Genomic DNA, 123,313 nt, shown 5'->3' with positions numbered 1-123,313 from the left:
AGGAAACCTCGGGGTAGCAAGAGACCAACAACAATAAAGCATTGAAGTCTCGGTGTCGGAATCCACATGGTATCACATTGGTTCAAAAAAATCATTTCCTGTGGACCGCATTGTTGGCGGCAAAATCCTTCCAAAGATGTTAAACTGAGATCTGGATGTTAAAGAGCTCTTGGAGCTTCCCAGTCCTGTCCAGAAAACTTACTCCAGTTTCACCTCATGGATATCTGTGAATTTGCTGTGTGTACACTTACTGGTGTGTCTGTCTACAAACACACAGTCACTACACTTGACAGCACTTACCTGTGAAGCGCTAATAAAAGTGCTGGGATTAGATAAACGAGTGTCAAGAGCGGACCCTCACGGTGGGCATCAGACCGTGAACACGAGATATTTACAGCAAAATCAACCATGACCTCACTCTGTGCTGCTGTCAATATTTGCCTGTGGAACTGGAGTGGAATACAAACTAATTAGGCCAGATATACACGCCACAGCTGTCGAGCGTGTGTTTCCTGAAGCTAATTACCGCCCGGGTGTTTATTGCAGGCTCAGAGCCACCCAGCCCGGTTGTACGAAAACACTGTTGGGTGGGTACCTGAGCTGGGGTAGGGGGCGGGGTAGGGACCTGAGCTGGGATTGGGGTGAAAGATGACCAGAGGATTGCGCACAGCATTAATCCATTGAAAGGAAGATGAGAGCATGGTTAATCTCAGGAAACCTTGCATTTTTAGTGGGACCGAATATGTCGTCTCAATCTGCCTTGCAGGCAGTAGGCTTGTAGATAGCCAATTTGCAACATAGAAACAGGAGGAGGCCATTCAGCCCCTCGCGCCTGTTCCGACATTCTATAAGATCGTGGCTGATCTGTACCTCAACTCCAATTACCCACCGTGCCCCGTATCCTGACCTAACAAACATTTATCTACCTCAGTCTTGAAGATGTGAATAGATCCAGCCATGATCCACTGCCTTTTGGGGGACAGAGTTCCAGATTTCCACTACCCTCTGGGTAAAGAACTGCCCGATTTCACTCCTAAATGGCCTGGCTCTTGTTCTGGATTCCCAAATATATCCTTCTTGAGTTTTCTGTGGAGGATTGTCAGCCCGGACACCGGGAGAAACTCCCTTCTGTCTTCCAATACGGTCTGAGGGTCAGCCAACTCCCCGCCACACAGCCAGCCAGCCCCCCTCATGGCCAGCCATACCCACAGTCAGCCCCCCCTCCCAGCAACACCCCCACTACCAGCAACACTCCCAGTCCCCCCATTAACAGTGACCAAACAAAGAGTAAAGCTGTGGGTGGAGGTTCAGGATGACGCTCGATCCCTGCGAGGCCTTGATTATCATAAGAGAATCTCAGACACGGGGAAAAGCTCGATTATAACTTTATTGTTTAGTTGATCAGCTGCCGGGCACTGGTTTACATCCCAACATCAACTACTGCAGGGATTTCAGAGAGAGAGGGAGAGCCGGGGGAGTGGGGGGAGAGAAAGTGGGGGAAAGAGACAGATGTGGGGTGGGGGAGAGAGAGGGAAGAGATGGTGGAGGGGTGGGGGAGAGAAAGAGGGAGAGACGGGGGGGGGGGGGCGGGGGAAGAGAGGGTGGAGGGGGATGAGAGAGGGTGGGAGCGGGAGAGAGAGGGTGGGTGGGAGGAAAGGGGGGCAGAGAGGGTGGGAGGGGGAAGAGAGAGAGAGAATACAGCCTTGGGAATATTGAAGCAGAAAGCTAAAGGACATGAATTTACCACAACACAATCACTGGTTTAACCCCCCTTCAATGTTCAATGATTTTTGTTCAATTGATTTACAAGAAAACAAAAGGAACAGGAAAGAGATTTCTGGGGAGGGAGGGAGGGAGAGAGAAAAAAATAGTATAAAATCTGTTAAAAAAAAGATTAAGATACATTGGATGGGATTTTCAGTATTATTTCCTGATCAGTGAAAACAGCAACATGCAAAAAGGGAGTTGTGGGAGGGAGAGAGAAAAGATGTTAAAGTTTGTATCAGTGACTCTTTGTTCAGCCACCGTGTTCCTCGGTTTATAGAAAGGGTGAAAAGTGGCTGAAAATCCAGATGCTAAACCTGTAGCACTAACACATAGACACCTGCACACACACACGCTCATACACATACACACACACACACGACAAACCCTATAAATACACACAAAACCCTAAAGGATATAGGTACGTTTCAATTCAATTAATTACGTCTCTCTCCAAAACAGCGATCAATAAAATAAAAAGCAACATGCAACTAGTAATTTAAAACCTCCCCAAAAAAGAAATAACAGTTTCTCATCCTCATCGTCTATAAATGATTTTAAACCCACTGCGCCCACCTCCCCCCACCCCACACCCTAACACAAACCGTCTCAGTGCCTCTATGGTTAAAGCCCTTTAGGAAGCCCTGCTCTCACACTCAGAAGATCTCTGGGCCCTTGGCAACCACAAGTTGCCCCTAATAAAGGGCAGGAAATCTAATCTCACTTTATTTAATGTAGAAAAAGTGACAGAGCGAGCACCGAGGGCTGTGTTTAAAAAAAACTTAAAACCTACTTCCTTCCTAGCACGAAGCCAGTCATTTACCTACAGATATTATAATTGTGACACTCACTAACTCTGTTGGGAAGCATGGGTTGAGTCTGATAGAGAACGGCGCCCACTCTTGTCTCTCGATACTAAAACTAGGATTATACACGACAATTTGCTTCCAGTGTTTATGTATAATATACCAGCAAGTAAATCAGTTTTAATAATAATAAGAAGTTTTGGTCAGTCGGGTGTCTAAGACGCGTGCAAGGAAACCCACCACCGTGCTCGAGAGTTATCCAAACCAAAACTACTGAGAGAGAGAGAGAGAGAGAGAAAGTTCCACATAGGTATGTATGCATTTGAGTCCGTCTGGTTTTGGTTGTAAAAAAATGTAGTCAGGCTATTTCCAGAGTACAGGTGGAGTAAAAATACAGCAAGCTGTGGCCCTGGTTCCTGTGACTGAGGCGCGCCTGTTAGTGCAGACACAAACACACACCTAACTGTCCGACTAACTCAGTCCTGAGTTCTAAACCTCTCATGAACTGCTGAGCAGCAGTGAGGAAACATAGTCTCAGCACTTGCTCACTCGGCAAAATTTAAAAGGAGCCCGGAGTTGTTAGATCTGTTGCGAGAGGTTTTCCCGCTGCTGTATGGCCAGCTGGCCTCTGTCAGGGCTCCCAGGCGCTCGCTCTCCCACAAAGTAAAAAAATAACTTAAAACTTGTCTCGGGGTCGGGTCGACGGCAAACAAACAGTCTTCACATCCGTGAGCCTCGTTCTTGCAAAATCTGGAAGAAAGGATTGAAACAACAGGGAACGGGTTTAAGTCGGTCCATCATCAAGGATGCAGGTTTCTCTCAGTCCATCTACCTGACCCTCAACCAGCCTGGCGTCTCTCTCTCTGCCTCCTGACCGCACTCTCACTCACTCTTGAGTCTTTTTAAACCGACAGCTGGTCTGAATACATCCAATTCCTCATTTCTGATGTTTCCTGACCTTATTAATCACCAAACCTGCTTGTCTGTCCTCTCTAGAAATATATATAAAAAACGTGATATATACATAGGATACACTATAGAATACAGTACATCTAATTACCTACACACTGAGCTCTAGTAAAGGAGCCTAGAGACGGAGGGTGGTGGGATACTCAGCACTAACACTATAGGAAAAGTGCACAGAGATTGGTTTGTTCAGGGAAGCAGTGATTTACTGGTTTGGGGTTAGAATGGGGGAGGTGGGTGTGGGGAAGGATGGGGATCTCGGGGTCTCTACTGGCAGCCCGGCTCACCGTGCCATTTCTATTTCAATATTAATCTGAGTCATTCATATCGCAATCCGTCTCCTCATCCTCGCTCTGGGTAGCAGCATGCAAGAGATGTAAACAGGAAGAGAGAAAGGGGTAGTGTGTGGGGTGGTGGGTGGGGGAGGGGGGCAAGAAAGATCGAGGTGATTAAATCTCCGAAGCTGACAATCAGCCATTACAGGACACGGTTTATATCAAACACAGTTTAGAGCCGGGCGACAATGATCAGGCCGAGGAGAAGGTCACCAGCAAACGTGGTTTCGTTTGTGGCCCCAGAAGCGTCCGGGACACTGCCCCGTGTGAAGGGCGCTGCATAAATGCAAGTTATTGTTGGTGTTCAGTTGGGATGAATTTTATATTGTCCACTCACTGAGGTCCAGTTGAGCCAAACTCCATGAGGTAGGACTCTGAGCAGACACAGACCAGCTCCCCCCCACCCACCCCAGTCTGGCCAGCCAGGATGGCATGTGGCTGGCAGTGTGTTGTGTTCTGTCATCCCAAATTGGTTCCCGCCCACTGCTGAGCTCTTTATAATAATCCTTGCATTTGATACAGCGCCTTAACGCGTCTTCAACACGCCTCAAAGCGCTTCATAGGATACACTGTAAAGTGAATTGACTGTATATTTGTGGGCAAAACACGACAGCCAATTGTGCACAGCAGTGTCCCACAAACAATCGTGGATTGAGTGACCAATTTATTGTCGTTTTTTTAATCTTGAGGGATTATAATCAGGTGTGTGTGTGTGTGGAGTAAGGAAACTTGCCCAAGGTTTCGCCCTGACCGGCCGGGAATCGAACCCAGGTCACTCGCTTACGAGGCGAGTGCTCTAACCACTGAGCTATAGGACTCCTCTTCCCCCCCCACAACCCCTCACAACGGAAGTCGCTGGGAACACTCAGCAGGTCAGGCAGCATCTATGGAGAGAAGGGATTTGAATGTAAGGAACCCTCTGCTGAGTGTTCTCAGCGACGTCTGTTTTTATTTTAAATTTCCAGCATCTGCAGTATTTCCCCTCAAAGCCCCCCCCCTCACCCCCGCTCCCCTTGTTGACCGGGCTGCGTGTCACTGACCTTGGCTTTCTCGCTGGGCTCAGTGTTGTTGCCGTATGGGGCGTTGTGCAGCTCCCTAGACACCACGCACAGGAACTCGGCCTGATCTTCATTGCCATAGTTATAGGAGGAGCCGATACTGACCAGCTGTGGGGAGAGAGAGAGAGACAGAGAGAGAGAGAGAGAGAGAGAGAGGAGACGTGGAGTTTACACACCGCACGTAAAACATTGACGCGCAAAGTCCGGAGGCAAAAGCAAACACTGGGGGAGCTCAGATCGCGAGGTTCAGCCACTACCACAGAATAGCTACAACACACATTACAACAGAAAGCAACAGAAAGTTAAGCTGGCCACCACAAACATGATGGATCATGATACATGCCACAGGCACGAGAGATGGAAGGGGTCAGGTGGGATGACTGATCTGGGGGCTGGACATCACATCACACAGCGCTGAGGACAGAGGCCAGAGCAGCTTATAAACACCCCCCCCCCCTCCCCACCCCAACAGTCCCACTGGGCCCCTCCCCGCCCAGCCTCAGAACCCTCCCATGTGGTGAAGGGAAGCCAGTAACTACGCCTAATCTTTTAAGATTTAGGATTTGCGAGAACTACAAAATTACGGCAAATTATTATTTTTTTAAAAATCAGTAAATTTGGAAGTGGCTTCTTCACTCTCAAAGCTGAGGAGATCTCGAGATCTGGCTGGAAAGTGACATACGCTTGAGATTAATTTCCAAATAACGTCATAAAACTTCATGCGATTGGCGAGTGCCGCAAAGGTGCTGGAAATTCACTTTAACATTTGGATTTGCCTCCGCGAGGGGTGTGTGAAGCTTCTCTTGTGCCACTCCCCCCACCCCGCCATACACACACCACACACACGCACGCAATGTCAAGGGCAGGCAGCCACCGGTTGGGATTTGTATTAAGAGATTTTCCAGTTTTAAAACTGCTGAAGTTTTTTCTGCAGAGAATATGCCACTCTAATATATCTTGCACAGCCTAGCCCACCTCGCACTGCGCACAGTCTAGCCCCCCCATTGCGCACAGTCTAGCCCCCCCCCTCGCACACAGTCTAACCCGCCTGCACTATGTCCCTTGTAATTCTCGGCACAGTATGCAGTTCCAGAAGCCCACAACCCAGCCCAGCCCTGCTCACTCTGTGGCTTGTGTAGTTTTTTCTGCATTTCCCCACACTGCTGCTAAAGTGTAGACCACAGAGAGTAAATTACACAGTGTTGTATTGTCTCCCAGTGAGCTCCCAAACAGCAGCTCAGAGGAGAGTGTGGGCAGAGTACAGGAGCAGCCCAGCACCTTGGGGAGAGTGAGCAGGGCCAAAAGGAATGGAAACTAGAAACCAGAGTCAATAAAAACACAGATTTTCACAAGTCGTTGCCTTGCACACTCCCAGTTTACAAAACCTTTATAAAGTCCTCCCTCCTCACCCCTACCTGTCACACCCGATCACAGTGGCCATGTGAGGTGCTCTCCTACACACTACACAAGGACAACGGTGAAAACAAATGACCAAACCCTCTGATTTTAAACTGTAGTGTTTCCACGTCCTGATCACATAAAGCAGGTCCCTGACTAGGTGGGGTTGGCATGTTCACCCTGTGCGATCCTAAGGCAGACAGAGATGTACTAGAGTTGTCCTCTGATAACCAGATAACATCACATCCAGACATACCTGCCACCGCCACCCCCCTACCCCCCACACACCAACCACAGACACAGCCATCAGCCCCCTACCCCCACCCCACTACACACACACACCAACTCACTGCCAAAAACACTGTAACCAGTAACTCCTCACAGCAGCTCACCTATGGCTAGGCAAGATTTTAAGCAGCTTTCAGGCACACAAAGAGAAATCAGTCACGTAGAACCTATATAATCCCGAGCCTGGGTCACAGGGATCTCCTGTGCTCAGTGCTGACATGCTCGGGTGCTATAGAACATGGGGTGAGTGGGAGTGCTCACACCAAGTTCCAATCCCAACTCTCTCCTCTCACATCACTAACTCACATCAACACTCTCCTGGCTGCCTTCTTAATCATCAAGAGCACGGCATCAAGTCAAACAGGCAAGCTGAGGAGCCCAGGGCCAGCCCAATGGTATTTTATAACTAAACAGCTTGGATAAATTTGTCGTGCTGGTTCCCCTGTGGTTTCTCACCCCACACAGGCTTGAAAACAGTTGCCGACACCAATGGTGACGAGGGCTGTGTGTATTCATAGGAACAGGCCCTAAACCCAGAGCACAGAAACAAGACAGGAGTCCCTCAGCCCCACAGACATTAGATTTTATAAGGGCTGTACAAGCAGAGACAGGGCTGGGCCCCATACAAACATAGCACAGACACTCACACAGGAACAATAGCCATTTGCATGAGTCACTGTGTGTAAATGCACGTATTCATTGGAGATTATATAATTATGTAATTAACCAATTCTTCAGTTTAATTACATGTAAATGCATTTGCACATGGTTTCCACTCGACATATATTATACCCAATGTGCCACACTGGGCTGCCCTGAGCTGACAGTAACAGGCCTGACACTAAGGGAAGTCAGGCAGTTTCAACAAGGAAACGTCCCAATCAAATTCTGACTAATCAAATGATTAATCGGAAACCTAAAGATCATGAGTGGGTGGGATATTTAGAAAATATTCTCCACAGAATGATCCCCCAGAGTCTGCTTGGCCCATTGGTCTTTGCCCGTTGGTGCTAATTGCTCCACTGGTGCTCTCTACTCTTAATCCCAGGCCACTCCCCTCTCCCTCCCCCACTAAAGCACTCTCATAATTTTAATGAAATATTTATCCATTTCCCCATTAAATGCTGTTGCGCATTTGGCTCCGACAGCCATTTGCAGTAATGCATTCCACGTCCTAACAGGCCTCTGTATAAAACCTTTCCTCTAATCTCTCGCTAATCTCTTTTGTGGGTAATCCAGTCACTACACTTTACACTTTACACACTTTCTGTACAGTGCTTTGAGACGTCCTGAAGATGTGATAAGGCGCTTTATCAAATGCAAGGATTATTATTATTATTTCTGCCTGTTGCTGACCGTAAGTGAAGTCTCTCTCTCACCCGCCCCCAAAACGATTTACAGCCTTGACACCTTGGATACGCCTTAACCGTTTTCCTGCCCCAAGTATAACACCCCGCCCCCAACCAAATGTTCAGGTGTCTGTTGACCCTGTCTCAGCGACTTTCATGGATTCCTCTCAGAGTAAAAAGGGTAAATACAAAATGAACAGATAAAATTCCAGACTGGAAAGTGGTTTGACCATTTAGCAATAAGGAACAAACAGATACTTATTACAGACCAGATATCCTTAAGGTTCATTCGGGAGAATACTGCAGAGCACAACACGCTTGGGCACAGGTGTAAGTTACAGGAGAGGAGTCCTGGAGTACAAGTGGGGCAGCAAGCAGGGCTACCTACCACTGGCCGCAACACGCTCAGGTTGGGAAGGAGAATCAGCCAGTCTTCCTGTGTGGTGACCTGTGCTGGAGGGTGTGGGTGTGTGTGTGTGGGACTGGCTCAGAGCTCCCCTGAGAGATCACACATTGGCTGAACACATTGCTGACAGGCACTCTTGACCCCTGAGGCAGCCTGTCCCTGGCTCGAAGAAACAGATTAAACGCCTTCTGAAGAGGAGAGTATAAACCAAACCTAGAGAGACCGCAGTGGTCTTTTCCAGGCCTGTAGATTCCTGCAGCCCCACCCGGAGAAAATCGCCAAAAATAATAACAATCCTTCCATTTGATATAGAGTCTCACAGTGTTATGTATGATATACTATAAAATGGAGTGCCTGTGTATTTTGTGGGCGAAATGCAAAAAGGAAAAAAATTGGCCAAAAGAATAAAATACTTTACACCTTCACCAAAAACAATGCTCTGTCCTGATAAGGGAGGTAGTAACCGTTCAGAAAGAACTCCAGTTAGGGAATAGAAATGGAGGGGGGGTGGGGGGACAGAAAAAGAGTGTGACGCACACACAACACACACACCAGGAGAGCGACCCGCGCACGCGCGCACACACACACACACACACACGAGGAAAAAGACACACACACACACACAAACGAGAGAGAAAGAGACAAATACACACACACCAAGAGAGACACACGCGAGGAAAGAGAAAGACACACACACCAGGAGAGAGAGAGAGACACACACATGAGGAGATAGAGAGAACCTTTTGCAATTTCATCCCTTAATGAAAAAAATCGGAATTATCACCGGCCAAAAGCTGGAAAACGCGGGTGTGAGAGAGACGAGCAGGTTAGCGAGCAGTCCTCACCCTAACCCTGACACAGCCCCACAGACACGTGCAGCACAGACAGAGGCACATGTGGAACAGGATGCAGAGGATGATGTGAGACAGGTGGGGAGAAGGTTAGAGGAAGCACGGGTGGAGTGGGGTGCATGTGGCAGGCAAGGGGAGGCGAGTGATGGTGAGAGAGTGCAGTGAGGTGGAGGGAATGACTGGGACAGACCTCGCTGCTGCTGGTGTGGAAACTGCTCTCCTCCCCCTTCACCTCCCGCGACACAATCAGCAGAAACTCTGACTGATGGTCCCGGCCATAGCCATACGGGGTGCCTATACTGACCAGCTGTAACAAGCAATCAGAGCACAGAGATTGCAACACCAGACACACCAAAAGAGCAATGCAGTTTACACAAGCAATCGGCTTCCCCGCTGACCGCACAACACTTCAGTCACTGGCAGCACCTAACCCCCCCTGCCAGGCAACCAGGCCCCTGACTGACCTCGCCCAGAGGGCCATTAAACATCAACAGTCAGTGCCAGCAGGCAGTCAGCTCCACACATATGTACCTTACAGCAAGGTGTGCTCTGGGGAGTGATCGAGAGCAGGGACACTGGCTGATACCCACCTCCACCCCCAACATAGGAAATGCCACCTGCAGAACCTGGCACCTTCTGGATCTATATAACTCAGCTACTCACTGAGCCAGAGAAGAACATAAGAACAGGAAGAGGCCAATCAGCCCCTCAAGCCTGTTCCACTATTCTATAAGATCATGGCTGATCTGTACCTCAACTCCAATTATGGATGCTGTGGGGTGGGGCTGGAAGGGTTGAATCAGACTAAAACATTACAAAATTAATTTTATTCTTAAACAATGAAAATAAATGGGGGGAGAACAAGGACTTGTGTTAGACAGGGACACTCTGATTTACCTAATCCAGTAACTGTATTTTTTTTTAAACAGAAAATGAAGAAAAATACAAGATTTAAGGCAAAAGTAATAAAATCGATAAAACCAACCCAGCTCCAGTTTACAATTCTCTGGGTTTCGTAACTGAGAGCCATTGACTTAATTTCAACCTTAGGCTGTTTTTCTGGTGTAACGGGGGGGTGGGGGTGGAGGGCCAAATTGAACGGGTTTTGCCTCAAAAAAACACTTCAGGCAGCAGCGGGCACAAGAGGAGAGCAGTGTCCAGCCCGAGCAGAGAAACCACAAGGGGATGCCCCTGCGGAACAGAATTCATTGGCAGAAAACAAGGCGGGAAGGACGGGAAGGGGAGAAAATCAAGTATTTAACTGAAAAAACAGCAAATCAAATTAACTGTCACAAGCGGCTTACGGTTCCTCTACACCACCGAGGGTTTGTGTAACCAGTGGCTGACCTTCGCAACGCATCTGGCGTTAGCCCAGCCATCAAGTACCGCAATACATGTGAGTTAGCAGGTCTGGTCTGGTTGATGGGAGGCACAAGCGTGGAGGGTGACGGGGCTGCTGATAAACAGATGCTGGTGGATTAATGTTAAACAGAGCTCAGGTGATTGACGGTGTGCAGGAGCCACACACCTGCACTAATGTAGCCAACGTACCTGCTCAAACTTCCAGCCGTCAGACATGGTGGACACCATCTGGGTGAGCTCCTCCTCCTGACACTGCAGGACTCTGTACACGTGCTTCACTGGGATCTGTGGGCGACACGTTACAGGCAGCGATTGGTTCAACAGCTTTAAAATGCCAGGTCAGGGGCTTGGGTTGCGATGGAGAGCGATAGCCTCAGACGCTCCAGGATGAGAGAAATTCAGGGTGGACACATTACCTGTGGCGCTGAATAATCGGAATGATTCACTCAAGTACTGAAAATATTCAGGCTTCCCAGTAAAACCTTCTCTTCCCCTTTCCTCTGGAATTGTGCACAGCATAGACACAAGCTACAATTCCCCATCTCCTGCTACTCAGGGGGCTTCAGTGATTTCTGGACAGCAGCCCAAGGGATAGAGGCTAACCCCATAGCTGGTAAACCTCACACTTCGGTTTTGTTACTGCAGACAATGCGTTGGGACAGTGAAGCTCTCAGCCTCACCTCTCAGCTGCTTCACTGTGTCATTTGTGGAATGGTGACCAGATCATTACGTTCAGGCATCACGTGTCCATGTCTCTATCAAAAGCTAAAACCATTCTGGCAGGAGGCAAAGATTTACATGGCTTTTTAATGACCTGTTTCTTCACAGCGATGCTCAGCAGAATACCTACAGAGAATATCCCTGTATCAGCAGGTACATAACACCCGTCAAGAGGAAACCCATTAGGTCCCTATAGCCATTTCCACTGTCAACCAGCGTGCGGGAGCAGGACAAAGTGCAGAGTCTCCTGCGGGAACCCCATGTACAACCCACGAGAGTTCAGCTCGGTTCCGGTTGCTTGTGGCCCCCCCCCCACCCCACCTGACCAGCTCACTCACCTGTGTCGTTTTGCTGTCTCGCTCTCTTATCCGGTCTTTCACCAGTTTTATTAGTGACGTGATATTGTAAAACTCAGCCTCCTCCAGCACACCTGAAAGGAACACAGATTCAGCTTTCAGTGTGTCACACTAACTCTCTCTGATGAGGAGATTTCCAGACTACGTGATGTGACCAATGTCTTTTCTTGCACTAAGGTTTGGATATCAGACGAGGTCAAGACTGATCTGTGGCTGCAAACCTGTTCACACTCGAGCAAGGGGGGAAGAGGGGATAAAATCAAGCTCGTACCTTCCTCTGCTAAGTCTTTGTTAATGACCAGCTTCCCATGTCTCAGGTAGTTGAGCACTGGCCCGAAGTAGGTGGGGTCTCGGTCAATGAGATAGGCACCAGTTTCATCCTGAAAAATTTAAGCACAGAACATGCTGTTAGAGATCGTACAGGGAAGATTTCATCCTCATTGGGTGAGGGTGAGATGGTTCACCCTCACCCAATGCTCCACAACCTCCATTCACACAGCAGCACTGAACAGTTCTCCTCCCCACACACTGAGGCCACCACACTGCCCCCCCCACTCCACCCTGTCCCCCTACTCCACACTGGGGGGGGGGGGGGGGGTGGGGTGGCCGCAGCGGTTATGAAGGCTGTGGAAGCAGCTTGGATCCGCTACTAGATGCTGAAACGCAAACATCCTGCAAGACACAGAAGAGATTTCGCCTGGAAGGAACATTACTCATTGCGTTTCATACAAGGTATTCAGACCAGCACCGAACAAGAGAGTTCTGCAATTACAGGAAACAGCTGCATGAAAGACATTTCTGTATTAAAAAGGCCGTGAGTAAACCCAGCTCAGTGCAACCAGACTCTGACACAGAACACTAAACTCCTGGGAAAGCTAGTAACCAGGGCTCTCAGCACTGACACGACAGACGCACAGCGACATAGGCAGACAGAGACACACACACACCCACACACAACAATTTGCATTTATATAGCACCCCACGCAGGGTAGAGTAGTGGCTGAAAGCACGTCCGCGAATGGTGCAACAAAGGGCGCGAGAGACACGCAGGAGGCTGGAGCCAGTCGAGAGGAGGCAGCAAGTTGTGGGGTAAACAGGTTGGAGAGGTAGGGAAGCGCCAGGGCATGAAGCGATTTGAAAACGAATGTGAGGATCTTGAAATCGACACACACATACACACAGATACACATACAGAAACACAGACAGATAAACACACAGAGACACAGACAGAATGAAAACCAACGCCAGCGGACTAAGGAAAAGCTTTGGATTCACAAATGGGAAACTCAATAAACTTTCTGATGCTGAACATAATGCCATCAGTCCCATCAGAACAGGTCAGGTTCTGAACTTGGTTCCTGGGTTTAGACAAGTTGGGGTTGGGGGGGGGGGGGAGAGAGACCCTCCAACGACTCACTGCTATACGAGCTAAGTGTCAGCACCATCCACTCCCGCACATCAAAGCTTACACACAATACACTCACTCCACTTTACACTATATTCTGTGAAGCACTTTGAGACATCTCGAAGTTGTGATAAGGTGCCATATCAATTGCAAGAACGATTATTATTATTAAATCTATGACTCAACTGAAGTAATGGCTTTAACCAAGTCACGTGAATCACAAGTCCAGATTTGACTGGGCCAGGCAGCAGCAACACCACCACCACATTATATTTCTATAGTGCCTTTCACATTGTGAGGACCTGGGTAATCAGTGTGATAGGGAGGTGGTAAGCTGGAATCGATTCACCTAAAAACATCAACTTGCTCATTACCTCAGACATGTGTAACTGGGGGAAAAAGATGGCAAGTTTACTAGGAATTTCTTCACACAGACACTGTAGTCACAATCCCTCTCACACTGGACTCGGAGCTTCAAGTACTTGAATTTTGGCTCAGTCAATTGGTTAGTTAATGCCTTCAGCCCTTTTTTAAACATCAAATATTTATCAAAGACAGGAAACCACAGAATGGATTCTGAAGGCAGTAAATTATGTACAGCTCAATGAGCTTTTAACAGTAGTAGTTCTATTCTCTCTGTCTCTCTCCCCACCCAGCTTAAGAGTTCGAGGGAGTGGAAACGTAAGACAGCTGTGAAATGCAGTTTGTTGTAAAGACACATTAAAGCCTAATTGAATTCGGTGTCCTTTTAAAGGAGAAAGGAGAAGAAACATCGATCCTTAAAAAGCATTAAGACCCATTTATATTTCAAGCCTCAGTGTTAAGCGATGTTCTGGAGCAGGAGGCAAATCACTTAAGACTGAAGTAGTTCCCGCAGAAAGCCACTCCCCAAGTACAAGTGATCCCCAAGTACAAGTGATCCCCAAAAAGGTTGCTCTCCCAAGAGCTCTCCGTGTGTGTTATTAGCAGCTATTATATTACTGCTCTGGCAGTGAGGAGACACGGAGTTCATGGGGTCCTGGCAGAGGCTGCTCCACGTCTCCACACGTTCGTTGTCTCCTGGTCGCTGCTGGTCACGACTCTGCAATTCGTGTGTCAGGAGCAAGTGTGAGAGCAAGGGTTAGACAATGAATCTGCTCGTCTTTCTCCGCTTTAAACCAGACACGAGCACGGCAGCCAGCAACACAGCAAAGCAGCTGGTTTGGAGCAGTGGGGGGGGGTAAGAACATAAGTATTCGCTGACTGCAAGACCAACAACTTGCATTTATCTAGCGTCCCGGAGCGCTGCCGGGTAGACCAAGGTCGATCCAGTTCTCCTTCCACTATCCAGGTAGACATGTCTTGCCCAAACTATATACTGTCTCACCAGATACTATTTCCTAACAGAAATCTGTCTCATTTGTTCTTGAAAGGATGGAGGAACATTTTGGTGTTTGTGCTGGATTATTTTGGGAGCTGAGGGAGTCTCGGTGCAGGTTTTCTCCAGGAGACGGCGGGGGGTAGGGCTGGGTATGGCCAGGATACACTGATTAATGACTGGAGCTTTATTGGTTGGAACACAATTGCTGTCACGTGCTCTCTTCATTTACTCTCTAACGAGTTCAGTCAGAATTCACCTTGTGATTTGGGACGGACACTGGGAAATCCTGCCTTGCCAGTATCTTCCCGGGAAAGCAACTTTACATTGTCAGGGATTTATCATTGTAAACACCACCTGCTCTGCTGCAACTGCTGTAAAGGGCTTAGACTCTCAATCCCAACAGCCCCCAGATCGAGGACCTCTGGGACCCAGTGAAGGCAGCTGGGCGAGGGATTGTTTTGTAGCCCTCACCTCAGGGACATGTTTACTTTTCCAAATGATCTCTTTCCCGAGCTCTGGGCCACCCTGGAGAAACACTCCCTCAAGAACAGCTCAGCTCCAGGTGCTCACAACTTGGGTCACTTGCACAATTCCAACACCAGACAATTTCTCCCACAAAACGTACAGGCAATTCACTTTACAGTATATTCTGTGAAGCGCTTTGAGAGGTCTTGAAGACGTGTCATGGGTCTGTATCAAATGCAAGGATCATTATTATTTGATATATCGCCTTATCAGCTCTTCCAAGACATCTCAAAGTACTTCATAGAATATACTGTAAAGTGAGTTGACTGCATCCAAGGATTATTAATGTTAATATGACAGACACAACGGCCTTGAGTTTGCAGCTCTGTTCCCCATTACAGTTCTGTAATCAATTCCATGACAGAGTTTATTATACGTCACAGGCCACGGATGGCTTTCAGGACTTGTAGGCTTGCAGTTAAGATCACACTCTAACTTTCTCACTGAAAATATTCAGAGTTTCACTTCTCCCCTGATAATTCACACCACTGATTGTAAACATCCTCTTGGTTGGCTGTTGTTATCCCCCCACTCCAACGCTGCCAAGACCCCAGAGCCCTAGCCCATGTTCTGAGTTTTAAGCATGTGCTGCTCAGGTAGACACCCATCTATTTATTCCCCCAAACCAGGCTCATCCCTGCATTTATTCACATCAAACACTTCCCAACCGCGCTTTAACAGAGGCAGATAAACAAATAGTGAAATAGCTGTAGACTGTGCCCTTTAGTTGGTCTAGTAGGTTCATACGTCCCACAGCTGTTCAGCTCAACGCACGTGTGATTATTATTGCAGCGTTTGAGACCAACTCAGAATAGGGGAAATGGAGGAAACAGTTTCCATTTAACTGAGGCGTGTGTGTGGAGTACGGAAACTTGCCTAACGTTTCGCTCTGTCCCACCCAGAGCTCGAACCCAGTCTCACTTTCGAGGTAAGGGCTCTAACCACTGAGCTGCAGAACAGTGGTTTGAACGAAGCACTATTTGGAGGAAAGAAAATAACCCGATCCAACGGCGGAACTAACGAGCAGCACAGTATGGAGTGCGTGCCGTGCAGCCAATGTAGACCCTGGCCTCCGTGTGCGCCCCACAGAGCAGGAAGCAGATGGACGGGTTGGGGCTGGAGCGAGGTGTTGGCTTTGCTGGGGGGCGCAGGCGAGAGAGAGAGTAATAATTGTGAAAAGACACCAAGCTGGTGGCAGGCTGCCCTTGCGGTGTGGGCTCAGGTTATATTCCCTGTCGGTCCGCTGGGGAGATTAATTATGCAGTGAGAGAATAGCACACTACAACATCAATTATTCAGCACCAAGCTCAGCTGCTTCAGCTAATGTGCACACACCAATCTTCTTATTAAAACCAATCCAGGCTCTTTCCACTTAAACAGAAATGAAAGCAGAAGTTGCTGGGAACACTCAGTAGGTCAGGCAGCATCTATGGAGAGACGGGATGACCTGACCTGCTGAGTGTTCCCGGCGACCTTTGGTCATCGACCTGAACTGTTAACTCACTTTCCTCTCACGTTAACTCCCCATCTTTCCGACCTGCTCAGCCCCCAACCCACTTCCTCCGCTTGACTGGTTCCGGCCTTTTTCCTGTCCCTCCGTTTCACCATTGGTGGCCACGCTTTCAACCCCTGGAACTCTCTTCCTCCCTCCCTCCGCCTCGGCCCTTCCTTCTGCATTTTCAGGTCGCGCCTGAAGACCTTCCTATTCGACCGTGCCTACAGTCAACACCCCCACCACGCCTCAGAGTCGTGCTCCGCCATTGGGCTCTGGGATGTTGCCCCATGTGAGGGGCGCTGTTTAAATGCAAGTTGTTGTTGTTACAGAGATAAAGGGGGTGGCAGATTCCCCCTCATTAGCGCTCCGATAACAACCTGTGGGGCAGAATGGCCCATTTCGGTACAGATTGCCTTTTCCTCTCGAGCATACCCCAGCAAGACTTTTCAAGCAGATTTTTAAAGGAAAATTAAAGACTGTAGGTCTCTAAAACCAGGCTCCTACACCTGGCTTTCAGAGGCAGAGAGGGAGCAGAGGAAGAGCTTCACTGTCACTGAGGTCAGCCCAAGGATGAAAGGCCACAATGGCCTGGGGAGCAGAGGGTGGGGGGGAACGGATAGTTCAATGCCAATAGTAGAATTAAGTCACATTCTGACCTCATTGTAAGTCAACAACAAAACCTGCATTTATATCGCGCCTCGACGAGGGAGGTGTCTCAAATCGCTTAAAAAAAGTCACCACTTAAGCTGACACCGCTGCCATATGACACTCTCTAATGATCGGCTGGAACCTGGGACCTCACTGCTCATTGTTTCTCAGCTCCTCACTGAGCCATCGGGGGAGCAAAACCACAAACACTCTGACTGTTCAGTGAGAGTCTGAGGCACGGAGACTGGGAGGCCAGGTCTGTCTCTCTCAGTGGGGCTGAGTGAGCTAAGGTGACACTCCTGGCAATAGAGATCCTATGTAGGGACCTTGGGAGTCTGTTCCTGAGCCCAGTGGGGCTGCAGTATGAAGGCACTGCTAATAACAGACCAGCCAGGCTGGCTCATCGGCAGGACTCTGACTCCAGACGTATCCAAACACAGACACCAAAGTCGCCAATCCAAGGCTGTCAACAACCTGCACTTAATACTTTCTGGAATTAGATAAACAGGATGCGTCCCTCGGGGGAGGAAGAAGGGAGGAATAGCGCCCCATTCCATACAAGGGAGATTTCCTCACTCAGGCATGTGTATGTGAAACAGTTTGGTTTTGGTTTTCTTAATCATAGACAGTCATACATTTCAGATACCTGAACTAAACGTTCTACATAGTCAGTCAGCTTCCTGCTCAGAGGTAAATGACAGCCTTTACTCAATGCAAATTCCACCCTTTAAATAGCCAAATGATTTTCGTGTCTCGATTTCAACCACAGCTGGTATTACAGAAAACAACACCTGGTTGTTGTTCAGAGGAGAAATGTTGTGCACGGCCACAGGAAATACAACAAACCAACCCACCAGCACACACTGGGAATGTCTCAGTGAAGCAACGGGTACTAGTGAGAGAGTCTGCCCACTCCAGCCCGGGAGCCCCCCCGCAAGCACAGGCCACATCCCTCACACAAGTGACACTCCCACCCTTCCACCACAGAGTTTTTACTATTCATTATAATGTCGGCATTGATTCCCGAACGTCAATCTCAGGAATACGTCCACAGAAGAACATTACAGAGTTTGGGGAGCGAATAGCAAAGTGGGATTTGATCTTTCGGCTTTTGTCAAGAAAAACACCAGCAACAACCAGTTGGACCTCCGCTCCGCGCCTGTGTCTTTGCTGCAACACTTAACCGATGTCTTTGCTGCAACAATTTACTGGTGTCTGTGCTCCAACACTGCAACCGGTGTCTCTGCGGTGTCATCTATGGAGAGTTAACATTTCCGGTCGATGACCTTTCATGTATGGAGAGGTCATCGACCTGAAGCATTAACTCACTTCCTCTCTCTCTCTCCATCGATGCTGTCTGACCTGCTGAGTGCTCCCAGCCACTTCTGTTTTTATCTGTGCTACATTAGAGTTTTATTGCTATTAAAACTCCCACAAATTATTTTAAAAGGACTTGGAGAAGAGGACTATTAAAGAATAATGTGTGTGGGGAGTGAGCAGGAGAGAGAGGTAACCACACTGCTGTTTGTTCGCTGTAACATTCTTTGGACTGAGACGATGAGCACTTTACCGAGCAAAGGATAGTAAGCACCCTGCACACTGCGAGACATACCTCAATACGTTATTGATATGCATTCACTCCATATTTGCACAAGAGTTACAATTCCCCTGGGCTTTATCTGCAATACAAACCACAAGCAGACAGCATACGGCATTTCCCTGAATTATTCCATTAGCTGGCAACTTGTGAACTTGGCAAAGCCGGTGTTTCCCTTTCTTTTTATCCTCTCAGTTAGTGCAGCGTCTTTCAAGTTGGTGACATCACCCGCAGACATGGGGTAAATTTCCACATGTATGCGGATGACACCCAACTCTACCTCCATCCTGAACTCCAGGACTGATGGCGCTCTGACCGACTGCTTGTCCGACATCAGGTCCTGGTGGAGGCGGTGTGAATAGTACGACCTGAACTACCAGCACTGAACCGCAGTATCAGCCTCAACATAGCAGACATGGGGCTTGAACCCCCAATGTCTGACACCTGACAGGTTTTCCTTTGGGTACAAATTAGAAGAGATACTGAGGTTACGTGTGTAGAGCAGTCCTCTCTGTATCGTTGGTGTTTGCCTGAAACACTACAACAGACTGGCACTAGGTTTAGAATCACCCAAAGGACAGCAGGAACCTCAATCAGATTACAAAAAGGGAGGTTTTCTTCCCCACATCCAAGCCATGACTCGCTCTGTCTCCCTAACATCTCCCGACTCCGCCACTACCTCACCCCTCAGGCCGCTTAAACTCTTGTTTATGCCTTCATCACCTCCAGGCTCGACTATGCAAACGCCCTGCTTGTCGGCCTTCCCAACTCCTCCCTCCATAGGCTGCAGATAATCCAGAACTCTGCAGCCCGTGTCCTCTCCCGCTCCAAACTCCGTGACCCCATCTCCGCCATTTTTGGCCGACTCCATTGGCTCTCTATCCTTCAGAGGATCCAGTTCAAAATCCTGGTCCTCACCTACAAAGCCCTCAATGGTCTCGACCCACCTTATCTCTGTGACTCAGTCGGCCTGCTGCACGTCCTCCGACCCACTCGCCCCACCATTGGTGGGAGAGCCTTCAGCCACTCTGCCCCCAACCTATGGAACTCCATCCCCTAATTACTCCGTCTTGCCTCCTCCTTAGCCTCTTCAAGTACCGCCTCAAAACCCTCCTCTTTGATCATGCCATTGGTCACCCCCCCTTTCCCTCCCTTCTCCCCCTCTGACCCCAGCTCGGGTCTGAAATGCTGTACACTGGATGTCCTCCCGACATGAAAGGCGCTATACAAATGTAATCTTGTTGTTGTTGCTTGAACTAACCAGTGACAATCTGGGGTACAGGAACTGGAATCACTGCGGATGGAATAAGAACAATTACTGCATTGTTCATTGTTGTACTCAGAGTGACCAGGAAGTCCCAAGGCTGCATTTCCTCTGTGAGATGTTCAGCACCTGAAGCCACTGTAACAGCTTGGATGGGTGTGCGCTGGCAAAAGGCAGCCGCCACCTCCCAGCTCAGCTACAGCAGTGTGGCTCACGGCTCCCTTTCTCCCTCACTACACACATGGACAAACATACACACAGGCAAACACACACAAACACACTATACTTTATCAATTTAACCTAAGAAATATTAACTAACAAAAAAAAATGTGGTCACTTAATCTACGACTGTTTGTGGGACACTCACCGCTGTGCACAACTGGCTGCCACGTTTCGCCCACAAAATATACAGTCAATTCACTTTACAGTATATTCTGCGAAGCGCTTTGAGACAGCTCGAAGAACGTGATAAGGCACTGTATCAAATGCAAGAATTATTATTATTATATTTTATACTTATGATCTCTGGCACTTTCTGCTTATAATTAGCCCAGGATCAGGCGCTGTGCCTGCCTTGGTTGAGGTAAATCAAACTCAGATACAATCCAGGAATCAGGCCTGCGATTCCTGGCCCAGTGCAGCACACACTCATAGTCTTTGACATAGCGCTCAAAGACTTTCCATCTGTAACCCTGCAGGAATCAAGGCAATGCCCACAGCATCACTGCCAACATCACTGAAACTTTCCCCATCCAAATTTTTTTTATCCTCGCAGCTGAATGCAGAACAAACCGAGAATCAGCTAAAGATTCCATTAAGTGAGCTCCTCTGACTTCTGTTGCACTGGGCCACATAGTCTCAGCCCTCACTAGTGTGGAGTGACTGATCTTTGCAGGGCAGCCATTGGCACACTTGGGTCAGCAAGAGAGAGAGAGAGAAAAGATTGGCCAGGTTTCTGACTTCCGATCATTACCCACAGAACACTTCCTGGAGGTCAGGGGAGTACAGGAACAGAGACACAGCTGTAAAACAAAGGCTACTATCGCTGCTGAGGGATCTCAAACCCACTGCCGAGACAGTGAGACCAGAGGTTTGCACAAACCCCTATATTGTGGTTTTCACGTCTATTTACACTTCCTGCATGTCAGTTCGAGTCAAATACATTAAGAGCTCATAAATCAACTACATTACCTCCGAATCAAAATATGTCACACTCCAAAAGCAAGTGCTACACATAAACACTCATATCCTGGAGAGGCTGAGCAGGACATCACAAGCAAACAGGATTCAGAACTTTCTGACTGGGACACAGCATTGACCAGTCTGAGGCAAGGTAGTGGCCTGAACTCATCCACTGCCCTGACAGCCAAACACCCTCCACATCCACATCACCCCATTAGCTGACACTACCCTGTGATACCTGTATCCAGTGGTTACCCACTTATCTGAGACAAAAGCCCCCAATGGCCACTTACACACACTCCCAAGCCCACTATCTGATCAATTCTGAGCAAGAATTCAACCAAGGAAAGCAGCACAGAAACTCCCACACTGAACCCCTCTCTCTCTCTTTCTCTTCCTGGGGAGACAGACGTACAGCCAAGCCCTGACACTAAGCTACCACTCCACTCCCTAAGTTTGCCATTCTCAGCTCAGTCTACACTGAGGCTTGTGGCAGCTGCCATCCTGGCAACCCCCCACCACACACACAAACTGGCACCCCTTCCACAGCTTGGCACACACACACACACAGACATTCCCCATTGGTGGAGTCCTGTAGCTCAGTGGTTAGAGCACTCGCTTTGCAAGTGAGAGACCTGAGTTCAATTCCAGGCAGAATGAAACCTTGGGCAAGTTTCCTTACTCCACACACCTAATAATAATCCCTCCAAAAACCCAAAACAATAATAAATTGGTCATTTTCAATCTACGACTGTTTGTGGGACATTGCTGTGCGCAATTGGCTGCCGCGTTCACCCACAAATATACAGTCAATTCACTTTACAGTGTGTTCTGTGAAGCGCTTTGGGACGTCCTCCCGACGTGAAAAGCGCTATATCAAATGCAAGTATTATTATTATTATATTTCCTGACTCTTCCAGCTGCAAATCAGTAATTACAGCAAGATACACTATCAGTCTATTAAACAGTCTCCTGTAACGAGACCCTCAGATCAGCAGCGGACTCTAACCCACCTCTATAGCTTGGAGAAGAAAAATGTGGCCACTGAAGCAGAGAGAAACAAAGAGCTGTGTGTTGCCACCATCCAGGAAACTCTTTGTAAGCAGAATTCACAACTTGCCATCTTAGCAATGATCTGACACAGGGTCAAAATCAAATCAATCAAAATCAGCCCGAGACCAGCCGCCTAGAGCGGGGCTCACATTGCCCTGTACTCCAGGAGACAGACACACTGGGATGGGAAGGAGCTCGCGGAAGGGAAACTCGCCAGGTTCCTGATCAAAGGAATGTATGTCTGCACTGTACCCCCAATGCCATTGTGCCCAGCTAATTATTAACGGGGAAATATGTGATAGAGAAACTGCAACAGGGTGGGGGAGATATTACTCCTCATCCCCCCTTCCCCTACATCCTTCTAATCTGAATGTGGAACTGGGTGTAGAAGGAAAACGGAAATAAGTCGAGGAAGGGGAATAAAGCCATCGACAGCTGAATCCACGCTACACACAAAAGGACTGTTCTGATAACAAAACTCACAGATTAATGAAACCAGAAAAAAACAATGTAGATCTGATATAATAAACCTTGCATTTGATATAGTACCTTATCACGTCTTCAAGACGTCTCAAAGCATTTCACAGAATATACTGTGAAGTGAACTGACTGTATTTTTTGTGTGTGGACGAAATGCAGCAGACAATTCCGCACAGGAGTGTCCCACAAACAGTCTTGGATTGAGTGAATTTTTTAACAGGGATTATTAGCACTTTGGGACATCCTCCCGACATGAAAGGCACTATAGAAATGTAATTTTGTATTGTATTACCCCCGGAAAAGCAATCTGTCAACTGACTTACAACCAGGTTCCCACTTACTGCTGACAGACAGACTGTGGAGTAAGGAAACTCGCCCCCACCCAGGAATCAAACCCCGGGTCCTCTCGCTCGCTCGCGAGGGCTCCAACTACTGAGCTACAGGACCCCAGAGAGAGAGCATTGGGCACTGACTGACACCGTTACAGCTGTTACCTTTGTGATCGAGGCCTTTTCTCTTGTCTGAGACAAGACAACCCTTCCCGCCGTGCGATGCCGCTGCTCAGCAACTCACCGAGAGACAGAGCATTCAATATGGCCGCCAACCAACACCGGCCCCGACCCCCACCCGAGCAAAGCCCCGAGACCCGGGGCCTCTCTCCCACAGACACACAAGCACCTGCCCGCGCGGGCACAGGGCCTGTCTCCTTCACTGACTCGGGGGCCCCCCGCGCCCCCCGCCCTGTCCCCGGGGCCGGTACCTTGTCGGAGTCCAGGTCGGGCTGGGCCTGACACAGTCGGTAAAGGAAGGACCTGGGGTCGCGGCCCAGGGTCTGGCGGGTGCTCAGGAAGCGGGTTCCGCCCACGTTCAGCCGCACCCACTTGTCGGAGCCGCGGCCTCGCGCTGGACCTCTCCCCCCGGGCCCGGGCCCGGCCTCCGCGCCGCCACCGTCCGCCATCAGCCCCCCACCCCCCCCCGCGCGCCCAACTGCCAGCCCGCCCGCCCGCCAGCCGGAACCGGAAACAGCAACACAGGGGGCGGGGCGCAACGGCTACCTCCGGAAATGGCGTCAGGGAGCGGGAGACAGGCGGAAGTGGTTGGCAAAACCTGACCATCACAACAATAACAGCAGCAATAACAATAATATCCTCACACAGTGACTTAGCACTTGGTTGAGGCATCACAATGTGCTTCAGGACGCACTGTGAAGTGTAGTGACTGTGTGTTTGGGCAAAAATATGTCTTCTCGTCAGCTGTGCCTTCAGCTCCCCTCTCGATCCTCTACCCCTCCTCACTCCCTCCCTCCCCTCCCCTCACCCTGACCATTCCCCCCCCCCTCCTCCACTCCCCCCCTCCCCTCACCCTGACCATTCCCCCCTCCTCACTCCCTCCCCTCCTCTCCCCTCACCCTGACCATTCCCCCCCCTCCTCCTCCCTCCCCTCCCCTCCCCCCCCCTCCCCCTCCCTCCCCTCACCCTGACCATTCACCCCCTCCTCACTCCCTCCCTCCCCTCCCCTCACCCTGACCATTCCCCCCTCCTCACTCCCTCCCTCCCCTCCCCTCACCCTGACCATTCCCCCCTCCTCACTCCTCCCTTCCCTCACCCTGACCATTCCCCCCCTCCTCACTCCCTCCCTCCCCTCCCCTCACCCTGACCATTCACCCCCTCCTCACTCCCTCCCTCCCCTCCCCTCACCCTCACCATTCCCCCCTCTTCGCTCCCTCCCTCCCCTACCCCTGACCATTCCCCCCTCCTCGCTCCCCCCCTCCTCGCTCCCTCCCTCCCCTCACCCTGACCATTCCCGCCTCCTCCCTCCCTCCCCTCCCCCCTGACCATTCCCCCCTCCTCACTCCCTCCCCTCACCCTGACCATTTCCCCCCTCCTCGCTCCCTCCCCTCCCCCTGACCATTTCCCCCACTGCTCGAGTCCTGACCCAACTGTCCGGCGCCTTGGGACGTCCTCCCGACGTGAAAGGCGCTCTGTAAATGCAATCATGTTGTTGTTGTGATGTTGGAAACCCACAAATTGGGAGTAGGCAATTTGGCCCCAGAGCCCATACACACTTTACCCCCAAACCCTCCTCCCACCCCCACCCCCAACCTCTCCCCGGCCTGTACCCCGCCCTCCAGCCTTTGTAACTTGCAATACCATGTTCAATGAGCTGTGCACTTGCACTCCTAAATCCATTTGGTCCTTCCCAGACATGGCCATTCGATGTACACTCCCATTTTTTTGTACCAAAATGAATCATTGTGCCTCTCACGATTTAGCCGCCTGATCTGGGAGGCTCTCCCACAGCATAACTCACTGATGAATTATTCGGGCAGCTTTTAGGATTAGATGATAAACTAGACATTTACAGTTCATTCGTATCCAGGACGCTGGACTCATTAAAAAAAACGGGGGGGTTCTCTGGATGAGGGCGATCATATGAGTTGAAGAACCTTCTTCATCCCAACCAATCTTGTGATCCCTGGTAACTTTAGAACATAAAACATAAGAATTAGGAGCAGGAGTAGGCCATTCGGCTCCTCTAGTCTTCAATAAGATCATGGCTGATCTATTCTAACTCCACCTACCCACCTTATCCCCATATCCCTTAATCCCTTTATCCACAAGAAATCTTATCAATTTCAGTCTTGATTATGTTCAAGGACTGAGCATCTATAGCCCTTTGGGGTAGAGAATTCCATAAATTCACTGCCCTCTGAGTGAAGAAGTTTTTCCTCAACTCAGTATGAAAGGACTTGCCCTGAATTTTAGGACAGTGACCCCAGACTGTGACCCCACCTCAGATGAAAGATCCTGATGGGATTCCTCATCCTTTGAGGTTATAATCAGTTTGTGATGCAATTATGTTTTTTATCAAAAAGATGTTTAAACCTGCATTTCATGGTGTTACACTGTGGCCCGGTTAATGAGTTGGACAGTAAACCTCACGGAAGTCGTACCAGTTGGGACCATACAGTTAATATGACTCATCTCAAACTTGCATTGAATATAAACTCCTGAACGGGACTTGGGCAGATGTACAAACTAGGTGATATGATTTATACAGATCAGACTTTAGTTTCACTGTATCTATTAAAAGTAACTTGTCGGTGGCAACTGGTGACATTCGCCCACAAAATCCAGTCACTGCACTTTACAGTATATTCAGCGTCGCACTTTGAAACGTCTTGACGATGTGATCGGGCGCTGCGCCCATTGCAGATTATTATTATTTATGGTAATTGAACTTATAAAAAGAACTACTGGTTCACTTCCATGATGGAAGGTTACCGCCATCTGCTGGCAGCATGTTGTAAGTTCAGGCAAGTCAGGGTCTCCTATTTCTGGAGCTTTAGGAGCTCGGCTGCTTCCAGATGCCTGGCCGCAGGTCAGAGTCAAGGCAACTCTTCGTGGCGGTCTCAGGAGTCCAGTTCCTGAGCCAGACTGTCCACAGTACTCAGCACAATCCCCAAATAAAATTAATTAGTCCTTTGTAGTTCAACTTCAACCTCCACTTCACCCCCTCCTGCTCTACCTCTGCCTACTTCTCCTCCCTCCTCATCCACTCCCCCACCCACGTCCGTGGCCACCCCCTTGACCTGGTGATCACCCGGGGCCTCACCGTCTCGGACATCACCATCGTCGATAAAGCCATCTCGGACCACCACTTCATCTCCCTCAACACCTCAGTACCCCTTTCCCTTTCCCAACCCTCCACCATTACATATCGTCCATAGAAAAAAAATTCCTCCCTCTCCCTTTCCTCTGCCCTGGAGTCATCTGAACTCCTACACCTCTGGCCCTCACTGACCGATCCCTCCTCCTCACTCTCCTTTCTCCCCAACTCTCTCTCCTCTATTCTGGACTCCCTTGCCCCCCTCACCACCCGAACTGCCTCATACTCCCGTAAATCCCCCTGGTACACCAGCCATCTCCATTCCCTCAAGGCACAAGTGCGAGCTGCCGAACGCACCTGGATCAAATCCAAACTAATGGTCCATCGGCAGATTTGGCTTCACCACACCAAGACCTACTGCTGCGCACTTGTCTCTGCCAAATCCTCCTTCTACTCCAAGGTTATCTTGGAGGCAAAGGACAACCCCAGGCTTCTCTTTTCCACCACTAACAGTCTCCTCCATCACCTTCCCATACCTCGCCCATCCTCTCCTCAAACTCCAACTGCGAGGAGATGCTGGACTTGCTAGAATCTATAATCGAGGGGATATGTTCAGCCACCTCAGCCCCGTCCACAGCCACCCCCACATCACCTCACCCTCATAACTCACCCCCACCCATCCCCCCCTATACTCCTTCGACCCTATCTCTCCCTCCACCTCTTGTTCATGCCTTCATCACCTCCAGGCTCAACTATGCAAACGCCCTGCTTGTCGGCCTTACAATCTCCTCCCTCCACAGGCTACAGATAATCCAGAACTCTGCAGCCCGTGTCCTCTCCCGCACTCCGTGACCCCATCTCCCCCATTCTCGCCCGACTCCACTGGCTCCCTATCCTTCAGAAGATCCAGTTCAAGATCCTGGTCCACATACAAAGCCCTCCATGGCCTCGCCCCACCCTCCCTCTGCGACCTCCTAACCCCCTACCAACCCGCCTGTTCCCTCCACTCAGCCGGCTCCGGCCTGCTCCACGTCCCCCAACCCACCCGCCCCACCATTGGCGGGAGAGTCTTCAATCACTCTACCCCCAACCTCTGGAATTCCATCCCCCAGTCACACCGCCTCACTCCTTCCTTAGCCTCCTTCAAGTCCTGCCTCAAGACTTTCATCTTCAACCATGCCATTGGCCACCCACCTTCCCCTCCCCCCCATTACCCCAGCTCGGGACTGAAATGCTGTACACTGTCCAACGCCTTGGGACGTCCTCCCGATGTGAAAGGCACTATACAAATGTAATCTTGTTGTTGTAGTTGTTTGCGTGACATCACTGTGTGCATATGGGCTGCCACGTTCATCTACAAAATAGTTACTGCATTTTACAGTAATTCTTTTGAGATGTCTTGACAAGATTATAAGGTGATATAAAATTCAACGATTATATCATATGTAAGTGACATACTCTAATAATAATAATTTGATATAGCGCTTTTCATGTCTTCTAGACATCTCAAAAGCGCTTCACAGAAGACTGTAAAGTGAACTGTCTGTATATTTGTAGGCGAAACACGGCAACCAATTGCGCACAGCAGCGTCCCAAAGTGTTGGATTGAAGCGACCAATTTTTTTTTGAGGGAGGGATTATTATCAGGCGTGTGGAATATGGAAACTTCCCCAAGGTTTCGCCCTGCTGGGAATCAAACCCAGGTCTCTCGCTTACAACGCGAGTGCTCTAACTACTGAGCTACAGGACTCTCTGGTTTGGATACACTTACTCATGGCGATGAACTGAAAAACAAATCAGCCCGACTACCCCAATCGGAAGACACGGACGTTGGGGTGAGAGTTGTTGACATGTGCAGGGGGTGCATGTCAGTGGGCAGCTACTGATCAGCAAGTCTGGCTGGTTTCTCCCTGCTCCCTCTTAGCCTGGCGTAGAGGAGGGCACCGGTGTCAATTGTCACGGCTTCACTGTTGCCCTGGCAGGCTTAGTGAGGGCAAGACAATTGTGTTTGGTTTCATTCACGGCTTCTGGTCAGTGAATAGCAAGTTGTGTTTCTCTGGGTGAAGGTGTGTGGGCAGATCCACTGGTGCCAGCCAGGACACAGGAGCTGAAGCAAAGCAAGACAGAGAAACAGTAGCTTTTGTACGCTTACAACCTACATGCTTTAATTACAGGACTATCAAGCATCGTGTGGGGAATTCAATAATTGAGAGCTACATCTAAGCACAAATATTTGGAAAGAGAAATATAACAGGTTCATTAAATTATGAGAAATATGATTAAAATCATTGACCAAATAGAAAATTTATATAATAAAGCTGGAAAACAAAGTCATAAAATATTATAGTTTACAATAATTATTCATATTCAAAGGCTGTACATTTCAAACACATACACACATTGGCCCTGAACATGAATTAAATCCAAATATAATTCATATATTAGAATTTAAATAACACAGACTGAACTACAGGCTACTATTAGCCAGCAAATCACCTTATACAAGAATAAAAATACAAAAAAAAACACGAATCGTGTCCCCTAATATATTGCATTGCTTGCTTCAGATGTCTGTCAGCATCTCTTCGCTGTCTGTACATCGGGGCCTATGGGTGGGAGGCCAGCGGGGAATCTTACAGAATGTTACCCATTACGACGATCACACAACCCCTAGGAAGAAGCATGCAAGCGAGAGACTGGGGAGGGCAGAGGGGAGAGGGGGGCTAAGGGGAGAGTTGAAGGGGAAAGAAATTCCTCATCTCTGTCGAAAGAAACAATCATGATTTCTAGCTCTCATTGTGGATACTGGTCTCTGGAATCGTGTCGGGAGGGAGACAGCCACACACAGGCCCCTCAGCTCAGGCCAGGCCCCCAGCGGTTAAGAGGCTGAATAGTCCAGGGCTTGGCCTTGTTCCTGGGGTTTGTCATACGGTGATGTGCTGTGTGAGGGCAGGAAGCTGAGCCACATGGTGACTGGGCAGGAGGAAAGGGCTTGTGGCCAGTGCCCCGCTTTGAGCTGTCACTGTAACTGGTGGTCGAGAACCATGTGCGAGCTGGAGACTGCCGGGTTAGTGTAAGCGTTCAGGCAGCCCCGAGACACGTCGACCAGCCGGGGAAATGATCCGCTCGGCCTTCACCAGGCTGCAAACGCCTGCCTCTGCCCAGCACTCACCGGCCCCCGACAGACAAACTGAGGCAAACCCAGGGGAGGCGCACAGTCGATCGCTCCTCCGTCAATAAAAGGACGCCCAGCCAGAGAGCCCACACACCGGCGATCGATTTACAGAACTTCTCTAACACCTGACACTGGACACTGAATAGAGATACACATAGACTTCACAAGAGAAGCGATTTACTGCCAACCTGCACTAATTCTGTTCCCTTACCAATATACCCTGTGATCTCTTCAGTGTATTGCTCAATTAATCTACTGGCCGTGAATTTACCCCCCACCCCCCCAGGAAGCCCCCCACCCCCACCGGAGAGGTATAAACCCCATCTCTTTGACCAAACACAAATTATCTTCAACAGGAGGCAGCAGCACTGAGCATGTCCAGGTCAGCGGGTTAGAGATGCCGCTCGACTCTCAATCATAAACAATCTGAACATCAGTGATTTCGAGAGAACCTAATCTGTATACAACCCCCACCCACCACCCCCCTCACATACACACACACACAGAGGCCACTCCCTACAGGGGTGCGGAATAATGGCAGCCCAGGTCAGTCAATGTTTCATTTACTTGAAGCAGAACGATCCTCAGTGTCAATCAGAGAACCCCTCAGCCCATTGTAGATATTTGGTGCCAATTCAATGCTCCTCTCCACACCCCACCACAATCCAGCCCATGTTCAGATCAGGCTGCACGGAATTTGTATCCTGGTCCCACAGGTGATGTGTCACTCACTGACTGGTGGCCCAGTCCCCTGGGGGAAACCCTCTTGTGTAAGTGGCCAGTCCCCTCACCCCACCCCCCACCCACCCCGTGCTGCCATTGCTAATCGGTGTGTCTTGACAGCGAGGGTTGATGAGCTATTTACAGCCCACCCCCCAACCCTGCAGGCACACACTTCAGCAAGAGGGGGGGGCAAGTGACTGAGAACAGACTGTTGCCCCCAACACCCCCCCACTCCCGAGACACACACACCCAAGGGCTGAGATCAGTGACTGAGCACAGAGTTGGGGACTGATAACTGTTACTGCCTGCTCTACATGTCATTACCTCCTGGGCCACTGGGTGGAGACACTCCCAATCTTATTGGGTTCCATAGACCCATGAACCACCACTGATGGCAAAATCTGAAACAAAACACTCAGCAGGTCAGGCAGCATCTATGGAGAGAAGGGATCTGTAGAGAGAAGGACCCGGAAGGGTCCTTGCATTCAAATCCCTTCTCTCCATAGATGCTGCCTGACCTGATGAGTGTTCCCAGCGACTTACTGATACTGGGAGGGCTGGAACTTAAGATAGATCCCCCCCACCCCTCCACAGCCTTCTCTCTGGGGCCCAGCACCTCACCACAAGCCATTGATAGTCTCTTGTGTTGTGGCTCTTAATGTTGTTTAACATTAAAAAGCCACCGATCCAGACACCACCCACCTTAAGACACAACAAACCCGGGAATACTGGGAAGCAGATCTCGGAGATAGTCTGACCCACCAATCAGTCCTGCCCCCCTCTCCTCCCTGTGTAAAGTGGACAAGTGGCATAGAGCAAAGGCAACCCTGCCACTTCCCCCCCGCTGGGGAGCCTCACACTCAACACTCACGCATACTCACAGACCCCCAATGTACCTCAAGCGTATACATCTGAGCCAAGAGCCCCTGGGACCTGGCTCCTGAAGGAATGCTCGGGATGTCTGACATTTAATCTCACCATCTTGGGCTGTCTAATTCCCCCGCCCACCCATCGCCCCCACTCTCCGGGCCTGGCCCCGGCTACTCCCCTCGTCTTCGCAGGGAGAGGTCACGGCTCCGGAAACACTGTGGCACGGACGCGGAGTTGGTCTGGAACGTTCCACATCGGCAGCAGCTCATTCCGAGGGATACGGAGTTTAATCTGCGCTCAGTCGCACTCCAGCTATTCCCCGTTTACTCGGACAGGAGAAGGGGGACTGGATCGGGGAGTGTGGGGGGAGAGGGCGGGGAGGGGTTGCACGTGCTCGCAAATGAGCACCTGTGTACGTACACACTACTGTAAACCTGCTGTCAGCGCAACTGAAGGGAAGCCACTCGGGGTGTCATGGCGATGGCAAAGAGGCTCTTAAATAACTTAACACAGAAACTTGCAGACACTCCGCTCCTCCCCCGGCGGTGACAGCGAGCGGGGACGTGGGGAAATGGAATGGGTTGTTTGTGAGCGTGAAGGAGAGGGATGGGTCACTGGGAAGCCCTGCTTGGAGTTGGGGCTTCCCAAGCCTCCAACGCACGCAGGTGAGTGGGGGTGGGGTGGGTGCAGAAGCCTCAACAAAAAGCAGAGAGCCGGGGGCAAAGCCTGGATTACACTCGTGTTCATCTGGAGAGGAGGAAAAATAAAACAGCTTGGAGCTTTCCCTCTGCTCCCATATCGCAGGTCATTTGTTGTGGGAGGAGTGAGGGGAGGGGCCGTGTGGGCCAGGGGAAGGGCCGTGTGGGCCAGGGGAGGGAGGTCTCTTGTTGCCGCGCCACAGCGAGATGGCTGGCCAGTCCAGGGCGGCGGGGCAGAGGCCTGGCTGCCGATGCTGGACGCGGCATGGCTCTACACGCTCTGGTATTGCCGTCGCCAAACCTCCTGGATCTTCCGGCACCATTTGTGGGCGTTGCCGCTGGGATCCATTAAGTAATATGTCCGGTTAGGCTGAAGGCACAAGGCAGGAGATAGCCACAGTTAGTGTCCTTCGCACACACCCTCTGACTCACAACCACACCCAGGCTTGGCCACAACAAGGCTCCCTTCTCACACCCACGAACCCACCCCTCCCGCCCACACTTCAACTCCATCCTGTGCTGGGGCTCGCTCCCCCACTGGAGCTCTCTACTCTAACCCCCATTCCCTGCTCACTCTCTCCCCATCGTGTGTGCGCTGGGGCTCGCTCCCCCACTGGAGCTCTCTACTCTAACCCCCATTTCCTGCTCACTCTCTCCCCATCGTGTCTGTGCTGGGGATCGCTCCCCCACTGGAGCTCTCTACTCTAACCCCATTCCCTGCTCTCTCTCCCCCTTTAGCCTTTAACATTGCCCGGTTTGTAATGCTGGGACTTACTGTATGAACAAAAAAGGTTTTGAAATTCTTGGGCTCTGGGCGCAGTTCCTGGGACCAGGGAATCTCGCCTTTCAGGACCTTGTTGACGGGATCCACGTAGTAGAGGTGAGGTCCCTCGGTGAGCAGTAGCTGCCGACGCCGGGCAAAGAGGCCCTAGGAACAGAAACACAGTCACAGCCCTGGGGGAGGGGAACGCACGGCCACGCGCTTCGGGGCTGGGCCGAGAGCCGGGGTTGGGGAGCAGAAGCTCCTGTTCCCTCTTAAACATTAAGATATACCGGCTCCAGCTCTAATGCTTTTAACAAGAGTTTAACCTTGAAATTAAAGATTTAAAGAAGTAAATTACAGTTAATTGAATCATCGGTAAATTAAGCAATTAACTCAATCAACAGGTACTTAGAAAGAATAAATTTGCAAAAAAATGAGGAAAGAGCAGGGGAGTGGGTAGCTTTCCAAAGAGCTGGCACAGGCACGATGGGCTGAATGCCCTCTTTCTACGAGTTGAATCATTAACCGAGTAATTAATATTGAATCATTTGTTAATCAAATTAAAAGTGTAATTAGTGCTTTCATTTAAAACTTTGACATGCACACACTGAGTCAGAGAAAAGAGAGAGAGAGGGGCACAGACACAGTCAGAGAAAGACACACTACGCAGATTTATCACAGATATTTACCCCCCCACACCCTCCCGACCGGGGACAGTTAGCAGTCACGTACCTTTCTTTTATCAACTGGCCCCATCTTCAGAATTAAATTGTTTTCTACAAACTGGTGCCTTGAAAAGAAAAGTCCTCAGTTACCAGCGACTCTTGAGTGTGTAACAGACAGCAGCAGCTAATGGCCACTTCATTTGGAGATAACTTTTCAGATTTCAGGTCACAATCCCATAGAACCAGTGTTTCCTCTTTCTATAATAAGGCAGGGTTAGACTGCCTGCTCCAACTGGTTGTTTGTCTACTCCAGATTGTAAACAAACACGCAGGGAGTGTGTGAGGATGAAGGAGGGAGAGTGGTGTGTGCGAGGCCGAAGTGAGAGACGGAGTGTGTGAGGACGGAGGGAAAGAGGGAGGCTGAAGCCCCTACCACGGGTTTCTGTTGGCCTGCTTTTCCAGCAGTAGCCTCTTGTCCTCCTCTGTGAACTGCAGGTCCAGCTCGAAAGAGTTGTCGTTCAGGTCGTGGATGTACTGCTCGATGTTGCTGTCCGAGCGCTGGGGGGGGCTGGGCTCTGGGGGCGACGGCGACTGTGTGGAGATCGAGGGGGCCACTTGCATACAACCAAACTGGCTGAGAAGATCATCGTACTGCAGGGAGGGAGAGAGAGGGAGACGTCAGCTCTGGTCAGATGGTGGAAGCAGAAAGTGTTGTTTGTTTCCAGAACAAATGAGACAGATTTCTGTTGGGGAATAATATCTGGGCAGACAGTATATAGTTTGGGACACAACCTGTTAAGCAACTGCCAGGATCGTGGAATGTGAACTGGATGGACCTTGCTCTTCTTTCGCCAGAAAATTCTTATGTTCTTACTGGAACACAAACTCCCGCCCAAAGCCTTGCCCCGGGAGGACCTCACAGCGACCAGAGCAACACGCTCTGGGGGCACTCACATTGCCATAGCAATCCTCGTCGTCCTCGGACATGGCTGGCAGGTAAGCGGTGAGCTTGGGAGGCGTCTGGAGGTGAAGATTCTCCCAGGATATTGCCTCGAAAAATGGGTGAGCTTTGAGGGGTGTGTAGCTCCCCATCTCTTCACAGCCCAGACGCTTCGTGAGCTCCAACACCTGGAATTGGAGGGGCGTGGGGGGGGAAGAGGGAGCAGATGGTGAAGGGAGGAGGTGAAAGGAGGGGGGAAGGCAGGGAGGGAGTGGGGAAGAGTTTAGTCCAGAATTAACGTCAAGCTGATACAAGTTCGTTATTTTTTAACAAGTGAAACAAATCCTCCCATTCGATTTCCCTCCCTCCTTCCCCAGTCGACATACCCCACCTCTCCTCCCCCCCACACCCCAGTGTGGGACAATCCCCCCACCCCCATCACCTGCCCTCATTGAATTACATAAAATCCTGGCTGACAATCCCACAGATAAAATCCACTTAAAATCTGCACATGGCTATCAGAGCAAAGTCACATCCTGACTATTTGTGGGACATTGCTGTGTGCAAACTGGCTGCCGGGTTTGCCTACATCACACAGATTCACTTTACAGTATAACTTGTAATAAGTATGGACTGGATGAGATGTAAGGTTGTGCCACGGCCCCCCACCCCAATGACTTACCAGAAGCTTCTTTACTAAATCTTTAGCTTTTGGAAAAAACTTCTCGGGGAATTCGTAATCCAACTTAATGATCTTTTGGAATATCAGATACTCGTTTCTGTGGGAAGAGAAGTGATCAGCAGGCGCTGAGGATACACATCCCGCTCAGCTGCGCAATGCCACCCCCGCCCTCGAACAGCACCCACACAGCCCACCTCATAATCCTATCTTCAACCCGGGCTGTAAGCCAGCTCTCCCCACCCCTGTCTTCAGCCAAGTGTGAAGCAGTGGATGACATCCCCTTGATGTGAGAGACTTTAGACAAGTGTCAAGGAACATATTATATATATATTATATATATATATATATAGGAACAGCAGGAGGCCATTCAGGGGGGGGGAATTGTGATTTGGGGGAGGTGGGGGGCGAGTTGTGAGGGAGAGGGTAAGAGGTAAAATGTCACCCCTCTGGGAGAGGAGAGAAAATATTGATGGAAAAATGGTGTGAAATAACTGCCAGTAACTGAGCAGCTCATCACCGTCACCGGGTTAGACTGTAACCAGCTGAAGAGGCCTGTGACCTGCTCGTCATTCCTGAGGGGCTAGAAACAAACAAGTGATGAAGGTCAGGGCACTTCCTGCTGCTCCACTAATTGAAGGATTCAGTGAAGATGTCAGAGATTCCGGGCAGGACTGAGTGCTTGGAATCCACAGTGGGTCAGACAGGGCTGGGGCCTCACCGCCAGCTGTCTGTCTGTACCATGACTCTATCTGCCTCCCCCTTCTCCCCACTCGTCAGTTAGTTTGGTGTGAACGACACTGAGCTACAGACCAGGAAATTTCCAAGCTCTGTTCTCGGCCTGCACTGCGTCAGCTGGTCTCAGCCGGGGCAGGAGTTAGCTGCTCGCTGACCTCAGCCTCCAACCTGACAGAATCAGAGGCATTGACACTGCAGAGGCCTCCGGTCTGCCCTGGCTCACAGCTAAGCTGTTCCCTTCAGCCGGTCACTCTCCACTTTTAACGAGAAGCTCAGCCTTTTCCTGGAATTAAAATGCTGCCACAGGGAGCTGGGATGGGAACTCGGGATCAAGGCTTACCCAGCTCGGAATGGTGGCAGCCCAGCAACCAGTTGGTATATAATACAGCCAAGAGCCCAGAGGTCAGAACTGCAGGGCGACAAAACACACACACACAATGTTCATTAACAACAACACAAATGACATTTACACAGCACCTTTCACGTCGGGAGGATGTCCCAAGGCGCTGGACAGTGAAGGGTTTGCACCCGAGCTGGGGTTTGACATCGGAGGGGTGGAAGGCAGGGAGGGTTGGGAGGAGAGGGTGACTGTGGGATGGAGATCCAAAGGGTGGAATCTTTACAATTAATTCAAAAGAAATGTTACAATCAGCTGCCACGCTTTAGGAGTAAGTTGAGGTGGGGAACACGCTATGCCACAGGTCAAGTGAAGCATCTGCCCTATGCTATGGGCTGGGGGCGGGGTGTCAGGTGCTTTCTCACAGGAAGGGACAGGAATGAAGTGACTCAATTAGATGTTGGGCGTCTCCTGGTGGCCATAGCCACAACTCCCTTGTGACAGAGAGAGCTCTCTACCCCCCAACCCAGTGCTAGTGCTCGATCAGGGACGATCCCAGCAGAATCCCCCTCCCCAGACAATCACTCAACAAGCGCTGGGAGCAACGACTGCCTTTAAAAACCGTCAGGGACAGAATAAAGAGGGAATCCATCATAGCTTTCAAAAGTGAATCTATAACAAGAACTTGCATTTATATAGCGCCTCTCAGGATAGCGTCCCATTGCACTTAAACCTACAAGAGAGTATAGAGTGGGACTGAAGGCCCAGAGTTTACACAGGGAATGGGCCAAACAGCCTTTTACACTGTAAAAGGTCCCTCTGTGCCGGACTTGCTGATTCCTGCAGTACAGGAGCTGATGTGAACTCCCAGAGGAGTTGGACAGGATGGTGTGAGAGCGGAGAGACCAGGTCGCAGGGCATACCATTACCTTTTACAGGCAGATTGCTCAGTCAGCAGCTCAGGGGAGACGTACTGTGCCGTTCCCACAAAGGAATTTGCTCGTGCTGCAAAAATATAAACAAACAAGAGCCCATCAACCACAGCACCCACTGGGAGCCCTCGCTTGCCTGGCACTGACAGGGTTAACCCACGTCTTTACAGGGAGTGAGCTCCAAAAGCCAGCTCCGGCTGGGAATTTACCCCCCCACCCCACCACATCCATAATCTCCTCCAACCCGACTGTCCTGCCCTCCCTCACCTTACTGCAGGTTCCTCACTCCCCACTGTCAGCCCCCACCCCACCACCCACCCTCTGCAAATCACTCCCACCATCCCTGCACCGCATCAACTCCTGAGAATAAAAGGAGAATTTCCCTGAGAGCTGGCGAGGACAGGATGGCTATTTAGTGTAGTATGGCTTGGAAGAACCAAGGAAACTTTTCAATCTAAGGTTCCCAAAACTTTCCACTGTGTTGTAGGCTAATCCAAACAGAATTAATTGCTATCAACAATAGCTCCATTATTGTAGGAAGCGACTGCCAGGATGGTAAGAAGGCAAACCAGATGGTCTTCGGTCTTTTTTCCTCCAGCAATTCCTATGTTCCCGTGCTCTAAACTTCTCCGATGCCGGACTCTGGGTCTCTGGCTGGCTGTTCGTGGCTTGGAGAATGACTGGTCACTGAGAGTGGGCGCTCACCTTGTGTAGTATCTGAAGGCAATACTTTTGCTGTTCCAAAATCTGTGATCTGAATGTGCATGTCCTCACTGAGTAAAATATTCTCCGGTTTAAGGTCCCTGTAAGAGGTACAGCAGAAAAGGTTAGTTGCAGCTGCTGAGTCTATCCCTTTTGTGGCTAATGGTTCTGGTCCCTGTAATATAGTGGTTAAACCACAAGCCTTACAAGTGAGATGATCCAGGTTCAATTCATGGGCGGAGCAAAGCATAAGCAAGTTCCCTTACTCCACATGCCTCTGTTTACCTAGCAGTAAGTAGGAACCCAGTTGTTAATCGATTGGCGGATTGCTTTCTAGGAGTAATAATCCCTCCCCCCAAAAAAGACCACTCAATCTATGACTGTTTGTGGGACACTGTGTTTTGCCCAATCACTTTACAGTATATTCTGTGAAGTGTTTGAGAAGTCTCGACGATGTGATAAGGCGCTATATCAAACGCAAGGATTATTATCATACAGATGGACTGACTACACTGAGCGGCTGGGAATCTGCTCTTTGCTGTGGGGATTACAAAGGGTGAGAGCGAGGTGAGGGGAGGTGGGGCACCGGTCTGGGGAGGTGGAAAATGCCTCCAAAAAAATGATGTGGACATAAGACAATACAATAGCTTTCCTGTACAGTGAGCAAGCCACGGCCTACACACGACCTTTAAGGGGGAATTGTGGCGTAGGGGCAATGCTGACACCGGGATAAGTGGCGGAGTAATTTTCTTTAAAGAAACAGGCGGCCATTCATATAATTATACAGAGGGAAACCACACGGAAATAGGTCATTCAGCCCAACAAGTCCATGTGGTGTTTATCCTCCACCTCTCCCATTCCCCCCTCTACTATGCTTCCCTCTTTGTAGGATTGTGTATTCTTAAATATATTAAGGTATTTTGCTCCAGCTTCCAGCAGCAACTTCCACATTCTCACCATCCTCTTATGTGAAGAAGTTCCTCCTAAACTCCCTGTTGGCTCTTCCACTGGCTGTCATATTTATACCCTCTCGTTTTGGACTCACCAACCGGTGGAAACAGCCTACCAACAACTACCTTATCTGTTTCCCTTTTAAACACTGCTACCTACTCACAATCTCTGTGACGTTCTGCTTTGCACATTGCATGAGGTAGGACTGTGGGATCCCCACTTTATGGAGCTGCGACTGGGGCCGTGAGCCATTGACCTGATAATCAGCCCCTCTCACAAGCAGGACAGTAAAACCAGCTCTGATCCTTACCTGTGTATAATCCCGATCCCATGTAAGTATTCTAGTGCTGAGACGATCTCAGCAGAGTAAAATCGTGTGCAGTTCTCATCGAACGAGCCCTGCTTCCGAATGTATTTGAGCAGCTCTCCATTTTTAGCATAGCTGAGGCCAAAATCTGAATTCACGTTAAGGACCAAGGTCTGGTCTCCTGTACAGCACACAAACAGGTCCAGACAGAGCATTGAATACCCGCAATGGAAAAATCTCTCAGGATATCGGAGAGTATTGTTCTGGATGCACTTTATCTCATTTAGCATTTTATACACTTCCAGAAGATCCCTCTAGACACCTCTTGTCAAGACTGAAGAGCCTTAACTTGACATGACCTGACCAGAGCTGGACACAGTAGTGTTAGTGACCACAGCTGGACACAGTACTCCAGGTACACTCCAGGTAATTAGTGACCAGAAGTGTATACAGTATTCCAGATGTTAGTGAGCACAGCTGGACACAGTACTCAGGTGTGGATAGACCAGTTGTACAACCTGAGCACAAGCCGTGGGTATCTGAACTTGACGGATTTGGCCGAGTTTCCGGACAGGAACAGGAAGGATACAGAGCTTTTCATCATCCTGAAAGGTAAAGTAGAGTTTTACAAAGAAAGGCTGATCCAGCCGTGACATAATGTCCCGCTCTCTGGTCACGTATGGCACCTTGTTCTCCTTGATGATGTGTCGCTTCTCCAGGATTTTAACTACAGAGGAAAGAAAGCAGCACTTAGTGAGAGCGCCAACCCACAACGCCTCAGCTTAGAACAGGGTGGTTATATGGAGTCCTGTAGCTCAGTGGTTAGAGAGCTTGCCTCGCAAGCGAGAGGACCTAGGCTTGATTCCCGGGCAGGGCAAAACCTTAGGCAAGTTTCCTCACTCCACACTCCTCTGTTTACCTAGCAGTAAGCAGGAACCCAGTTGTTAGTCGATTGGTGAATTGCTTTCTGGGGTAATAAGCCCTTCAACAAAAAAAATGTGGTCACTCAATCCACGACTGTTTGTGAGACACTGCTGTCCGTAATTGGCTGCCGCATTTCGCCCACAAAATATACAGTCGCTCCACTTTGCAGTATATTCTGTGAATCGCTTTGAGAAGTCTCGAAGACGAGATAAGGCGCTATATCAATTGCAAGGATTATTATTATTAAAGGGGAGAGGAGTCACCCTTTTGGGGTCACATCTGTTCTCCCAGTGTTTCAATCCAGTCAATAACATCTTCACCTTGGCTAACACGAACAGCATTTAACCCTTTCTCTGAACAGGTTCCCACTACCAGCAGCCTCGTCATTGGTTAACAGCGTCATTAAAAGCCTAATCATTTGAAGCACTTTGAGACGTCTTGACGACACAAAAAGGTGCTTTATCAAATACAAGAATTCTTTACTATTATTGAAACCAGCTGTAATTCACTGTGTACACACACATTTTCACACAGGGCATAACGCACGTGTGGGCTGAGGGGTTACACACGGCTCCAATCTCGTCATGACGCTGGCACCTCAGGAGTGTGGGTAAAGTCAAGTACTTCGCTCTGCTGTGTGCTCTGCTGTGTACTGCTGCCAACACTGAACTGAACTCTAACCCCATTCTGGACATCTGATTAGAAACTGACCAGGGACTGAGGGGAGGAGGAACGCGGTCACTTACTGGCATATTCTTTCCCAGTGGTAATCTCACGCGCCAACACAACCTGCAAACAAACAGAGCCGGGGGTCAGCGAGACACCACACACACCAACATTTCACTGCAACAAATAAGTACTGTGTTAAATACACAGATCCTTTAATTATTAAAGCCAGCTGTAATTCCCTCTGTACACACGTGTTTTCACATGGGGCATAACACGCGTGTTGGCTGAGGGCTAACACATGGCACACAATACCCCAATGTGGGGAGTGACACTGGCATTTATCCCCAGATAAATTGGTCATTCACCTCATGGCTGTTTGTGGGAACCAGCTATATGCAAATTGGCTGCTGTGTTATTCTACAAATTCACAGTCCCTACACTTAATCATTTTCTGTGAAGTGCTTTGAGGCATTTCCATTATATAGGTGCTGGATCAAATACAAGGATTATCAGGATTATCTTGTAAATGTGTTTGTCTTCAAAACACATAGTCACTACACTTTCCAGTGAATCTTGAAGCGCTTTGAGACTGGAATCTTGCTGGAAAGAAAAGGTGCAATATCGAATGCAAGGATTATTATTTTCAGGCAATGACCAGTTGTTCTGGGTTGAGGGTTGGGGATTGAGTTTTAGTTGAAATCTGTGGAAAACGCTGGAGTAGATTTCTGGTTCATGATAACAACAACAAACAAAATAAATGACATTTGTTCAGCGCCTTTCACGTCGGGAGAACATCCCAAGCTGCTAGAACATGAAGGTGTCTGTGTAAAGTGCAGCTGAGGCCATGGTCTCTCAGTCTGACGGGCAGTGCACACAACCCCATGTGCATTAAATCCAAAATCCATTCAACTGGTCCAACCGCATTCTTAAAATTCTGTCCGGGTAATCAAACCTAAAGCGTGCATTCTTCCTGTGTCAGGCCAGACAGCCAGTGTCGGCAGGTTATTTGATTGGGGGAGGGGGAGGCATCGAGGAGGGAAGAGAGAATGAGATAGGCAGAAAGAGAGAGAGAGAGAGAGAGATAAAGCCAGACAAAGAATAAGTGAATGGAGAGAGAGACAAAAAGAGAGCAAATAGGGAAATTGGCTACTCAGGGAGGCAAACTGTGTCAGCAAATTCAAGAGGGAATTAAGTAGCTGTTTAGTGACAGAAGCGATTGAGGTTGGAGCGATGGAGGAGCATTTTGTTTTATTTTAGGATGCACCAAATGGATGCAATGGACTTTAGGGTCCAGTGCTTTAGAGCCCGAATATGGCAGCAGTCACAGCTCAGCACAAGCCCCCAAAGTGTGTACCTATTAAGTGCGAGCGAGCACGGATAACACAGGGGGAGGGAGGCTTGACAACAGAACACATCCACACAACTTGTTTGTTTAAGTCTGGCCTGGGCTGAAACGCTGTGAAACGCCATTAAGCCTGCGGCGTACTTACCGTGGAGAAAGAACCTTCGCCCAAGATCTTGCCAAACCTGAAGTCTTCGGGCCGTTTCTTCCGTGATTGTTGCGTGTGTGTGGCCGCCGGTTGCCTCGGCCCCGCGTGTGGTTGAGCCGGTGCCGCTGCCTGCGGTAACGAGCTGACGGCCGGCCTGGGCTGGGCCGCGCTGCTGTCCATGCTGGTGCCCGTGACGGCAGGCGGGGTGCTGGAGTCAGACTGAGTTCTCACCATGGGTGGAGAGGGGCGTGAGCAGAGCACCACACTGGATTGAATGGGAACAGCATCATACTGCAACATACAGAGAAAGTAAAATTAGACACATTTAGTCACTCTCGCCTCTCGATCAGAAGGTTGGAGGTTCAAGTCACTGACACTCCAGTGAAGTACTGTGGTTGGGGGGTGGGGGGGTGGTGGTGGTAGGACACGATTGCTGCATTGTTGGAGGTAGCATGTATTTTGGATGAGACATTAAACCCAGTTCCCACCTGCCCATTCAACGATATGTTAAACAACAACATATACATTTACACAGCGCCTTTCATGTCGGGAGGCTCTGGACAGGTTCTGTCCAAGGCTCTGGACAATCAGGGATTTGGACACGAGCTGGGGCTTGGGATCAGGAGGGGTGGAGGGCAGGAAGGGTAGGGGGTAGGAGGGTGACCAAAGGTGCGGTCAAAGAGGGCAAGTGGGGACACCTTTGAGCAAATACCGCTTCTAAGTTGTGGGTGCACACATACATACCATATACACATGCTAGAATTGTTTGTGATCTCCAAACACTGGCAGTGGAGATCACAGAAAAGCCAGAAGTCTTGATCGACTAAAACAAAACTGTTAGTGGCCGAAGATGCCGCAATACAATTGGAAAAGGAAGGGGAGTTTCAACACTGTGTCCCGGCCAACGATCCTCCAATTTATATCACCCGTTTGGACTTTGATGTCATAAAATGTCTGCCACGTTTGCCTATAGTCACTACACTTGCCAGGAATTGCTTGAAGCTCTTTGAGATTGGCAATGGATAAAGTGCAATAAGATGAATGGTTTTCAAACAAGTCTGTACAATGCAGAGTGCCTGGTGTAAAATCAGGGCTGCAGGATGGAGAGTATTCGTTGGTGTTAAAGTATTATCGATGTTTATAAAACCCATACCAGGCAACTCAGGAGAGTGACTCATAGTAAACCATCTCTCTGTCCTCTGGCACCCAGCTACAATGATGAGAGTAACCCATGGTAAACCCCCAACACACCAACATTTACTGGTAAAGAGCAGCTGTCTCTCCAGAACTGTAAACGTTACTCATTCACAGAGAGTAAGCGTCTGAACATTAAAACAATTGATGCAAATTTGCGGCAAATCTCTTGAATTCGATGCTAATTTGGAAACTTTTTTTTCCACTGTTCTTAAAAAGGGTTAAAAAACAGCTTGCAAATGAAGATCGAATAATAGAAGGTGCCACAACTCTGTCTCCATTTTAATTTTTAAGGCACCGACCGGTCTGAAGGTTGAAATCATGAGGGATTTGGGATTTGGGCTGGATCACCCGGAGGTAGGAGGCTATGGTATTGGACAGAAGTCTGAACCAGGTCATTTATGCTTCCCGCTCCGACCCAGCAGGTGTTAGGCAGTGCACAGAACAGCTGGTCTGCACTTCCTGGCTTGCCAAAAAGCACGACTGAGATTAAAAAGCGGACTGACTGAGGAAAAGCAGAAGCATAAGCCATTCAAAACAAGATCCCACAGTAGGGTCAGGCTTGGGTTAACGTTCGCTCCTCTTGCTCACTCACTCTCTGGCTTCAAAACACTCCTGAAACAGCAAACAGCAACAAAATTACATTTGTTGGTGCCTTTCACATTGGGAGGATGTCCCAAGGTGCTGACCCTCGCTGTCTGTGTTTGTGGTCAGTGCCTTCACCCACCCCACCCACCCGTTCTACCTCACTCAGTGATCCACAGCGTATCTGTAAGCTTGGAGACATTATCCCGTGTGAAAAGAACTGAATTCAGGCCAATAATCTATCCGGTGGATAAAACTGATCATTCGCTTACTTCATGGCTGTTTGTGGCACACTGGCAGATTGGCTGCTGGGTTTGTCTACAAAATACACAGTCACTATACAGTATATATATATATACACACACACATACACACACACATATGTGCTGCAAAGTACTTTGAGATGTTCAACAATGTGATAAAGCCCTTTTTTAATTGGAAGGATAATATTTATTATTATAATTTCACTTCTCGGCTCCCATGGAGAGCTGATGAAACCAGCACAGCAAGGACAGGCCTTATTATTGAAATCAACTCACTCTGCAGGCTCCCAGCGCTCAGCACACGCCGGCCACCAACACACGGCGTCACAGAACAGTCAGAATAACAACCCAATCACTGCTCTGGACTGCTCCACAAGAGCAAAGGTAACATCGGGACTGTTTGTGGGACACTCACTGCTGTGCGCAATTGATGGCCTTGTTTTGTCCACAAAATATACAGTCAATTCACTTTAAAGTATATCCTGTGAAGCGCTTTGAGACGCCCTGAAGACGTGATAAGGCACTATATTAAGTGAAAGGATTATGATTATTATTATCACAAAGATACACACATGGTAAAGATTTAAAACTACTCTTGCAATAAGATTTCCTTTCAGCGTATTCCACTGCTGCTCTGAGCAGCTCGCTAAACACTTGTTAGACAATTTTGTTTGTTAGCCCTGTGTCTGACACACACAGAAACACATCACTATGCTTAAGAGTCTCCAAACCACGCTGAGATTTCCATGCAACCCACCTACACATGGAAATCCCAGAGATAGATTTTGGAATGGAATGTGCACTCTCTCTCCCTGGCGGGAGGCATCCTGCTTAACCAATTCCAGAAAGTATTAGGTGCAGGTTGGCAAGAGCCAAGGCTTGGGGGGAGCCCAAAGTGTGCGTTGGGGTAACTGCTGGAGTCTAACCAGCTAAAACTGCACAGCTTGCCATTGATATTGCAAGCTTTCCCGTTGCTCATCCAGTTGGGATCACCACCCTACCAGTTAGGGCTTTCACTTGCAGGGTTAACAAGAGCTGAGTAGGATGACTCCCTGTCCTCAAGACTGGTCTACCTTTCTAGATCCTGCCGATGAGTCAGGCTGGGCTGGGCCGTCATCAGAACTGCCCTGGAATCTGGCTCAGGATCCGGACAGGTGACCGTCGCAGAGGGATGGCTCAATCCCGACATTCCATTGCCAGGCATATCACCTTGGAGCCAGTTCAGCTCCAAGGAGACCCCACTTACCTTCCCCCCACACCCACGGAGGATAGTTAAATAAATACATCAAGCTGACTTGCTACCAAACAAAAATAACCTGCGGTACTTTCCAAGTAACCGCTTTAAGCTACCAACTCCGGCCTTAGAAGATCTACACAAACCACAGAAACGTTGCAGGTTTCTCCCCCAAGGCTGAAGAGATTCATTGAAGCCAATCGAACTGTAACAAAGTTAAGCACTCAACTCAAGCCGGGGGCTGCTAGAGTTAACCCGCAAAGTCCTGCCCCTCCCCCGGTGTGCCACGTGTTATTGAGCCAAGTGTAGCATGTGCTTAAACACCGTTTCCTCAGATTGAGAAGCAGGTGAAGGGCTGAGAACCAAGGCTCAACAGTAAAGGAAACAAACAAGTCAAGTGGTGGCTGGGTGCCATCAAGCATGTACTTTCAAACCCCTGGAGATTGTGCAAAGAAGGGAACATTGAGAGGGGTTCCAGTCTCTGGAGAGACGGACCCAGAGTAGGAGACTGTGTGCTGGGGGGGAGACACCTCATTTTAAGAGTAAGGAGGACAAGGGAGCAAAGTTCTGAGAAGCGCTAACTGTGTCGGGGAAAGAGATCATAGGAACAAGAGGAGGCCATTCAACTCCTCGAGCCTGTTCTGCTATTCTATAAGATCATAGCTGATCTGTACCTCAACTACAAATAAGCGCCCTTGCCCTGTATCCCTTGATACCCTGACCTAACAAATATTGTGCAGTCCTGTAGCTTAGTGGTTAAAGCACTCGCCTCGCAAGCGAGAAAACTTGTGTTCGATTCCTGGCAGGGCAAAATGTTGGGCAAGTTTTCTTACTCTGCATGCCTCTGTTTATTAGCAGGAAGTAAGAACTTGGTTGTTAGTCGATCGTCGGATTGCTTATCTGGGGTAATAATTCCTTCAAAAATTTATAATAATAATTTGGTCACTTAATCCACAACTGTATGTGGGAGTGGGGGGGGAGAGACAGTTGAGAGAAGAGAAAATGCCACTTTGTAAGGCTCTGTGAACAAAAATCATAATATGTGATTGATTAAAAAATGGGAGTGTTCACCCTGAGCCTCCCTCAGGTCCCTCTCTGCCCTTCACATCTCAGCACCATTACACAAGGCAGTCTCAAGGTCCAGCCAAATCACATAAATGGCTCCTTTAACCTTGCACGGCTAAATTAAGTTCCAAAAACCACACATTAGAACACTGCTGAAAGAAACATCCCCGCCATCCCTTATTTCCAGACACTCCATGAGACACGGACAACTTGGTCATTTGGATGAGACGTTATGCTCAGCTCCCCTCTGCCTGCTCAGGTAGACATTAATGACATTAAGGGCGATTTCAAATCCCCCCTGGCACCTCCCGACCCCTCTGAACTGTTTACCCCACAATCTACTAACCGCTGCCTCCGCTCAACTGACTCCGGGATCTGGTCTCCTGCAAGTCCCTCGTGCCCTCCGTTCCACCATCAATGGCCACACTTACAGCCACTATGGCCCCAAACTCTGGAACGCTCTTCCTCTATCCCTCCCTCCGCCTTGCCTCATTCTTCCTTACTCTTCGACCGTGCTTACAGTCACCTCCCCACTCCCCCCCATTCAGCGTTGTGCTCCACTATGTCAAGCGCTCTGGGACGCTGCCCTGCGTGAGGGGCGCTGTGTAAATGCAAATTGTTGTTGTACAACATCTAAAACATACAGAGAACATGCACAGCGGTGGGGGATTGGAGGCGCAGGGGAGGTGGTGGGGGAGCTTTGTAAATATAACTATCTCTGACAGCTAGTATCTGCCTCTGCAGACGGAGGGGACCGGATAGAGGCTAAGGAAATAATCAGCTCACAATAGCTCAAAACGAAGCCATGCCAGAAGTGAGAGAGGAAGGACCGTCAGTCACACTGCAGTGCTCCACAGGGGAAATTCCAGGCACCAGCACAGGCCACACAACACACAGAGCCTCAATAACAACAATTACTGCACTTGATGTAGCTCCAACATGTCACAACATTACAAAGCACCTCACAGGTGACTGCTGCAAAGTGAGGTGGCAAAGACTACACAAAAGAGAAGGGGTAAAAGCTTGTGCCGAGCGCCCCAATTCGCTGTGTCTTTAGATTACCACCCAGAGCCAAGCAGACAAGCTGTGGATGTTGATATTTTTATTTTGTCTCTCCCTGCGTCCCCCACCCCCATCCCCACCGCCCACTCAGAGGTGGAAAGAACAGGGAGATTTTGTGAAATGTTGATCCATTTTCAGCCTGTGAGAAATGTGGGGTTATTGAGATAAGCAGTAACCACAAGCCCTTTCACAAAGTCTCAAAGCTGGAAAGTCCCCACAAACATTTCTGAATGTACAGAATGTACACTGGAAGCAGCTTCCCCACGTTTAGCGCCAGCTACAGTTTACTGAGGGAAGCCGAATTTCGGCTGAGAAACCAATTGTTGGAATTGCAAAAGGATTTGTTCGTAACCAGCAAATCCTGGGCTGGCCACAACCGAGCCTCTGGAACTCTGCTAGGATACAAGTTTCCGAAGCGCTCTGGGCCACAACCCTGCATGAAGGCACTATATAAATGCAAGTTCCTGTCGTTCCGAATCCCAAGCTCCCAAACATCCAGCCTCCCCTCAGGCCTCAGCAAGTACACCAACGTGAGTAGTCGAACCACCAATGACCAGGTTATATGGGTTCCTGGTCTGATCTGTGCTGAGGTAGCTGATCTCAGCCAACCTGCTGGTAGAGATGCTATAATCAGCCTCTGTGCCCCGAAACTGTGCAGGGTAGAGGGAGAACCTGCCAAGTGCCCCATCTACCAAACAATCCCTGTTGGATCTATGTGTGTGGGCACCAATTCAGGCTGCAACAATGTCAAAACACACAGTCACTACACCCCACAGTAAATCCTAAAAAAGCTCTTTGAGATGTCCCCAGACAGGGAACGGTGCCACAGGGAAAACAAAAGGAGTGAAATCATCTTCAGGGACGTAATGAAAACTGTAAAAAAAAATTTAAAAGCAGCGTCCCCAAAACACGTCAACACATTTAGGGTGTGTATACGAGCAGAAACCACTTCACCTGCGAAACCATCTCATATTCACTGCTCATGTGCGTGATCGTTCACTGCTCCCAAAACATCCTCAGCAGTGACTCACACTCTCCACCCAATGAGATTTGCATTTTTCTAAATAACACACACACACAGTACATAATCTGGCAAGAAAGAGCAAGACAGGTGTCACTTCAGATCAGTTGGTAGCTATCTTGCCTCGGAGTCAGATGGTTGTGGGTTCAAGCCCCTTAACCTCTCGGTGCTCCAGGGCTGCACTGCCAGAGGTGTCATCCTCCAGATGTTATAAAGTCCAGCTCTCGTTTGCTTATCAAGGTGGATATTAAAGATTTAGACCCTGTACTAACTGATCAGTGCAGTCGGTACAAGTTTCCTGAACCCTGGGAGTGGAAGAAGCAGCTCCCCACAATGTTGATCACCGCACAGTTCTTTGTGCCTCTCACCCACCCGCTGGTCTCATGACTAAACTTTTATGATCCTCAAACCATCAAAGGGGGAGGTTAAAAGAAATCTTTTTACAGAGTGATAGTTATTAGAATGTGCAAAGCCTACAATGCTGCAGCACTTTTTCTCCCCTCCCCGCAATTTTAAAACTAGCTTTACAAAGCAAATTGAGCAGAGGACTTGGGTGTAGGTACTTGGAGTGGGGGTGGATTGGCGGGGGCAGGGGTTATTAACAACGCCTCATGCTTATTAACCTCTTGCGACAAAACTGACACTATCTTTTTTTTATCATTTTTTTGAATTCCCTTCTCTGGGGCTTTCGTCTTGACCTCACAGCACAAAGTCCCATCATCCTCCTTCCCTGCCTTCCTCCATCTCTCCCTCTCTCCTGTCTTAAAGGGTCACTCGACAATCAAAGGGTCTGTGCCATTGGTCCTTGCCGCCAATGCTCAGTCCCAATCTTGACCGACCAGGCGGTCACAACACATATTGAACAAACTCGGTCGTACCAATAACAATCACTGTTGCAGATCGCCCAACACTCAAGGCTCTGAGACATTGCCCTGCTATTGGAGTTCTGTAGAGTAGCAGTTAGAGTACTTGCCTCGCAAACGAGAGGACCCAGGTTCGAATTCCAGGCTGGATGAAACCTTAGGCAAGTTTCCTTACTCCACATGCCTCTGTTGACCAGTAAGTAGGAACCAGGTTATTAGTCGATTGGCGGATCGCTTTCCGGGGGGGTAATAATCCCTTAAAAAAATAATAATAATTTGATCACCTAATCCACAACTGTTTATGGGACACTGCTGTGTGCAATTGGCTGCCACGTTTCATCCATAAAATAGTCGATTCACTTTACAGTATATTCAGTGAAGTGCTTTGACGTCTCAACGATGTAATAAGGCACTATATCAAATGCAAGGATTATTATTATTATTGTTATGATACACAGGCCTGTGTTCGGGAGAGGACTGCACTGCAAGTCAGCACTCTTACAAAACACGCAAGGACATTGTTCGCCTAGCAGAGGCTCCAAATAGAACAGACAAAAGCTCCGCTGGGCCATTGGCCAGCACCAGCCCAGGTCACTGTGGGACACACAACCTGCGGTGCCAGAAAGGCAGGCAGTGGCGAACATGGCAATGCTTTTGCAACACGAAGGTCCCACAAACAGCCATGAAGTGAGTGACCAATTTTATCTGGGATTGTCGGACAGGACAATGGGAAAGAGAAACCGCCTTCTTTTTTCTAATAGTGTTGTGGAATCTTTAATGTCCACCTGAACAGGCATAGAGGCCATTTAACATCTCATCCAAAGGACGGAGCCTCTTAGGGTGCAGTGCTCCCTCAGCAGTGTGCTAGATGGACCAGTAACCTGGACTGTGAGCTCAAGTTCTGACTCGATATGACTATTACTTACTTCTGAGACGCACAGTTCATTCCAAAACTGAAAGTTCCTTTTCTTCAGCAACCAAACCAATTGTTCAGCCAATAGAGCCGACAAACAGTGAGCAAAGCTCACGTCCACCTGAAATTCACAACTTGCCTCCAGGACAGTGATCCAATTTTCAGCTGCAGAAAATTCCTTCTCTCACCCTGCAGCCAGCTGACGTTCAGGTGAGTGAGTCACTGCAGTATCGCACCTGCTCCGCACAGACAGTGAGCAGCTGTTATCGTTTGAAACTTTATATAAAGAGAGGTGTGTCCCTTTTGCAACAGAATTGGTGGGGGGAATGTAACAGAAGGAAGAAACACACTGCTCCCAGTAAAACTAACCGCACAATGTTAGCCCATTCATTATTCATCCCCATAAAGTCAGATCTACATTTAAGATGGAAACCCCCAAGGTCTTCCAACAATAATGATAATCCTTGCATTTGATACCGGACCTTATCACGTCTTCGAGACATCTCAGAGTGACTGTGGAGTGACTGTGTATTTTGTGAGTGAAATCAACAAAGCACCAGAGGCCTGAAATCCTACCAGGCTGGGCCAGGGGCACCACTTTGTTATGCTCCGAGATGCTACCAAGAAAGACGCTGTATAAATTCAAGTTGAAATTTAAGATGGTAAAGAATTGTGGAAAATTCTTAAAATTCAGGCTTAATTTGGAAGCCTACTTTAATAAATATGGATGAGGGAAAATCACCAAATGAAATATTGAAGCTAAATTTTAAGAATCTTCCAAACCTCGGCGGAATTCCAAGGCAAACGGTCCATCTGCCAGGTCCTCGCCCCGGGTAGCGATTGCAGGCCTGTGATCAGCACTGAGATAAAGATTACAGCATTGGGCATTCAGAAGCTACCACCACAAGTGAGAAGATCCGGGTTCAATTCCTGGCAGGGCGAACCTTAGGCAACTTTCCTTACTCCACATGCCTCGGTTTACCTAGCAGTAAGTGGATTGTTAGTCGATTGGCGGATCGTTTTTCTGGTTATAATAATCCTTTAAAAATTTTTTGGGTTACTCAATCCACGACTGTTTGTGGGACATTGCTGTGTGCAGTTAGTTGCTGCGTATCGCCCACAAAATATAGTCAATTCACTTTTCAGTATATACTGTGAAGCGGTTTGAGACGTCTTGAAGACGTGACAAGGCGCTATATCAAATTAAACCATTATTATTTACAAGAGTGCTCAATGTTAGTCTTTTAAGAGCTGCTAGAAACTACGGTGAGTCATTTCAGGATAGAGATCAAAAGCGTACACATTAAACAAAGCCACCATAAACTATTCATACTTTGCATTGACACCTGAGAAGTCAGGGGTTACAGTTCACTTCTTTTTGGATGAAGATTTTTTTTGGCCTGATCTGCCAGGACTGTTAACCCATGGAAGACTAGGGTGCGTTTTTTTTAAAAGTTCAATCTGCCTTTTTGACAGAATACAATCGAGTTAATGCTCAACCTGAATCTCTTATAATAACATTCCTTGTATTACATATAGAACCTGTAAGAAAGAAATGCCAAAGTGTTTCACAGGGAATTGTTGTCAAGTGTAACGCCTGGGTATTTGTAGGCAAACAGCAGCCAATTTTCAGACAGCAAGTTCCACACGCATAGTCATGAAGCCAATGATCAATTTATCTGGGAATTATCGACCAGTGGCCCGGAAGAAACTCCCATGTCTTTTTCAATAGAGTCACAGCATCTAACATGCAATTGAACAGACAGATGTGACAGTTTAACATCTCATCTGAAGGACCAAATCTGTGACAATGCAGTGCTCCTCCAGCACTTTGGGGCTTCAACCCACCTCGGAGTGCTGTAGCTCAATGGTTAGAGCGCTCGCCTCACAAGCGAGAGATCTGGGGTTTGATTCCCGGGCAGGGTAAAATGTTGGGGAAGTTTACCTAGTAGTGAGTAGGAACCCGGTTGTTAAGACAATTGGCAGATCTCTTTCCCGGGGGTAATAATCACTTCAACAAAAATAATTGATCTCTCAATCTACGACTGTTTGTGAGACACTGCTGTGCGCAATTGGCTGCCACGTTTCGCCCACAAAATATACAGTCAATTCACTTTACAGTATATTCTGTGAAGCAACTTGAGACATCTTGAAGACGTGATAGGGCTCTGTATGAAACGCAAGGATTATTGTTAGGATTATTAATCTTCTGACTCACAATTATTTCTCATTCCAGTTTTAGCAGGATGCAGTGTGCCACGTCCACACTGTCACTGTAAAGTGCCGGGATATATCATCCTAAAGATGAAAGCCACTGAATAAGCACAAGTTGTTGTAAACAGAATGCTTAGTGGGGAAATGGAATCCAGTGTGTGACTCATCAGGGACTTGTGACTTCCTCCTGATGTAATGAGCTTTTTATTATACTGTTCCTCATCCAGTCTCTGGTATCCCACAGTACAGCCAGGAGCCATTATTTTCCAGGTTAATGCATTTCCAGCCAAACACTGGAGAGAACACATTACACTCAGCAACTTGCTGTGTCTCATCGTTTGATAGGCACGAACTTCAGACAATACCAAATACAAAGATTATTATTGTTATTATGTCTCCTTTAATCACTGATGCACAGTTCCAATAGCCAACAACAACTTGCCTTTATATAGCGCTCCTCACGCAGTGTCCCAGAGCCTGAAATTAATTCTCTATAATTCTGCGCTCTGTTACATTTTAAGGTAAAACTTTTCTGTGGGCTAGACAGAAGGATGTACTGGCACAACCTATTCAAAAAGTAGCAAACAAACCATTCATCATTCAAAATCCCAAAAAACACAGAATGGGTGTTAACCAGGGAAAGTCCAGTCAGTTAGAGGATAAAGGGAAGTGGTGAGAGTGGAGAGCAGAACGCAGTGCCACAGTGGTGAGGGGAGGGTGGGATCCTATTTAAGCCATTGCTTAAAAGGATTTTTTCATAAGGAATCTCAGTAGAATTCCCACTGTCCCACCAGAACCTCACTCCAGAAGCAGATCGTGCTGGAGCACAGCTGGCGCCGGTCAGTACGAGACTGGAAGGATTCCCTCCGCCCTCCCCCCAATTTGAGTAACCGATTCCTGATTAAGGAATCTCATAAAGACACAGAACACATTAGACCCTACTCCTGCACTGGCAGCCACTGTCAAACACTAACGCTGCAGAAATCTGGAGGGAGATTGGAGCCACCACTGGGAATGGGCTCTTCACAGCCACCAATTCTCTTGTGAACAGGAACACCCTTCCCAAGTCAGCTGCCACCCATCAGCTTTTCACTTACATAGCTGCTCTACTGCAATGTTCTGGGACCCTACCTTGCATGAGGGGTGCTATATAAATGATAATTGTTATTGCCCCCATTGCTGAGCATCTCAAACCCAGAGACCACCATAAATAACGGATTTCTACCGCACAGCCTGACACCTTCACAGCAACAGCCTGAAGCCTTCCACCCACACACCTGTTGGGTTTGTTTAAGGTTTTCCCTCAACCCCAGCAGCTTTGGTTTAACGCTGTAAAGATGCAGAATGATTTTGTTTTCCATATTATGAGGACCCCTCTACCCCCACCCCACACACCCACCCACAGAGACACCTAACAGGTTATGGTTGTGTTATGGAAGCTCCCTCAGCCTTCCAGCAGGAGACGAGGGAGAGAGAACAGCAGGAGACGGGAGAGAACAGCAGGAGACGAGGGGGGGAGGGGAGAACAGCAGGCGACGGGGGGGGGGGGGAGAACAGCAGGAGACGGGGTGGGGGGGAGAACAGCAGGAGACGCGCGGGGGGGGGAGAACAGCAGGAGACGCGCGGGGGGGGAGAACAGCAGGAGACGCGCGGGGTGGGGGAGAACAGCAGGAGACGCGCAGGGGGGGGGAGAACAGCAGGAGACGCGGGGTGGGGGGGGGGGGGAGAACAGCAGGAGACGGGTGGGGGGAGAACAGGAGACGCGCGGGGTGGGGGAGAACAGCAGGAGATGCGCGGGGTGGGGGGAAGAACAGCAGGAGACGTGCGCACGGGGGGGGGGGGGGGAGAACAGCAGGAGACGTACGTGGGTGGGGGGGAAGAACAGCAGGAGACGCGCGCGGTGGGGAGGGAAGAACAGCAGGAGACGCGCGGGGTGGGGGGGGGGGGAATGCAAGAGAGAATGAAACGGCACAAAATCCAGCCATCACTCTTTGACCCCCCCCCACCACCCCACCCTCGCCAAAGATCCATGTGATCCCGTTCAATCCATGTGTACTGTTAAATAAAAGATTGACACTCGGGGCTGGGTCGCGGAAGGTCATATCAATGATCAGCAGTAACTGCGAGGTGAAAGACCCCAGCTTGCTCCCCCCGCCTCGTGCTGTAAACTAAACCATCTGATGAGAGTTAACAACCTCCCATGTCAACTCGATGAGGCGTTTGCCTCTCGCGTTTCCGGATGTGATCCGTACACACTGGACTCTGTTTCCAGAGAGGGATTAGCAGAGGATACACATTCAGACATTAATATTCCTCTCACACAATGAGCTTGTCTTTGGAGGCATCTGCTATTGGAAAACTGCTGGTTTATCCCCAACTCCGGCTCCCTCTCTGAGGTCTGACTCCAGGTCTGATCTCTCATTGTTTCCGGGGAATCTGGCTCCACGGTGAAATGCCGGAGAGTCAGTCTGAGCACAACCAGCGATGTCATGCGCTACAACAACACATTACATTTACACAGTGCCTTTCACGTCGGGATGCTGTTCCGAGGTACTGGATAGTCAGGGATTTGACCCGAGCTGGGGGTTGGGTTCGTGAGACGTGGAGGTCAGCGATGATAGGGGGTAGGAGGGTGACCAAAGGTGCGGTCAAAGAGGGCAAGTGGGGACACCTTCGTGCAAATACCGCTTCTAATTGTGGGTGTACACATACATGCCACATACATACCATATACATGCTAGAGTTGTTTGTGATCTCCAAGCACTGGCAGTGGAGATCACAGAAAAGCCAGAAGTCTTGATCGACTAAAACAAAACCACCGCGACGCACTGACACACCATGAGATGGCAGCCATCCCCATCGGCCACAATGGTACTGTCCTCTTCCCCCCTCCACGTTTAGTCCAATCCACATTCCTTGATGAGTGACAATCTCCATGTATTGGAAGCTATAGCAGCCAGTGCAGAGCTGCTCAATGTCGCATCCTGACACAATAACACAATAGACCCAGAATTCAAAAGATGTGAAATATGAGCTATATTTATTTAAAAAGCTGGTCAAGCATCAAAGAACCTCCCTTTGCTACTGGTGGACAGGAATAAGACAGGTTCCACTGCATTACCTACAATCAATCCCAAACACAGGGCATTCCCATTAGAATGCGTCTCATCACAGCGTGAGCAAAAAACCGGATTTGCTGGGCTCCTGCAGTACTCTTTCAGGAATAGGGGAGGGTGGCCAGTATGCTTTCGGGGGGCACACAGAAAGCTAGCTGGTGCCAGATGTGATGCCAGCAGTGACCTGAGGGTCTTAACACGGGACTGGTGTCAGTTTCCTTGCAGATCCACTAGAGCGCGGGGTTTTATTGCTGTACACTGTCCAGCGCCTTGGGACGTCCTCCCAATGTGAAAGGCGCTATACAAATGTAGTCTTGTTCTTGTTGTTAATTGTAGGCGTGGGGTGCGGGAGGGTGGGGGAAGAGGAGGTGCAGGGGAAAGGGACCACTCTTAATTCTTACTAACTACACAGGGAATTGCAATTGTATTAAATATATCAGGTGGAATGCAATAGGCCACCCCATCCCCACACAAAATAAAATCACCCAGATTAAAGTAGTTTATTTCCTGAAGTCTGTTCAGGGACTGAGGCTGCAGACAAGGCAGTGAAATGCTGCAGACAATATTGTAGTATTGACCAATGTGTGCAAGAACGCTGAAGTGTCCATATAGAATCAATGACTGACTCCCTGGGTTGCAGTTTGGGTAGTGATTGCTGTTAAGACTGCTTTAAAGTGAGGACACAGTGCATTAAATGCATCGTAAGGCATCAGTTCAGGTGTTGCAAGTAGATCATGGTAGAATGAACAGACATGAAAATAAGTAGAATCTGGGGCAGCCATTTCTTCCAAGCTCTGTGTATTCCACCGTGGCACAAGTGTCAACTGGGACACGTTTCATTGTGAAATTTATAAGGGAAAAGATGACACAGAGCACTAGAATCTGCAAAGTGAACCTAGCACTGTCATTAAATGTTATTTATCCGAACAGACTCAATCTCTCCCTCCCCTCCCCACACTTTGAGATTCCAATGTACCGTGCTACACGAGGGTTACTTGCATGATCTCACAATCATAGTCACACTATTACAGGAAAGGAGAAGACGAGAAAAAAAGGAAGAGGGGCTCGACAATCTGTGACAGCATAAAGCACTCGGCTTGCAACCAAGAGAACTGGGTTCAGGGTTTGACTCCTGGGCAGAACAAAATGTTGGGCAAGTTTCCTTACTCCACTGTTTACCTAGCAGTAAGTAGGAACCCAATTGTTAGGCGATTGGCGGATCACTTTTCTGGGGGTAATATCCCTTAAAAAATAATAAAACAATACTAATTTGGTAACTCAATCCACGACTATTTGTGGGACACTGCTGTTGGCTGCCATGTTTCGCCTACAAAATATACAGTCAATCTACTTTACAATATATTCTGTGAAGCGCTTATACGTCTTGAAGATGTGATGAGGTGCTATATCAAATGGAAGGATTATTATTATTATAATGCCCGTCACCTGCCTCCAGTCTAAGTCAATATAGATAGTTTGTCACAAATATAAAGAAACATTCAGTGAACAAACTGTACTCGGATACAAAAGGGAAGAATATTAATTTGGTTTAGTAAATGGATGCAATTACTGAGGACACAGACGTTCGCCTATGTCCTCAGTAATTACATTCATTTACTACCAAATTAATATTCTTCCCTTTTGTATCCAAGTGCAGTTTGTTCACTGAACGTTTCTCTAACTGAAGTGCAGCAGAAGCAAGCAAATTGGCACTTCACCCACAGACGAGGGGAATGGTCAGGGGGGGCTCACACAGCAGAGTGAATGGTTGGGGGCACTCAATTTTAAAAATAACACAATTACTACAGCATCAACTAAGACCATTTTCACACACACCAAAATAAACCAGCGCTTTTCAGCTTAAACCAGCCACCGCACACTTGAAAATTGGCCCAAATCCAACTTTCATACCTGTTGTCGTCAAGCTTGCACTAACGCACAGACTATTACCAGCACACGGTTTATAGGTTTTATCCGCACACTGCTCTTGCCATGGAAAACATGATGTGCAATTGGCTATTTTTGCACGTTTGGCTTCAGAAAATAATCACTTATCAGCAGTTATCAGCAGCTAAAAATAGACATTACACACTCCCTCATTACTGCTAACACACACCTCACCTTGTCAGCAGCACCAACTCATAAACAAAAAGGTGTTACCAACAGTCTGACTCCTGTTGCAAAGGCGAGCAACCCAATTACCCAATTACAATAAATGTGGCGTTTGATGTGGCACCTATACCATCAAACACCTCAAAGTGCTTTCCCGGCAATCACTGCCAAGGACAAGGACCATGTATTTGGAGGAAAATGCAGCAGCCATTTTGCGCACAGCAAGGTCCCACAAAGCACTGAGAAGGACAGGTTTATTTGGAGTATTGTTGGACAGGCAGCAGACTCCCATCTCTGTTACAATAGCATTGCGGCACCTTTAATGCCCACTGATCAGGTACTGGCATTTGTGGGACATTGCTAGGCTCAGATCAGCTGCTACATTTGCCCTCATAATATTCACTTTATTTCACGTTAATCACATTTAGCAACATCCTTTATGAGAAAGGTACTTATGTAAACATTAAGAGAAACACAAGTTGTTGTTGTTGGATAAGGGACTCCATACAGATGGATAAGGGACTCCATACAGACACCACCGGGTCTGGAAAAATGAAAAAAAAATACAAGTACCACCCTCAAAACCACCAGCAGCAATCTCACAGGAACATCGATACACACGTTGTCCTATGAGATTTTATATTGGCTACTTTAGAAACACACACACACACACACACAACATACAGAAGCAAACGACCAAAGTGCAAGAACAGTCACTGTAATTCTGCAGTGTCGGAACGTACGATTATGAGTCACCATGTTTGTGTAAAGCTGACACACACACTCACACACTCACACAGACAGAGAAGTTGAAAGGCCCGGTCAGTGCCTTTATGCCCACTTCCCGAGTGCCAGGGAGAGACACGCTCATGTGATCTCCCTGGAGCAGCACAGATACAAAGATTGAGAATGGAGCAGACATACACAGGCACGGCAGCTGGCCAAATTCCGGCTGCGATTGAAAACTGCACTCGGGTAACAAAAGGATCAGTTAGACAGCGAAACAGAAAACATTAAGCATCCAGCTTTACTAACTAGACTCGGCCAGTGCGGTTTCCTGTAGTACTTAAGCTTTAAGAATGGAGAAGTGGCTTCATTCACACATTCTGCTTTACCGTCAGCTGTAACAGCCACAGGAACTGTGTTGTATGGTTTGCCTGCAATAAATAGCGAGTACGTGGTATTTCCTTTGAAATTGCAAAACCTTATTTAGAAATACTGCTCTGCCACTAAATTAAACCATCCAATTACAGTGACATGAGATGCATGGCAAATAATAACAATAATCCTTGCATTTGATATTGGGCCTTATCATCCCTTCAAGACGTCTCAAAGCGCTTCACAGAATATACTGTCAAGTGAATTGCCTATATATTTTGCGAGCGAAAATCTGTGTCTAGTTACATTTTGAGATACAGAAACAAATTTCTTCTTCAATTCCTTTCTGACCCCGTCTGCTGCTCTTCATCTCCAGATTTATACTCTCTTCCCCGTCTTTATTCACCCTCCCTTCTCTCCCCCCACCACCCAGTAGTTTACAGTTAAGTAAAAGGAAGTTTGTTGTGTTCCGTGCGATGACCTTGGGTTTCACATGTTCCCCTCCTCCCAATCCATAAGCACTGATGCCCACTGCGACACATTGACACAGCACATTAGTAACTGTAACAAACTGGTCAGTAAATAAACCAGGAACTCACGTACACACGCAGTGTGAGGGGGACTGAGCCGTTCCCTCCCTCCGAGAGAAAATACTCACATTAAAGAATTGCCCCCAAGACCACAACTCTGCATGGGTTACCACCTTAGGGTGAGCCTGGCTCAGTCGACAGCACCCTCATCTCTGGGTCAGAAGATTGTGGGTTCAAGCCCCAAGTTGCAGCTCTGAGCTGACAGCATAGTCCAGTGCTCCAGCGTCGCACTGTCAAAGTGAGACAAGCCGCTAAATCATCGTCTTGGTGCTGTTAGAAAATGCTGGCCAGATGGACCATGTACAGGCTGACTAACAAGTTGTGATACCATTACAATAATAATAATCCTTGCATTTGATATAGCGCTTTTCACGTCTTCTAGACAACCCAAAGCGCTTCACAGAATGTACTGTAAAGTGAATTGACTGTATATTTGTGGGCGAACGCAGCAGCCAATTGCGCACAGCACTGTCCCACAAACAGTCATGGATTGAAAATGACCAATTTATTATTGTTTTGTTTTTTGGAGGGATTATTATTAGGCGTGTGGAGTAAGGAAACTTGCCTGGAATTGAACTCAGGTCTCTCACTTGAAAAGCGAGTGCTCTAACCACTGAGCTACAGGACTACAATGTCTAATAAGTCTTAAAGAAATGATTTTTTGGGGACAATACGGTAGATATCACAACTTTTTGGTCATCCTGTACAATTTTCTCTCGTCAGTCCTATACATCTCTTACACTCCTACCTTCCGGGTAGAGGGATAGGAAGAGAAGAAAATTCGACTCAAAAATAGAACTCGTTCCGAAAATAGCTCCCAGCTTGTGTCTGATCACATACATACCTGCTGGAATGGTTCCAAACATCCAGGTTTAGTCACTTGCTTGGGTTAGAAAGAAAGTAGGCCAACTTGGAATCTCTCAGGAAGAGCTAGTTAACATTGCACTGAAGCCAATTCAATCCCAACTCAATTCTTTGTGTCCCACATACAAATTCAACAGGCCTTACTTAGTCTATTCTTGAACCTGCCCAGGGTCTGAGCCCAATTGAAAGAATATGTCAGCCTGGCTCAACCACTGACTGGGCAGTGTCAGGTACACATCATCGGGGTGTCACATTGCAGGAAAAACGGATGGCCTGAAGAGGATTTTGTAAGATGCTATGGTTGGCAATACTGCCCTTTTTTTATATATCGAAAATGAGATTACTCAAAAGAATTTCACAACCAGGCACATTCATTTCTCAACACACAGATGAAGTAATTTTGCAATAACCCTTGCATTTGATACAGCACCTACAATGTTGAAATGTGTCAAATGTAAAGTCTTGTTTTTTTGTAGGCAAACCCAACAGTCATTTTGTTCACAGTGAGGTCCTGCAAACAGCCACAAAGTGAATAACTGATTAATCTAGACTAGGGGGTCCAACTTTTTGGCTGGCGTGGGGCGGATTCCCTAGTTGAGAAAGGTCACAGGCCGCATAAGCAATATTGTATGTTTCCCTTCCAGAAACATAACAACATTGATACTGCATCCTTTTCATGTTGGAAGGACATCTCAAAGATGCCGGCTGGGCACCTGAGCTGGGGGTGGGAGGTTTTCCCCTCAGCTCCAGTACACGCTGCAGTAACGGTCAACCCAACCGTCGGCTCCTGCCTCTGCCCTGGGAGGACATTCACCAGGGAGGGAGAGAGCAAAAGTTGGAAACGGTCTCAGGCTGGATAATATCACCCGCCGGGCTGCCTATTGGGACACGCTGATCTGGGGGATCGCTGGAGACGACACTGAGAAAGTCTCTTCTCTAATGGCATTACAGGGTTTTTAATCCTCACTTGAACAGACAGAAAGGATTGGGTTTAACGTCTCACCTGAAGGAACCTCCACCCATCACTGCACTGCAGGGACTGTTTAGCCTGGACTGTGAACTCAAAGTCCACAAACCCAAGGGTGAGAATGCTGCCAGATGAGGCAAGCTCACACTACTATTGATACTTTCTGTGGTGCACATGTACCTCACATTAATTCACTGTGACCACGCACAGATACAGTACCTGTAAACTCGCACTTGTCTCAGAATATTTCTGCCTCGAGCAGGTAGGAGAAAAGAGTCATTTCAATCTGTCCGGCCACCATCAGAGCCCTCGCTTTTCCTTTAATGCAGCTCCTGTAATGGAGTCTCATTAACAAGATCACCACCCACGGGGAGCTCAGCTCAGTATTTAAAGGGACCATGTTCCCACACTACAGTGACGTGCAATTAATGTCAGCCTGGCTCAGCCGGTCACACTCTCCTCTCTGGGTCCATATATTGTGGGCTCAAGCCCCACGTCAGGATTCTTGAGCTCACTGACTGGGCTGATGCTCAAGAGTGTTGTATTGTTGAACAAGGTTGAAGTTCCATGGAGATTCTGTTTGCTTGTCCAGGCCATTAATGATCCTGCAACACTACTGAAAAAAGAAAGGAGTTTCTCCTTGTGTCCTGGCCAACAATCCTCCGGATATATAGGTCATTCACTTCACTGCTGTTTGTTGAACCTTGCTGCAGCAAATTCGCTGCTGCATTTGCCTATACAGTCATTGCTCTTGTCAGAAATTACCTGTGAAACTCTTGAAATTATGGAATCAATCGCAAAGATTCTTCATAATGAAAACTTCCTTGGTTTCCAGCCTCGCCCTCTTACCCACCCTCAGGTGGGTTGGGAAGCATCATACCCTAACTCAATTCCAGGCCTGGGCAACATGACACTTTAACCAGCTACTAGAGGCGACCTTCACTCGACATACCCAAACAGCGCCTCATCTCGGTCAGTACCTGCCCTCCCACACAGCACAATTAAGATTGGAGCCGTAATCTTTGAAATCATGGACAACCACAACCTGCTAGGGCAGGAACAAGCTCATCCCGAAACAAACACATTGGATACGGTCAGATTCTCATGGTTTTACAGTCGCTGTAGATAATAATGATCCTTGCGTTTGATATAGCGCCTTATGACGTTGTTTAGACGTCTCAAAGCACTTCACAAAATATTGTGTATTTTGTGGGTGAGACGCTACAGCCAATTGTTGACAGCAGTGTCCCAAAAACAGTTGTGGATTGTGTGGCCAAATCATTATTTTTTTGGAGGGATTAACACCCCCGGAAAGCGATCCGCCAATTGACTAACAACCGGGTTCATACTCCTGCTAGGATAACAGACACACCACAGATGGTCCATTTCACTCTTTGGGAAATATAAAAGGCCATTAATCAGCAGGTGTTTCAGAAGAAGCAGCACGGACAAGTTGAAGGCCAAAGGAAAAGTGGCTGGACTCACCCACTACTTTACAATCCTTAACCACACTCCAGCAACCAGCCAAACCATCTGTACAACAGTGTGAACCTTATTCTTATAGAACCTGTAGTATACAGGTTTATGGAAGGTAAGGGCACCCTAAGGAAAGAGTTATTCAGGCAATTTAGCACTACTCACCTTCAGGGTTTTCTCTAAAATCTTTAATTTTCTTCTCATCAATACACAGATGCTGAATGACTGGAGCTGAATATGAAGCTCTCTATAGGTCAAGTTTCCGTCTGCACAGCTCATCGACACTTTCTGTCATAGAATGTCACAGCACAAAAACAGGCCACTCGGCCCATCCAGACTGCGCAGCTCTTGCTCTCATGCTTGAGTTACATAAGAGCTCACTACTCGACCCCCGATGATAGGGTGGAGAGAGAGGAAGATTGAGAATCGATTTGATCCTCCCCACAAACATTCACATGGTTCAAATAACAGACCAGAATTGGTAGAGCATCTGATCAATGAACACAGCAAGCAGTTGAACTCTTCTCTCTGCTGCCTACCCCACTTGATCTCGTCTGTGCTGAGCTCCCAGGCACCAATGAAATCGCTTTGTTGTTATCCTTGTGTTACAAAAACCACACTCAGTGACCACAGAGAGAATATTCTGCAAACCGCCAACAGTGAGGAGGACAGAGCACTGATAAAGCCATTACTGTCTTGATTTCACAAGCACGGATGACAACATACAAGACGCACACACCATTAACCGACCGAGACAGCGGGCAGACAGGCTGATCCATAACCAGCTACAATGAAGTGCGCTTGAGCGATGCAGGCAGGGGGGTGGGGGGCACTCCCTCTGCCTCACACACAGCAGAGACTGGAAACTCACCGCGGGGGAGCGACAAGTACAAGCACTCAGTCATAGGCCCAGCACTCTGTGGGACAAGTGCATCATATCATTTTCAATGCATTTCAATCCTCTGAAACATCGTCATACAGTAACCGTGCAAATAAACCCGAGAAAGGACAGGGAAACGGTGAGGCAGCAATCCAATCAGATGGTTTATAGCCATCAGCTGAACTTTGATATTCGGTTACAGCCTGGGAGTCACCAGCTATCTGAACCCATCCAGACCCCCCCCCCCCCACCTACCTCCAGCCTCGCCTCAGCCCCACATGCAATGATAACAAGAAGCAGATGAATGACAGTGACCTCATTAATTTATGATGATCGAGAAATAATCTGCAGCCTATTAGCAGGAGATTCCAGGCGCAATGAAACCATGAATTAATACAGGAGACTTGCTTGCTCACCCCTCCTCCGGGTCACTTGCTTGCTCAGCCCTTCCCCTGCACCCCCCTCCTTCCCTCCGGGTCACTTTCACGCTGCTTAATGAAAGTAACACTTAATTCACTCAAAATCGGCTGACGTTTTTAATCGCATTTCCAAAACGTTTTAATAAGACGAGAAGTCACGCGGTCAGTAACCGCCTGCCTCACTACAGGCTTCATCCTCGCAGCGCCCAGCCCACGCCAGTGTGATAAAATCTTGCCTTTGGTTGGAGACGAACAACGCTATTGAAGAGTCTGAGTTCTCATTGTGCTCGGACAATCAGAGACCCACAAATGAAAGGGCTCATTAACTTTTCGCCCGATCACTTGACGTGCTCCGGTGGGAGGGAGGGAGGGGGGGGGGGGGCGGGTGTAGGGTGCATTGAGAAAAAACATCAGCTTTTCAAATTACGTATTCACTCCCCCGATCCCATTGCGTGTATGAAAAAAAACTCAAATGAAAACTATTCAGCAAGTTTTCATTCATCATCATATTTCCCCCGCTTCACTTGCTTAACTAAATAATGTTCTGCCATTTCCGGCACCTCCAGCGCGATCCAACCACTAAGCATATCTTTCCCTCCCCTCTCAGCATTCCGAAGGGACCATTCCCTCCGTGACTCCCTGGTTCATTTCTACATCACCACTAACAGTTGCTCTCCTCCCCACCCCCCACCCCGGCACCTTCCCATGGCAGCCTGCCCTTTCACCTCCTCCCACACCACTGTCCAGGGCCCCAAACACAGATTCCAAGTGAGACAGCGATTTACGTGTACTACCACCAATGTAGATTACTGCAATCGCTGCTCACGATGTGGTCTCCTCTACATTGGGGAGACCAAACACAGATTGACCGATTTGCCAAACACCTCCGCTCTGTCCGCAAGTGCAACCCTGAGCTTCCGGTTTCTTGCCACTTCAACTCTCCTTCCCACTCGCTCTCTGACCTCTCCATCCATGGTCCACTACACTGTTCCAATGAACCACAGCGCAAGCGCGAGGAACAGCACCTCATTTATTTGCTAGGGACCTTACAGCCCTCTGGCCTCCATATTGATTTCAAAAATTTCAGACCATAACAGCTCACCTTCCCCCTCCCACTCGTCTGTGACCATTACCACATCATCTGGGTTCCAGACACAACTTTTCTCTCTCTGGGCTGCCTATTTTGTTGCAATTTCCCCCCCCCCCCCGCCACCCCACTTTGTTTTGCATCATTAACACCTCTTTAACCCATCATTCCTTGTCATCTACCCCATTTTCTCCTTTGTCTTCCTTGCCCTGCCTCTCCCCTCTCTGTTAGCCCTTAAAACCCTCTCCCTCCCAACATGCCCCCAGTTCTGACGAAGGGTGGTGGCCCCGAAACATTGACTCACTTTCCTTTCTCTATACATGCTGCCTGGCTGCTGAGTGTTCCCAGTGACTTCTGTTTTTGTTTCAGATTTCCAGCATCTGCAGTATTTTGCATTTTTTTTGATACAGACTAAAGCTGGTTCACCACACTAAAGGGGACCTCTCCCCCGCCCCCACAACACACACACACACAGAGGAAATGTGAAGAGTCAGTATGTAAGTTGGAATGGCACTGTTTCCTGGATGTGCCGTTCCATTACATAGGGATCGCCAACCGGTCAATCACCACTAGGTGGCACTCTCGCACACGGTCAAAAAGAGGAAGGACCGGTTGTTGTTGAATCTACTTGAAAACAAAACTAGATGCACAAGGTACTTCAACACATCGCAAAACAAAAATATAAACCTTAGTGTTTGAACTGCGGTAAAATTGCTCACATACACACAAACAACTCTCCCGAATAAAATTAGTCATTCACTCCATGGCTATTTGTGGGACAGTGCCTACTGGCTACCATGTTTGGCCACAAAATACACACAATCACATCACTTTACAGTAAACAATATCCTGTGAAGAGCTTCAAGATGTCTCGATGACGTGGTAAAGTGCTAGATCAAATGCAAGGATTATTAAATCAATCAATGAACACTGTTAACTCCCCTAAAAGGGCCAGTTCATATGCCCCAATCTATAAACATAGGATGGGATAGCCCACAGCTTTTCGCAGCCTCCTCCCCACACCTCTGAGAACAGGTCACCCATACTATACCAACATAAAATAAATCACAAACATCAGACACAGAAGGACACACAACCTTTGAAGTGAACATCACTTTTCCTCTTAGGCAATGCATTAATGTTAAACCTTTATCACAGACAATCAGCTTCCCCTTCTGACCTCTCGCCTGCTCACCACCAACATTACAAGACAACGTGTAAAAGTCAGGCTGTATTACTGAGCCCAGGGCAAGTCCTGCTCATGCAGAGTTCACAAGCTTTTTTTTAAATGAAAGTAAACTATTTGCCTTCGCCCCCTCTGGTAATTGAAAAGGATTTTGTTTTCTCTCCCCTTCCCTCCCCCCCAATTGCCAGAGTTTAGTCATCATTCCATCTGCTTCCTCGTGCCCAGCAGTGGGCTCAGTTTTAACAATCAACAACTTGTCATTTGTACCCGCCATTCAGAGAGAGCCCGAGAGAAACGCTCGACAATGGAAACTGAGCAAAAAGTGGGAGGAAATGAGCATCAGGTGAAGATGTATCAGCTCTCCTGTGCTGTGTGGTATAGGCGGTGGGGCACTCTGGAGCAGGCCTCTCAAGGCAGGTTTGCACACTCATGGTGATGGTCCCATTGCAACACATCCACTTAGAAACACAGCTGGGGAGAAAAACAAACAATGCCACCTCCCTTCCACTGATGAAACAATTGTCTAACTGTTCAGCACTCCATTTAATGGCAAGCTGTGTGGTTTTAGCTGGTTAAATTCCAGGAATTACCCCCACACACACTCTGGGGCCCCCCCACCCAAGCCTTGGCAATTGCCAACCAGCGTCTAATACTCTGCGGTATGAGGTAAGTAGGATGCGTCCCTCCAGGGAGAGAGAGAGTGCACATTCCATTCCAACAATCTATCTCTGGAATTTCCATGTGTAGGTGGGATGCCTGGAAATCTCAGCTCGGTTTGGATACTTTTGGAAACAAGGTGATGGGTTTCTGCCTGTGTCAAACACCTACCCTTCTGGAAGGTCCTTCCATTCAAATCCCTTCTTTCCAAAGATGCGGCCTGACCTGCTGCGTGTTCCCAGTGACTTCTGTTTTTATTTCATCATTACGTTAAGTTTCTAAAACTCTACTTCACCAAAACTAATTCCAAACTTAACCTGGAAGTCTGAACACTAATCACCCTCTGCTTTGCCTGCACCGGGGAGCAGTGGAACGGGTTTCACTAGAAATTCACACAAAAAAAGCACTAGATCTCTTGCTCTTTACTTACTGAGTGAATCTCTTAATTGTGCAACTCGCTTCACAGAATATGCTATAAAGTGTAGTGACCACGTATTTTGTAGGCAAAATGCCACAGACAGTTGAGCACAGCCGTATTCCACAAATAGTTGTGGTTTGAGTGACAAACTAATTTTTCTTTTTTGGTAGATTAACTAGAATTAAAAAAACGCCAAAGATATCACGATAAGTTTTTTTTAAAAAATGTGTTTGTCATTCCGTTTTATCTACACCGAACTAGAATTCTTTTGCTGACTATTCAGAGAGACCAGGCTTACAACCTAACCAGAATCAAACTCATCAAATCTCTATTGAATTTGAACTTGCTGCTTGAGACTTCAGACCCTGAGCTGGTCAGGCACATTCAATTAACTCATTTCGGGGAGGGGACGGGGGGACGGTGGGAGCAATCAAAATGTTACTCTCTTATACATTAAAAAGAAGTCTCTTTGTAACAAGTCTTGAAAGAAAATTATCCTCATTACTGAATAAGCGCAACATCAACTCACTGACATGATTCACCAGTGCCCATCGCAAATCTATTTTGCGTTCCACTTTGCAAGCAAGCACTGCGAGCCTCGAGAGAACTTAGTGACTGTGTTTACCATCTCACCCCTCTCCAGCCGCCAGCACTGGCGGGGGTAGTTAATAGCACCCTCCTCGTCCAAAGAAGTGCCAGTCTGGCTCAGTTGTCTTCCCAGCTCTCTCGCCTCTGAGTCAGAAGGTCGAGGATGTAAAAACCCACATCAGGACTTTGAGCTCACAGTCCAGGCTAATATTCCAATACATTGCTGATGGGAGTGCTGCAATATCAGAGGAAGTTTCTCCTGGATTCCTGGCTGACAATACCTCTCCACCCCCAGATAAAATTGGTCATTCAACTTATGGCTGTTTGTGGAATGTTGCTGTGTGAAATTGGCTGCCACATTTACTACAAATGTCACTATAAATTACCGCAAAATACTGTAAAGCGCTTTGAGACATTTTGACGTGGTCGCAAGGTGCTATATCAAATGTGAGGATTATTATTGACAGACAACACAAAACCACAGAATACACATTAGCTCGCGCTCACATGGCCCCAGTATCTCGACTGCAGCTTTTCTATCGGCTTTTCTGACAAGAATAAACATCTTGTGCTGAGACTCATAAGCTGCTACTGTGGTGTCTGACGGCTGTGAGATCTAGCCTCCAGGATGCACAAATAATGAAGAAAAGCAGGCTTTGCTGTGTTGATGTTCCAGGTGATCTATAATAATCATAATAATTCTTGCATTTTAACAACGCTTTATCACGTGAAAACATCTCGTAGCACTTCACATAGAATGACTGTCATGTGAGCAGTAGTGACTGATTTTGTAGGTAAACATACATCTTGCTGTTTGCACCAGCAAGATCCCACATACCATGGGGTGAAGGAGTGATTCATCTGAAGGATTGTGAAGGATTGTAGGTCAGGCCACCCAGAGAATCTCTTTTCGGGAATAGCATATCATCTCCATCCACCCACAAAATATATGGACAATTCACTTTAGAGCATATTCTGTACAAGCGTTTTGAGACATCTCGAAAACGTGATAAGGTGCTATATCAAATTCAAGGATTATTATTATTATAACCTTTATTTAACGTCTCGTTCGAAGGACGCCACCTCCGACAATGCAGCGCTCTCCCCAGCACTGCATTGGAGTGTCAGTCTAGTGCAGAGACTGTGAGATGAAAGCAGTAAATGCCAGCGACAGTTAACAATCAGTGCTCGCTCACCCTGGAGACACTTACAGACCCTTCACAAGTAAACAACTGCAAAACACAAGGAGTGGGATGTGGCAATCCACCTCAACAACAGGACAAGCAATTTTGCAACACGTCACGTTATACAGTCGCTTCCTTACGTGGTCCAAACCCAGACCCAGAAACACATAAAGCTCCAACATGACACCGGTTTAAAAAAAACAGCATCTGAAGCAATCCCTGTGAGCGCGACACAAACTGCGAAAGGAGAGTGGGGGAAGAGATAAATCAAAAACCTCAGAGATTCTTAAGGAAGGGGTGTGTGTGTGTGTGAGTGTGAGTGGGAGTGGGTGGGGAGGGAAATCGATTTGTTTTTGCTGCATCGATTCCTTTGGATAAATATTAATCACCGGGAATATTTTAAAGGGCTTTTTTTTCTCGTCCTACTATTTCCCTGTACATGGAGGTCACACTGACCCTTGTCTGGGGAGGGGAGATGAGCGGAGAGGAGAGTGGCACTGGGGGAGAGGAGGGTTGCATGTTCTATCTTGTCTTTTAATCTTGTTCTGTGGGATTTTCAATGGAAATTAAATATAAACAACAACTAATTGTGAGTGTTTCTGAGCCGGTGTCAGTGAGCACAGACTGAACCTCACCCCCTCTTCCCCTTCCCTCTTCCCCGCCCCCTCCCTCCCTCCCTCCCCCCCACTCTCAAGGGCGCTGCTGCCAGGCTCTCAGCGCGCTGACAGGCCCGGGACAGACAGGCCGGCCGGCCGGCCTGAGCGGGGCCCGACTGCCTGGCTCAAGCCTCGGGCCTTGCGTGGGTTGGAGGCCCGGCGGCCGGTGTTGGCGCGCGGGGCGGGGGAGTGGGTGGGTGAGGGTCTCTCCCTCCCTGTGTCTCGGAAGCCGGTCACTTACTATCTGGCTCGTGGTTCTCGCCATGGGAAGGCCCGGGCCTCGCCGCTCAGGCCCCGCTCACAGCCCGAGCCTCAACGATCGCCATCGCCCCGGAGCCGACAGTCGGGAGCACAACAACGCGCGCTTCTCCCGCCTCCACCTCCGCCCGCCCCCACGCCGCCAGCGCCCGCCCACTCCGCCACTTCTGATTGGCTCCGCGCGCGCCCTCACACTGATTGGTAGGATCGAGCACCCGTCAACGCGGCCCTCATTTCCATTGGCCACCATCACCATCAATCGTCCGCCTACCCGATCCCATTGGTCGCCAGCCCCGTCCATCACATCGCTCCTCCCGGCGTCACAACCGCCACCTCACGTTCATTGGTCGTTTTCCTCGTCGATCACCCAGCTCCTCGATGCTATTGGTCGACGTTCCCGTCAATCAGCATTGCCGCCCCGCCTCCAGGATTTCCCCACCCCCCCCGAGGGCAATTGAGGGGAAATATCTGGCGCGTGCGCTGTGGGCGCTGGCCACCCTTGAATGGATGGAAGTTGTTGAAGTAGGAAATTGTGGTCGGTTGTTCAGTTTCTGGTGGTGGTGGTGGGGGGGGTCAGTGGTGGGGTGGGGGGTGTCATCTAAGCTCTCCGCCTCCACCCACTGCTGCGCTGACAGAATGTCTGTCAGACATCGAGTCCTGGATGCGAGTTAACTTTCTTCAGTTGAACGTCAACGCCTTAGGCTCTGACAGTATATCACCATCCGTGGTGGCACACTCAACAACAACAGCAACAACAACAACAAAAATTACACCTATAGAGCGCCTTTCACGTCGGGGGGACGTCCCAAAGCACTCAACCTTGCCAAGCCGGTCTGGAACCTTGTTCAGCCCTCAACTATCCTTTCTACCCCACGTTCGCCCCATGACCCGCTCTGCTTTCCTCCACTTCCGCAACATCGCCCGGCTTCGACACGGTCTCACACCGCAGGCCACCGAAACCCTCATACACGCCTTCATTACATCGAGGCTCAACTATGCAAACTCATTGTCGGCCTCCCCAACTCCTCCACAGGCGGCAGATCATCCAGAACTCTGCAGCCCGTGTCCTCTCCCGCACTTGGCTCCGTGATCCTATCACCCCCATCCTTGTCCAACTCCACTGGCTTCCTATCACACAGAGGATACAGTTCAAGATCCTGGTCCTCACCTTCAAAGCCCTCCACAGTCTTGCTCCCCCCAACCTCTCTGACCTCCTAAACCCCTACCATCCTGTTCGCTCCCTCCATTCAATGGGTTCTGGCCTGCTTCACGTCCCCCTCCTTGCTCGCCCTACTATTGGCGGGCGGGTCTTTAGCCATTCTGCGTCCACCCTCTGGAACTCCATCCACAGTCAGTCCCTCCGTCTTGCCCCCTCGCTCGCCACCTTCAAGACCCTCCTCAAGACCCTCCTCTTTGACCATGTTTTCAATCTTCCTGCTTCCCCCGCTGCCCTTCTTCCTCCCCACCCCACTCAGTGGTGAGTGGATCAATAGTTGGTGGGTCAGTGGGAGGTCAGTGGTGAGGGGGGTCAGTGATGGGGGGGGGAGCAGTGGTGGGCGGTGAGTCACTGCCCACTCTATCCCTCTGTTCTCATTTGGATGAGGAAGGAATATAAACCACAACTCTCTGTTCTTTGAAATAGCCCAGTGGGTCCTTAATATCACCTAAACAAGACCATGGTTTAGTGTTTCATCTGAAGGACAGAACCTCTGGCAGTGCTTATCCCCCAAAGAGTGGTGCTCAGGAATGTGAGCCTGATATTGTAATATCAAGTCCCAACATTGGTGGTGGTGGGGGGGGGGGGCAGGAAACTTGAACCCACAAAGTCTGACTGAAAGGTGAGAGTGACTCCAACAGAACTTGGCTGACTGTTCACACCCAGTCCATGATGCTGAGGCGACATCTAGTGACAGAGGGCCAACATTGCAATAACACGCACTAAGCTCCCACAACAAACCCTGGGACCCTGGATAGCTCGGACGTTGACTTGCAGGATCGCACCAGAGGTTTGGATCAACCTTCAGTCTCATCCTCCCACAATCCCGATCCAACCATCTGTCCCATAACAGCATTGAGCTGTTTCTTTAATGAATCCCAGGTTCCAGCCTCTTCCTAATAACCCATTCCAGCTGCTGGTGACTGCTGCTGTGGGGAAATTGGCCTTCACCTCTCTGAACCTCTTGCCCTGCTGCCTCAGTGTGTCTGTGAGTAATGCTGACTGCCTCAACCAGCCTCCCAAATTAAAAAATAATGATCCTTACATTTGACACAGTGCCTTGTATCGCTATATCCAGACATGTCAAAGTGCTTCACAGGATTTACTGTAAAGTGTAGTGACTGTATATGTTGTGGGCAAAATGTGGCAGCCAGTTTGCACACAGTAGTGTCCCACAAACAGCCTTGGAGTGAGTCATCAGTTTTATTTGGGGGATTGTTGACCAGAATACCGGGAGAGAGAAACTTCCTTCTCTTTTCAAATAGCGCCGCGGGATCTTTCACGTCCACCTGAACAAGCAGAGAGTACCTCGGTTTAACCTCTCATCCGATGGCACCTCCGATAATGCAACACCACCTCCTCAGCACTACATTGGAGTGACAGTTTAGACTATGTGATTCCAAGTCCCAATGTGGGGCCTTGAATAAAAGCATTGTCATGGGAGTGCGGACAGACGGTGCAGAGGGAGCTTTACCCTGTACTGAATAAGTAAGAAATAAAATCAGTGTCAATGTTTATTATCTTTATTGAATTACCAGCAACATGTTCAGATCGGCAAACACGGAAAACAAAATCAAAATACAATCCGCCATAACTGTAGTCAAACAGTGTACATGATCCATAGGTATAATGTATATTTATACACGTATGATGTATACTGTATATATTGTGTGTGATAAATGCTGTATGTAATGTATAGATTGTGCATGATATATAGTGTGTATGTGAGATATATGCTATGCATGATGTGTATACTATGTATGATATAAACATAAACATATTATTCCAAGTAAAACTGGAAAGAAAAGCAGCAAATTTTGGACAATAATTCAAAGTCAGGTCACTATAAAGCATCCGTTTTGGCAAAGCGGTTTATAAGGTAATGCTCGATATCTCTCACAGCACGTGGCTGCTCTCACCTCCTGGCATCACACTCCACCTCGATGCGCCTCCTAGCTACCGCGCCTCAGTCTTGGGGTTGCCGGGATGGGGTGGGGGGAGAAGTGGGGGGACCACCCTGTGTATCTCGCCAGCGTGGCTGTGGGAATCCACTCCGAGCTGTGTCACAGCAGCGATTAGAAGCTTCTCAACTGCCGCTGGTGGTCGGTCGATCAGCAGCTCTACTCATTCACAGACCAACGGCATCGCTCCACTCTTCCCGGCCTCTCTCTCTGGCCAGCTGCTCCCCGATCCTGTCTGGCATTCCACAGGGGGCATTCTTCCCGAGCCGGCGCTGGCTGGGGGCTGAGAGGCGAGCGTGAGCAGCCCGTGGCTCAGGTCGGAGTGGGAGAGGGTGCAGTACTCATCACTGTAGCAGGAGCTGGGGCCGCGATCCCAGGGGAACGGGAAGAGCAAAGCCACAGATGAGCCCTCGGGGGGTAGCCAGCCACGCGAGCCCATGGCGAGCTGGGGCCCACCCCCCAGATACTGCCATCCATACGCGGATCTCAACTCATCCCCAGGCCCTGGCAGGATCTCACTCTGCGAGCACGGACAGTCACCATCGCCAAGCTCGGCCTCCGAGCAGCACTTGCCCGTGGGCAGCAGGGTCCAAGAGGTGACACTGGACATGGCCTTGGGCTGGGAGTCCAGCACGCTGACTGGCAGCTCGCTCTCCAGGGGTCTCTTCCCTTCCGCCGGCACTGCAGCCATTGTCACGCTGCCCCCACTCTCCACCCAGTCCTCAGAGCAAGAATTATAATGACAGTAAAATAATAACCACAAACTGCAAGGCTTATCACTGCAGGGAACGTCTACAAATCCGCTTCACAAGGATTCACTGTAAAGCGCAGTGACTGTGCGTTTGGTGGGTGAGAGGGGCAGCCAATTTGCAGCAACGTACCTGCAAACAGCCGTGAAGTGAGCAAGCAAATTTATTTGGGGGATTGTTGGCCAGGACATCTGTGAATGAGTGTGTGTGTGCGTGAGGTGACGTGAGGGAGGGAGGATGTGAACACCACTCTCTTTACCTTGAAGTTGCCGTTGTGCTCAGTGTAGAGGGGTTGGAAGAAGGCTGCTGGGTTGGGCACGTGAATCACCACTTGGTTTATCTTTCCGACAAATCTGAGGAAATGAAAATGGGAAACTGCTCGATCCGACCGGTGCCCATTCACCATCACAGACCCCCCCACCACAGCCCCCTCGCAATACAGCATCCCCCACCACAGACCCCCACATCCCCTCCCCTCTACCACAGCCCCCAGATCCCCCCAGCCCCTCCGCTCCACCACCGCAAACCCCAGCCCCTCCCCTCCACCACCGCAGGCCCCAGCCCCTCCCCCGCCACAGGTCCCCAGCCGGTGGGAATGAGATCAATACTAACCGGGATGGGATCTTGAAATACAGAATGATGGATATGAGAGCAGCGAGAGAGAGTGGGATAAACAGCACCAGCATCAGGTGGCTCCAGTCGCCTCGCGTTGGGCTCCCTGCTCCTGTGTCTGTTACAATAACGTCTCTCGTTACCAGGAATAAAGTTCTAACAAAAGGTCAATGACCTGAAACGTTAGCTCACTTTCCTCTCTCCATAGATGCTGCCTGACCTAGTAATGGCAGATCACCCCCCACCCACCCACGAGTCAGACAGATATGGACGCAGAGAGTGACGCAGAGGGAGACGCAGAGGGAAGGTCAGGTTGAGGGGTGGGCAGACTCTGGTGACTAACCTGTTTCTGTTGACCACTCGCACTCCGTGCTCCACGTGCTCCACTGGCCCCTGTAGGGGTCGACCTTGTTTGGTTTGCAGCGTACACTGGCCACGTACACTGTATTGAGCTGCAGCTCGAAGCCCTCGATGGTCATGTGATGGGTGGTTACCTCCTTGAACTTCTTCTCCTGGGGGTGTGGGGGGGGGGGGAAGATAGAGGGAGAGAGTGGGGGATAGGGGGAGAACACCAAGGTGATAATCCTCACCTTTCATACAGCACTTCATCATCTCGGGATCGCTTGGCTCAAAGTGCTTCACCGAATTGACTGTAAAGTGTAGTGACTGTGTGTTTCGTGGGCAAATGTGGCAGTAAACAACTGTGAAGTGAGCGAGTGCTTGTATCTGGGGGATTGTCGGCCGGGATACCGCGAGAGAGAGAAAGAAACTCTTGTTTCTTTTCCTGCAGCGCCACAGGAAGTTTAACGGCCGTGTAAATGCTTCAGAAGGACCTTGGTTTAACATCTCACCTGAAGGACAATGCAGTGTCCCCACCTCTCAGAGCATCAGCCGAGACTGTGACCCAAAGTCCACGATGTGGGGGCTTGAACCCAGAACCATGTGACTTAGAAGAGAGATCGCTGCCCTTGTCGGATGTGGGGTACACAGGGGATGGGAGTGTTTGGGGTACACTGGGCTGGGGGGCTTACCAGTAGCTTGTCCTTGGGCCAATAGCACAGCTCGAAGAGCAGTTGCTTGTTGAGGATCATACCGTTGTAGGGGTCTGTGCGCCACTGGAGCTGGCTGGATTTGTTATAGGCGGCTGAGAGGCTGCCTGGAGCCAGGGGTCTGACTGTCAGAGACACACACAGGCACAGAGCGGTCAGTAAGAAAACCCCCAACCACAGCCTTAAAGTATATATATATATATATATATACACACTCAACAACAACAACTTGCATTTACACAGTGCCCCTCACCCAGGGCAGCGTCCCAGAGCGCTCGACAGTGGCGGAGCACCGTACCGAGCCTGGAGGAGGTGACCGTAGGCCACGGTCACAGAGGAAGGTTTTCAGGCACGACCCGAAGATGGGAAAGGAAGGGGGGGGGGGGGCAATGCGGAGGAACAGAGGAAGCGTGTGCAGAGTTTTGGGGCGTAGCGGCTGAAAGTGCGGCCACCGATGGTGAAACGGAGGGCGGGGTCGCCGACGGCGGAGGGCGGGGTCCGGCGCGGACGGCCGGAGGGCGGGGTCGCCGGCGGCGGAGGGCGGGGTCGCCGGCGGCGGAGGGCGGGGTTAGTGGCGGTGGAGGGCGGGGTTACCGGGGGTGGAGGGCGGGGTTACTCACTGTGATGGGCAGGTCTGTAATTGTCCACGCTGCAGGAGGTGACGTTCCGGCCCCTGTATCTGCGCAGGTGCAGTTGGTATTCTTGGAAAGACCGCATACGGGGTAACACCAGTCTGCAGGAAAAGGCGGGAATCTCCACCTCCCGCCTCAGCTCGCAACTGCGGTGCACTTTCTTCCTAAGAGAGTTTGTGACAGAGAGAGAAGGGGGGAAGGGGAGAGCGCGAGGGAGAGAGAGGGAGGGGGAGCGCACGAGAGAGAACGTGAGAAAGATCGTGTGAGAAAGAGAACGTATGAAAGAGAGAGAGAGAGAACGTGTGAAACAGAGAGAACGTGTGAAAGAGAGAGAGAGAACGTGTGAGAGAGAGAGAGAGAGAGAGAGAACGTGTGAGAGAGAGAGAGAACGTGTGAGAGAGAGAGAAAACGTGTGAGAGAGAGAGAGAGAACGTGTGAAAGAGAGAGAGAGAGAACGTGTGAGAGAGAGAAAGAACGTGTGAAAGAGAGAGAACGTGTGAAAGAGAGAGAGAGAGAGAGGGAGAGAAAGCGTGTGAGAGAGTCACAGAGGGAGGTTCCTTACTTGACCATTTCCAGTGTGAAGTTCCCGTCCTGACTGCCCGGCTCCGGCCTCCACACACAGTCCGCGGCACTCAAGTAGTCCACCACACAGCTCAGGTTCCCCAACCAGCCACTACCTGCACACACACACACACAGGCATACACATCACACACACACACACACACACAAACACAAACACGTCACACATAGAGGCCCGCACCGGCATACACACGTGTGCATGCGTGCATACAGGAGAGCGAGCGCACGCGCGCACACACGCGCGCGGAGGCGCACGCACGCACACAACAACAACAAAATGACATTTGCATAGCGCCTTTCACGGTCGGGAGGACGTCCCAAGACGCTGGACAGACAGTTACGGATCCGAACTGGGGGCTGGGGTGGGGGCAGGAAGCAGGGAGATTGAAAGCACGGTCAAAGAGGAGGGTCTTGAAGGTGGCGAGGGAGGGGGAGAGACGGAGGGACTGCGGGATGGAGTCCCAGAGGGTGGGGGCAGAGCGCCAGAAGGCCTACCTGTGGATAGTAGGGCGAGCAAGGCGGGGGACGTGAAGCAGGCCAGAGCCCACTGAGTGGAGGGAGCGAAAAAGGTGGTAGGAGGTTAGGAGATCGGAGAGGTGGGGGGGGGGGGGGGAGCAAGATCGTGGAGGGCTTTGAAGGAGAGGACCAGGATCTTGAACTGTATCCTCTGTGTGATGGGAAGCCGGTGGAATTGAGCAAGGATGGAGGTGATAGGGTTGGAGAGCCTGGTGCAGGAGAGGACACGGGCTGCAGAGTTCTAGATGATCTGCAGCCTGTGGAGGGAGGAGTTGGGGAGGCCGACAAGCAGGGAGTTTGCACAGTCAAGCCTCGATGTAATGAAGACACATATACACATAGACACTTTGTCAGCACAATCAACCACCACATTCCCCCTCATTCCACCCAATTCACAAATAATAATAATCCTTGCATCTGATATAGCACTCTTCATGTCTACCAGACATCTCAAAGCACTTCACAGAAGTCTGTAAAGTGAATTGACTGTATATTTGTGGGCGAAACGCAGCAGCCAATTGCACACAGCAGTGTCCCACAAACAGTCATGGATTGAAGTGACCAATTTTATTGTTTTTTTTCTTGAGGAATGTTGGAATGAGAAGTATTATTGCGTAAGATATGATTCGAGTTAGAAATGCTGATGGAATCAGTTGGCAGTGGGTGCTCGAAAGCTGTGCAGACTCTCAGCGAAACCATAGTGTTGATGAGCAGGTGATGTATGTTATGGGACAGTTGGTATAACTTGGGATAAAATGTTCTGGGGAAATAACAGGATGACATGTGTTGAGGAGTTAAATTAGTTCAGAAATGAAGCCATGTGTTTATTACAGGAAACAGCGTCTCGTTAGCTGTTAATGTAACACTCCCACATTGTTTTAATCAGAAATTAGCTCCTGGTGTCATAACTGACCTGGAGCCCACTCCTAGCCCGTTTACACCAGCCTGACCACACCTCTCAGGTGGGTGAGAAATGTACAGATTCGCACACACCATCCTCATGTTTAACAAGAAGGACAATTACTAACAATAATAATAATAATCCTTGCATTCCTTGAACTCCCATCTGGAGACTGCCTTCAGTTTTGGGCTCCGCAACCTCAGGAAGGATATATTTGCTCTGGAGGGGGCACAGCGCAGATTCATCAGAATGATACCAGGGCTTAAAGGGTTGAATTAGAGGGCAGATTGCATAAACTTGGTCTCTATTCCCTTGCATTTGGAAAGTTGAGGCTGATCTGATTGAGGTTTTTAAAATAATAAAGGGATTTGATAGGGTAGCTACAGAGAAACTATTTCCTCTGGAGGGGAATACAGAACAAGGGGGTATCATCTTAAAATTAGAGCCAGGCCATTTAGGAGTGAAATCAGGGTCAGTTTTTCACCGAGAGGGTAGTGGAAATCTGGAACTCTGTGGATTATGGCTGTATCCATTCACATCTTCAAGACCGAGGTAGATAGATATTTGTCAGGTTGGGGTTTCAAGGACAAGTAATTGAAGGTATAGATCAGCCATCATCTTATAGAATGGCGGAACAGGCTCAAGGGGCTGAATAGTCTCCTCCTGTTTCTATGTTTCCATTTGATATCACGCCTTATCACATTTTCTAGACGTCTCAAATCCTTTCACAGAATACACTGTGAAGTGAATCGACTGTACATTTTTGTTGGCAAAATGCAGAAGTCAATTGCTTACGGCAGTGTCCCACAAACAGTCATGGATTCGGTGACAAAATAACAATTATTTGTTAATCAATCAAAATTTTTGAAGGAATTAATTATTACCCCCAGAAAAGCGATCCACCAATCGACTAAAAACCTGGTTCCTACTTACTGCTGGTAAACAGAGGTGTGTGGAGTAAGGAAACTTGCCCAATGTTTCGCCCTGCGCGGGAATCATACCCAGGTCCTTTCATTTGCAAGGCGAGTGCTCTAACCACTAAGCTACAAGACTCTATATTATAATATAGAATAACAGAGGGTCAGTAAGCTATACTGTGGTCAGTCTGAGTGTTTAGCCGAGAGAGCCGGAGTCAGAGAGAGGGGAGAGAGAAAGAGAAAAAGAGTTTCCACTTCCCCAAGGCATAAGTTCCCCTGCAGGTTCAGTTACTCAGGCCAATCCACCTCCAGCCTGACTGGGCCAAGGTTCCCGCAACATCAGAACATAGTAAGAGAGAAGACAAGAACTGCAAAGCTACGAGATACAGTTGCCACCCAACATGCCAGGTCCTCTACCCTGGTCCTGTGAATCAACCATATGATTACAGTCTTTTAAGCTTCTGAAGGGAATAGATGACGTAGACCATGAGAAGCTGTTTAACTTGTTCTGAACAGCAGAACCAGAGGTCACAATCTGTGATTAAAGGGGGTAAATTCAGAACAAATCTGCTGAAACATTGCTTCAGTGAGTGAGTAGTAAACTTATGGAACAGGCTCCTATAGTTCGTTAACCAAATGCTATATCAAATGCAAGGATTAATTATCATTGTCATAATTATTATTATTATTATGGACTTTAATATAAGCTTTACAAGTGACCTGTCTGTACGTGAGCATAAACCGGGCAGTATTGTTGGCCCTAACCCTGCCCATCCCTGTGCCAGGGCCCCGACTAGCCACTACATACCCCGCCCCTCCCAGCCCCATCTGCCCCTGCTCACCCCTCCCTGCCAGGCCCCACCCTGGTTCGCACCCTGGTTAATTTCCGAGCTCTTACATGTGTTTGCTCTGGCCGTCGTCACCGAGAGGAGCAGGGGGAGGAGCAGGTGTCCCACCATCACTGCCACGACGACGCTCGGCTCTGGCGGAACAAGAGAGAGTGAGAGCACCGCACAAACGGGGCCCCTGATCACACCGGCCACGGAGAGGAGCGCATATCCCAGGCCATCCGGCCCCGGTAACCGGAGTCGATTACTCCGATTCCCGGTGAGGTGAGCGAGCGGGCGATCAATCTCGGGGATTGTCAGCCACAACTCCAGGAGAGAGAGAAAGAGAGAAACTCACTTCTCTTTTCCAATCGTGCCACGGAATCTTTAATTCCACTTGAACAGGGGCAGCGAGGGGGGAGGGGGAGGTTTAAAGTCTCACCCGAAGGACAGGGTGTCCATCATTCCATCTCTCCCAGCGCTGCACTGGAGCATCAGCCTGGACTGTGAGCTCACAGTCCCCAACATGGTGCTCGAGCCACATCCTCTGGACTGCGAGTTGAAACCGAGATTGACTGAATCACGGACTGAGATCACACTGACAGCTTTGGCATCAGATAAGATCCTTTCGTATCGTGCACTTTCCATGTCAACTGTGGAAACAGATCTTGTTTTTTTTTAAACTCACCCACATGCTTTCGCACACTCCCTCTCTCGCTCTCTCTCTCTCTCTTATCTCTCGGTCTCTCTCTCTTCATCTCTCTGACTCTCTCTCTTCATCTCTCTTGTCTCTCTCTCTCTTCATCTCTCTGTCTCTCTCTCTCTTTTCATCTCTCTGTCTCTCTCTCTCTCCCTCCACCCCGGTCTCTCTTTCTCTCTTTTCCATCTTCTCTCTCTCTCTCTCCCCCTTTCTCAGTAAGTCTCTGACTGCTGGTCTGTCTCCCTCGCTATCTTTGTCTGTGTCTCTTTCTCCTTGCTCTCCCTTTGCCTCTATCTCATTCTCTTCTATCTCATTCTCTTCCATCTCTCTCTCTCTCTCTCTTTCTTCCTGTGAGTCGCTCTCTATGTCTCTGTCCCTATCTCTTTCTATCGCTTTTGTGCCCTCTCTCTCTGCCTCTCACTCTCTCTCTCCCTCTGCCTCTATTTCACTCTCGCTCCCAGTCTCGGTCTCTCTCACTCTCAATCTCTCTGTCTCTCTCGATCCCACTCACTGTGTCTCAGTCTTTCTCACTCTCGCTCTCTCTCGCTGTGTCTCAGTCTCTCTCGCTCTCCCCTCCACATTCCCTTTCATAACTTACACAACAATAAATGACAAGGACGTTTCCACATCTCTGTTGCCATGTTGTTGGTGTGTCATTGGCATGTTTTAGCCGTATGGCAGCCATGCTGGTCGGCATATGTGTACCGGGCTGTGGCGGAGGCCGTAGTGGGGGGCGAGACTTCTCCTCCCAGGGCAGGAACCAGAGCCGTGGGAGAGGGCGAGTGGCGTCGCAGAGCAGACAGCAACTTGCCTTTACATAGCGCCCCTCATGCGGGTTAGCGTTCCAGAGCCCTGCCCAGCGTGAGGGGCGTGGGTACAGTTGGCATTGGGTGCTGGTGAGGGGCAGGCAGTATTTGTCAGGGCTGATTCCCATTGGTAGACGGGACCTGGGGGGAACTTGACAGGTTATTTTTAGACAAAATATAAAAATGTAACTGGGAGTGAAGGTGAACAGCGAAAAGCTCCCTACCTCAGGCTCCTCTGGTCCTCAATGCACTCAGGAGAGATGCGGTATCCTCTCTCACATCAGTCTGGGATGTCCTCCCAATGTGAAGGGCGCTATATAAATGTAATCTTGTTGCTGTTGTCTGTCAGTCAGTCTCTCACACACTTGTCTTTCTCTCTATTCTCTCTGTCTCTTTCTTTCTCACAGTCCCTCTCTCTCTCTCACACTCTCTCTCCCTCCCTCTCACACTCTCTCCCCCTCCCTCCCTCACACTCTAACTCCCTCTCACACTCTATCTCTCCTTCCCTCTCACTCACACTCTATCTCTCCTTCCCTCTCACTCACACTCTATCTCTCCTTCCCTCTCACTCACACTCTATCTCTCCTACCCTCTCACTCACACTCTATCTCTCCTTCCCTCTCACTCACACTCTATCTCTCCTTCCCTCTCACTCACACTCTATCTCTCCTTCCCTCTCACTCACACTCTATCTCTCCTTCCCTCTCACTCACACTCTATCTCTCCTTCCCTCTCACTCACACTCTATCTCTCCTTCCCTCTCACTCACACTCTATCTCTCCTTCCCTCTCACTCACACACTCTATCTCTCCTTCCCTCTCTCTCTATCTCTCCTTCTCTCTCTATCTCTCCTTCTCTCTATCTCTCCTTCTCTCTCTATCTCTCCTTCCCTCTCTCTCTATCTTTCCTTCTCTCTCTATCTCTCCTTCTCTCTCTATCTCTCCTTCTCTCTCTATCTCTCCTTCTCTCTCTATCTCTCCTTCCCTCTCTCTCTCACACTCTCTATCTCTCCTTCCCTCTCTCACACTCTCTATCTCTCCTTCCCTCTCTCACACTCTCTATCTCTCCTTCCCTCTCTCACACTCTCTATCTCTCCTTCCCTCTCTCACACTCTCTATCTCTCCTTCCCTCTCTCACACGCTCTATCTCTCCTTCCCTCTCTCACACTCTCTATCTCTCCTTCCCTCTCTCACACTCTCTATCTCTCCTTCCCTCTCTCACACTCTCTATCTCTCCTTCCCTCTCTCACACTCTCTATCTCTCCTTCCCTCTCTCACACTCTCTATCTCTCCTTCCCTCTCTCACACTCTCTATCTCTCCTTCCCTCTCTCACACTCTCTATCTCTCCTTCCCTCTCTCACACTCTCTATCTCTCCTTCCCTCTCTCACACTCTCTATCTCTCCTTCCCTCTCTCACACTCTCTATCTCTCCTTCCCTCTCTCACACTCTCTATCTCTCCTTCCCTCTCTCTCACACACTCTCTCTATCACAGACGCCGCTTTTGGTTTGGTTCTGATTGATCGGTAGCCCCGCCCACCGGGGAGAGCTGCGCCAATCGCTGTGGAGGGGGTGTGGCCGCACTGCCTCTGGTTTCCTCCTCAACTCGTCTCTCTCTTCATTCCCACTTTCTATCTCTCTCTATGGCTATTCTTTCTCCCTCTCTTTCTCTCTCTCTCCGTGTCTATTCTCTCTCTCCTCATCTCCTCTATCCCTCTACATTTCTCTCTTCTCTCTATATTTCTCTCTCTCTATCACTCTCTCCTCTCTATATTTCTCTCTCTCTATCACTCTCTCCTCTCTTCTCTCTATCACTCTCTCCTCTCTATATTTCTCTCTCTCTATCACTCTCTCCTCTCTTCTCTCTATATTTCTCTCTCTCTATCACTCTCTCCTCTCTTCTCTCTATATTTCTCTCTCTCTATCACTCTCTCCTCTCCTCTCTCTATATTTCTCTCTCTCTATCACTCTCTCCTCTCCTCTCTCTATATTTCTCTCTCTCTATCACTCTCTCCTTTCTTCTCTCTATATTTATCTCTCTCTAGCTCTCTTTTCTCTATATTTCTCTCTCTCTCTATCACGCTCTCCGATCTTTATCTATCTCTTTCTCATTATCTTTGATATGTTTTGCAACCGTCATTTTGACTGTTACCATTGGCTGTTGCCTTATCACAGTACTGAGCTGCTTTTTGAAATGAGTCCCAGCATCCTGGCCTCAACCATCTTCCTACCAACCTGTCCCACTCATTAATTACCCGCTGGGTAAAGAAAAACTTTCTGGTGTACGTTCTGAAATTTCCCTTTACACCTAACTCTAAACTTGTGGCCTCTTGTTCTACGGTCTCAGTGCATCGTAAAGTATTGTTCTGGGTTTGCTTTCTCAATCCCATGTCGTATTTTATAAACCTCCATAGGGTCCTCTATGTGTCATCTCTCATCTCTCTGTGACTGAAGAGCCTGAGTTTGTTTAGTTGTTCACAGCTCATTCCTCTAACACTGGGGATCATCCTTGTTGCTCTCCTCTGCACTGGCTCGAGGGCCCAAATTATAATCGTTGTATTTGATGCAGCGCCTGATCATGTCGTTGAGATGTCTCAAAGCGCTTCACAGGATACACTGTAAAGTGAATTGACTGTATTTGGTGGATGAAATGCAGCAGTCAATTGCACCCAGCATTGACCCACAAAGAGTGGCCAGAGATTGGGGTTTAAGAAGGTTTTGAGGAGGGTGCGGGAGAGAGAGTCCCTGAGGAGTAGGGGCAAAGGCTTAGCCAACAGATGGTAGGCCAGAGTCAGTGGGCAAGGGAATACCAGGCAGATGTGACCTATTGTCGGGCTCTTCAGGAGTTTTATCAGATCACTAGCAAACTGCAGCAAACCATCAAGTTTCACACCTGCCTCCTCCCTTGTACTAGTGCATTTTGAGTGCAGCTCAAACAACCCAGCGTGTGTCTGAGGCTGAAGAAGCCTCTGAGGCTCTTCTGCAAGAAATGGCAGAGCATAGCTGCAAGCAGAGAGGAGGCAGATAACATCAGGGTGATATCTGGGACAGGACGGGGCTGAGGCCTTATCTCAGAGACATCACAACGTGATGACATCTGATAATCTCCTCTGAAACCGAAATACCTGTGACTGAAACCCTTTCTGAGAAGAAGGGGAAAGAAGCTCACTTTGGTTTGGTGACATTTTCTCAGCCGTTCAGTGATGCATAAACAGGAGTCAGCCACGGACTCTGGTCTCTAGCCACAGGCTCCTCTCACACATTAATGAGCTGGATTGGTAGTACCAATGCAAGCTCCTTACATCTCCAGATGGCACCAAGTTGGGGGAAAAATGTGGAACCAGAGGAGGCAACAAAGGTCCTACAATGGGAGCTTGATGGGGCATGCACATGGCCTGAAAACTGACAAATGGATTTTAATGCAAATAAATAATAATAATAAATCTTGCATTTGATATAGTGCCCGATCATGTCTTCAAGACGTCTCAAAGCGCTTCACAGAATATACTGTAAAATGAATCGACTGTACTTTGTAGGAGAAATGCAACAGCCAATTGCGCACAGCAGTGTCCCACAAACAGTCGTGGATTGAATGACCCAATTTTTTTTCTGGGATTCTTACCTCGAAAAAGCAATCCGCCAATCGACTAACAGCTGGGTTCCTACTTATTGCTAGGTAAACGGAAGCGTGGGGAGTAAGGAAATTTGCCTAACGTTTCGCTCTGCCAGGAATCAAACCCAGGTCCTCTCACTTGAGGCAAGTTCGCTAACCACTGAGCTACAGGAATCCATGAAATGCAAGGTGCTACACATAGTATCCAAGAATATGAAACACAAATGCCCACAGATGGAGCTTGCCAAAGGGGGAAGCAGATTGACATCTAAGGGTGTTACTTGACTTGTTGCTCACAATGTCAAAAACAGTGTGAAATAGCAATAAACAAGGGAAACAGGATGCTGGGCTGTATCACTAGATCAGATCCCCAAATGTTATGCTCAGCTGCTTTGTGTTCTGGTCATACCACACATCAGAGATTGCATGCAGTCCTGGTCCTACATGAAGGGCTGCCTTCTGTCTATGGAGAATGAGTTGTGAGCAACTATTAGACAAGCTATGGGGCTCTTCAGTCTTGAGAGAAGATGACAAAGAGGAGACCTCATAGAGCTGTATAATGGGATTAAATGGGATTAAAGTAAACCCTGGTCAACACTTTGAGATGTAACAAGACAGGAGAACAAGAGGCTACGGTTTTAGAGATGCGCAGGGGAAAATTCAGGACAACACAAAGTGTCACTTTATCCAGAGGAGTATTAAGGAGTGGAACAGGGTTGTCAGGAAGGGGGCTAGGACATTGGGACTCGTTTAAAAAGCAGCTGGATGCTGTGATGGGGGATGTCAGATTTGATGATCTAGAGGGAGGAGATCAGATAGGGTGAAAAGCCTTTCTTCATCCAAACCCATCTTGTGATCCTCTGTGAGTTCAAGTCCCATGTTAATAATAATAATAATAATATTCTTGTATTTGATATCGGACCTCATCAGGCCTTCGAGACGTCACAAAGCACTTCACAGAATATAGTGTAAAGTGAATTAACTGTATATTTTATGAGCGAAATGCAGCAGCCAATTCCACACAGCAGTGTCCCACAAACAGTGGGTGATTGAGTGACCAAATTATTATTATTTTTTTTTTCAAGGGGTTATTACCCCTGGAAAAGCATCCGCCAATCGACTAACAACTAGATTCCTACTTATCGCTAGGTAAACAGAGGTGCGTGGAGTAAGGAAACTTGCCCAGTGTTTCGTCCTGCCTGGGATTCGAACCCGGGTCATCTCGCTTGCAAGGCGAATCCTCTTACCAGCAGGCTACAGGACTCCTGGGGACTTTGAGCTTACAATCTAGGCTGATGCTCCAGGGCGGTCCTATGTGGTCAGAGGTGGGATCCTTCAGCTGAGACAATCAACCAAGCTTCTGTCTGCCTGTCCAAGGCGAGGGTAAAGGTCCTTCTGTTGCGTTTGTCCACAGAATAAGCACTGTCACTAGAAGACTTGATATTAATTATTGCCATTTGCTCAAATGTTTGACGAGTAAACAGTGGCCTTTCATATTATTTATTGCTAATAACAGAATTCACAAACAGGTATCAATAGACACAGTCAACAACAACAACAACTTGCCTTTATATAGCACCGTTCACATAGGATAACAGTACAGTGACCGAATCAGATGCCAAGCCAGGGAGGAGGGAGAGGTTTACAAAGCAGTGGGGTGGTGGCGGGGAGAGTGGAGGTGGAGGGGGAGATGGGGGTAAGGGGGGGGAGTGGGGCGGGGGGGAGTGGGAGCAGGGGGGAGAGTGGGAGCAGGGGGGAGAGTGGGGGCGGGAGGATGTGCTGGGGCCATGAAGGGATTTGTAGGTGCGGATAGGGACCTTGAAGTTGATATGTGGAGAGACGGTGGAGCCTGGTGAGGATTGAGGCGAGCGGTGGGTAGAGTTTGGTGTGGGTGAGGACTGTATTAGCTGTACCTTGTGGATGGTGGGGAGAGAGGGTGGGAGGTGACAAAGTTGTGGAGCAAGGATTTGATTTTTGGTGTAAGATGGGGCCAGAAACCGGTGTTGGGGCGGAGGTGGAGGAAAGCGGCCCTGGTCAGGGACCAATGGGGGGGGAAGGAAGGACACCGAGGTTTGCCACAGTCGGTGAGTTGGAGAGATCGGTCGGGAAGGTGGGAGCCAGATACCATACCGAAGCTCGTCTGTAGCCAAACTGCCCACAAGCCATTGCTGGCTGTCAGTGACCCCAGGCTCTCACGATTGTGCCTTCGGTCTTGTACTTCCTGTGGGGGTTAGAGGTTGATACGAGGGGCCAGAGGTTGATGTGGGGGGAGGAGGAGTGGTTATCGGGGGCTGCGAGTGCCTGTGATGCCTGAATTGGACGTCACCCATTGCTTCATGTAACTCCGACAATACTGACCTTCCTCCCCGGGACCCTCGGTCCCCCCCTCCCCGCTGCCCTCGGCCTCGCTGGTGGAGTCACTGTCGATCTCCATAAACCCACTGTCCACAGTGTCCAGGTCCAGCAGCTTGGGATAGCCGGGGTCACCAAGATCATGTGGAGATCCAGGGTCACTGAGGTCACCGAGGTCACGGGGATAGTCGGGGTCACTGAGGTCACCGAGGTCACGGGGATAGCCGGGGTCACTGAGGTTGCCGGGATGACAGGGATAGCCGGGGTCACTCAAGTTGCCAGGATAACGGGGATAGCCGGGGTCACTCAAGTTGCTGGGTTGACAGGGATAGCCGAGGTCACTGAGGTTGCCGGGGTGACGGGGATAGCCGGGGTCACTCAGGTTGCCGGGGTGACGGGGATAGCCGGGGTCACTCAGGTTGCCGGGGTGACGGGGATAGCCGGGGTCACTCAGGTTGCCGGGGTGACGGGGATAGCCGGGGTCACTCAGGTTGCCGGGGTGACGGGGATAGCCGGGGTTACTCAGGTTGCCGGGGTGACGGGGATAGCCGGGGTCACTCAGGTTGCCGGGGTGATGGGGATAGCCGGGGTCACTCAGGTTGCCGGGGTGACGGGGATAGCCGGGGTCACTCAGGTTGCCGGGGTGACGGGGATAGCCGGGGTCACTCAGGTTGCCGGGGTGACGGGGATAGCCGGGGTCACTCAGGTTGCCGGGGTGACGGGGATAGCCGGGGTCACTCAGGTTGCCGGGGTGACGGGGATAGCCGGGGTCACTCAGGTTGTCGGGGTTAGGCTTGAGCTGGCTGCGGTAGGACAGGGAATCCAGGCTCCGGTCGCTCCAGGAGCCGGTGTCTCTGTCTCCCCTCGAACTATCCCAGGCCCCCATCTCGCCCTCGGTACCCGCCACCAATGGCCCCTGGTCCTCCACGGCCCACACACGCCCACTCAGCAGCTGCCGGCTGTGGCCAGTGACCAGGAGGGAGGCAGTCAGTTCAGGCTCCTGGCCGTTGGCCTGGCCAGACCCATACAGGAGGCTCTGCAACCGTGCGATGGCGGGGTAATCCTGGCCCCGCCCCCTGGCCTCGGCAGGGGCGGGGCTGTGGCTGTGGGAGGGGCTGTGGCTGTGGGTGGGGCTGTGGCTGTGGGCGGGGCGGGGGGCTCGCTGTGAGCTGCAGTGACATTGACACTGGACACAGCACGGCGCAGGCTCATCAGCCACCGTCACCGTGTCAATGGACACCTGCCCGTACGACCTCTCCCCCCAGTGAGGGGTCTCGGCCCCGAAGCGGCCCCCGGAGTAGGAGACCCCCCAGGGCATCGGGCCCCCCAGCGCCTGCCAGGAGGAGTGCAGCTCCGCCCTCTTATCCTTGGCCTGAGCGTCGAACACCTGCACGGCATCACCTTTCTCCATCACCATCAGACTCTTCTCACTGACCTCGTACATGGTGTGTGGATACCGAGCGTTCACCCAACTCTGCACACAAACACACACACACAATCATTATTGCAATCATAATCATCAACAATAATATTCATAATAATAATAATCCTGGTTGAGACATCTCAAAGCGCTTCCCAGGATACATTGTAAAGTGAAGTGACTGTATTTTGCTGGTAAAACACGGCAGCCAATTAAGCACAGCGACGTCCCACAAACAGTCGTGGATTGAGTGACCAATTTTTTTTGACTAACAATCGGGTTTCTACTCATTGCTGGTAAACAGTGGTATGTGGGGAAAGGAAACTTGCCTAAGGTTTCACCCCATCCAGGAATTTCTGCACCAGACTCCGAGAACCAATCACCCCCTTTCCTATCCGGTTCACTGGCTCACCAAACCTCAGAGAATCGAGTACAAAACCCTCCTTCTCACCTTCAAAGTCCTCCATGGGTTTGCTCCCCCCTACCTCTCTGACCTCCTGTCTACTCGGCGAACACTGGCTGCTTTAGATCCCCGCACTTCCCGCCTCACCATTAGCGGTCGGGCATTCAGCATCTCTGCCCCCACACTCTGGAACTCTATCTCGCAATCCCTCTGCCTCATCACCTCTCTTGCCCCGTTCAAGTCCCGTCTAAAGACCTCTCTCTTTGACCGTGCTTTCGGCCACCCTCCCAATCCCACTCCCTGCCCTCCTCCACGCCCCCCCACCACCCCGTGTCTTCCTCCCCTCCTGACCCTAACTCGGATCCAAAAAAACCCTGACTGTCCAACACCCTGGGGTGTCTTTCCGACGTGAAGGGCGCTATACAAGTCTAGTTTGTTGTTGTCCTCTCACTTGCGAGGCGAGCTTGCTAACCACTACGCTATAGGACTCCACAACGGCGATGAATGAGGGATTAGTGATTTGTTTCTCCACCCCCTCAGAGAGGGCAAACGGGTGAGTGGCAGCGGGGGCGAGGGATCACAGACCTGTTTATTTGCAGAGAGATGTACAAAGATGTGAAGAGATGTACAAAGATGCAGATATGCACAGAGATGGCAGGTGATAGCAGGCTGCAGTGAGCGGGAGGTGACTGTGACACAAAGATGCTCCACTGTATCCTGATTATCATCTCTCCCACTCTGCAACCGAGCTGAACCCTGCCACGGCTCCACCAGTGTCCACGTCAGCCATCTTACTGTTTATATCTGTGGTTTGTGAATTTGTGAGTGGTGTGTCTATGTGTTAGTGTCTCAGTGTGTGTGTGTGTGTGTGTGTCAGTGTCTCAATGTGTGTGTGTGTCAGTGTCTCAATGTGTGTGTGTGTGAGTGGTGTGTGTGCGTGTGTCAGTGTCTCAGTCTGAATGTGTGTGTGTCAGTGTCTCAGTGTGTGTGTGAGTGGTGTGTGTGTGTGTCAGTGTCTCAGTCTGAATGTGTGTGTGTCAGTGTCTCAGTGTGTGAGTGTCTCAGTGTGTTGTGTGTGTCAGTGCCTCAGTGTGTGTGTCAGTTTGTGTGTGTGTTGTGTGTGTGTCAGTGTCTCAGTCTGAGTGTGTGTGTGTGTGAGACGTCCTCCCAACGTGCAAGGCTAGACAAATGTAATTTGATGTTGTTGTTCTTGTGTGTGTCTGGTGTGTGTGAGTGTCAGTGCGTGAGTGTGTGAGTGCGTATGTGAGTGTGTGGCGGGTGTTATCAGTGTGTGTGAGAGTATGTATGTTAGTGTATGTGTCAGTTGTTGTGTGTGTGAGTTTGTCCGTGCCTTCAGCTCCCCTTTCGACTCTCTACCCCCTCCTCGCTCCCTCCCTTCCCTCCCCTCACCCTGACCATTTCCCCCCTTGCTCAGTCCTGACCCAACTGTCCAGCGCCTTGGGACGTCTCCCGACGTGAAAAGCGCTCTATAAATTAAATCTTGTTGTTGTTGTGTGTGTGTGAGTGTGTGTGTAGTTGTGTGTGTGAGTTGCATATTATGGTTTACAGAGATGCTTTGTGTTGATGAAGATAAGAGCTGTGTAGATTTCTAAGGTCATCTCTTCCGTTCAGCACCCCCCCACTCCCCCGTCACCTGCTCCATAATGCATGAGGAGTTCATCACAAAATGTTTCCCAGCGTTTACTGCAAAGTGTAGTGACTGAGTGTTTTGTAGGTGAACTCGGCAGCCAATTTGCTCAGAGTAACGTCCCACAAAAAGCCACAAAGCGAGTCACCGATTTTATCTGGGAAAGAGACAGAGAGAAACTCCCTCCTCTTCTCAAACAGTGTGGCAGGATCTTTATCATCCAACTGAACAGAACACAGACGGGAGCTCAGTTTAACGTCTCATCCGAAGGATGGAAAATCTCTCTCTCTCTCTCTCTCTCTCCCCCCAACCCACCCCGCAGTACTGCATTGAAGCGTCAACCTGGATTGTGAGCTCAGAGTCACTGACAAGGGGCTTGAACCCACAACCTCCTGATTTGGAGGTGAAAGACTGAGCCATCCCATTGTTACACTGAGAAGGGCTGTGGCCGTAAGGTTTATCGCCTCTCGTTTTCACAGCTTGTGACCAGGAGACAAACACAGGAAGAGAGAAAATGTGCACTTCCTGACTTTATATCCAAAAATGGGTGTGTGCGTGCAGCACCTGGGGGTTGTATGTGTGGACATAGTGTGTGAGCGTGCAGCACCCGGGAGTTGTATGTGTGGACATGGTGTGTGACGTGCCAGACTGGTGGTTATAGTGTGTACATGGTGTGTGAGCGTGTGTCCGGAACCTTGGTGTCTTGTTTGACCCTCAACTGTCCTTTCTATCAGACATCCATGCCATGACCCGCTCTGCCTTCCCCCACCTCCGCAACATCGCCCGGCTCCGCCACTGCCTCTCCCCTCAGGTCGCCGAGGCTCGACTATGCCAACTCCCTGCTTGTCAGCCTCCTCAACTCTTCCCTCCACAAGCTGCAGATCATCCAGAACTCTGCAGCTTGTGTCCTCAACCCCCAGCTTGGATCCAAATCCCTGACTGTCCAGCACCTTGGAACGTCCAAGGGATGTGTGTGTCTGTATGTACTTGTGGGTATGTATGTGTGTACATGTGTGTACTTCTCATCTCAGCTCCCCTCTGGTTCTTTTACCAATTATCTTTGCAAGCGAGAGACCTGAGTTCAATTCCAGGCAGAGGGCGAAACCTTGGACAAGTTTCCTTACTCCACACACCTAATAATAATCCCTCCAAAACCAAAAACAATAATAAATTGGTCATTTTCAATCTACGACTGTTTGTGGGACATTGCTGTGCGCAATTGGCTGCCGCGTTCGCCCACAATAAATAGTCAATTCACTTTACAGTGTGTTCTGTGAAGCGCTTTGGGACGTCCTCCCGACGTGAAAAGCGCTATATCAAATGCAAGGATTATTATTATTATTATCTATGTCCTCTGGTTACCAACCCACCCACCAGTGTAAATAGTTTCTCCTTATTTACTCTATCGAAATCCCTCATAATTTGGATGACTTTTATTAAATCTCCCCTTAACCTTCTCTGCTCTAAGGAGAATAATCGCAGATTCTCTAGTCTTTCCACATAACTAAATATACATGTATGTTTGCCTGTGTGTATGTGTGAATGTGAGCTGCTCTGGATGGTTTAGTTACCTAAGAACATACGAATGTAAGAAATGCAAGATGAGAAAAAAAACAAGGTCCATCTAGTTTGCCTGTCATGATCTATAGTGTTTTGCCCTTTTAGAATCTTAAAACACAGCAATCATATCGCTTCTCAATCTCCTATTTTCCAGCATGAACAAGCCCAATTTACTTAGTCGCTCCTCATAGGCCAGCCCCTCAATCATTCTGGTTGCCCACCTCTGTATCTTCTCAATTTCTTCACTACCTTTTTTGTGCTGCGGCAACTAGAACTGTACACAGCCTCTAAGTGAGGTTTCACCAATGATTTATACAGTCGCAGGTTTACCCACACTTTCGGCTGCTATTGATCTTTTGATACATCCCAACATCTGGTTTGCTTTTCTCACTACCACAGAGCACTGTTGCGAGAGATTCAATTTACTGTCAGTCAGGACCCCCAGGTCCTTTTCATTTTCTAAACATGGTATTTTCCTTCTGTTCAAGTAATAGCCCCTTCCAGGAATTGTTGTCCCCACGTGAAGTACTTTACATTTCTTCACATTGAATTTCATTTGCCACCAGGCTGCCCGATTCCCAAGTATGTTTAAATCCTCCTGCAACCTATCTTGTTCATGAACCCCTCCAATCGGGTTTCCATGCCGCCTACAGCACAGAACAGCCCTGGTAAAAGTGACAAATGACACTCTGTCCATCTGCAACCAGGGCTCCTTCTACCTCTTTGTCTTCTCTGCTGCCTTCGACCCTGTTGACCACTCTATCGTCATCCACCGCCTCTCCTCTCACCTCAATCTTCATGGTTCCGTCCTTGTTTGGTTCAGATCATACCTCTCACACCACCTCCACTTCCTCTCCACAAACAGCTTCTCCTCAAGTCCCCGCACCGTCTCGTGCGACTTTCCTCAGGGCTTTGTGCTTGGTCCCCTCCTCTTCAGTATCTATATGCTCCCTCTTGGTGACATCATCCGCAGACATGGGGTCAACTTCCACATATATGCGGATGACACCCAAATTTATCTCTCTGCTTCCACCCTTGACTCCAGGACCACCGCTGTCCTGACAGAATGTCTGTCAGACATCAAGTGCTGGATGAGAGCTAACTTTCTTCAGTTGAACGTCAACAAGACCGAGGCTCTCCTGATTGGATCCTGTCAGTGCCTCCTCACCTCAGGTGCTGATAGCATCACCATCCATGGTTGCACACTCCATCTTGCTAAGCCAGTCCGGAACCTTGGGATCTTGTTTGTCCCTCAACTATCCTTTCTCTGCCACATCCGTGCCATGACCCACTCTGCCTTCCCCCACCTCCACAACATTGCTCGGCTCCACCACTGTCTCACACCACAGGCCGCCAAAACCCTCATACACGCATGCATAACATTGAGGCTTGACTATGCAAACTCATTGCTTGTCGGCCTCCCCAACTCCTCCCTCCATAGGCTGCAGATCATCCAGAACTCTGCAGCCCGTGTTCTCTCTCGCACCAGGCTCCGTGACCCTATTACCCCCTCCTCGCCCGACTCCGCTGGCTTCCCATTACACAGAGGATACAGTTCAAGATCCTGGTCTTCACCTTCAAAGCACTCCATAGCCTAGCTCCCCCCACCTCTGCGACTTCCTAACCCCTTACCATCCTGCCCACTCCGCTCAGCGGGCCTACTTCACGTCCCCCACTTCGCCTGCCTCACCATTGGTGGGTGGAACTTCTGCCACTCTGCCTCAACCAGCTGGAACTCCATCCTGCAGTCCCTCCGCCTCGTCCCTCCCTTGCTTCCTTCAAGATCCGCTTCTTCAAAGTGCTTTCGATCTCCCTGCTTCCCCCCTCTGAACCCCCACCCTCTCCGAACCCCAACCCCCAGCTCGGGTCCGAAACTCTCCGAAACTGTCACCACATTATGGCTGAGCTTCAGGCCAAGCAGAACCAGTGCCGAGGGCTGAGTGTAAACAGAAAATCAGATCAGATTGATCGATAGACCAGGGACGCTGAGCTCCCAGTGCAGGCTGGCTACTCCAGCGCAGGTCTGGGGGAGCGCTGTCGTGTCACGAGTGCCATCGTGTGTTTAATGTGTCATTAAAACCAAGGCTTGTCCTGTGCTCATCATCACCATCACCAACACCAACAGCGTTCGTGGTACTGAACAAGTCAACGGGCAACATCACCATCACCATCCCCTCCACTTTCATCATCATCACTGTGACCCCATCTTCACAGCCCAACAGCAGCGGCAGCACATGCTCTGGTCATACCCACCGCTCCCACGTCAGGGAAGACAGTCACCACGAGAGGCGAGAGCTGGGGGGGACGGTCACCGTGGGGACAGAGGGGTGGGGGGTTGTTGTGGGTATGGGGGGGGGATGTTGAGACGGTGATTTCTTACCGTGAAATTCCCTCCGTGATCCCTGAACAGCGGCTTGAAGAAGGGGGCGGGGTTTGGCGGCAAAATCCACAGCTTGTTCCACACCCTGCGACGAGAGATCAATGAGGTCACACCAGAGGCGGAGTCACACAGGGGAGGGGTCCCGCTGGGGGGGGAGAGGTCACACTGGGGGGTGGGGTCACAGAGGGGGTGGGGTCACTCTGGGGGGGAGGGATCACACTGGCGGTGGGGTCACAATGGGGGTGGGGGTCACACTGAGGGTGGGGGTCGCACTGGAAGAGGGGTCACATGGGGGAGAGGGGTCGCACTGGGGGCGGGGTTACACTGGGGGCGGGGTTACACTGGGGGGAGGGTTTACACTGGGGGCGGGGTTACACTGGAGGCGGGGTTACACTGGGGGTGGGGTTACACTGGGGGCGGGGTTACACTGGGAAGAGGGGCCTCACCTCTGGAAGACTCTGAACCTGAAGAAGATGACGATGAGGAGCACGATGAGGACGCCGAACAGGAGTGGCAGCCACAAGGTCCACAGCACAGCCTTGTCCGCTGTAAACCACACAAATCCACAGTCATTAGGAACATAGATTAGGGTTGGGGTTAGGAGGCCATTCGGCCCCTCAAGGTTGTTCCGCCATTCTATAAGATCATGGCTGATCTGTACCTCAACTCCAATTACCCGCCCTTGCCCCGTATCCCTTGAACCCCTGACCTGACAAGTATCTCTCCACCTCAGTCTGGACGATGTGAACGGATCCAGCCACAATCCCCAGTCTTTTGGGAGAGAGTTCCTAATTTTTCCACACTGGTTTCCAAATAATCAGGTCCTCGCTCTGAGCCCCCCGCCTGGTTACGGTAATTCATCACTATAATAATCCTCATGTTTGACCCGGGAGGACGTCGCGAAGAGCTTCGCGGGATTGATGCACTGTAAAGTGTAGTGACTTGAGTGTTTCACAGGTGAGTGACCAATTTACCCAGAGGAATATCAGCCGTGCCAGGAGCAGAGAGAGAAAAACTCCTTCTTTTTTCCGACAGTGTCGCGGGATCGTCAACCTTGGGGTTTAATAATAATCCTTGCATCGGATATGCCTTCGAGATACCTCGAAGCGCTTCACAGTATACTTTGTGAGCGAAACGCGGCAGCCAATTGCGCACAGAGCTGTGCCACAAACAGTCACAAATCGAAGTGACCAAATTATTATTTTTTTTGAAAGGATTATTACCCCCGGAAAAGCGATCTGCCGATCGGCTAACAACCGGGTTCCTACTCACTGCTGGTAAACAGAGGCGTGTGCGCGGGGTAAGGAAACTTGCCCAACGTTTCTCCCTGACCCGGGGAATCAAACCCGAGGCCTCTCGCTTGCGAGGCGAGAGCTCTGACCACTGAACTACAGGACCTACATGGACAGGATCAAACTCTCTGACCCGGGAGGAAGGGCTAACACCTCAGCTTTATATCATTGGTGTTGAAATGAGCTCCGCGCCCCCCTCCGTGCCCCCCCTCCGCGCCCCCCGTGTGTCAAGACTGTGGGAGTCATCCTGCGCAGCCCCACTGCCTCCTGATCCCCCCCCCACCCCGCAAACAGCTCAGTCACGCCCACAGTTTGAGCCGCTCCTGTAGCCCCTGCAACCGGCCACCGTGTGGCACTGTGACACCACTTTTGTGTAGTGACTGCATCACATCCCACGCAGCCGTGAGATGAACGAGTCATTTATCTTGGGGGTGGGGTGGGAGCTGTTATAACAACTCCTGCATTTGATATAGCTCCTGATCACGTCAGAAGGGACGACTCAAAGCGCTTCGCAGGATTTACTGTAAAGTGGAGTGACTCTGTGTTTTGTAGGCAAACGCAGCAGCACAACTGCGCACAGCACCAGCCCACGAACAGCCATGGAGTAAAGAGCTTTGAGACATCGCTTGAAAAAACGTTATAATCGAATGCAGAGATTATTATGTCAGAATCATAGAGCGAGTGACCAATTTCATCTGAGCAACTGTTGTCCAGGACACCGGGAGAGAGAGAGAAACTTCCTTCTCTTTGCCAAGAGCACCGCAGGACCTTTGACGTCCACCTGAACAGGCAGATGGGGCCTCGGTTTAACGTCTCATGTGAAGGAAGCCCTCAACGTCCCCCCCTCTCCTCTCCCCCCAGCACTGTATTGGAACCACAGCGACACTCACCAGTCCTCCAGCGCACCGACGGGCTCCACTCACTCCACTGGCCGCTGTAGCCCAGTTCCTGTACGTGCGCGCGTACGCGGGCTTCGTACTCCGTCCCCGGGACCAGTAGTGAGTGGGACAGAGACACCACCGTCCGTACGCTCTCTATGTGCCTCTCGCCCTGAGATACAACATCCATCACTAGTCACCCACAAGCACTGCCATGTCACACCCCTCACCCCTCCCTCCCCTGCCCTGCCTCCCCGGACTCTCCCTCCCCCCCCCCCCCCCACTCACTCTACCTTTCCCCCTCCCACACTCCCCTCCTACTCCTCCCCCGCACTACCCTTCCCCGCTGCCCTTCCCCCTCACCTTCTTCCTCTCCCCCGCTTCCCTCTCCCCCCACACCTCACACACTTCCCTGCTCACCTCCTCTCCGGAGCTGATGTGCAGTTCGTACAGGAAATCAGTCAGGTAACTGTACTCGTCATACAGCATGGCCCAGGACAGGCTGGAGGAGCTGTTGTTGGAGGATGCCCACACCGACAGGTTAAACGGGGCCGGAGGTTTAACTGTGAGGAAAGCGGAGCATCAGTGTGAGACATGGGATAACATGCCCCGGGAACACGAGACAACATGCCCCGGGAACACAGGACAACATGCCAGGGGAACACGAGACAATATGCCAAGGGAACGCCGAACAACGCGTCCGGGAACACGGGACAACACGCCCCAGGAACACGGGACAACACGCCAGGGAAACACGGACAACACGCCAGGGGAACATGGAGCCACATGTGCTGAGCTGCGGTACCCACCAGGAAGCTTGCAGGGAGTTCCTGGTACCTGCCATCCATACAGTGAGGGCTCAAACCCACCCTTGTCAGATGTCAAATGACAAATGGGTGACTATCCTCCTAAGGCAGGGAGGTAAGGAGGGTCTCCTCGGAGCTGAGGCTCCAGGGCATCATGCCGGCCACTGGAATGTGATGGTCTCTAGTCCAGGCCCTGAGCCAGGCTGGTCCGCTGTATTCCAGGATGGCAGCGCAGCTCAGCCCAGCCCAGCCTGGCTCCTCGGCAGGACATTGGCAGCAACGCAGTTTTAGCTGGTTAGACTCCAGCAGTTACTCCAACACACACTCTGGGGTCCCCAAGACTGGGCTCGCATCAACCTGTGCCTAATACTCTCCGGAATTAGGTAAGCAGGATACGTTACTCTTATGGGGAGTGAGCACCAGCACAGACACACAGATGGGGAGAGAGAGAGTAGGGAATGGGATTTGAGTAGAGAGTTCCAGTGGGGGGGGAGTGAGCCCCAGCACAGACACGATGGGGAGAGAGAGAGCAGGGAATGGGGTTCGAGTAGAGAGTTCCAGTGGGGGAGTGAGCACCAGCACAGACACGATGGGGGGAGAGAGAGCAGGGAATGGGGTTCGAGTAGAGAGTTCCAGTGGGGGAGTGAGCACCAGCACAGACAACAGATGGGGGGAGAGAGAGCAGGGAATGGGGTTCAAGTAGAGAGTTCCAGTGGGGGAGTGAGCACCAGCACAGACACGATGGGGAGAGAGCTCTCACAGTCTGTCACTGAGGGACACTTACTGTTCTGTGTTGGGTCAAACTCAGTGCAGTTCTGTGGGGTGGGCTGTTTGCCGAGCCCCTGGGTTTGGAGGGTGAGGTTGTATATGTCACTGGTGATGCCGATGTCCTGGTAGAGTGTACAGGTGTACAGCCCGGGCTCCTCACTCTCTCTCATCTCACAGCACAGCTCACAGCACAGCTCACAGCGCAGGTCTGAGCCATACCTTTAGTGACGAGGCAGAAAATGGGTGGGGAGGAGAGACACAGGTTAAAGTTTCACCCACAAAAAGAGCGTTCCCCTACTGCCCGCGTCAGCCATTCCTCTGTCTCCCTCACCCCACCCCAGCTCCACCCAGTGAAATTGCGGAGTGTCAAGGTGGGGGGGGTGCAGTGAGTGGCTGGGTGGGGGAGGAGTGACTGGCTGGAAGAGGGGGGGAGATAGAGACTCCGAGCTCTCTCAGGCTGACATCACTGAGTTTGGTTTTGATGTGAAAGTTTAGATAAAGTCTGTCATTTCCACTGTGGTTGGCACCTTGTGGCTGCTTCAAGCAAACATTCCCCACCTCCACTGGAGTCCAATTGACTCACTTGCTGAGATTTCGTCATTCACAGAGCGCCCCCTGTTTCCTTCCCTCGCTCTCTCGTTCCCTCCCTCCCCCTCTATCTCCCCCATTCCCTCCCCCCTCGCTTGATAATCGGTGTGACGCTCTCTATCTCTGTCTCTCTCTGTGTCTCTCCGTCTATCTCTCTGTCTCTCTCTGTGTCTCTCCATCTATCTCTCTGTCTCTCTCTGTGTTTCTGTCTCTCTGTGTCTCTCTGTGTCACTGCGTGTCTCTGTCTCTCTCTGTGCCTCTGTCTCACTGCTGTTACTACTAAAACTGACAATAATCCTTGCGTTTTATATAGCGCCTGATCACATCAGATTTGTGGCAGCCAATTGTGCACAGCAAAGTCCCACAAACAGTCGTGATTGAGTGACCAAATGTTTTTGTTTTTTGGAGGAATTATTACCCCCAGAATGTGATCCACCAATTGACTAACAACCGGGGTCCTACTTACTGCTGGTAAACAAAGGGGTGTGAGGCAAGGACACTTGTCTAACGTTTTGCCCTGACTGGGAACCGAACCCAGGTCTCTCGCTTGTGAGATGAGTACTCTAACCACTGAGCTACAATGAGGAGACGAGGGGAAGGGGAGACAGTGGAGTTGGGGTGAGACTTACGAGGTGGCGCTGAGCGTGACGGTGGTCTCGGGGTCCAGGCTGGTTCCAGGCCTCCAGGTACAAGTGATATTGTTGATGTAATCAGTCACACAGACGAGGCTGTCACAGCTGATAGCTGAGAGAAAGAGAGAGAGAGAACGAGAGCAAGAGTGAGACATACACAAACTGTCAGGAACTTACAACTTGATTTATTTGAAAAGAAATTCTTTATGTGGCTCCCTCCTTTACTGCACCCCCTCCCCCCCTCGCCACAAAAAATATATAGCGCGCCCACCCCCTCCCCCTCCCGCCGGGAGTGAGTTACAGGCTGGAATCAAATCCAACAACAACAGCAAAATGACATTTACATGGTGTCTTTCACGTCGGGAGGACATCCCAAGGCGCTAGACGGGGTTTTGCACCTGAGCTGGGGGTTGGGATCAGGAGGGAGGAGGTGGAAGGAGGAGAGGGTAAGGGGTAGGAGGGTGACCAAAGGCACGGTCAAACAGAAAGGTCTTGAAGGAGGTGAGAGAGGGGGTGAGTGGGATGGAGTTCCAGAGGGTGGGGGCAGAGAGGCTGAAGACCGCCAATAGTGGAACGGGCATGGCGGGAAGGTGTGGGGCAGCCCAGTGCCTGCTGAGCGGTGGGAGGGGACAGGTTGGTATGGTTTTAGTAGGTTGCAGAGGTAGAGAGATCGAGAAAGATGAGAAGACAGAGAGAGAGAGAGAGAGAGAGCGAGAGAGGCCCTGGTCATAGATGGACGGAATATCATCTGTAACTTTGACCAAGGTTGTCTCTGTGCTGTGGGGTCAGCACGGAAACCAGATTGGAGAAGTTCATACAGGGAGCAGCGGGAGTGGAAAGAGCAAAACTGGGTGGGGAGGGAAAGGTTAGGGAGTGGGAGGGTAGAGGTAGCAGAACGGAACCCCTCCATTTTCGTCTCAGGGGAATCCATCACCTCCAGGGGCTCTGGTGTCGGGGAGGGTTTTACGGCTAACACGTTCCCCCCCACCCAGACGTTCAGTCAGGCTTACCTGTGTGTGCGTGACCACAGAGCAGCATTATCAGAGTGAGAGTGATGGTCAGTGGCAGACTGAGCTGCATTGTGTGACCAGCCTGCGGTAAACAATTTATAATAAATAAAAATAATAATCTTTGTATTTGATAAAGCGCCTTATCACGTCTTCGAGACGTCTCAAAGCGCTTCACAGAATACACTGTCAAGGTGAATTGACTGTATATTTTGTGGGCGAAACACGACAGCCAATTGTGCATGTCAGTGTCCCACAACCAGTCGTGGATTGAACAACCAATTTATTATTATTATTATTTTGAAGGAATTATTTAATAAGATGATCACAGCTTCTGATTAATCAGCAACATCAAACAGGAAATCTGTATTATAGCAAATAGCAGCCTGTGTATGTGTATGTGTGTTATAGAGGATAACGGCCTATGCTGTGTGTCTAACACTGAGCTGTGTGTTTGTGTATAACACTGCTGTGTGTATGTGTAACACTGTGCTGTGTGTGTGTAACACTGCTGTGTGTGTGTGTAACACTGCTGTGTGTGTAAAACACTGTGCTGTGTGTATGTAACACTGCTGTGTGTGTGTGTGTAACACTGTGCTGTGTGTGTGTAACACTGCTGTGTGTGTGTGTGTGTAACACTGTGCTGTGTGTATGTAACACTGCTGTGTGTGTGTGTAACACTGTGCTGTGTGTGTGTATGTAACACTGCGCTGTATGTGTGTGTAACACTATGTGTGTAACACTGCTGTGTGTGTGTGTGTAACACTGTGCTGTGTGTGCATGTAACACTGCACTGTGTGTCTGTGTGTGTGTGTAACACTATGCTGTGTGTGTGTGAGTAACACTATGCTGTGTGTGTGTATGTAAAACACTGTGTGTGTGTGAGTGTGGGTAACATTCAGACCTCCTCTCCAGCCCATCACTGAGAGCTCGGCCCCACTTACCAGTCCCTGGACACTCGTGTTTGAGGGAATAACCGAGAGAGGAGGGCAGCTTCTCGCTTAAATCCAAATGTGTGTGAGAGAGCACGGAGCCCGGCCCCAGCCAGGGGCACTGGCCATGTCCTGCCCCCGAGCCAGGCGCAGGACAGACAGGAGACGGAAGGGAACTCAAGTAAAGCAAAGCCGAGAGCGCGAGCCCGTCTGTCAGACCCGCTGTGACTGTGAGCTGCATGTGGAACACTGAGCCCTGCCGATCACTGACGTCACCAACACTCATTGGCCTCACAAAGGTCAGGATGTGGTTTCTAAAGTCATAAAAATGTTCAATCTGAGGCGTCTCGAATGCCCCCAAACTCCACACAAGCCCCGTGACTCCGTGAGGCTGAGAGCAGCATGGGGGAGGGTCACAGAGAAGCAAGCCCCTACCCCTCAATGTGTGTCGGTGAGTGAGTGAGTGAGTGTGTGAGAGTGAGTGAGTGAGTGAGCGAGCGAGCGGTGGGGAAGTTGGGATTCCAGTTTCAGTGTAACACAGGAGTCTAGTCTGGTCCTGTAGCTCAGTGTTTAGAGCACTTGCCTCGCAATTGAGAGGACCGGGGTTCGATTCCCGGACAGGGTGAAACACTGAGATAGTTTCCTTACTCCACACACCTCTGTTTACCAGCAGTCAGTAGGAACCTGGTTCTTAGTCGATTGGTGGATTGCTTTTCTGGGTGTAATAATCCCTTACATTTTTAAAAAAAAATTAATCACTCAATCCACAACTGTTTGCGGGACTCTGCTGTGCGTAATTGCTGGCCTTGTTTCGCCCACAAAACATACAGTCACTTCACATTACAGTATATTCTGTGAAGCTCTTTGTGACATCTGGAAGACATGATAAGGCGCTATTTCAAATGCAGGGATTATTATTATAAGCCATCCACCCCCTTACCCCCCCTCCCCCCCGGTAGAGAGTAACTGGTGCAGAAACTGCTCAACGTTGTATCTGCAAGTCTTGCAGCTTTGTTCAGCTGCCTCATCTCCACACATAATCTTTATACATCAAATAAAACTCCCCGGAAACCCCCCTCCTCCCCAGGAGGAAATGTTCTCAGAAACACTCAAAGGGTTACAGTCAGGAAACAGCATCACTTACAGACTCGGGGTTGGGGATGGGAGGCAGAGATGGCCGGGATGGAATCAGGATGACTACGATGGTGGAGTGGGAATGGGGGAATGCGAAGGATGGACACTCTGACCAGCGTCCAGCCTTGGGAGGTTCCACTGATTTGTCAGGGTCCAGCAAGCCCAGAATCTACACTGAGTGTCAGTGCAGCTCGGTGGGTAGCAATCTCGCTTCTGAGGCAGAGATTGTGGGTTCAAGACCCACATTGTCAGACCTGCACAGAGAGACTACAGTAACACTAACCCCTACAGAGTACACAGTCATTACATCCAACACAATTTCCTGTCGAACACTTTGAACCGTTTTGATGTTTCAGCAATGTGTCAAGATACCGTCTCTGTATCAACTCACTGTCCGTGTCAGCACCAGCAAAGGTTAGAGACAGAGTAAGGCTTCCTCTATATTGCGCGTCAACACTCCCAGGTCAAGGTTACAGACACAGTAAAGCTCCCTCTACACTGTGCGTCCACACTCCCAGGTCAGGGTTACAGACACGTAAAGCTCCCTCTACACTGTGTGTCCACACTCCCAGGTCAGGGTTAGAGACACAGTAAAGTTCCCTCTACACTGTCCGTGTGGTGCAGTGGAAGCCTGAACAGAGGCTGAGATTGATTGTGGTGAGTCTGACAATGCCAATCATCACCTGCACTGCACCTCGCAACAAACTTCCTATATTCACATCCCATAACCCCACTACACGTATGTAAAACTCACCGCTTCCCCCCACCAACCCCGCAACCCCACCACAGGGGTTGTTCTTTGCACGTGCCCCCGGCTTCCCCCTAGGTGTGATTGACAGGGAGCAGTGGGTAAGGGTGGGTGTGCGGAGGTGTTGAGGAGAGACCAGGAGGTTGTAATGGTGAACAGAGAGTGGAGAAAGAGGGATGTTTGTTTGTGACATTTCAGGTTAGCTTCTGCTTGTGGTCAGAGCTCAGACTCCTGCTCAGGCCATATCCTCTTTCTACCACCTCACACCCAGTGAGTTCTGCTCACTGTCACAACAGAGAATCTGGCCACCTCCAGCTTTTAATAATAATATTCATTTAAAAAAATATACTTTGTTCTCTAAACCTGTGTTTTCTTGTTCTCCTCTGATGATACGTCCACAAAATACATCAGACTGTCTGATTTGGAGACTCTCAAGCACAGTGATGAGTTTTTGCGAGTGTTAGACAGAAATCCACTGACCAAAAAAGCTTTAACTAAGGTGCCGTCTGCCTGTTTAGGTGGATGTCAAAGGTAATAATAATAATAATCCTTGCATTTAATATAGTGCTTTTCATGTCTTCTAGACATCTCAAAGCGCTTCACAGAATATACTGTAAAATGAATTGACTGTATATTTGTGGGCGAAATGCGGCAGCCAATTGTGCACAGCAATGTCCCACAAACAGTCGTGGATTGAAGTGACTAATTTATTATTGTTTTTTCTCTTGAGGGATTATTATTAGGCGTGTAGAGTAAGGAAACTTGCCCAAAGTTTCACCCTGCCGGGAATTGAACCCAGGTCTCTCGCTTGCAAATCGAGCGCTCTAACCACTGAGCTACAGGACTCCACAAGATCTCGCGGATCCCGTGGAAAAGATCCTGACAATCCTCCAAATAAAATTGGTCATTTCTTTCATGGCTGTTTGTGAGACGCTGCTGTGTGAAACTGGCTGCCACACTCTGCCCACAAAATACACAGTCATTACACTTTACAGTATATTCTGTGAAGCGCTTTGAGACGTCTCAAAGACGTGATAAGGCGCTGCATCAAATGCAAGGATTATTATTATTATTGATACATCTCCAAGTGTTGATCTGGGTTTACTTTAATTGCATTTACAACAACAACAATTTGCACTTATATATCGCCCTCCATGCAATGCAGCATCTCAGCGCGCTTAACAGTGGCGGAGCCTGACTTCGAGCATGGGTGGGGGGGGAGGTGACCGTAAGCACGGTTGAAGAGGAAGGTTTTCAGGCGGTACTTGAAAAGGGGGAGAGAGGGGGCAAGGCGGAGGGATTGAGGTGAGAGCGTTCCAGAGTTTGCCAGTGGGTCAGGGAGGTAGGGAGGTGCCAGGGAGTGAAGGGATTTGAACACACAATTTGGCATTTTATCACCTCCATAAGGTCTTCTCTGAGTCGGCTTCTCTCAAGACTGAAGAGCCTGAGTTTGTCTAATTGCTGCTCACAGCTCGTTCCCCAACACTGGGGATCAGCCACATTGCTCTCCTCTGCACTGTCTCGTGCCCTGGGCAGACCCTGATGTCACAGTGACCAGAGCTGTGTGCAGTTATTCTGTGTGTGGCCTGACCGGACCCTGTACAGCCTCAGGGTGATGTCTGGGGATCTGAAATCAACTGATTTATTAATATAAACCAGTTTTCCTGGTTTATTGTCATGCTGTGTAACATCGTGAGCGACAATTCAACTAAAACTCCTGGATCTCTCTCAGCTCCCCCTTTGGCAAGTTCAAGCTCATCCATGAAGTACCTGTGTCTCCTTTTATTGGATCCTATATGTAATGCCTTGTATTTAATCAGTACTAAACTCCATTTGCCACTTCTCAGCCCACATACACACTTTCTCAAGTTCTCTGTCTAAGACCTTTGCTGCCTCCTCTGATTTCCCCCCAACTCGGTGTCACCTGGAGCTGTGAGGACCGTACACGGAGGTTGCCGATCCTGATCATTAATGTGAATCTGCAGTAAGAGATGAGGGGGTTAGGCTGGTTAGATGCTGCCCATTGCCCCTCCCCCACGCGCCCCCCACCTATCTCCCAGATGCTGACTTCACCGGCCCCACTGGCTGGTCACTGACTGCGTCTTCACTGATTTTCCTCTGCCGTCTCTCTCTGAAGAGCTCAGTCACTCTTGTAGCAGAAGTATTGGAGTGATAAACAGAAAGTAGTCTTTGTGGAACGGGGGCTGGTGCTCACTTTGAGTCAGATGGTGAGACTGAGTCACAACCACCCCCTGACACACCTACGCACTCTCCTGCTCTTGCTCCGGCTTGTGTGTGTATAGTTCACAACGGCTAAAGGAACAGTTCCCTCCCATCTAGTGCTGCATGGCTTGTGTGTGAAAGGTGCTGTGTCAATGTCATTTGTTGTTGTTGTTGTTGGAAGTCAAGTTCCTGTTGTGTCTCGGTGAGTAGCTGGTTGGGAAAGGATAGTGGGGGGGAAAGAGCAGAGTAAATAGGTCAAAATGCCTTCACAGGAACACCTGGTGTAATGTGGTGACTGTAACTGCGAACAAGTGCGCTTCTCTCTTCAAAAAGTCCCCGGAAACATTAGTGTTAAAAATAAAACTCTATTTGTGGTCGCAAGTCAATGTGCGCAGCTGGTCCCTCAAGTCAAACAACAACAACAAATTGCATTTACATAGCTTTCACTTCGGGAGGAAGGATGTCCCAAGGGACTGGATAGTGAAGGGTTTGCACCCAAGCTGAGGGTTGGAATCAGTAGGGGTGAAGAGTAAGAGGGAGTTAGGTCAGGATATCAAGGGAGATGGGGCAAGGGCGGGTTGAGTTACAGATCAGCCATGATCTTATAGAATGGCAGAACGGGCTTGAGGGACTGAATGGCCTCCTCCTGTTCCTATGTTTCCATAGAGGCGGGGGTGTGGTTGGATGACTGAAGGCGCGGTCAAAGAGAAAGGTCTTGAGACCCGTCTTGCCGGAGGCAAGGTAGGGGATGAGGTGGACGGGCTCTGGGTTATAATAATAATAATCCTTGCATTTGATATAGCGCTTTTCACATCTTCTCGACGTCTCAAAGCGCTTCACAGAATAAACTGTAAAGTGAATTGACCGTGGGGCAGGCTTGAAGGGCCGAATGGCCTACTCCTGCTCCTACATGTTATGTATATTTGTGGGCGAAACGCGGCAGCCAATTGCGCACAGCAGTGTCCTACGAACAGTCGTGGATTGAAAATGACCAATTTATTATTGTTTTGTTTTTGGAGGGATTATTATTAGGCTCTGTGTGGAGTAAGGAAACTTGCCGAAGGTTTCGCCCTCTGCCTGGAATTGAATGCAGGTGTCTCGCTTGCAAGGCAAGTGCTCTAACCACTGAGCTACAGGACTCCAGAGTTCCAGAGGGAGGGGGCAGAGAGACTGAAGGCCGATGGAGCGGACAGGTTGATAACATTTTAGTTGATAAATCACAGAGATAGGGAGGAGCAAGACTGTGGAGGGCTTTAAAAGTGCTGGGCGAGGATGGGGCTGATCAACTCATGGCGCTTAGTGTGGGAGAGGACATGAGCTGCAGATTTCTGAATAATCTGCAGCTTGTGGAGGGGACGTTGGGAAGTCTGGCAAGCAGGAAGTTAACCTAAACATGATGTCAAACCTAAACATGATGAAACCAAGGATAATAATAATAATCCTTGCATTTAATATCTTTATAACGTCGTCGCGACGTCTCAAAGCGTTTCACAGAATAGACTGTAAAGTGAATTGACTGTATATTTTGTGGGCGATACACGGCAGCCAATTGCTGACAGCAGTGAATGTCCCACAAACAGTCGTGGATTGAAATGACCCTTTGGAACTCCATCGCACACTCCCTTTGCCTCGCCCACTCCCTTGCCTCCTTGAAGGCACGTCTCACGACTCTCCTCTTCCATCGCGCCTTCGGCCATCCTCTTACCCCTAAACTCTCTGCTCTACACGCCTCCAAATCCCTGCCCTTTGCCCAGGTCCAAATCCCTGACTGTCCATCGCCTTGGGACGTCCTCCCGATGTGAAAGGTGCTGTGTCAATGTCATTTGTTGTTGTTGTTGGAAGTCAAGGTCCTGTAGTGGGTCCGCGAGGTGGACTGAACCTCGCGGAGATCAGGAGCATCTGACAGGAGACAAGCAACAACAACAGGAACGACAAGAACCTGCAAGGATAGTGTCCTGGATTAAGGGCAGGGTCTCGGAGCAACCTTATCTGAAGGATTGTTCGCTGGCCAAAAATTGACTCCACTCATCAGGGTGGGCTTGGTGTCGGGCCTAACCTGGGCCTTGTCTGGATCGAAACATCGACGATGGAGCTGAGTGGATGCAGGTGAAAGTTTCTAGGAAACGTGACCTAAACGGCAATCATGGAACTGGAGGAAATTGGTTGAAAATGACCAAACTACGTGTGTGGGTCAGGTTATACACCTGGTAAACTGTTTACCATAAGGAATGAGTGTTGGGCCCCTCCTTGTGGCAGAGTAAATCATTGCACTCACAATTCTTTTTAAAATAATTATAATAATCCTTGCATTTGATACAGCGCCCAATCACATCACTGAGACGTCTCTCAAAAGTGCTTCACGGGAGATACTATAAAGTGACTCTGTATTCTGTGGGCAAATGCAGCAGCCAACTGCCAACTACATATGGAAATCCCCAGTGTCTGGAATTGAATGTGCAATTCTCTCTCCCTGCTTACTGCATCAGGTGCAGGTTGGCAAGAGCCAAGGCTGGGTGACCTCAGAGCGTGCGCTGGAGTAACTACTAATCAGCTAAACCCACAGCTTGCCATTGATATTGCTGTCTGGCCATGCTTTCTTGCTGCTTGTCCAGCGAGGACCACCCTCCCTGTTAGTTAGGGCTTTGGCTGCGGGGTTAACAGGAGCTGAGGGGGAGGATTCCCAGGCTGGGCTGTGCTGTCATCAGCAGCGAGTGCCCTGGAGACCCTCCTGGCTCAGTAACCGGGACCAGAGACTGTCACTGTGGGGGGCGCTCGATCGCAAGTTTCCAATGAAGATTCATTCTCATCCTCCACTATTGAGGATGGGGTGAGTGAGGCTGAGAGCGCGATGTGACCAATGGTGTGGGTTGGCCTCCTGGGCTGCTCGCTCCCTGGGCCCTGCCACTGGCGCGGTTTATAACCAGGAAATGAACATTTCAAATCAAAATCAGTGGCTTCTTTAATAATAATAATAAGTCTTTACAATTGATATTTATGTTAGGAGAACGTCTCAAAGCGCTTCACTGGATTCACTGTAAAGTGCAGTGACTGTGTATGTTGCAGGCGAACATGGCAGCCAGTTTGGGCACAGCAACGTCCCACAAACTGCCGTGAAGTGAGTGACCAATCGTACCTGTTGGCTCGGACACCGGGAGGGTGGGAGGGGGGGGGAGAGAGAGAGAGAAACTCGCTTCTCTTTTTTAATAACACGCCGGATGTTTTAACATCCATCTGAACACATGCAGATGGGGACCTTGGTTTAATGTCTCGACTGAAGGACGGCGTCTCCTACAATGCAGCATTCCCCCAGCACTGCACTGGAACTCAGCCTGGACTGTGGAGTTCACATTGTTGATATCTGAAGGCTCAGACAGCACTAATCCCTGGTGTTTGACACAGGAATCGGATGGGGTGGGTGGGGGCTGTTATCTGCTTCAAGACGTCTCTAGGGTTGAGGTGGCATCAAAATCAAACACAGCATTTATATACACATAATAACAACAAACCGTACAGTCCATACAGTCTACAGCGTTCAAACTGCTCCTAGCTTCACAGGGGATCGTGGTTATGTGTAGTGACTGTGCAATTGTGGGCAAGCACGGTGGCCATTTTACCCCCAGCAAGGTCCCATGACCACAAGCGTGAGGTGAGAAGCAGTTATTCGGGGGTGGCGGGCGAGTGGGAGGGCGGAACCTCACACTATCTTTAATGTTTGCCCTGAAACGGTGCAGAAACAACAAATCAACAACAACTGACATTTATACAGCACCAAGACAGTCAAGGGTTTGGACCCAAGCTGGGGTTTAGGATCAGGAGGGGTGGAGGGCGGGGGTGGGAGTGTGACCAAAAGTGTATCTTAAACATGAGGATAATAATCCTTGCATTTGATATCTCTCTTTATCATGTCATTGAGACGTCTCAAAGTGCTTCAAAGAATATACAATAAAGTGTAGTGACTGTATATCTTGTGAGCGAAGCATGGCAGCCAATTGCGCACAGCGACGTCCCCACAAACGGTCGTGGATTGAGTGACCAGATTTTTTTTGTTTTGAAGGGATTATTAACCCCCTGGAAAAGTGATCCACCAATCGACTAACAACCGGGTTCCTACTGACTGCCGGTAAACAGAGGCGTGTGTGTGTGCGTGTGTGTGTGTGTGTGTGTGGAGTAAGGAAACTTGCCCAACAACAACAACTTGCATTTATACAGCGCCCTTCACGTGTGGCAACGCCCCATAGCTTGACAGTGGCGGAGTCTGACAGCGAGCCGCGGGGAGAGGGTGGGAGGAGGTGACCGTAAACACCATCAAAAAGGTGGGATTTCGCCTCTGAACCCGCGCCCTCTGGTTTGGAGGCGAGGGCACTACGGTGGAGGGGGGGGGAGAAAGAAGACAGTTCCCAGGGGAGCAGTGGCTGGTCAGGGCAGCGTGATCTAGCACAGGGTTAGCCTATACGAGGACGGGTCCTGAGGCGCTGCAGGGTGTAGCTTCATGCTGGAGGGACTCTGCTCGTTGCCAACCAGGGACAGCTTCATGTAGGGGGTGGCTTCGCCCTCGGGGGTCCTGGGGTGACATTTGCCCTTGAACCCAAGGTCCAGGTACTTTCCCTCCCGCTTGCTGTCCAGCGGCACCGACTCCAGGCCCGAGACACCCGCCCACCACCCGCTCTGGCCGGGGCCTGTGCCAACCCCGGCCCCAGGCTTGGCTCCGGCTTCCGGCCACCCACTCTGGGCTGCGGGGGGTAGGGGGAAGAGGGGCCCGGGGCCCCGAGGCCACGATGGCTCCGGAGGACCCCGGGGCTCCTCAGTCCCCACGGCGGCTCTCCCTGGCTTCGCCGCAAGCTGGTCGCAGGGCATGTAGTCCGAGGCTTTCCTCCACCCCGTCTCGGCGTGGCCTTCCCCACCCACCTGCGGGAGGCTGGCATTCACCCCGCAGCTGAAGGTCTTGTACTCGGAGCCGGGGAGCCCCATGGTCGCCAGGGAATAGGACGGCAGCGTGAGTGGAGAATCCCTGTCCTCGGTCACCATCCCCTCGCCCTCCGGCTCCGGCTTCACCAGGCTGTTGAACAGGGAATACCCCTCCCCTGCCCCCCGGCCCCCAAGCTGGTCTCTGGCCCGCGGGCCGCCGGGTGGCAGGCCAGGCCAAATAGTCGGGAAGAGCGGGAAGAGCGGTGCCGGGATCTGGGCACCGAGCCTCAGGTCATGGCGGAACGGGAGGAGCAGCTGGAGGCTGGGGGCTGGGAATGCGGGAAAGCTGGGGCAGGAATCCGGGCGGCTCTCCCTGAAACAAGAACAGGCGCAGTATTTCATTATTAAATAGCACCTCACACTCACCTCTCGCACACTCGACTCCCCCTCGCACACTTACACACTCCCCCTCGCACACTCCACCTCGTACACTCACCACAGAGTATCACGACTCGGTCCTGAGCACACCAGCTTGTCGACTATGCAGTTCTCCAGCTGTTTCTCATCAAAGAAATATTCCTGCTACAGAGAGAGACCGCGGTTAGTGTCCGAGCAGCGCACGCCAGAGGACAGTACAAGCCACAGAGCAAACAGGAAATACTCCCCAATATCTTTCCACAATTCTCTCCCTCTTCCTCCTCTCCGTCCCTCTCTCTCTAGTTTTCTTTCTCTCTCCCTTTGTGTGTTCTGGGACGCTACCCTGAATGAGGGGCACTATATAACAGTTGTTGTTGTGCCTCTCTCTAGCTCTCTCTCTCTCTCTCTCTCGCTTTGAGCGTCTGTCAGTCTGTGTCTCTCTACCTCATTCACTCTCTATCTTTGTCTGTCTGTCTGTCTGTCTGTCTGTCTGTCTGTCTATCTGTGTGTGAGAGTGTGTGTATGTCTGTGAGTGTGTCTATGAGTGTGTCTGTGAGAGTGCGAGTGTGTCTGTGAGAGCGTGTAGGTGTGAGTGTGAGACAGTGTGAGAACGTGTGAGTGAGAGTGTGAGTGTGTAAGTGAGTGAGCGTGAGTGTGAGTGAATGAACGGGTGTGAGTGAGTATGTGAGTGAGTGTGAGAGAGTTTGTCTATAACTCACCTGGAACCTGGTGAATGGTGTGGAGAGTTTGGGGGCAGGAATCTTGTCCCAGATTCCCCTCTTTACCCTGAGGACAGAAATGAATAAGTTAGCCTAGAGATGGCTTCCCTTCCCCTCGGCCCCTCCATTGTGACCCCCACTCAATGCTCCACACCTGCTGGAGTGGGCTCTGTAGTCTGCACATGGGAGTCCTGTTGTGGTTACAGCGCTCGCCTGGGAGGGCGAAACCTTAGGCAAGTTTCCTTATTCCGACATGCTACTGTTTATCCAGCAGTGAGTAGGAACACTTTTTAACGGAGTGATTATTACTTTGGGAATAATCCCTCCAAACCCAAAAAATAAATAAAAATGTGGTCACTCAATCCACGACGGTTTGTGGGGACGCTGCTGTGCACATTTGGCTGCTGTGTTTCGCCCACAATATACCACAGTCACTACCCTTTACAGTCCATTCTGTGAAACACTTTGAGATGTCTCAACGATGTGACAAGGTGCTTTATCAAATGCAAGGATTATTATTATTATTATCATGTGGGCCTCGGGTGGGAGGGGGGGGGTTGCATGGGGTGGGGATAGATGGAAGATGCACAATTGTAATGTAAAACCAACCATCTGATGAAATAATGGCACATTATAATCAGGACAACAACACCAAGGCAGATGGGAACGATGATGGAGTCCAGGTTGTGCTCAGGGGAACCTGGGGAGAAAAACATTAAATATTCAGAGAAATCATTCATGTTTGTCAGGGCAGCACCACAGGCACTGGGACACCCAGCGGCAGCCAACACCATGTGGTTTAGCCTGTTCTATATAGTCCCAGTCTGTCAGGTCCCAGCCACACCCAGACTCAGCCTGTCAGACTTCAACAACAACCACCACCATAATCACTGGCATTCAGATATCGCCCCTCACGCAGGGTTGCATCTCAGAACACTCTGGGACCTTATGCTCCCTGTAACCTCTCTCCCCCTGGCCCTGAGCTCATTGGAATATTATGACAGTAAACTCACTGTTCCCTGTGAGGAGGAACAATAATAATAATAATAATAATCACTTTATACAGCACTGGTGTGACCGCACTGTGAATACTGTGCACAGTTCTGGTCACCGCAACATAAAAAGGATATTGTAGTGATTGAGAGGATACAGAGGACGGCAACCAACATGATTGAGGGGATGGAGGGACTGGACTATGAGGTGCGATTAGATAAACTGAACATGTTCACACTGGAGGAGAGAAGGTGGAGGATGATATGATTACAGTCTTTAAGATTCTGAAGGGAATAGATGATGTAGACCTTGAGAAGCTGTTTATCTTGTACTGAACAGTGGAACCAGAGGACACGGCCTGCGATTGAAGGGGGTAAATTCAGATGAAATCTGCGGAAACACTACTTCAGTAAGTGAGTAGTAAACGGATGGAACAGGATCCCTCGGGAGACAGACGGTGGAAGCAGAAAATGTTGTTCGTTTCAAGAACAAATTAGATATAATTTCTGCTAGAAAATAATATCTCAGGATATAATATATAGTTTGGGACACAACATGTCAAGTGACGGCCAGGATGTCCACTCTCTTTGCTCAAACCCTCCTCTTCGATCATACCTTAGGCCATCCTCTTGCCTTCCCTGCCCTCCCTTACCCCAATCCCACCCCCTGCTCAGGTCCAAATTCCTGACTATACAGCACCTTGGGATGTCCTCTCAACGTGAAAGGCGCTGTACTAATGTACTTTTGTATTGTATTGTAGATGGACCTTAGTTTTCTTTCGACTGGCAAGTTCTTATGTAATAATCCTTGCATTTGATATAGCGCCTTATCATGTCTTCTAGACGTCTCAAAATATTGTAAAGTGAATTGACTGTATATTTTGTGGACAAAAGACAGCAGTTAATTGCGCACAGCAGCGTCCCACAAACAGTGGTGGATTGAGTGACCAAATTCTTATATTTTTAAAAAAATTTGAAGGGGTTATTATCCCCTGGAAAGCGATCTGCCAATCAACTAACAACTGTGTTTCTACTTGTTACTTACTGCTAGGTAATCAGAGGCGTGTGTGTGGACTAAGGAGACTTGCCCAACGTTTCGCCCTACTCTGGAATTAAACCTAGGTCTCTCGCTTGCGAGGCGAGTGTTCTAACCACTGAGCTACAGGACTCCAATCCCACTAATCCCACTTTGCATCGAGTGTCATCTCCTATTGCTCTGCTATTGTTCTCTACTATGGCAGTAACAGCTCTCGGGCAGATGTTATAATTATCATCAGACCAGATGCAAACTTTTTGACAAGAGACTTCTTTCAGCAAACACAGCCCCAAGCCCCTGCTAAACACAGCCGTGAGCCCACGGCGCTGGACTCACACACACTCACACGCTGTCTGACACGCACACACACACACACACACTAAGACACTCATACACTGACTCACACACATCCACACAACCGCAGTAAATCGCTTCCCAGAAGCGTGGTGCCCAACCGGTTGACTTGCTGAGATTAGTGTATGACAATCCCAGGCTCACAATCTCCCCCTGGAATGCTGAAACGCTGCGCGCGATCTGGAACTTTCCATCAGTGGAATTTTCTTTTAAAAAAATCTCTCTCTGTGACTCAACGTCTGACTCAGCCTCTCTATTGCTTGTGAGTCGAGACTTTGAGCCCCATAACTTCGCCCTCGATCCCGCTCCCATCACTGCACACTGGCTCCTCACCCTCAGTCCACTGTTTCTCGCTGCTCCAGTTACTCCAGAACCCATTGTAATTGTTGCTGGGTTTCGCCCTCACTCGGATTGTGTACGTGTAGCCACCTTCCAGGAACCCCAGCAGAGAGACTTGCTTCCCAATCACCGGGTAAACTAGCTGTGTCAATCAGAGAGAGTCGCATGTTACAGCTCCGATCTAAACCCCAAGCCCCAGGCTATCACCCCCAACCCCGCCAGCCCATCACCCTCAACCCCCCAACACCCAGCCCATCACCCCTTCCAACCTATCACACCCCCCAACCCATCACCCCCTAAAACCCCCAGCCCATCACCCCCTAAACCCCCCAGGCCCCAGGAGTGGAAAGGGGAAGAGGAGGGAGGGGAGACAAGACGCACCACATCATGGGTCCCCTGGAGCCGGTTGTAAGACACCTGATACTGCAGTGAGGTGTGGAGGTAGGTGTCCTCTGTGTAATCATCCTCCCACATCAGGTGCTGGATCTTACCCTGAGTGCTGCTCACTGTCAAATTGCATGGGGGCAAAGGCTTAACTGGAAATACAACATAAAACACGTCCCATTGAGAGATTTGCATCAAACACAGAATGTTATTAATACACAAATCCTAAACCTACAGACACACACACACAGGCAGACAGACACACACACACACAGGCAGACACACAGACAGACACAGATCTAAACACACACACACACACACAGATACAGAGACAAACAGCCAGAGAGCCACATACACGGACGGACACAAAGACACACGCACAGACAGACAGACACAGACATACACAAACAGACAGTCACAAACATACACAAACAGACACACACAAACACACACCCACATAGACACAAACATACACAGACAGACATAACAACAACAACAACAAGATTACATTTGTATAGCGCCTTTCATGTTGGGAGGATGTCCCAAGGCGCTGGACAGGGTACAACATTTCACACCCGAGCTGGGGTCAGGGGGGCAAGGGAGGGGAAGGGGGGTGACCCCGATGGCATGGTCGAAGAGGACGGTTTTGAGGCGGGTCTTGAAGGAGGCTAAGGAGGGGGCGAGGCGGAGTGACTGGGGATGAAATTCCATAGGTTGAGGACAGAGTGGCTGAAGGATCTCCGATCAATGGTGGGGTGGGTGGGTCGGGGGACGTGGAGCAGGCCAGAGCCGGCTGAGTGGAGGGTGCGGCCGGGTTGGTAGGGGGTTAGAAGGTCGCAGAGATAGGGTGGATAGATTATTATTAATATTAATGCTTGACAACAGTTAGCAATAATTAGCAAGATCAGAGGAAGTTGGAGGCACTGACTGGTCTGTGCTGGAACCACACTGGTGGACAGAATCACATGGTCCCGGTAGGTGACATTTATCTGATATTGCATCGCTGATACGAAATCCGCCTGAATATGGCAGACACACTGGTCAGCTTCAGAGAGGCTGCGGCTGGGGATCTGGTACGGTCTGAGAGTCCCCATCCTGCAAATAGAGGAAAGAAACTCTAAACCATTCATTTTGTTTCCGTTTATTGAATGATGGGGCCTCCACTCTCCCCACCGTGTCTGTCCTGATGCTCGCTCCCCTACTGGGGCTCTCTACTCTAACCCCATTCCCTGCTCTCTCTGTCTCCCCACCATGTCTGTGCTGGTGCTCGCTCCCCCACTGGAGCTCTCTACTTTAACCCCATTCCCCGCTCTCTAGCTGTATCTGTTAGCACGACATAGGAGTCTTGGTGTGAATCTTGAAGCCACACGCCCGTGATCAGTGTAATTGTCCTCCACTCACGTGATAATGCCCATGGTCTGTTTGTACAATAGTCTGTACTCCACTGAGCAGTTGTCTCCAGGCAGAGCCTCCCAAGTACACGTCATCTCTTTGATGTAGTCATTGTAACAGAAGAAGTTTCGGGGCTGTCTATCATTGTCACCTGCCAACCACAAACAGTGTCATCAATCATTAGTACCCTCTACACTGTGCATCCACACTCCCAGGTCAGGGTTAGAGACACAGTAAAGCTCCCTCTACACTGTGCATCCACACTCCCAGGTCAGGGTTAGAGACACAGTAAGGCTCCCTCTACGCTGTGTGTCCACACTCCCAGGTCAGCAACAGAACAAGTTACTGAGGCTGAGCACCATCACTGATGGGATGTGTGATGAGCATTGATGAGTTACGTGGAGGGTGTGATGATGGGAACAGGAAGAAACCTTGGGCAAGTTTCCTTACTCCACACGCCTAATAATAATCCCTCCAAAACAAAACAGTAATAAATTAGTCACTTCAATCCATGACTGTTTGTGGGACATTGCTGTGCGCAATTGGCGTTCGCCCACAAATATACAGTTAATTCACTTAACAGTATATTCAATGAAGCGCTTTGGGACGTCTAGAAGACGTGAAAAGCGCTATATCAAATGCAAGGATTATTATTATATTATTATTAACAGGACTCTTAGCTGCCCTCTGAGGGGTGAGGGGCTGAGTGGGGTCACCATGACTGCGTGATCAGCCCCAGCGCTCAATGACGTTCAAACGATCATGATTTGAATAACAAATAAAAACAGAGAGAGCTGGGAAAACGCAGCAGATCAGGCAGCATCGATGGGGAAAGGAAAGTGAGTCAACCTTTTGGGTCCACGAACCTTCGTCAGAACTGTCTTCTGACCCTTCATCAGAAACATTGACTCACTTTCCTTTCTCCATAGATGCTGCCTGACCTGCTGAGTTTTCCCAGCTCTCTCTGTTTTTGTTTCAGATTCCAGCATCTGCAGTATTTTGTGTCTTGTTCATGATTTGAATTACCATCTCAGGCAGGTCTGGTTTATCCAGTCAGTCAGCAGCTCCCCGCACTCCTTGCACCTGGTGCCAGGTTTCACATTGAGTTACAAGGAAAAACCACAGACTTTACATGTTTGTTGGATTTACATGTTTGCTCTGACACACTGATCTCTCGGAGTGATAGGGGAGGGAGGGCCAAGCAAATCTTTGAGCGCAAAACAGCTCTGTTTACCAGCAGTAAGTAGGAACTCGGTTGTTAGTTGATTGGGGGATCGTTTTCCGGGGGTAATAATCCCTCCCGCGAAATAATAATGTGACTGTTTGTGGGACACTGCTGTGCGTAATTGGCTGCAACTTTTAGTCCACAAAACGCACAGTCACTACGCATTACAGTATATTCCGTGCTTTGAGACGTATCAACAACTTGATAAGGCATTATATTAAATGCAAGGATTATATTAAAAATGCAAGGATTATATCATGCTGGGGGGGGAGGTGGGTTAAGCTTCCCACCTCTATCCATTTCTCTCTCGACCTCCCAAGTCTCTCACCTTGACACAGCTCCAGGAGGAGACAGCAGAGAGCCACGCATCTGGCGCCGAGTCTGTTCATGGCTTCACCAGGAGTGCGTCGTGAAGAGTGTGCTGTGCCGAGTGCGCGGGGACCGGTAAAGGCTTCACACAACCCATTGGCCAACAACCATCTGTGCAAGAGAGGTAACACTGAGGATATCACTAGAAGGGCAAGTGTGTGCCTGTGTGTTACGTGCCAGTCAGCCCCAGCCCCAGCCCCGGGGCAAGTTGCTGCGGGAGAGGGGTTGCGGGGTGGGGCTGGGGCGCACACTGAGCTGCTGTCTCACAGCCTGGCCAGCAGGTGGCACGCCATCATCTCTTGGTTTGTCCTGAGCCTGAGTGGAGCTCAGTAAACACAGGGCATTTACAATAATAATCTTACACCACACGCAGCAACCTTATCTGTCGCCAACACCGGCCGGGCAAAGGTGATAGATTACCACTAACATCTCAAACAACCCATTAGTCTAACGGAAACAAGCCATTCAGCCCACCAAGCGCTTTGAGACGTCTCACAGGCGTGATAAGACGCTATATCAAATGCAAGGATTATTATTATTCAGGTGTGCAGTGAAGCCTTGCCTATGTAGGGACATGCACTTCCCTCTCCCACCCCGCACCCGCACACACACACCCACATTCCTAAATTGGTCAGCAAGTAATAGGCATCACAGAGAGAAAGAGAAATAGCTGTATATGAGCGTGAGAAACAGGAGCTCCACTTGAAGCACACGGACACAGTGGGGTTGGAACACTAACGGTCAAACGGTTGAAGGGCAGGAAGTAGACCAAGAGCCAAGGTTGAAGGCCAAAACAAAATATTTCTGTAGAGATTAGATTAGAGAACTGGAATTCAGCCACATACAGAGAGAGATTGCTGACGTCTTCGTGACACCTGAGAGAGAGAGAGAGAGAGAGTGTGAAAGAGAGAGAGAGCAAGGGTGAGAAAAAGTGAGAGCGAGAGCATAAGCGAGAGTGATAGAGCATGAAAGAGGGAGTGCAATAATAATAATAATAATAAGGAGGTTGAGAAATTGGAATGGGAGAGAGTGCGAAAGAATTAGAGGGAGAGAGGTGGGGAGAGCATGAGAGAGAAAAGGGATGGGAGCGAGAGAGCGTGAGAGAGAAAAGGAGAGAAAGAGAGTGTAAAACAAGTAAAAGAGAGCAAAGGTGAGAGAGAGAGAGAGGCAGGTTAACTGGAGCTATACAGGTAATCCAACACGTACGCGAGAGAGGCAGAGACAAGATACAGCCTCCCTCTACTCCCTCTACTCCGCCAAGTGCCAAGGTCCGGGAGCCTGGCCCTGGTTACGAGCTAAATTACCTGAGCTGGGTGTCAAGTCAACTCCTCACCAGATGCCTGTCTGTTGTCTGAACAGTGAGGAAGTTAAAGGAGGTTGATCTAACTCCAGAGATTTGCATATAGGCTGACTGCCAAACCCACTCCAGCACTCCCACACAATGCCATACACTCATATACACTCCCACACACCCACACACACTGCCATACACACCCATCCACTCACACGCACACTCACACACACTCACACACACTGCCATACATTCACACACACTGCCACACACTCACACACACTGCCATACACACCCACACCACTCACACGCACACACACACTCACATACACTCACACACACTGCCATACACACCCACACCACTCACACGCACACTCACATACACTGCCACACGCTCACACACACTCACATACACTGCCATACACTCTCACACACTGCCACACACACACATTCCTATTCACATGCACAAAATCACACACGCAACTCTCAAACTTTCCTATTCACCCTCAATCACACAGACAGCCTCTCATACACAAGCACATCCTCGCGGATTCACCCCCCCCCCACCAACCCCTTCCTCCCCCGGCTTTACCTGCTTTGGGTTACAGTTCAGAGAAATCGTCTTCAAAAGTAAATTGAAAGGTCGGGAGATTTGAGCAGTAGAGTTTGTGTGGGATTTCCCGGTCACTGTGCAAGTCTCTCAGTTTCCCCCTGAGATGTGATTGACTCACCGCAGTGTGAGCGTAAACACACAGACAGAGCATTGCCCTGAGACGCTCCCGCAGCTCATGCCTCACTCCCACACCAAAGCCCCTGATAGTCCGGGACAAGGCTCACACCTAATGGCTCGTCTGCAACAACTGGCACTTATACTTGGCCCCTTCACAACAACACCACTACCAACACAATTACATGTGTAAAGCCTTTCATGTTGGGAGGACGACCCAAGGCGCTGGACAGTCGGTGTTTCGGATCGGAGTCGGGGGTCGGGGAGGGTGGAGGGCAGCGGGTGGGAAGGGGGAAGTAGAGTGATCGAAAGCAGAGTCGAAGAGGAGGATCTTGAGATGGATCTTGAAGGAGGCAAGGGAGGGGGTGAGGTGGAGGGACTGCGGGATGCAGTTCCAGAGGGTGGGGGCACCTGCCAATGGTGAGGAAGGCGAGGTGGGGGATATGAAGCAGGCCGGAGTCCGCTGTGCGGAGGGAGCGAACAAGATGGTAGGAGGTTAGGAAGTCACAGAGGTAGGGTGGAACAAGTCCATGGAGGGCTTTGAAGGTGAGGACCAGGATCTTGAACTGTATCCTCTGGGTGATGGGGACTCAGTGGAGTTGGGTGAAGATCAGGGTGATAGGATCACAGAGCCAGGTGCGGAAGAGGACACGGGCTGCAGAGTTGTGATGATCTGCAGCCTCTGGAGGGAGGAGTTGGGGAGCATCGACAAGCATGGAGTTTGCATAGTTGAGCGTCAATGTACTAAAAGCGTATATGAAGGTTTCAGTGGCCTGCAGTGTGAAACAGTGGTGGAGTTGGATGTGGCGTAGAAAGGACAGTTGACGGTCAAACAAGACATCAAGATGTCACGTACAATAACATCTTGGAGTGCTTCACAATGACAGGGTCGGATACCAGAGAGTCCTGTAGCTCAGTGGTTAGAACACTCACCTTGCAAGCGAGAAGTCCTGGGTTGATTCCCGAGCAGGGTGAAATGATGGGCAAGTTTCTTTACTACGCCTCTGTTCATCCAGCAATAAGTAGAAATCTGGTTGTTCGTCAATTGGCAGATCGCTTTTCTGGGGGTAATAATCCCTTCAAATTCTAATTCTAATTATAGAGAGGGAGCCAGTGGAAGGTGAATAAAGCTCCCTCTACACCAGTGGTGTCAATAGTAGCCTGTGCAGGTGTCAAGAAGTGTCCCACCCAACATTTGCACTAGTCTCTGTTAAATCAATATTTTGGTTCCCGTAACTACTGAATAGCGATATTTATGGTGTGACCATAAATCAAGATATATTCAATCAAGAAAAATTTATTTGGTTGGACGACCCAAAAAGTTGGCCACCACTACTCTACACAGTGCGTCCACACTGACAGGCCAGTAATAGCACGGGTTAGCGACAGAGTGACACTCCCCAGTGTCCTCCACACTCCCAGACCACTCAGGTATTCACTGACCACTTTCTCCTGAGGACTAAGACATTGTCTGAGCTGGTGTCAGGCAGCTCTGATTGTGGACACACAGCTTTGTTGAAGTAATCCACAATTATTATTCCAGGAACTAGAGTGTTTACAGTGTAAACAGATCACTGCTGTGAGAGGAAGTTCTAGTTAATTTAAACCAGTTACAAAATTCACTTTACCACTAACCTGGGCAGTGTGCCAGCCAGAATTGGGGGGTTGGGTAGGTCTGGGTCAGTATTGTAGCATCTTGCTGCATCCAAATTGGCTGCCAGGTTTGTCTAAAAAATCCACAGTCATTGCACTTGGCAACAAGTCGCTGTGAAGGTCTTGAGGATATTTGGAGGCTATAGGCGCTGTGTCCAATGGGATGGTGATTGGGAGTTTAATGGCTTTGGGAGCCATTAAACTCAACAAAAAGGAGGCGTATGACAAATGTCAAACCCAAGATACAGAAGACAACAAAATAGAATATAGGAAGTGCAGAAGAGAACTGAGAAAGGAAATAAGAAGGGCAAAAAGATTTTAAGAATTCTAAAATATTTTACAAACATATCAAGAAAAAAAGATTAGTCAAAGGTAGAGTGGGGCCAATTAAGGACCAAGGCAGAAATCTTATTGTGGAGGCAGAGGGCGCGGCTGATGTGCTGAATGAGTACTTTGCATCTGTCTTCACAAAAGAAGTGGATGCACCAAATGCCGCAGTATCGGAGGAGAGGGCAGAGGAAATGGAGAGGATAAGTATAAACAGAGAGGAAGAAGCACTGAAAATGTTGCCTGGGCTGAAGGTAGATAAGTCTCCCGGTCCGGACGGGATGCAGCCACAGGTACTATGGGCGGCTCAGGTACAAATAGCGGAGGCTTTGGCTACAATTTTGTCACGCAGCGAGTTGTTTGAATCTGGAACGCGTTGCCTGAAAGGGCGGTCGAGGCCGGTTCGATAACAACTTTTAAAAACGCGGTGGACGGGTATTTGAGGAGGACGGGTTTGCAGGTTACGGGGAAAGGGCCGGGGAGTGGGGTTGACATAACATTGCTCTTTTCACAGAGCCGCACAGACTCGATGGGCCGAATGGCCTCTTTTTGTGCTGTACAATTCTATGATTCTATGATTCTGTTTTATCCTCTCCTTTCCCACACTGTCCCTGGTATGTGTGTGATTGATTGATTGATGATCGATGGACCGAGTGAGTGAGTGAGTGAGTGAGTGAGTGAGTGAGTGATTGATTGATTGATTGATTGATCGATCGATTGTGAGGAAGGGAGGGAAAGTGCTGTCTGTGGGGTGAGTGTCCCTTTAACAATGACTGTCGCTGTGACTGACGGGTAGGTGTGGGTGGTGCCTCCCGATAGGCGGGTCCTGATGTAGAGACGGACAGAGGTCCAGACCAATAGTAGGTGTCAGCTAGTGATGGACAGGTGCATTAACCAATAGAGGTTGGAATAGTGTCTGACGCTCGGCTCAGACCATTGCCTTCGAGGAGTCAGTGACAGGCACACAGGCCAATGGGAGGCGGGGGCGGAGCTGCTCCGGCCAATGGAAGGCGAGGGCGGAGCTGCACCGGCCAATGGGAAGAAGGGGCGGAGCTATGCCGGCCAATGGGAGGCGGAGGCGGAGCTGCGCCGGCCAATGGGAGGCGGGGACAGGGTTCGACTGACGGTTGGTAAGGAGACAGCGCCGCTTCCCGCGCGCAGCTCGCGCCCGTCCCGGGGCCTCCCCACACAGCCCCCGGCCCGGGGCCTCCCCACACAGCCTCACAGCGCCCGGCCCGGGGCCTCCCCACACAGCCTCACAGCGCCCGGCCCGGGGCCTCCCCACACAGCCTCACAGCGCCCGGCCCGGGGCCTCCCCACACAGCCTCACAGCGCCCCGGCCCGGGGCCTCCCCACACAGCCTCACAGCGCCCGGCCCGGGGCCTCCCCACACAGCCTCACAGCGCCCGGCCCGGGGCCTCCCCACACAGCCTCACAGCAGCCCAGTCCGGCCCGGAGTTTGGCGGTGAGTTGGCTTCAGGCCTGTGTGTCCCTCAGTCACCGACACTCTGTGCTGAGGAGCAGT

The 123,313-nt window shown here is 49.7% G+C and overlaps 6 protein-coding genes and 2 non-coding genes across 14 annotated transcripts in view; 1 reads left to right on the top strand and 7 right to left on the bottom strand.

Moving 5' to 3' along the window:
- Positions 1–2,312: 2,312 nt before the first annotated feature.
- On the bottom strand, positions 2,313–23,654 carry kctd5a (potassium channel tetramerization domain containing 5a). Of its 2 annotated transcripts, XM_007905808.2 has the most exons (7): positions 23,429–23,654; positions 11,931–12,039; positions 11,642–11,733; positions 10,773–10,868; positions 9,412–9,528; positions 4,912–5,037; positions 2,313–3,320 (listed from the first exon to the last, which is right to left on the bottom strand). In XM_007905808.2, exons 1-7 carry the CDS (start codon positions 23,624–23,626, stop codon positions 3,291–3,293), a joined length of 768 nt encoding a protein of 255 aa, XP_007903999.1. In that variant the 5' UTR covers positions 23,627–23,654; the 3' UTR covers positions 2,313–3,290. The 2 variants fall into 2 exon arrangements, with proteins under 2 accessions (XP_007903999.1, XP_007904000.1); XM_007905809.2 differs by lacking the exon at positions 9,412–9,528.
- On the bottom strand, positions 4,613–4,689 carry trnat-cgu. The gene has a single exon. It is a non-coding gene; the product is annotated as a tRNA-Thr (tRNA).
- Positions 23,655–27,955: 4,301 nt separating the features above from the next.
- trnat-ugu lies at positions 27,956–28,027 on the bottom strand. The gene has a single exon. It is a non-coding gene; the product is annotated as a tRNA-Thr (tRNA).
- Positions 28,028–28,276: 249 nt separating this feature from the next.
- Positions 28,277–69,942, bottom strand: pdpk1a (3-phosphoinositide dependent protein kinase 1a). 2 transcript variants are annotated; one of them, XM_042341053.1, is made up of 14 exons: positions 69,794–69,942; positions 41,841–42,131; positions 40,428–40,470; positions 39,347–39,484; positions 38,761–38,905; positions 37,503–37,600; positions 36,795–36,870; positions 35,869–35,937; positions 34,794–34,890; positions 34,126–34,299; positions 33,605–33,822; positions 33,239–33,296; positions 32,519–32,671; positions 28,277–28,384 (listed from the first exon to the last, which is right to left on the bottom strand). In XM_042341053.1, the coding sequence occupies exons 1-14, from the start codon at positions 69,815–69,817 to the stop codon at positions 28,292–28,294; spliced, it is 1,677 nt and encodes a 558-aa protein (XP_042196987.1). In that variant the 5' UTR covers positions 69,818–69,942; the 3' UTR covers positions 28,277–28,291. The 2 variants fall into 2 exon arrangements, with proteins under 2 accessions (XP_042196987.1, XP_007904001.1); XM_007905810.2 differs by lacking the exon at positions 28,277–28,384 and adding an exon at positions 31,518–32,113.
- Positions 69,943–73,150: 3,208 nt separating this feature from the next.
- Positions 73,151–81,589, bottom strand: LOC103186652 (interleukin-21 receptor). The gene is made up of 9 exons (XM_042341161.1): positions 81,501–81,589; positions 79,842–79,925; positions 76,592–76,706; positions 76,018–76,193; positions 75,380–75,522; positions 74,692–74,860; positions 74,349–74,466; positions 73,996–74,089; positions 73,151–73,708 (listed from the first exon to the last, which is right to left on the bottom strand). Exons 2-9 carry the CDS (start codon positions 79,900–79,902, stop codon positions 73,151–73,153), a joined length of 1,434 nt encoding a protein of 477 aa, XP_042197095.1. The 5' UTR covers positions 79,903–79,925; positions 81,501–81,589.
- Positions 81,590–87,168: 5,579 nt separating this feature from the next.
- On the bottom strand, positions 87,169–101,772 carry LOC103186639 (interleukin-21 receptor). Its single transcript, XM_042341160.1, has 10 exons — positions 101,566–101,772; positions 100,625–100,706; positions 99,612–99,726; positions 98,411–98,613; positions 97,241–97,383; positions 96,833–96,992; positions 95,097–95,196; positions 94,651–94,735; positions 88,387–88,713; positions 87,169–88,275 (listed from the first exon to the last, which is right to left on the bottom strand). Exons 2-10 carry the CDS (start codon positions 100,692–100,694, stop codon positions 87,169–87,171), a joined length of 2,310 nt encoding a protein of 769 aa, XP_042197094.1. The 5' UTR covers positions 100,695–100,706; positions 101,566–101,772.
- Positions 101,773–109,914: 8,142 nt separating this feature from the next.
- On the bottom strand, positions 109,915–119,211 carry il4r.1 (interleukin 4 receptor, tandem duplicate 1). 3 transcript variants are annotated; one of them, XM_007905798.2, is made up of 10 exons: positions 119,095–119,211; positions 117,750–117,901; positions 116,206–116,347; positions 115,733–115,899; positions 114,802–114,956; positions 114,415–114,562; positions 112,309–112,399; positions 111,700–111,766; positions 111,060–111,145; positions 109,915–110,936 (listed from the first exon to the last, which is right to left on the bottom strand). In XM_007905798.2, the coding sequence occupies exons 2-10, from the start codon at positions 117,808–117,810 to the stop codon at positions 110,090–110,092; spliced, it is 1,764 nt and encodes a 587-aa protein (XP_007903989.2). In that variant the 5' UTR covers positions 117,811–117,901; positions 119,095–119,211; the 3' UTR covers positions 109,915–110,089. The 3 variants fall into 3 exon arrangements, with proteins under 3 accessions (XP_007903989.2, XP_007903991.2, XP_007903992.2); XM_007905800.2 differs by having other exon boundaries at positions 111,060–111,142; XM_007905801.2 differs by lacking the exon at positions 117,750–117,901.
- Positions 119,212–122,861: 3,650 nt separating this feature from the next.
- Positions 122,862–123,313, top strand: part of nsmce1 (NSE1 homolog, SMC5-SMC6 complex component) — a 9,253-nt gene continuing 8,801 nt past the window's right edge. Inside the window, exon 1 of one of the 3 annotated variants that reach the window (XM_007905802.2) lies at positions 122,862–122,918. The gene's annotated coding sequence lies outside the window, so the exon portion shown is untranslated. Of the gene's footprint in view, positions 122,919–123,133; positions 123,254–123,313 lie in introns of those variants that run through there. The other 2 variants (XM_007905805.2, XM_007905804.2) reach the window with 2 other exon arrangements.

This window comes from Callorhinchus milii, unplaced genomic scaffold (genome assembly GCF_018977255.1).
Source record: "Callorhinchus milii isolate IMCB2004 unplaced genomic scaffold, IMCB_Cmil_1.0 Scaffold16, whole genome shotgun sequence".
In the NCBI taxonomy this organism is placed as follows: domain Eukaryota; kingdom Metazoa; phylum Chordata; class Chondrichthyes; order Chimaeriformes; family Callorhinchidae; genus Callorhinchus; species Callorhinchus milii.
Note: the sequence above shows the minus strand (reverse complement) of the source record. Positions and strands in the feature narration are given on the sequence as shown.

Bases quoted from the DNA above. Each gene is read 5' to 3' on its own strand.
- LOC103186652 (XM_042341161.1), bottom strand. From the start codon at position 79,902: ATGGTGGGACACCTGCTCCTCCCCCTGCTCCTCTCGGTGACGACGGCC. The intron at 75,523-76,017 runs GTGAGTAACCCC...TGTCTCTGACAG, and splicing joins TTACAGACCTGCCCATCACA to TCAGACCCCTGGCTCCAGGC. The intron at 73,709-73,995 runs GTAAAGAGAGTG...TCTTGCTCTGAG, and splicing joins AGCACAACGGCAACTTCAAG to GACTGGGTGGAGAGTGGGGG.
- LOC103186639 (XM_042341160.1), bottom strand. From the start codon at position 100,694: ATGCAGCTCAGTCTGCCACTGACCATCACTCTCACTCTGATAATGCTG. The intron at 98,614-99,611 runs GTAAGTCTCACC...TCGTCACTAAAG, and splicing joins GTCACGCTCAGCGCCACCTC to GTATGGCTCAGACCTGCGCT. The intron at 88,276-88,386 runs GCCCACAGCCAC...GCACGGTTGCAG, and splicing joins CACAGCGAGCCCCCCGCCCC to AGCCTCCTGTATGGGTCTGG.
- kctd5a (XM_007905808.2), bottom strand. From the start codon at position 23,626: ATGGCGGACGGTGGCGGCGCGGAGGCCGGGCCCGGGCCCGGGGGGAGA. The intron at 10,869-11,641 runs GTGAGTGAGCTG...TGTCGCCCACAG, and splicing joins GAGACAGCAAAACGACACAG to ATCCCAGTGAAGCACGTGTA. The intron at 9,529-10,772 runs GTACGTTGGCTA...TGCTTGTTACAG, and splicing joins ACGGCTGGAAGTTTGAGCAG to CTGGTCAGTATAGGCACCCC.
- pdpk1a (XM_007905810.2), bottom strand. From the start codon at position 69,817: ATGGCGAGAACCACGAGCCAGATA. The intron at 42,132-69,793 runs GTAAGTGACCGG...TGTATGTTGCAG, and splicing joins CGAGAACCACGAGCCAGATA to TATGATGCTGTTCCCATTCA. The intron at 34,300-34,793 runs GTAAGTCATTGG...CTCCAATTCCAG, and splicing joins ATTTAGTAAAGAAGCTTCTG to GTGTTGGAGCTCACGAAGCG.
- il4r.1 (XM_007905798.2), bottom strand. From the start codon at position 117,810: ATGAACAGACTCGGCGCCAGATGCGTGGCTCTCTGCTGTCTCCTCCTG. The intron at 116,348-117,749 runs GTGAGAGACTTG...TGTGGTTGGCAG, and splicing joins CCTCCTGGAGCTGTGTCAAG to GTGACAATGATAGACAGCCC. The intron at 114,563-114,801 runs GTGCGTCTTGTC...TGATTGACACAG, and splicing joins TCCAGGGGACCCATGATGTG to CTAGTTTACCCGGTGATTGG.